The sequence below is a fragment of the Cnephaeus nilssonii genome, assembly GCF_951640355.1.
Source record: "Cnephaeus nilssonii genome assembly, chromosome: 4".
Classification (NCBI taxonomy): Eukaryota; Metazoa; Chordata; class Mammalia; order Chiroptera; family Vespertilionidae; genus Cnephaeus; species Cnephaeus nilssonii.
The window spans coordinates 104,542,311-104,686,489 of record NC_137075.1 but is presented as its reverse complement, the minus strand read 5'-3'; positions in this window follow the sequence as shown (position 1 = coordinate 104,686,489).

The following is a 144,179-nucleotide window of genomic DNA, read 5'->3' as shown; positions in this document are numbered from 1 at the left end:
AACTATTAAGTAACTAGAAGAAAACCTATGAGAAAATCTTTGTGACAATGGGCTAAGCAATGATTTCTTAAACAGGAGCACAAAAGCACAAGGCCAGAAAGAAAAAATTAAAGATGCCCTAATGAAAATAAAAATCTTGCCCTAACCAGTTGGGCTCAATGGATAGAGCATCGGCCTGCGGACTCAAGCGTCCCAGGTTCGATTCCAGTCAAGGGCATGTACCTTGGTTGCGGGCACATCCCCAGTAAGGGGTGTGCAGGAGGCAGCTGATCAATGTTTCTCTCTCATCAATGTTTCTAACTCTCTATCCCTCTCCTTTCCTCTCTGTAAAAAATCAACAAAATATATATTTAAATAAATAAATAAATAAATAAATAAATAAATAAATAAATAAATAAAAATAAAAATCTTTTGATATTTGAGACACACAGTTGAGAAAATGAAAAGCTATATCCCAGACTGGGAGGAAATATTTGCAAATCATAGATCTGACAGGGAGTTTCATGCAGATTACAAAATGAGCCTTATCACTCAATAGCAAGAAAACAAACAAAGCAACAACAACAACAACAACAAAAATTGGCAAAGCATTTGAACAAATATTTTACCAAAGAAGATAGATGAATGGCTAGAAATCACATAAGAAAAAGCTTTTGACATCCGTAGTCATCATAAAAAGTAAAACTAATTGCAGAATGATTCTATTCATAACACTTAAGAACATGTAAAGAATCCTATCTAATAAAAAGGTAATATGCAAATCAACCGTCACTCTATCACAAAGATGGAGGTGTCTATAGCCACAAGATGGTGGCACCCAGTCCTCTCAGCCCCACAGGAGTCCCCCAGTCCCGGGGGGCAGCCGGTGAGAGCGGGCAACATAAGGGGCCTGGTGGAATGCTTGCTTTGTTGCCGCTGCAACGAGGCAAGCATTCTGTGCCCGGCCGCGGATGGGTCTCTGGCCAGGCCAGGGCGCGAATGCTTGTGTCATCGCCCTATTAACGAGGCAAGTGTTCCGCACCCGGCCACGGATGGGCCTCTGGGCCACGGAGAGCCTCTGGGCAAAGGGCGCAGAGCAGCCAGACCCTGCAGAGGGCTACTGGCACACGGATTCGTGCACAGGGCTACTCGTGTTATATGTAAAATTATATATGGAGTTATAGCATTTTTATAAATACACTTACATATACAAATACATGCATATATATGAATATATTAATACTAGAATATTCATGGGTTTTTTTCATTAACATATATTATTATCATAAAAACTTATATGGAATTAATATATATCAAACTTTAAAATGGGAATTTTGAGGAGGAAAATATTGTGATAGCAGACTGATAAATAAGAGAGTTAAACTATTTCCCAAATATTTAATTTCTTAAAATCTGTTAGAATTTGATAGGGCATTAATATACAAATTCAAAATCTCTTGGCTGAAATCTTTTGGGTAGATGACTTCATAATTCAAACATTTGTCTTTAGATTTTTGAAAAGCAATACAATCCATGCATTTACTGTGTAGGACTTAACAGCCCCAGCAGGATCTGAGGCAGCAACCTATAACTAAACACATGAATATTTCTGATGCAAAAGACATGAATATTCACACCCTGAGGGCTGTGCTCATGATTATCAACAGCCTCCCTCCAGTTCGGGTCAGGCTCTGGGGCCACATGACTTGGCCATAAATGTTTTCAACAATTTGGTTTTCAGAACTTTTCCGACTTTGTTGTTGCCGATAAGAGATTGGGGACCTCCAGGCATTTGTCATAGGCCTAATATATTAACAATAATGATGAAGAGTGGACGACTTGACCCTCAGAATTGAACCCTCTTCAGTTTCCTCCACACTCAGCTTAGGCATCATAGTGAACAATGATTATACACTGAGCGGAGCTTTGCCACCATCTTCCCTGTTCCCCTCCCTAAACAGACACAAGGAACCCTCATGGACACGTCTCTGATTGTGCTTTCTTTGCTGGTGCAGGTTCAAGTTCAAGGTCAAGTGTGCCCTCGGTGTCCCCCATGCCATGCTCACCCCGCAGTGGTAAGGCTCCGGCACTGCTTTCCCATTTCATTACCTCACTTCTGAGTTCTTAGTCTTTACACCTGCAAGTGCTCAAAGCGACATTTAAATTTAGCTTGCGCTGCTTCCTTCCAATAGGCTGGGCAAAAATACCGGCTGCCTGCTTAACTCTCTAACTTAGAAGTGGCTTTTATCTGATGCCTGATCTGGCAGATTTCCCTGTAACCTGCATGTGCTGCTCTGCCTATGGTCTCTGTTGTCATCAACATGCTCTGGTTGCTGTGGTGATGAAGGGGGCACTGGGAGTCCCTTTCAGAGTAAGAGTCCCTCTCTGTGTGGAGCCCATGCTGAGAACATATTCACCACTAGACCATGTGATGGCACTTCTTGTGTAACCTCATCAAATACCCCCCAGGCAGCAGCAGGAGCACAGGATGCAACAACTCAATCCCCCTCCTCCCTGTTCTACATGGCTCAGGCGTGCCCAGATCTGGGCATTTCATGGGTCTGTGAGGTTTCATGAAAAGTTTTTGAGGCTACCGTAGGGTTGACAGTGTCCATATTTGGCAAAATGTGGCATTCACAAACACAGCCTCCAACCACTTATCATCATCATTTGGCTTTTTGGAGTATATATTACATTTGACATGGACCAATGACACATTTTCCTCTAAAGATCTTGGTGCATGGGCTGTGTTCACGGACCACTCGACAAATGTCCAGTTAAAGGATATGTGTGTGTCAATCTATAGATTCATAGTTTTACTCTGAAACAGCCACGAGATTTCCCCCTGAGAGTGGGCAATGTGTTGACAAGTTAGAACATACATAACCAAATGCAAACATTTATAGAACATCCAACACCTTTTCCCTATGAGCTGAAGAGAAGAAACATCATTCACACCAATGGCCCATGGTTTTAAATAGCCCTGATTTCATTCCTCTAAGCCTCCTTGTAGTCACTTGAAATCACCTTTCAGTAACAGGAAATCACCAGAGATGCAAGAAAAGATTTCTATATAAGGTTGTTCCTTTTCAGGTTCTTCACACACACAAAGCAGCTTCCGACATTACCAACATTGGGGAAATGGATGAATGAATATTTGGACATTGCATTATGGGAAATTATGCAGCCATCAAAAAGAACACATTCAAGGAATATACTCAGGAAAATGGTTATGATTGACCAAAGTAAGACAAGCAGAACACAACGCTGCGTATATTCATGCCAACGTGATAAGGCTGATATGTTTATACACACAGTTACCAATGTTCCCCCTCTAAATAAATTATCACTTATGTACTTTATTGCTTTTTCCAACTTTTCAAAATTTAACATGTATTACTTTTATAAACAGAAAATATTCATTTATATTCGTTGTTGTCAAAGAATATAACGATCAAAAGCTACCTTAGCTGCCTCTTGGATTGAGGCCCACCATCCTCAAATTATGTCTCTACCTGCTACCCCATGTCCAATCATCACCATAGTCTCACCATTTTATTAAAAAGGATTTGTGTTGAGTCTTACAGTCACTGATGAAATAAAAAACTCAGCTAAAACCTCATTGATTTAAAGCCACCCATCAAAAATCTGAAAGAATTCAGATAGTTTTCCACACTACTGTTTCTCTCTATAAGGGTTTACTAAGCAAATTAATCATGTGAGTAAAAACTAATGAGGAGACACACATAAAATATTTCTTCAAGTCCTGGCAGGCAATTCTGAAGTATAAAGTAATATTTTAGCTATATATGGATCTTCTCCATCCATTCCAATGGGTCCCCCGTGTACGTCTCCACAGAGGGCACTTTCTTAGCCAGATCAAAAAGAAATATAACAGAGGAGTTAAATCTATGAAATTACAGTCAACCTGCTTCTGTCTGAGTCTTGGTTCTATGTCTTAGTGCCCACGTGAATTTCACAAAATCGCTGAACAGATGTCTCAGTTTTTCATTTGTATAATGCAGGTAATGAGAAAAGCTCTCTGGTCAAGCTTTAATGAAACCTTTCATTCATTCATTCATTCATTCATTCATAATCCGGAACAAAACATCCCTGGGCACAGTACCAGTCACTACAGGTAGCATGGTGAACATGACAGATGAATTCCTGCCTTTGTGTAATTTCCATCCCATTTGGAGAGAAATACAGTTTACCAAGTGACCATAAACACTGTGGTTTGAAGTGATGTTAAATAAATCATAAAGAGAAATAAATCAAGATAAAGAACTAGAGCATGGGGGGTTGTGGGTGTGTTTTAGATAAGGGGGTTCATGAAATTGTGTCCAAGCATGAGCTGGGAGGAGAATGCTCCTGTGCGCCAAAGCAAAAGATCAGAAGGGAGAGTTTGGTGAGTTTATGAAATACCAAGGAAGCCCTTGCTCGTGTGCAGAGAAAGTCGGGAGAGCTTAGCAGCCAGTGAGAGAGAGGAAGGCAGGGAGTTGATATCCTGAGAGTTTGGGATTTATTTTACCTCCAACTTAAGCTCCTAGAAATATCTGAAGAATGGTATGCTGAGTTCTCATTGTGTTTTTTAAACATCCCCTGGCCCCTGTGCAGAGAATCGGTCATAAAAATACAAGATTACATGTAGGGGACAGCAAGGAGACTGTTGAAATAATTCAGGTGAGCAGTGCTGACAGTTCTCGCTACGTATGCGCAGAAGGGGTCCAAGAAGTTGTTGACTTAGACGCAGTTAGAGAGAACAGTGACAGGATTTATGGATGGATGGACACATGGTTGTCAGGAAAAGATATGTCAGAGGATAGTATCCATGTTTGGGGCTGAGCAATATGAATGGGGACACCATGACTGAGCGCGGAAGGTGGTTGGAGCAGATTTGAGAGGGAAATCAAGAGTCCAGTTGACCTTGCCAACATTGAGGGACTCCTTCTGCAGCTGGGTGAGGGTTGAGTAGGCAGTTAGACCTATGCGTCCTGATATGTACATTTGGCTACCACCTGGGTACGGGTGGTATTTAAAGTCATGACATTAGAGGAGATGACCTAGTATGTCGGTGCAGATAAAAGGGTGAGGGCTTAAGGACATGTCAACATGTAGAGATCAAGATTAAATGAAGTGGACAAAATATGAGACTGAGAAGAAACAGCCACCAAAAAAGCTTGGATGACAAGGAGTGTGGTGTCCCAGAATCCAAGAAAATAAAGGGAAGTAATATATATTATAGAAACTACTCCGCATATTTGAGAGTTCCCTTGAGCGAGTCACAACTGCTCTTTTATGTTCAGGCAGTGTTTCTCATGCTTTATACAGTACTCTTCCTCCCTCCCTTCCTCCCTCCTTCCTCCTTTCCTCCTTCCTCCTTTCCTTTTTCCCTACTTTCTTCTTCCTTCCTTTCTTCCTTCCTGCCTTTGCTCTTTCTTTCTTTCCTTTATTTTAATATCATGCAACCATAAACTCAAACTCACCTTTCAAAATAAAAGCAAGGACTTTGACAATAACTATTTCTAACCATATGTCCCATATGCCATCCAATTCCCTGCCTCCTCTCCCCCACGGTGATCAGCATCCTCAGTGTTCTGTTCATCATTAACTTGTTCTTTGTTTCATAGATTTAGAGCATCTATGTGTATTCCTAAATAAATTACTTTTAATTTGCTGATTTTAAATATTATTTTACAAGTGTCATACTGCTAAATATATTTTGGACTTTTTCCATGAAACATCATATAACTAATATTCAGCCTTTTAGCTATGGAGCGCTGTAATGAATTGTGACTGCTGTCTAGTATTTCACCATAGCTTGTTCTTTGACTCTCCCATGGACAGGCCGTCCTGTTATTCCTAAATTTCTGCAATTGTGAGCAGTGCAGCTATGGTGTGCTTGCATCTGTCTGCCATTGTATATGTGTGAGAATGTCTTTCAAAACTATTCCTAGAAACAGAATTACTACAGCTATTGGTTTTGTGAAGACTCGCCTTTAGGAGGTAATGTCAAATTGATTTTCGAAGTCCTTACATTAGTTTTCCCTCACCAGTAATACATAGAAGATCCTGTGAATTGTATAATATATCACCTTGGAATTTTCAGAATTTTTAAATGTTGCCAACTGAAACGATATAAAATAGATCTTTGTGGTCATGGTTTACATTTTCCTATTACCAAGTGTTTTGAACATTTCTTTATATGTTGATTGACCTTATTATTTGTATGTCGTTTGTCCACTTTTTGAAATGATTACTTGATTTTTATGTTAATGCTTTGTTAGGTGTGTATATTGCAAATATCTTCCTTCTCCTAGTTCATGGATTTTCCTTTTATTTTTTTAAAGGGTATTTTGGTTAATTTCAGTAAGTTAAAGTTTTTTATCCTTTGTCAATACTTTTGTGTCTTGTTTAAAGGCCTATTTAATTCTCAAGAAGTAAAGCATATTCCCATTTATTTTTGACAAATATTTTTAGTATTTTTGTTTTACATTTGAAACCTTAATCCATCTAGAATTAATCTTTGTACATGGTGTGAGATAGGGATCCAATTTTCCATTTTTACATATAGATAACCACTTTCTGATTGATTTATGAAGTCTATTCTCCACTCTGTCATCTCACATGCTACTCTGATGTGTACCAAAATCCCCTGCACATGTAGACGGATTTCCCCCTGATACCCCATAGGTCAATGTGTCTTTCTCTGTTCTATTTCCACACTCCTGTGATGTCTGTAGTTTCATCTAGTCAAGCTTTAGTGAAACGGGCCTGCAGGGAAAGGCAGTTGGGGGGGACCCAAGCCTGCAGGGGAGAGCAGTTGGGGGAGACCAGCAGTTGGGGGGGATCAATGCTAATCTCTGGTATCGCCACTTCCTACTTTTCCCCTTCAGAAGAGTCCTAGCTAGCTTGGAGGTTTAATCTTTACTCTCTGGTATATATTTTAGATATCACTTGTCAAGTTCCATAATTGGAACTACACGAAATGGAGAGATCAGTTTAGGTGACATGAATACCTTTATGATAGTAATGTTTTCTATCTATGAATATGGTATATTTCTCCCTTTATTTAGATACTCTTTACTACTTCTTATTAAAATTTTTCTAGTGTGTTCCTTACAGTTTCCTCTCTTTTTCCCCTGTGGTTCTTCCAGAGTGTTTTTGGGGAAAGGGTGCAACAGTATGTTTCTTCAAAGCCTTGGCGACAACCAAACCCAAAAATTATCTATCTCCCACTCTGCCTTTTTGCCTCTACTAATGATGCCTGTCAATGTCAGCTCACATCATGCAGTTTCACACCTCAGCTTATAGTGCCTCCACCGCTTTTAATGCCCTGTGCTCTCTTCTCATCTTGGTTTACACCTATTCATTCACTAACATGTAGCTGTACCATACCTTTACCAGGAGAGCTTTTTTGACCTTCCAGCCTGGGTGAGTTTCCCATGATTACTTGTGTTTGCATCTTGCACAAGTCTTTCACATTTCAATTGACCTGATCCGAGGAGCTTGTCTTACCCATTACACTATGAGCATAAGGACCGTATTTCATTTGCCTTGAGTTTTCCAGTGTCTTACACAGACACGGTCCTTTAAATGTTTGTTCAGTTAAGCTGCCAAGTCGTCTTAGTAATCCAGAGGTCATAGGGCAGGATCCGGGCCAAGTCAACATCATTAAGTGGAATTATTCTGGAAAAACAGCTAAAGAACCTGAATCTTATCTTTCCTTATCCCTAAAACAATGTGAAAGCATTGATGGGTGGTTCTCTCTGAGCATCAGACCTTTCACTAACCACGGGGGCATTATTCCTGGCCTCCGTATTTAGTTGGAGGCTCTGAATTTTAAAAGAGGGGGACACATGTAGAAAGTGATGAGTGTTCTGAAAATACAAGGATGAACATTACACAGGGTGCACAGGGCTTCGGTTTTACTAATCCCACCACAGGCATCAGCCTTTCAGAAAAGAATAAGGATGCATTTTTAGCACTAACACTCTTAGAGGGGCATCAGATTTTCATAAGCATAGCAGTGAATCTCTCTCTCTCTCTCTCTCTCTCTCTCTCTCTCTCTCTCTCTCTCTCTCATATGGAAAAATAAAACAATAGTTAATATATATATATATATATATATATATATATATATATATATATATTAGAGGCCCAGTGCACGAGCACGAAATTCGTGCACGGGGGGGGGGGGGGGGGGTTGTCCCTCAGCCCAGCCTGCACCCTCTCCAATCTGGGACCCCTCGAGGGGTGTCCGACTGCCCATTTAGGCCCAGTCCCACTCAGATGGGGCCTAAACGGGCAGTTGGACATCCCTCTCACAATCCAGGACTGCTGGCTCCCAACCTCTCACCTGCCTGCCTGCCTGATTGCCCCTAACTGCTTCTGCCTGACAGCCTGATCACCCCCTAACCACTCCCCTGCCAGCCTGATTGGTGTTTAACTGCTCCCTTGCCGGCCTGATTGCCCATAACTGCCCTCCCCTGCCAGCCTGGTCCCCCCCAACTGCCCTCCCCTGCAGGCCTGGTCACCCCCAACAGCCTTCCCCTGCAGGCCTGGTCCCTCCCAACTGCCCTCCCCAACAGGCCTGATTGCCCCCAAGTTCCCTCCCTTGCAGGCCTGGTCCCTCCCAGCTGTCCTCCCTGCTGGCCATCTTGTGTCCACATGGGGGCAGCCATCTTTGACCACATGGGGGCAGCCATCTTTGACCACATGGGGGCAGCCACCTGTTGTGTTGGAGTGATGGTCAATTTGCATATTACCCTTTTATTAGATAGGATATATGCATATAACAAAAGGGTAATATGCAAATTGACCATCACTCCAACACACAAGATGGCTGCCCCCATGTGGTCAAAGATGGCTCCCCCCATGTGGACACAATATGGCCACCACAAAATGGGCAGCAGGGGAGGACAGTTGGGAGGGACCAGGCCTGCAAGGGAGGGCAGTTGGGGGCGATCAGGCCAGCAGGGGAGGGCAGTTAAGGGTGACCAGGCTGGCAGCGGAAGGAAGTTGGGGGCGAATGGGCCTGCAGGGATGGGCAGTTGGAAGAGACCCAGGCCTGCAGGGGAGAGCCGTTGGGGGGGGACCAGGCCTGCAGGGGAGGGCAGCTAGGGGTGACCAGGCTTGCAGGGGAAGGCAGTTAGGGGTGACCAGGCCTACAAGGGAAGGCAGTTAGGGGCAAACAGGCTGGCAGGTGAGCAGTTAGGCATCAATCAGGCTGGAAGGGTAGTGGTTAGGGAGTGATCAGGCTGGCAGGCAGAAGCAGTTAGGGGCAATCAGGAAGGCAGGCAGGCAAGCAGTTGGGATCCAGTAGTCCTGGATTGTGAGAGGGATGTCCGACTGCCCGTTTAGGCCCAATCCTACCGGGATAGGGCCTAAACCGACAGTCAGACATCCCTCGAGGGGTCCCAGATTGGAGAGGGTGCAGGCTGGGCTGAGGGACACCCCCCATGCACAAATTTTGTGCACCAGGCCTCTAGTGTGTATATATATATGCCTAAGTGACTGTTCCACCGTTTGACCAGTAGCTATGACACACACTGACCACCAGGAGGCAGACACTCAACATTACAGGCATGGAAACATGGAACAGACTGATGAATCTCAGAAGGAAGGCGGGGAGGGGAAAGGGGATTCATGCACTGGTGGGGTCCCTCAGCTTGGCCTGCAGGGATGGGGCCAAATCTGTGCATGGGGCCTCTGACATCCCCCAAGGGGTCCCGGATTGATAGAGGGTGCAGGCCAGGCTGAGGGACCCCACCAGTGCACGAATCCATGCACCGGGCCTCTAGTAAGAATATGAGAATATACTCCGTGTTTTGCCTACTCACAACTGTAAATTGACCTTTTCCCAACTCTGTATATTATATATTAAGTATACATTATATATCTATATTTGAAAATGTAAAATATATTATATTAATTATATGTCTATATATACTGATATATTAGTTATATTATCCTTAATTGTCCGGTAGTCTTTGCTAAGAAGCTATTAAAAAATGATGAGACACTAAGACTGGCCTTTTTTATTTTAAGAATGTAACCACTATTTAAACAGTGAATTAAAGATTCATTGTATTCTATTATTTAATAGCATTTATAAAGACCTCTTTATATTGCTTCAATGAAACAACGTTTAAACTATACATTAAAGGTCCAATTCTATTTTATAGTGTCCTTAATAGAATTTGGGGGCAAATTTCCTATCACTGAGCACCGTTAACATTTGTATGAAAGACGTGGTTATTCTGACAAAGGAAGCAGCAGTGGCTGTAGCGACAATGGTCACATTTTCCCAAGAGGGAAAGAGTCTTTAACCTAGGCCAGGAGATTTGAAACGCAACTCTGGGGACTCCCTGGGTCCTGACATGGGGACTTGGGTCACCGTGGGGCGTGAGGGAGACTGGGCAGGCGGGAACAAGAAGTGTGTGTACTTTTTAATAATTATGCATAGAAGTAAAGATAGGTTCCCAAAGATCCATGCTCCCACACCCCAATAAAACAAATGAGCACCCCAATAAAGCAATACATCACCGTATCTGCTCAGACTTCTTTAAACTAATACCTCTGAGATCAAGTTGAATTCCCCTTTGTAACCATCCTTCCCTCTTTTTTTCCCAGGGAGGTCATTTGCATTTTGAAGTTGTTGCATATCTTTCCCGTCCATATTTTTTAACACTGATATTACATATCTTTTGTATCTATGAATAATAAACAGTATCGCTTGGTGTGTGTTTACAATTAAGGGAATGGGATCACACTGTATATTCCTCCTGCCACATCCTGTTACTCACTCAAACTTGTGCTTCAGATTTAGCCACGTTGATTCGCACAGATCCGGTTCATTCGTTTTAACAGCTGTGCATCTACAATCATCAGGGGTCTCGGTTGCAAACAACAGAAACCGACTCTAATTAAATTAAAAAGAAACGGATTTAATGAGAAGGACGTTGGGGCATTGACAGAAGAAACAGACAGAAAGTCTGAAGAAACTTCCGCGAAAAGGACAGCCTCATGGGGAGAGGCCAGGCAAATCACAGTCACGGTTTCACCACAGAAAGTGTGGCTGGTGCCTCTGGGCCGTGCACGCCACCAGCACGACCTTCACCACTAACACCACCACCAGCGCCGGGCTGTGCATGTCACCAGTCCTGGCAGCACTGCTGGCGCTGCAACAGTGTGCAAGCAACCCCGGTCCCGCGTTTGCTGCCGGTACCACTGGCCCGTGTGCGTCACCCCTGGCACAGCCACCTCTGCTGCTCGGGACACTGGGCAGCGGGTGCTGATCTGGCCTGGCCCGTGGCGGCCTGTCACCGCCTCTGCGCCCTCCATCTTCATTTCATATTCTACTCTCTCTATCATTTTCAGGCGCTGTTCCACGTCCTGAGAGCACAGCACTAGGGAAGGCTAAGTATTGGTCCTCACGGGGCTTGCCCCCTGGAGGACAATAAATTGTATTCAAATCTGCATCTGCCTTTATATCTGATGACGTGCACTCGGACTCAACGTCCCCAGCAGGACTCTGGTGGCCCCTGTTCAAACTCACGTCTTAACGTTGCTCCACCTGCCAGGAAGCCAGAAGGAATATCTTCTCCCTTTTTGCATTTGCCCATTTTTTCCTACCCAAATAGAGCGGGTGGTCTTGGCATTGCCATCTTTTCAATTCCAGACACTCACGCGGGAGTAAAATTATGTCCCAAGTTGTTTTCATTTGCATACTCCTGATCTGCAGAGAGAAAGATAAGCCCGTAGCGATTATATGCTCCCAGACTTTGACTCTTCTTTTAACAGTATTTATACCAGTGTTTCCACCAGCTTTATTGAGTCATCCTATATAATAAAGAGCTAATATGCTAATTAGACTGGACGGCAGAACGACCTTCCGGAATGACCTTCCGGAATGACCAGTGCAGGGGGGCGGGACCACAAGGCAGCCAGGGCTGCAAGGGCCAGGACCCTTGCACAAATTTCATGCATCGGGCCTCTAGTAATTTACATAAAATAAAACTCGCCAGTTTTAGCATATAGTTGATGTTTTAACATCTGTAAAAGTCACCATCATGGAATACACTGTCTTCATCACCCCAACAAGTTCCCTCATGCCCAGTGTACTCCATCCCTGTCCCATCCCCAACTCCAGGCGACCACTGATCTTCCTGTGCAAATAGGTGTTTTAAATTTCATGTAAATGGGATCATAGTTTGTAGCTTTTGGTGTCTGGGTTTCTCCATTTAGCATAATGGTTTTGAGATTCGTCAATGTTGCTACAAATATCAGCAGTATGCTCCTTTTCATGACTGAGTAATATTCCATTGAAAAACCGCAATTTGTTATCCATTTACCAGTTAATGTATATTTGGGTTGCTTTAAATTGTTGGCGTTTTTTTGTGTGATTATAAATAGAGCTACTATAAATATTCAAGTACAGTTCTTTGTATGGGGGCAGGTTTTTATTTCTTTGGATAAAAAGAGAAGGTAAGAAAGCTATAAGGTAAATATATTATATTATAAGAAACTAGCAAATTATTTTCAAATAGCTGCAACATTTTGCATCCCCAGCAACCAGGTGTGAAAGTGGCCTTTGCTTGACATTTTCACCAGTACTTCCTATTATCAGTCATCTTAAACTTAGCTATTCCTGGAGGTGTGCACCTTTGCTTTGTAGTTTTAATTTGTTTTCCCTGAAAGACAAATCGTTTTGAGTTTTTTCAGTGTATTTATTTCCCATCCTGTATCTTCTTAGGTGAAATGTCTGTTCAACAATTATGCCCACAGTATTTTAAATCAGGTTATTTTTCTTTTTATTGTTGAGTATGAGAGTTCTGTAGATAGTCTGAAGACAAGTCTTTTGTCAGACAAGCGCTTTGTAAATATTTTCTCCTGGTCCATGGCTTGCCTTTTCATGTTCTTAACTGTTCTATGAAAAGGAAAAGTTTTTAATTTTTATGGTTTCATTTATGATTATTTTTTCCTTTTTATGGTTCATGTGTTTTTGTGTTCTATCTCAGAGATCTTTGCCTAGTTCAAGGTCCCAACTTTTCTCTTTATTTTTTTTTTTCATTTTTATCTGGAAGTTTAATAGTTTTAGCTGCTGTTACATTTAGGTGCGTGATTCATTGCGAAGTCATTGTTTATATAGTGTGAGGTAAGGCTTCAGCTCTGTTCTCTTCCATCTGGATGTCCGATTATTCAAGCACCATTTGTTGAAAAGACTATTCTTTCCCTTTTGAATTGCTTCGGAGGCTTTGTTGAAATTCAATTGACCATATATTGAGGATGTATTTTCCACTTTCCATTATTTTCCACTGACCTATTATGTCTGTCTTTACACTAACAACACAATGGCCTGATTACTGCCGCTTCATAGAAAGCTTCAAATCAGGGACTGACATTCCCCAAAACTCTATCTTAAGTGCTTTGCATTTCCATATAAATTTTGGAACCAGCTTGCTGATTAAAAAAACAAAAAACACCATCCTACTGGGATTTTGATTGGGATTTTGGAGGGGATCTAGAGATGAATTTAAGGACATCTAATTGAATAATACTGAGTCTTCCAGTCCCTAGCATGTTTTATCTCTTAGTTTATTTACTATAGTTTTTTGTAGGTTTTTAGTGTACAGATATTACAAATATTTTGTTAAGTTTTTCCCAATGTGTGTCATATGTTTGATGTTTGATTAAATGGTATTGTTTATTTAAATTTCATTTTTTTAAAAATCCTCACCCAAGGATATGTTTTTATTGATTGGAGAGAGAGAGAGAGAGAGAAAGAGAGGAGAGAGAGAGAGAGAGAGAGAGAGAGAGAGAGAGAGAGAGAGGACCAATGTGAGAGAGAAACATTGATTGGTTGCCTCCCCTACACACTCCGACCTGGGATCAAACCAGCAACCCAGGTATATTCCCTGATGGGGAATCAAACCCTCAACCTTTTGGTATATGGGATGATGCTCCAACCAACTGAGCTACCAGGCCAGGGCAAATTTTAACTTTTAATTGTTCATTGCTTGTATGGGAAATATATTTCATTTTTGTACACTGACTTTGTATCTTAGGGCTTTGTTAAACTCACTTACAAGTTATAAAATTTCTTTTATATTTTTCTTGGAATTTTCTACACAGACAATCATGGTTTACTCCTTTCTTTCCAGCTCGATGCCTTTGATGTCTCCTTCTTGCCTAATTGCAAAGCTAGGACCATCAGTACAATGTGAAATAGCAGTGGGAGGCGTGGTTCTGATCTTTAGGGAAAAACATCCTGTCTCCTGCCATCCAGTGTGGTGTTAACTCTAGTTTGTCGCTGGGTTCCCTTTATCAGGTTGAGGAAGTTCCTTCCATTCCTAGTTTACAAGGAGTTTTTTGGTGGTTTGTTTTTATAGTTTCTTTGTCTTATCATGAATAGGTGTTAAATTTAAAAAATATATTTCTGGCCCAGCCAGCATGGCTCAGTGGTTGAGTGTCGACCTATGGCCCAGGAGGTCACAGTTCGATTCCCAGTCAGAACACATGCCTGGGTTTCGGGCTTGATCCCCAGTGTCTCTCTCTCTCTCTCTTTCTCTCTCTCTCTCTCACTCTCTCTCTCTCTCTTTCTTTCTCTCACCTCTTAAGTCAATAAAAATTTATTTTAAATAAATAAATAAAATATTTTTTTATATCTACTGATTGTCCCTTTTAGCCTGCTATTATATTGAATTGCATTGATTTTTTACAATTGATTTATTTTTTTATTTTACATCAATTAATTTTACAATGTTAAGCCAAACTTGCATTGCTAGGGTCAGCTCCTTTGAGTTGGTGCATTATGACTTTTTGTATGTGTGTTGTTGGATTTTATTTGCAAGAAGAAATTTCTTATGGAATCTTACCTCTGTGTTGTGGAGGGATATTGCTCTGTATTTTTCTTGAAGTGTAATAAAGATGAAGATGTCAGGTTCAATTATGATCGTGCAAGACTCATAAAAAGAGTTGAGAAATATTTCCTCACCTCATACGCTCTGTATACATGGCCGTAGAATTGTTTAGAGGTCTTTAAATACTTGGCAGAATTCAGCAGTGAAGTTTATGGGCTAGAAATTGTTATTATTTTATTTGTGGGTTTTGTTTGGCTTTTTAAACTACAAATTAGGTTTATATAATAGATACGGGAATTTTCAGATCATGTTCCTGAGTGAGTTTGATACTTTGTATTTTTCAATGACTTTATTCTTTTTACCTGTTTTTTGGCCCTGAAATTGATCATAATATCTTATTATTGTCCTTTTCATATTTTTGCCATTGTTGTAAATGCTACCTCTTTCATTCCTGCTAAGAGTAATTTAAGCCTTCTCTCTGTATTGACTTATCCACTTGTCTAGAGATTAATCAATATAATTATTTTTTTCAAATAAGTAGATTTTGGCTTCATTGGTGTGTTTTTTTCTATTGTTTTTCTGGCATTGCTTTCCAGTTTTATTGCAATTTCTTCTTTAAATGGTTATTTAAAAGATTGTTTAATTTCCCCGTATTTTAGGATTTCCTAGATATTGTATATTATTGATTTCTGGTTTAATTTTGGTATGGCTAGATATTCATATTATTGTATTGTGTTATTTAAATCTTGACTTTATTGAGACCTTTTTACAGTATAAGTTGATACTAGACCCTCTTTTTTCTTCATTTCCCTTATTAGTGTATCAAAAGTATTTATGAAAAACGTGTACTGAATTTTATCAAATTACCTTTCTGCATCAAGTGAGATGCTTATACATTTTTTTCAATTTTAATGTGCAGTTTATTTTAATAGACTTTATGATATTAAACATATCTTGCATTTCAGAGGTAAATCCAGTATACAGAGTTTTAAAACACAACTGAATTTGATCTATTTTATTTGTGATTTTTGTCTCTGTCTCAATACCAGTGACCTATAATAATTCTCTCCTTGCACTGGCCTCCAGTTTTGGAATCAAGCTAATGCTAGTAAGTGGGGTAGTTTTCTTTTTTTCTTTACTCGGGAACTATTTGTAAAAGACATAGTTTATTGGTCCCCTGAAAGCTTGGTAAAACTCATGACCCAGTGGCTTTCTAGAAGAGATACATTAATGTTCTATATGCCACCAAGTATTTGTGTGTGTGTGTTTGTGTGTGAGATAGTAATTGGTTTATTTAGATATTTGATTCTTTCATTTCAATTCTATTCATTCATATTATTTCAATAACTAGAGGCCCAGTGCATGAAAATTCGTGCACTTGGGGTAGGGGTGTGTCCCTCAGCCCGGCCTGAGCCCTCTCACAGTCCAGGTCCCCTCAGGGGATCAGGCGTAAGCTGGCAGTCAGACATCCCTCTGGCAGCCTGGGAGCCCTTGGGGGATGTCTGATTGCCAGCTTAGGCCTGTTCCCCCAGGGGGAGCAGGCCTAAGCTGATAATCAGAGTTCCTTAGCACTACCAAGGATGTGGGAGAGGCTCCCGCCACCACCACTGTGCTTGCAGCCATCGGCCCACTTGTAGCTGAGCAGAGATCCCCCTGTGGGAGTGCACTGACCACCAGGGGGAAGCTCCTGCATTGAGCGTCCGGCCCCTGGTGCTCAGTGCGCATCATAGCCACTGGTTGTTCCTGGTCGTTCCACTGTTAGGGTCAATTTGCATATTACCCTTTTATTATATAGGAGGATTATCCCTTTCATATAAATTGTCACATTTACTTTATCAGTTATTCACAAAATCTCTATTGTGCCTCTTACTAACCTTTTTGTTCCTAATATTTTTGTGAATTTTGTCATTTCCCTCTCAATCTGACCAGAGATTTTTCTGTTTCAATAGTCTCTTAAAGAACCAGCTTTGGTTTCATTGTCTTTCTAGTTTTCCTAATATCTGCTCGTCTTTATTATATCTTGGCTTCTGTTTTCTGTGGGTTTACTCTATTGCTCTTTAATTTATTAAACTAAGTGCTTGCTTCATTAATTTTTAAACTTTAATATTTCTTTATATACACCTTAAAAGTTATAAACTCCCATCTCACACTTCAATTTTACCCAACAGATTTGTATAAATAATGATTTTGTCATTTAGTTTTAAATAATTTGTTATATACATTATGTTTTCTAATTTGTTTCATGAATTATTAAGTTGCCTTTTTTCTCTTTTAGTGTCTAAACATATGGTGAGCTTGGAAGATACCATCATTTCATTAATCTCTGATTTTCTTGCAATGTGGTTAGAAGGAATAATCTATTTGATGTAATTTTTGGTACTGGTTGCAATTTTCATTCTAGAGTCTTACTTGATCAATGTTTGTAAACAACACATGGATGCTCTTAAATGTATTCTCTGCCTTTTTATGTGCACCTTAAGCTTTTCAGTATGTTGTTCAAATTTATTATATCCTTACTAAGTTTTCTTTCCTTTATTAAAATATCTCATTCTGACTCTAGATTTACTAATTTCACTTTATAACTCTGTAAACTTTTGCTTTACACAGATAATAGTTATCTTATTAGTTGCATTAAAGTTCATGATTATCATATAATCTGATAAAGTGTTCCTTTTATTATAAGTCACAACCTTATAAATTCCCATTGATAATTTTGACTTGACATTTATTTTTCTTATATTACTTTGGAGTATCTATATTTTATTAGCATGTGTCTGATATATTTTTTTCCATTCCTACACTTTCAAATATTCTGCGTTATTGTATTTGTAAGTGTCTCACAAATAGCATGGAGCGAGGCATTGCTTGGGGGACACCGCCTTTATGTTTACTGTCTTCCAGCTCATGAGCTAACTAACATTCTTGCATAGGACAGGCGCTAAACCAGGCATGTTTAATGAAAGACTTACCAACACCTGCAGCCACACAACTAAGAACAGGCAGATTTGACTCCACAGCCCAGATCCCCCACAGTTAATTCAGGAGACTTCTCTTTGCTTCCTCCATGTGTATGCAGAGAAGGAAAATACTTCAATGTGGAAAACATACATGAAGATGGAAAGGCCACCTGAGAAAAAAGAAAGAGCCAGTCAAGCCCAGGAATCCAGGCCCACCGGATGCTGACCGTGTTCTCTGTGTGAGCGCAGTCACGGCATCACCCTCTCTGGCCCTCCATTTGCCATGCTTCTGGACCAACCAAAACATGCATGTTCCCTTCATATAATTAGCATTAAATCCATCTTAAGCATTAAGAAATGCATGTTCTCTGAGGAAACATATTTGCTCAAGATAAAAATATCCTAGACCAGTGGTCGGCAAACCGCGGCTTGCGAGCCACATGCAGCTCTTTGGCCCCTTGAGTGTTCTAACGCCACTTCTTCAAAATAGACTCGCCCAGGCCGAAAACCGACTTCTGCGCATGGGCCACGAAGTTTTAATCGCACTGTACATGCGCGCCCACACGTGGTATTTTGTGGAAGAGCCACACTCAAGGGGCCAAAGAGCCGCATGTGGCTCGCGAGCCGCGGTTTGCTGACCACTGACCTAGACAATGCTCTTTTTGTTATGCAATATAATCTCCTGTTAAAGGCACCTGTATTGGGCTCAATTGTGTCCCCCAAAACTCATGGGTTGAAATTCTAACCCCCAGTGCCTCAGAAGGAGGTCCTCTTTAGAAATAGGTCTTTACAAATGTAATTAGTTAATGAAGTGATGATTGGGGTCCCAGTGAGAAGGGGGACCTTGGACCCAGACATGCACAGGCGCTAAATGGCATGTGAAGATAAAGGCAGAGGTTGAGATCATGCTTCCGTAAGCCAAGGACCAGCTATGATGGCCCACAAACCATGAAAAGCCGGGAGAGAGGCAAAAGCGAGATTCTCGCTCACAGCCTCCAAAGGAGCCAGCCCTGCCGACCGACACCTTGGTCTTGGACTTCCAGCCTCCAGAACTCTGAGGCTGTACCTTCCTGCTGAGGAAGCCAATCAGATTGTGGGGCACTGTTGCCGCAGCCCAGGAAACAAATGCAGCAGCCTCACATTATAACTAGAAAACTTCTTGCTGAAGATCCATGTCTGCCTTCTGTCAGTACACACACACATGCATGCATACACACACACATACATGCATACACACATACATGCATACACACATACATACATACATGCCTTCTTACAGACATACCATGGAGCAGCGCTGCCTTAGAAAAGACATGTATAAAATCTGCCCATCTCCTTGGAAGAGCTACCAGATGGTCAAATGGAAAAGGGAGGACCCTGGGTGGGTCAGAAACCTCCAGTTTGGACATTAATTTAGATAAAAACCTTCCATGCAGGCTTTTGGAGTCATTCACATGGTGAGGGGGTTACCAACCTCATCAAGCCTGGCTTGACTGAACATCACATTTTCAAACTATTTTGCCAAGAAATCTGCATTTATATTTATAATAACATAATTAATTTGATTGCCCAATGTTTATTAATGAAAAGCATATATATAACAGGATATGCAATAAAATCACTTCTTCCAAATTCCTATGATGTCACCAGCAGCCAATCAGGGCTGAAAGGAACAAGCTTGTGGATTAAGTGCTAAAGTCCCTGCACAGCTGGGCCAGATGAGCGGGGGCCCGGCAGGGTGGCCCTTGGTGGCCGGGGGCCAACATCTGCCCAAAACACCCCACGTGGCCTGAGCCGCGCCTGGCTGGCCCATCTGGCCCGATGTCATGTTCCCTGGCAAGCGGCGGGTGACAGCGGAATCCTTTCCTCTCACTGCTCCAGCCTGGGGTTCCCTCCCAGGGGGGCCTGGGAGAGGGGACAGCTGGACAAGGACAGGGAAGGGCCAGAGAGCCCAGCGACGGTCCTGGCCGTGAAATTCAAGGCCTCGTCGTGGCTGCTGCAAGAAGGGAGGCCACGTCCCGAGACTGCAGTGACCTTCCGCATGGAGCCCACAGCCTCCCCATCGCCTTCACACGAGCTGCGGGCCTGGGGATTGGGCCTGGGGATCGGGCCTGGGGATCGGGCCTGGGGATCAGGCCTGGGGATCGGGCCTGGGGATCAGGCCTGGGGATCAGGCCTGGGGATCGGGCCTGGGGATCAGGCCTGGGGATCGGGCCTGGGGATCAGGCCTGGGGATCGGGCCTGGGGATGAGGCCTGGGGATCGGGCCTAGGGATCGGGCCTGGGGATCGGGCTGGCTCCACCCGTCATAGCATCGTGTCCTCACACAAGTTGCTGAACTTCTCTGGACCTTCCCCCCCACCCCCTTTGTTATCTAGAGATGGTAAGCCCCATGCTCTGTCCTCATCAGGGTCTTGGTGAAAAGTTCATTTAGCATTCTCTAATTCAGCAACTATGCCCTGAGAATTCAATCAGAAAGATGCTCACTTGTTCAATCAGCAAGAATGTACTGAGGGCCTACTATGTGCCAGGAAGCAAATCAGGTGCTTGACCTGAGACCAATGAGCTGACAGCCTGATGGGGAGCAGAAACCCCCCTTCCTGGTCGCACGTGTTGCGATAGGAACTGGTTGGAGGGCCCAGGGGACTTGCTGGATGTAGGATGCACCGTTCCACCTGCAGGCAGTGGGCGGGTTGTTCAGGGAAAGCATCTCCACGGGGCCCTGCACTGGTCCTGGGGCTTGGAGGAGCGGAACGCAGTCTCGGGTGGCGTCCAGGCCGGGACACGCATGCAGAGCATGGAGCCTGAGGAGACAGCAGGTCACCAGGAGGACGGGGCTCTGTGACTGCCCACGGTGGCCAGGCCCCTGGGAAGGACATCCTAGGCCTCAGGGACTTTAGAACCTGAACAGGAAGTGGGAGAAGAGGGAAACCAAGCAATAAACATGACCTATCTCACGTCTACAGTTTAAAATAAAAGCATCAAGATTCACTTCCCTGGACCACATGAGAAATGGGCGACTGAGTCTGAGGGCGGAGAAATTGCTCGGAGCTAGGGTACAGAGGGGGTCTAGGTCTGGACTTTGGAAAGGCAGATGATTCTGGAAGGCAGAGGGATCGGGGTGTGCAACGTAGGGGGAAGAGAGAAGCGGGGGTGGGTCCTCAAGGTCTGGAGGGAATGGCATGCTCAGGTAGGATGGTGCTGAGCCGGGGGTAAGCGATGGGCCGGTGGGGCCTGGCAAAGAGATGCAGGGATCGGCACAGGGAGGAGAGGCCCCCTCAGTCAGCCCAGGACCTCAAAGAGCAGACGGGCCGTGGGCTCAGTCCCCCCGTCCCAGGGAGCAGTGACCACCGTGGAGGCCAGCAGGCTGGCACCGCATCTGGGTGCATCGCTCACCAGCTCAGGGCAGAGAGAGTAGCCACCCTGTGCCCAGGCTCCTCAGCTGTGACATGGTCAACTGTGGACGCGGGCTCCTGGGTGGAGGCAGGGCCTCAGAGCTTTCAGCACCTCCCTTCCCCCCCCCCCCCCCACCCTCGCCCCAGCACGGAAGAAGCTTCCAGAGCAGCGCTTCCAGCCTCGCTCTGAGCAGGAGGGATGCCCCCTCCAGGGCAGGCCCGCCGTCTGTCCCCAAGCCCCTGCCCCGACCCTAACATCTCAGACTGGGACAGAAAGACAGGGCTACGACACACCAGGCTGTCCCTGTCACGGAGAGAAAGCTGTGACCATTCACCCATGCGCTGAAGAAACAAAAGAAATGTCAAAACAAAACGAACAAACAAAAACTGAACTGCCATCACCATTTTTGTCCGTTTCCCTTGTAGCTGCAAACATTCAACCTTTGGGATGTTTCTAGAAAGTTTGCTCAAAAAAAGGAAGTCAGCCTGTTTTGCTCAACCAAAGTATTTGTTCTCCTTGTCCCCTCAATTCTGAAGTCCCAAGCTTCCCAGGGCCCCCAAATCCTCTCAGACGCTCCTCGACTTCTCGCTCTGTGTCTAGATTTCTGGACCAGTTTCCTTTGCTCTGCACCCCTGTGTAAAAAGCACGCAGCCGGGGTCACTCCAGGATCTGGATGGGCAACTGGAAGTTTTCAATCCGACTTGTATTGGCTGTTGAGCCTCAAAATCCCAATTTCCCAAGCAGGTTGTCCTACGAGAGAAGCCCGTCAAGTGAGAAGGTGGAGTTTTCCCCATGACCTTCCCAGGGCCCAGGTCAGCAAAGGTCACCATGATCCCAAGGAAGAAAGAATAAGGGGATGACTTTCTGACATCACCCATTTGCCTAGGAGTCCATGGCTGGCCCTTCTCTTTCCTTCCATGGCCTCATTCACACGGAGCTGGGTCTGGTATTGGCCCCCTTTGACCCATGAGGAGGAGGAAGGCGAGGCTGTGGGTGGGTGAGAAGAGTTGGAAAGCAGATCCTCGGCCCCAGTGGACCGGCTCCTTCCAGGCTGGCCCGGGCTCGTTTGGAGAGCTTTGTCTTAGAGCGTCAGGTGCTGGTCACAATCCAGGGAAACTGCTCTCCCTCCCAGGGGCGGGGCAGCTTGGCAGGGAGGCGGCCAACTGCTCCCTTGGTCGAGGAGATAATGATGCTCAGAGCTGTGTATCGAGCATCTTTGAATGGCAGGCCTGAAATTCCTAATTAATGAACCCCGTGGTCTGGTGGCTCTCCTAAGAGTCCAGCCATATCAGATGGCCGGCATTCTTCGCCGGTCTATCTCTCCCCAAAACCTGTGCTCCGGGCCTGCTGAATGGAAGATTCGGAAGACAGTAATTAATGAATGGGAGGGGAGGAAAGACCGGCCCAAATCCCCAGAGCGCCCAAGAATGAAAGTGGGGTATTCTGCCAACGGGGGGCCTGCGTGGACAATGCGCCGGGAGGAAAGGGCTGGGGATGCTCAGCTGTTCCGCATTACCCAGGAACGCGGGGCTGCGGTTCGGGGCCACCTGGCACCCAGCTGCTCCCAGCCTATGGTCCCAGAATCCTGCCCCAGGGGGCCCCGCAGACACCAGCTAACACAGCGCTGCATTGTCCATACCTGGCTGCGGTCACCCAGCTCCATGAGTGACAGATGCGGGACGCAGACCCAGGTCATCCAGGATGGCCTGTCTCTCAAGTTGTGTTCCCTGTGCCCAGTGCTCCAGCCGTAACTGACACTATTGATCCTGTCCTTTTGTGCAGGGCACTGACCTTGCTCACACTGTCCCTCTCCTTCCTTCTCCTCCAGTAGGATCTCAGGCCATCTACCAAGGGTAAGCCCACGCTCACCTGCTTGGAGAAGCCTTCCTTGACTTGCTTTCCCTCGGTGCTGAATTAGTTGCCTTCTTCCATGCAGCCTGCCTGGATTCAACACCTCCATGGTGACACCCTTCATGCGGCATTGAAGTTGTCCATGCCCCCCCGCCCCCACCCCCCCCCCCGCCCGTGTCTGAGCTGCACACTGAACAACGAGCTTCTGGAAGGCACTGCCTGGTTGCCAAGCCCTTTTCATGCCCTGCCCCTGAACAAAACTCATAAAATGTAAAATCAATGATGTCATTCCTTGTGTCTAACTCTCCCACCTTGGAGTGAAGCACTTGCTGTGTGCCTCCTCTTTGACAGTCACTGTACCCCCTGCAGGGTGTCGAGGTCAAGCAGACATGCCAGGATCCCCTGGAATCTCACATGGTTCAGGGTCCTGCAGAGACTGAGCTAAGGACTGGCCCATGAGGAGTTTATTTGGGACAAGAGACAGGAAAGGGAAGACAACAAAAACGGGGTCTCCTACCCAAGCAAGGTAACCTAGTAGGCCAGGGGCTTAGCCCCCCGGGGGAACACAGGACACAGGACATGACATGCCTGGGAACTACCTGCCCCCAAAGCGGGGACGAGGAGCCGGGGACTCATCCACCGCTCGCTGGTCCTCGCTGGAGGAGGGTGGCTTCCAACAGCATTAACTGTCCAGCATTTTCCACGTGGCACCCCCGTGGGCTGAGGGTACTCCTCCTGTCGGGAAGGAGAGACCTCGACAGACATGGGCCAGTGCCCAAAGAAGACGAGGCGTTGGCGCTTTCTGGGCATCTCCTGCATCCTGGCCACGGCATCTATCTCCCAGCCTCACGCCAAGGCAGGGGCCACGCACAGCGGTGATATCTGGAGTCTGTGTTGACCCGCTCCGTGATCTTGAACAAACCACTAACCCCTTCTCGGGTCTGTGCCCGGATGGGAATGGTGATCAGGCCCACCAGGCAGGATGAAATGGACTGGGAGAGACGGTGTGTCAAGCAGCCAGGGGCGCATCTAGAACCCAGTGGGCTCCCCGAGCTGGTTAACGTAGGTGTACACTGTCATATCCTTAGCTCATTAGACCCTCCTACTGATCTGTGATGAAACTGGACCTCATGGGGCTTAAACAAGGTGCCCCGTGTCCTCCAGGCATCTGAGCACAGACCTGGACTGGACCGGAGGCAGGAGGCAGAGGCTCACAGAGGGGCGGGCGTGGGGCGCCCCTAAGGACAGTGTCATGACGAAAGCCGGAGCCTGCGCTCTGTGTTTCTCCAGGTACCCTGCCACCCATCCACAGAGCACGTGGCTGAGAGGGAGAACGAGCTCCCCACCCCGGGCCTTGGAACATGGCCGCTGTTGCGGGGGATTTTGTGGCCCAGTCCCCCCCAGATTGAGACTATCCAACCCCAAGTGTCTGGGTTTCGAGGTACCCTCTAAGCTAAGGTGACCAGATTGTCGCGCTTTTGGCGGGACAGTCCCAATTTTTAACAATTTGTCCTGCGTCCCACTGCGTTTTAAAACAGTCCCTATTTTTTTGAAAGATCTAATAGGGACTGTTTTAAAACGCCGTGGGACGCGGGACAAATTGTTAAAAATCGGGACTGTCCCGCCAAAAGCAGGACGATCTGGTCACCTTACTCTAAGCTCAATGTGTCTCTGACGAATGTTTTATGGACGGTGGGAAACGCAAATGCTCTCCAGGCTCCAAGGAACTCATTCAAATAGGGAACCTTGTCTGTCACATGAAACGTCCATTTAAAGGGTTTAAAAATTTTTTAAGTGACTTTGGAAGGAAGCTTCAACCTGAGGAGAAGGCTCAAAAGTAAAACTGATGGCTTCAGGGTGAAATTCGCTCCTTCGGCAGCTTAACTGTCCGGCTGGAGAGAATGATGTCCGCCTGTCAGCAGGAGGGCTGGGGAGCTGCAGAGAAAGACAGCAGGAGGCCTAGCAGAGCCTGTGCCCTGGAGAGCGGGGGCAGGGTCGGGCGGGGGAGGGGCCAGTACCCTCCCTAGGTCCCCTGCCTGCCGCCTGCCTGTGTCCTCCAAGTCCGGGAAAGGATTAGAAGGACCCTGGGGTCCCCGGGAAACTGATGGGGATGCAAGACTGGGGTTCTGCATGACGCGTCGATCACCCCAGCCAGCAGCTCTCACGTGTGCCTGTCCCTGTACTCGGCGCCTTACCTATCAACTTACTATTAACGTACGGAGCTTCCCATGGCCCCATGAGGGTGGGTAACAACATCCCTGTTCTACAGATGAGGAAACTGAGGCCTGGAGAATTCAGTGCGACTAACCCACAGTCACGTGACTGAGATATGGCAGACTCTTGGGCAGTCTGAGCCCTAACTGCCATGTCACACACCCCACAGCCCCAATCGCCTGTGACCCTCAGCACAGGGCAGCTAACGGGTGAGTTTGGGGTTCATTTCAAAGTGAGGTGACCAAGAACCTGAGAGGGACAATGACTTGTTCAAGGACACACGGCCAGTGCATCGCACAGCTGGTCCTGGGACCAGAGGCTGCTCACACCTGGCGGGAATGTGGAGGACCCCCAAGCTGGTTCATTTTCTTTCATGGTTCATTTTCGCTCCTGAATCAGGCATTTTAGTTGTTTTTGTTATAATTAGCTTCTTAGGCTTTATGCTACTGTACTAACCTAGAGTAGTTAAAATACACTGAAAGTTGTGTTCGCTTTGTCATTTGCTCTGGATAAAAAAAATAGGGCGGCCAAACTAAGTCACCTGAGAGAAGTTGGTATTATACAGCATGTCCCCAAAAAATGTATACACACTTTAACAACTGATGTGATGGCTCAATTTTGAAAATGAAATGTGTTTTAATACACACTGCCTTTTAATTATTCAGAGTGTGTGTATACATTTTTTTAGGAGACACCCTAAAGTTGTGGCCCAATAGCACCTATAAACAAATCTGTATGTGTCTCTAAACTCATACATAAGTATTACTACAGACATGCTTTATGTATGCAAACATGTTACCTATGCATGAAGAAATACACACACCTCTCTTTGAATTGCTTATAATCATTAACCATTAAGTTGGTCTCTGATGATATTCCTCTTGAGCATAGAGTTGCCCACAAAAAGCATCTTGTTGCAACTTTATTCCTCATGTAGAGCTCCATTGCAGAATGAAGTTCAAAGCTTTGCCCTTGAGACTTTCAATGTAGAGCTCAACCTTACAAACATTGTTCATCTTCTTGGCCCACAGCATTTCAGACTATATTCTGTCTTTCCTGGTAAGCCAAGACAGGTACCTCTCATCCGGCCTCAAGGTCAGCTGCAGCTGCCTGCCCCTCTTTAGAAAAGCTATCGGGGTCCTCAAAGTGAATGTTTTATACACCATAGAGCACAAGTTTTACATCCAGCCATCAAACCCAGAGTGCAGAAATCCACCCGGCCATTTTTGTTTAATGTGGCTGCAGAGAGAAAAAAAAAATGTTTCATTTATTATATGGTTTTCTGTATACATCAATTTATTCTGCCAAGTATCGAAGGTAGTGTAAGATATAGACCTACACAGCTAATCTATCATTTTCGTTCCAGAGGCCTTCATATTTTATCCCATTTGAAATGAAACACAAGCAGGTCATTATGTAAATAACAAAATGCAATGTGTAATTTCTTTAAGGAATATCTGATAAATTATCTGTAATCATTTTAGTATTGATCGAGGTTAATCAAATGAGTACTTACCTGACTATGAATGCCACATGTTAATAGTCTGCCCTAAAATAGAAGCCAAGGTCTGATGCAAATTTAGATGTGCACAGTGTCATGACCTCAGCTTTGCTTCTGAACATAGAAGAGACCGAGGACCATCTAGCTAGTCTCAAGGTCACTATTCTTTCCTGAACAAGAAGTTCATCTGTTGTCATGAACTCAATGAAGTTTCCTTTGAAACTCAAACTGATATCAAAAAGACATTGCTCCAAGTAATAATTTCAATTACATTCTCTAGTCACATTTCAGATCCTCCCTTAAAGAGGCTATATTAAAGAGGAACGTATTAAAGAGAAGCGTATTAAAGAGAAACTCATATTTCTAAGTCAGTTTGAAACACTTAAGAAGAGTCATGATGATGTTTTCTTCTCATTTTCCGTATGTGTGGGGAGAACGACCAATTTAAATGGGTGGCCTCCATCTCTTTCTCAAAGCCATCCCCTGAATCAATGTTTGGTTTGTCTTAAAGCCACCAGCCTCATCCATTCCCTCTGAATCTGTCCACTCAGAGAAGCTTCACAATGAAAGAAACACGGAGATCATTCAGAAAACTCTCATTTTTCAGATGGTCTAGCTGGAGACCAGTGAAGGAAAGGTAATTAGCCAGGAACACAGAGCAAGTCCGTGGCTGAGCTGGGAATAGATCCAAGTGATCTGAGACTAGGATGACCATCCGCTCCACCACACTACTCCACCCTAACTCAGGAGTGTTAACATATATGAAGAGGGTTGCATTCTTGTATTGCCTGCTTATCTGTCCCAGTCCTGGGCTCTGGGTCCATATTGTCCACTGTGACTTTCACATACCCCCAAACTTTACCCATCCTGAGCTTCTCCAGGGTAGCATTGCAAACCCTGCGTGGATGTCTCATTGTTAGCCAGTTTTCACGGTGTCCATGCCTGGAAAGGCTGCCCAATCAGACTGAGTTAGAGGAGAGCTTACAGTTTGTGTCAGCACATTTTGCCAGGAATAAGATGAATCTCAGTGTGACTCAGATAAGGGGGGTTAAAATAATTACAAAATGAAAACTAGGTCCTACTGAGCATTGTCTTCAAATAAAAAGAGAAGATGGGGATCTCATGAGGAATTAAAATTATATGCAACAGAGTGAAATGGGACCAAATGGTTGGTCCTGGTATGCACTAACTGAAGACCTTTATATTCAAAAGATGATGTCTTATCTGGTGAAGGAAAGAGTTGCTCAACCTAAGAAGTACAAGGCAGCTCATCACAGTGGTCAAGATAGATCTAGGTTTATATCTTAGCTTTAACTTACAAACTATGAAACGTTGTAGCTACACAAAATAGTGAACATGCCAAAGATGAAGATGATAGTGAAGGTGAAGATAATGGTGAAGATGGTGGGGGTGGTGATGATGATGACGATGGTAACGATGATGATGGTGGTGGTAGTGTTAATGGTGCTGGTGGTAATAGATGGCGATAATGACCATGATGAGATCTATAACAATGAGGAGGACAAGAAGATGTTAATAACATAAATAAAGCCAACTTCTGTTAAAAAATGTTGAGTAAGAGAGCCTTTCATTGGGTGGAAGGTGGAAGCTAGATAACTTCTAAGATTTCCTGCTCCTCCTATGATTATCACTCTTAAGAAGTGGAATAAAAACAACATAACTTTAGGGTCATATCAACAATAGTTCAGATCCACTAAGTATTAACTACATGATCTTGGTCAAATTATTTATGTTCTTTGAGCCTTTTTAAACCCTGGAATATGGTGATAAAATATACATCACGCAGAGTGGTGAACAGAACAATTTTTTTTAATTTTGTAAAGTACCTTGTTACAACTCCAGAAATATGAGAGTCACCCAATGAATATTAATCAATCTCTGATGAAACATTAAAGCAAATTGGGGGGGGGGGTAACCTAGAGTGCTGATGACTAAAGAGCCAAAATGACCAAACTAATGCTAATCAAGGACTTTTTGAGAACCATGTGCATTAGCAATCCTGTGCCTTTAGAAATGAAATAATAAGGAATGCCTCTATGTTGTCTAGTAAGATTCAAGGTGGACTTAGGTCTGGAAATTGCTCTCACCACCCCACAATAAGCATGGACTTCAACTTGCTATCAAGCCTTTTCAGACTTTGTCCAATTTTGTTCAAAGTTGAATTACAAACAGGATGCTCATTCATTTGTTCAATAAACCCTATTAATCACTTATCATGGCTAAGCCATGGTAAGCATGGGAGATGCATAAATGGGCATGACCCAGTCCTCACCTTGCTCTGGGGATGGGATAGAGGAGACAGCCATGTGTGCAAGCTGGCAGGAAGTGGTGTGCAAGAGCAGAAATGGAGAATGCACACAGAATGCAAGGATGGTGTGGGGAATTAACAGCTTGCCAAATTCTACCTGGGGCAGCAAGCAGGGGTAGGAATGCTTCCTGGAGGAGATGGCATATAGATTTAGCAGAATTCAGTGAAAGGTGTAACTACCATAGCATAAGAGTAACTGTTGTAAGAACTGTGGGTTCTTTGTATATTCAATAAGTACTTATTGAAGGCCTTCTATGGGGCAGCTCACCTGTGGTAAGCATTGTGGATACCATGAGAGCAAGATACACAGAGTCTTCCCATCACTATTTCTAGTGGAAGAAGCATAAAATTAAAATGTAGATAGGAAGGTAAGTAGATGGCTGTTATACAAGAAGAAGTAAGAAAAGCAAGTTTTCTTTAGTCATATAAAATATAAAGGAATGAGGACAATAACAGAGGCTGGTGTGATGGAGAGAGGCAGGAGTGGAAGTGGCATCACTGCGGATCACCAGGGAGGCCTCAGCACCCAGGATTGTCCTGGAGAAACTGTGGGGCATGAAACATACAGGGCCCATACAGCTTTTTGTGGCTCATATCAAGCACATTGAAGGTAGTTCCTATCCTGAACACAGAGATTAGGGATATAGAATTGATCATTCTAATCATTGCCTCAGATAGCCGATGAGGTGACACATGGGGTGAGTGAGGGAAGGGAACCGAAAGGCCTGTGCACACTTATGCAACGGGTGCTGTGCCCAGTGCTGCGGCTACATCCCTTCCCCTTCCTCTTGCTCTCCTAGCCCTGGCGGGGGGAGGGGAGTACTGGTGGTGTCCCCATGACATGGAGCACTCCACAAGGTCCCACTTGTTATTTTGTTGGTCCCATAATTGAGTTTCTTGCATCCAGCACACCACAAAGAAATGTGTAATGAATAATCGAATGGATGGATGGATGGATGGATGGATGGATGGATGGATAGATGGATGAATGGATGCATACATGCATGAATGGATGAAGGGGTGGATGAAATTGTGTAATTGTAAGAGTGGCAGTATTCCTGCTTTTCAGATAAGGAGACTGAAGCTTGGCGAGGTTCTATGACTTGTATGAGATCACATAGCAAAAAATTGGCAGGAACAGAGTCAACCAACAATCCATCATTCACCCAATGCTCCCTTGTAGAGTTTTGTTAATAGTGTTGAGCACGCATGTGTTGAGGCCGCTCTTCTGCCTTCAAGTAGTGTTGAGGCCGCTCTCCTGCCTTCAAGTAGCTCATCATATGAAACAAATGAATGGGCTATCGAATTCCAGAGTCCAAACCTCAGGTTTGGCTCCTCAGCGTTGGATGGATTTGTGGAAGTTCCAGGAATACAGATGTGGATGCAACGTAAGGAAGACCTCTAAACGTTTCTGTCTCAGGGATGCTTGTGAGAGCCTGTTCTCTGCTAGTCAAGGTGAGGCTGGACAATGCTCGTCGGGCATAAGAGCGCACCTCCCGAGAGCTTTGCCGTCAGGATTTCTGGAGGCCAAGACACTCATCAGAGTCTGAACTCTGACCTGAGTTCCAGCTTGTTCTTACCTAAATCCCAGTCTCTTCCATGTGTAGACCAGACTCCTCTGCTGGACCAGAGGCTCCACCTAGAGTGTTCAAAGCCAGGCAAAGAGTAGGTGCCCAGGAAAGAGCGGTTGGAAGACTTTAGTTCCCCTGACTCTCAGAACAGTGCACCCCATCGCCCCCGGCAGACAGAACTGGAGCCTGCAGGAAGCACTAAGGACCACGCAGAGCCTGTGCGCTGGGCCCTTGGCAAGGCTGGAATGTCGCTGCCTCATTTCATCCTCAGGAAGCAGTGGCTATTATTGCTCCCATTTTAGAGATGAGAAAACTGAGGCTGTATAACCTGCCTGAGATCATCGCCCAGCGACGGATGGAAACTGAGGTCCACTTGATCCAAAGCCTGGAAATGACGCCTCACGTGGCCCAGGATGTGGCATTTTCCGGGTGTGGGTGGAGGAAGAAGGTCACGTTATTTATCTCAATTTGGGATAAAAACCTGGAAGGCAGGAGGGAGGCATACCTGAAGACCATGTCAGAACCACCCAGGTGGTGAGAAGTCGGAAGCCAATGGGGATGGCCCAAGACCCATTTGGATTACACTTAATTAAGACAAGCTTTTTGCTTTTATTCTTGTTTTTTTGTTTTTTTTCCTTTTGTCATGACTGCACTATTGGCTTGTGCTGTCTGAAGAGAAAATAGTTAATTGGTTTATTTGGCCAACTATAGATGTATTCAGTATTATTCTTCACCGTGTGAATTAAATTAAATAGTTTATTTACCCCCATGCAATTCATCCAGTTCGTTTAATTTAATTTCATAGTTATAATACAGGGAACACACTAACCAGCTTCCTCCCTTTGGGAGGGAAATGGGCAAATATTTTGGTTCTGAATTAACAAGCAGCAAAGCTGATATTTACAATAAATCATCCATTGTTCGCCGTCCTGATAATTATTCCGGGAATGGTCTGAAACAGACACGGGCATGTAATAGACATATTGTTGCCTTTTACTGAAGTTCAGTTCTTCGCGTTAATGAGCAATGTAAACGGAAAACTCAGAGATGCCTCCAGAGCAAGCGGCCTGGTTTCACAGGCATAAATTGAGTACCTACTATGTGCTTGGCCTGTGCAACAGCTGCCTGTGTGTTAGCCTTCACACTAACCCCTGCTTCTCCTCCAGGAAGATGCCCACGGCCCCTAGGAAAGCTTGCAGGGACCCCTGTGACCCTCAACACCTGGCCCTTGCTTCCTGCACCCCACTTGCCCCCAAAATTTGCTACAGATGCCAGCAGTGCTGAAGTATTTGCAGTTATACTCATGTGTGAGCCCACTGTGATGTGGGTCTTCGCTCCCTCTGTCCTTTCCCTGGTGAACTCGGACTCCGCATTCAAAATTCAGTTTAGTTTCTACCTGCTCTGAGCAACCTTCCCTGAAACAGTTAACTCTGCCTTGTCCTTCACCCTATAAGCACTGCAGTCCTCATACCCTAATGCAAGTGGCCCTATCACCTGAGTGTGACCTTTGACTTCCTGGATCAGGGAAGGGGCCGGTCCTTAGTTGCCCCCCTCTTATCCGAACCCCCTTCCCCAAAACGGGCTGCTGATAATACCGTTCATGTATAGTTGCTTGTTTTGAGGGTGAAATGAGGTTGGCGTGAGTAAAGAATGAAATGACAATGTATGCAATAGTAAGCCTCTATTAACTATTAGGCCGTGTTTATATATCTATTTATGTCACTGCCTGTTTATATATCACATTTTGTATACGACCATGAATTGGTGGCGAACCAAGACTGTGGCTTATTTTTATCTCGTGACTCCCAGTGAAGAATACAGAGCTTTGAATTTTTTCTCCAATAAATGCATATTTCATGATTTCGGAAGATTGTTAGAGAATTTCAGGTGACGAGACATCTGGGCAATGGAAAAGGAGAGAAGGGAAGAGATGAGGGCGTTGTTATTGGAAGGACAGCAAGTTGCAAACCAAAGCCTTGCTCTCGTCCTGGGAGCTCCGGTGCTCAGGCCGGGTCAGGAGGGGGGCAGGGGGACTTCAGCACATGGGGGGCCTGCAGCCTGCTGCTCCCTTCCGTAGGAAGCTTTGGAGCAGGTAGAAGATCCCATTGGGAAAAGATGCAGCCTTTTAACCCTTCACTGAGTAAGGATCAACATCTTTGGGGGAAAGAGCAGAATCATATGAAGGGTACAGGCCACGTGGTCTTTGAACGAGAGATTCATGTTAACAACTCAGCTCCGTCTGTTATGAGATGTGCCGTCCAGCCCGTTCATCACCCCCTGAAGATCCCTCACCTGGGAAGCGGGCAGACAGCAGGGGTATGGGTGTGGGTGAGCTGATGTCAGGAAAGTGGCGGGGGGGGGGGTGTTGGACATGGTCAGGGAGGTCCTTCCCGCACTGGGCCCCATGCAGGCAGCCCCATGCCCCTGACTCCAGGCCTCGCCCTTGGAGCAGCGTATCCATGAGCTGCAGGCCTTCAAGCTGAATGCAATTAACTCTACAATGTGCCGCTGCTCCCGCTGCATTCCGGTGACATCACATCACGAAGTTGGGGCAGGATGAAGGCTTTCTGACAACGGGAAGGCAGATCTGAGTCAACCCACCATATGTCCTCCTTGTCAGGGTCTGGTCCCGAACTCCAGGCACCCCCGCTCACTCCCTCTTTTTCCTTTCTTGCTGGAGAGTGAAGCCTGGATGTCTGAAGCAGCCACCACCTGGCAACCCCAAGGCAACTTTGACGGGAGGAAGAATCCAGACACCAGAGTGTTTCTGTAAGGTGTGCAAAGCCGGAATGGTCTCTCTACTTTTTTAAGAATCACGTGTTCAGAACCTACAGATCAGTTCTTGTGTCGTCACTGGGGAGCATCTTCTTGGTCCTGGCTTCTGTTCAGGGGGATTCCGTCTACATTTCTACTTTCATCCATGCTCAGCCCTGACAGTCACTTACTGACCTGCATCTCTTGTAAACACCACATTGTCATATCGAGTGGGTCTGCTTTAGTTGAGTGTAACTTGTTCTATATTGAAACTAGAGACCTGGTGCATGAATTCATGCATGGGTGGGGTCCAGCCAGCCCACCCTGATCGGGGTGGATTGGACTGGGCCAGCTGGGGAGTAGGGGATATGGGAGGTTGGCCAGCTGGCTCTGCCCCGGATTGGGGTAGGGGATGACCAGGGGTGGGGCCAGCCAGGGGGAGGTGCCACGGGTGGTTGGTGGGCCCACTCTGCCCCTGGTCGAACTCCCAATCAAACTCCTGGTCGAGGGGACAATTTGCATATTAGCCTTTTATTATATAGGATTATTCAAATTTTGAACTTTTTTCTGCCTTCTCTATACTTCCCTCTATTCTTTCCTCTGGTTTCTTATTTTTCTCCTTTCCCCTGGTGATGGAGTTGTCTTTGAGGCTTTTTTTTTTTCTTCATCAATTTAGGAATTACACATTCCCTTTCATTTATCAATGTCTCTCAAAAACTTGTAATACCCATGGAAACTTTTTTTTTTCTAAAAGACAGAAATGTTATCTCTACTTCCATTGTTCTGAGCTCGACCCTCTGCACAGAGCATGTGCTGCCTCCCAAACCTCTCTCTCGCATTGCATGGCTGCCTGACACTCAGTTCCAGCTTGTTTTTACAGATTTTCATTAAAAACAATATAAACCATTATATCATGAGTACTAGTTAATACTTAGGGCTTATTTAGATTCCTCGACATATTTATTGATGGTGTTGCCGACTCTAATTTTCTTGCATCTAACTCCTTTTCCCAGGGTCCATATTTCTTCTTGCTAAAGGACATCCTTTCGGGTTGGCAAACTTTTTCCATAAAGGACCAGATAGCAACTCGCGCAGGCTTTGCAGGCCAGATGGTCTCTGTCATCGCTACTCAGCGCTGCCCTTGTAGCTTGAAAGCAGCCACAGCCACGATGTAAACAAATGGGCACGGTTGTGGGCCAATAAAACTTGATTTATGGACACTGAAATTTTAATTTCATATCATTTTCAAGTGTTACAGATTTTCTTCTTCTTCTGATTTTTTCTCAGTCATTTAAAAAAAGCATGAGCCCTGTTCTTAGCCCACAGACTACACAAAACCTGGTGGCGGGCTGGAATTGGCCACGGGGCATAGTGTGCTGACCATCGCTCCAGGACGCCTTCTTCCGTCAGAAAGGGTCTGTGGTCAGCTTCCTGGCTGGGGTATGGCCTTAAATGTCTTTATCTTCTATCAGTCTCACTCTTGACAACGGAAGGGTAAAGAGTTCATGACAGAAAGCTATTTTGCTCTTTAAATACGTTACTTAATTTTTCTGTTGGCATCCAACGCTGCTGAGAAATCTGTTGTCAATGTGATTTTCACTTCTTGGTAGGAAATTCTTTTTTTTTTTTCCTTTTAATTTCCTCTCCTAGCTTGTAAAATCTTCTTTTTTATCGGATATGCTTGGAGGCTTTGCGAGATGACATCAGCGAGCCACTGGAATATCCATGCATAATCTTCAATATTCCGCGGACACCCCCTGAACACGGCTCTGCCACCCTAGTCCCGAGAACTCCCACTGGGCCTGTGGGCGGCTCCTGGCCAGGCTGTCTTCTGTGTCTTAACTTTTCTAGCTCGTTCTGTCTTTGTACTGCGGAGTCTCGGAGGTTTCTTCTGCTCAGCACATCTGTCACAGGACTTCTTCATTTTCAGAAAATACACTTTTTGCTCAGTGGTTAGAGTGTCAGCCCATGCAACGGAGGGTCACAGGTTTGATTTCCAGAAAAGGGCATGTACCTGGCTTGCAGGTCTGATCCCCAGCCCAGTTCGGGTGCATGCAGGAGGCAACTAATTGATGTGTCTCTCTCATATCTATGGTTCTTTCTCTCTCTCTCTTTCTTTCCCTCCCTCCCATCCTTCCACTCTCTCTAAAAATCAATGGGAAAATACCCTCAGGTGAGAATGTCATAAACTGTTACATATGGAGATGACCATTGCTTTTCCCAACTCCTTGCTCCATTTCAATGTCTCTTTTCCTCCATAGTCTCCCTTCCTCCTCTCATGGCTGCATTCCATTCTTTTTTTCTTCCAGGACATGAAGAACATTTTAGATTTCTTTTTGGATTCCTGTATTATTGTTTTCCCATCAGGTGAATGTTCTCTGAGGGTTTGTGGGTATCCCCTGGGCTTCCTCATCCTTCAGTGTTTTGTGCCTCTTGGTTGTAGATCATCTCCATTCTAGACCATTTCTCCTCTTACATCCGGGAGCTCCTAGAAACATGGGTTCTGCTCATATCTCAGTTTGGACCTCACCCCACATGTGGGACTTATCTCGGGAGCGCCCCTACCTTTCAGTGGCTCCAGACCCCGTCGCGGGCAGAAGGCACGGTTCACATCCCTGAACAGGAGCTTAAGCCCCGCCCCTGGGTAGACAGACACAGAGCAGAACAGGCTCTGGAACTGGGGGTCGAGTAACAAGTTCAGAGCCTGAGGGTGGTCCCCAGCCACATCAGACTTCAGGATGTGGCCCCAGCCCTTCTTCCTAGGACCCCACATCCTTGCTTCAGCCTCATGCTTGGGTGGGGCTCTTCCCAGCACCTCCTTGGGGCTCGAGGACCCACACCCTGCTGAGCATCCCCCGGCATCCTCTTCTCAGGAAATATTTCCATTTCAGGTCTCAGCACACCCTCCATTTCTGTTCTGCACACTGCTGCACATGTGTGCACCTGGCTAACACTCGTGTAGCCTTCCCAGAGTGTTCAGAGAGGTGGGGGAGGTCCCTTCTTGTGAAAATCCCCATGGCGAGGTGAATACAATGGAGTCGTCATAGCCATCTCTCAGGATCGCTTATATAACCAAGTAAGATAAATGCTTTTGGAAACCATACTGTGTCTGAACATCGCTCATAGTCATCCTTCTCCCCCACCCCTGTTGGAGCAAAACCCCTCAGATCCCGTGACTATGAGAGCAATGGAGATGCTTGAGGGAAGCGCTGGCTTCTGGAACATCAGTGCGACCACAGAGGGGCTCCGGGCAGTCACTTTGGGAAGAGCAGCGATGCAGCCTTCTCGTGGAGAGGCACATCCACATCCCCGTGCTGCAGGCTGCAAGAATCCCTGCCGCCACGGCTCTGACCTCGCCCAGCCGGTGTGGCTCAGTGGGTAGCATCAACCTATGAACCAGGAGGTGACGGTTCGATTCCCTGTCAGGGCACGTGCCTGGGTTTCAGGCTCGATCTCTAGGGTGAGGCATGCAGAAGGCAGCCGATCCATGATTCTCTGTTATCATTGACATTTCTATCTCTCTCTCCCTCTCCCTTCCTCTCTGAAATTTTAAAAAAAAAGTATTAAAAAAACAACAACAAAGACTTCAACTTAACTTCCTGCCGTCCCATATTCCCAGAATGCACTGCTCACCAAAGCCTTCCCAATGTCGCTGTGACCAAGGTGTGCAGGAGTGAGCGGGCGGGCATCACTGAGGAGCCTGCACGCTGTGAAAAGCCTAACCCTGGAAGCGTCCTACATGCGGTTTTACTAATACTGAGCAGAGAACAAGCAGGAACCCTCACGTAGGACAGTCCCGGACCATGTAAGACATGAGGAATGAGATCACTACATTCTGAACCGGGCTCACGTGGCCAATCACGTCTTGTCAAGGAGCGCTTGCTTCACACCTCGGAGTTACCTGAAGGACCAGCCTGCTGCGGGGATGCTCAGGGAGACGGGACCTTGTAAAGCAGTGGTTCTCACAGGTTGACAACCGCAGCTGTAGAGCCTAAAACCATCGGAAAACACAGATATTTACATTGTGATTCATAACAGTAGCAAAATTACAGTTATGAAGTAGCAACGAAAATAATTTTATGGTTGGGGGTCACCACTACATGAGGAACTGTATTAAAGGGTCGCGGCATTAGGAAGGTTGAGAACCACTGGGACTCCTGTCACATGCACGAGTTTGAACACTAATGTCAACCTCCCTCAGCCTCAGTGTTATCTTCTGTGAAATGGGGATGACATCAACCCCAGTGGCACGTCATAAACCCCCAACACTCAGGGAAACCACGCCCCCCCCCGAATACATACACGTTTTCTTCTGCTCTGGCCACAGCTGCCGCCCCAGTGGTGAGGGAGACGTTGAATGAGAACCATATGCAAAGTTGTAACTATCAGAGGTGAGAGAAATTCTTTTCTTCCTGGTCCCTTATTATGTTATAAATACCAGACAGCAGAGAGCAGGGAATTTTCAAGCTGGAAGGGGTCTGACGGGTCATTTAATTAGAGCCTCTCCATTTTTAGATAAAGAGATTGAGGTTCAGAGACAACCCCTGACTTGTCCAAGGTTAGTGGCAGGTGGCAATTAGAGGCTCACCTCGCTGGCTCCCCGCCCGGCGAGGCTGCAGGACTCCGTGCCGCCTCTCCGCGGGGGAAACAAGTGGATCCAAGTTCAGACAAGAAACCTCGGGCTTGAAAGAGGCAAAGGTTTCAAAACTTCTGATTTCCTTCAGCGGATCTTAACACACAAAAGGAGGCGATGAATCACCTTCGACGTGCAGTTAGGTCACATTCCTCCTTGAGATTTGGACAAAGAAATGCGAGTTCTGCAGCATTTCCGATGTCCAGGCCGGCAGAGAGGGTGAACTTTTGCTCCGTGTCCCCCAATGTTGCTCTCGCTTCTCGGGGAGGCAGAGCCGGATCGCCCCTGCTGGCCCCCGGAGGGCTGTGCACTTGGGTCCTGTTTCCGTCACCTGATCACCTGGAGGGTGGCAGTCAAAGCCAGCTGTGTGTGCTTGGAGATGCCGCTGGTATTTTTAGAAGCAACAGGCACTGTTTCAAGTGGGAGCGCTGGGAAGGAGAAGCGGAAAGGGAAAGAAAGGGGGAAGAGTTAGGGCCGGCTCACAGATTGAAACGGTTAATGCCTCCCTGGCCTAGCGAGTAGTTCTTGAGCTGGGGAAGCGCTTTCCCAGCCTCCGCTCCCCCTAACGTCCCCCATCCCAGGAGCCACGCCACGGAGGCACCGTCTGCGTGTGCCCGTGAGTAATGCCGCCTGCATGTGCGCCTGGCCGAGCAGGCAGGACCCAAATGCAAGAGGACACAGGGGAGACGGGACTCCGGAACAGTGAGGCTGTGCAGGAGGCAGGTCACCTGGGGCCTCAGAGGAATGTGTAGGAAGGAAACAGGGCCCATCTGGCCGGCTTTTGAAGCAGGCTGTGGGGGGCGGACGCTGCCCCGGGGACAGAGGAGTTAGGAGATAATCTCACGGTGGCCACAGCTCTTTGCAACTCAGAAAGCATTGACACACCCAGCCGCTGGGCCCCAGCCAACCCGGGGATGTCACAGCGGTGACGTCCATTGCACAGATGAACGATCCAAGGCTCACAGGGACCCCCAGCTCCTCCACAGTGAGGTGAGGGCTGGAATCCAGACTCTCTCAGACCACCTCCAGGTTCCTTACACACAGGGGGCTTGAACGGTTGTTGAGCAAAGGGGTGTCGCAATGAGAGACCTTGAGCTGGGCAGAGGAGGGGTCCTTGGAGGTAGGCAGGCAGATGGATGTGTCACAAAGTAGATGGCCGTTAGCTCTGCTCACCCCTGAACCCGGCAACATCCATAACCAGAGCCTAGAAAACTCAACTGTGGTGGTCGTGAGTCACAGCCCCACACCCGACTCTGCTGTCCCACACCGTGGGCTCCGCGCGGCCTCCGTTTCCCCGCCTGTAAGGTGATGACAGTGGAGAGGCAGGAAGGGACACCCGACTCATAGACTCGGGCCTGGCAGCCGATGGGCAGTGTGTTGGTGACGCTGTAGGGGCTGGTCCCACGTCGCAGCCAGGAAGTGGAAGGGACGAGATTGGGACCCAGTAGCCCTCTGTGGTCCCAGGAACAAGCCTGCCAGTCTGCGGTCTCTAAGTTTTCTCCAGTGGAAAATGATGCTCTGCGTCCTGTCCATCTTGGAAAAGTATGAAATGAGATCCAAGTTTGTTGGCTCACGTCACCCAAGCAAGGAGCATTTCCGCCGGGCACCACGGGGACCACAATGCGTATCTAACAGATGAGGTTGGGGTGACATTGCTGTGAGCGGAGCTGGCCCAGTCGGGTGCCCAGAATGATATGCACAGAGAGGGCCAGGGGAGGCCTCCCTGTGTCGAGGTGAGTATCCTACCTGTTCTCACAGAAGAGAAACCTAAACTCCAGAGGATTGGAGACAAGTACCCAGGGCTGTGTAATCACCAAATAATGTCTTGTTTGGCAATCCCGGCTCTTTGTGCGACACAAAAATTTATTTTTTAATTTTTTTAAATATATTTTATTGATTTTTTTACAGAGAGGAAGGGAGAGAGATAGAGAGTTAGAAACATCGACGAGAGAGAAACATCGACCAGCTGCCTCCTGCACACCACCCACTGGGGATGTGCCCACAACCAAGGTACATACCCTTGACCGGAATCAAACCTGGGACCCCTCAGTCTGCAGGCCAACGCTCTATCCACTGAGCCAAACTGGTTAGGGAGCGACACCCAGCTTTAAATGACTTCGAGAGAACAGGAGAAGAGCTGTCCCGCATGAAAAGACCCTTGAATGGAAGTCAGGTTTCATAGATGAATACTGGCCACCTCCATTGGCCTCTCCCACCCCTGCACCTTTGGATAACGGGGTTTTTGTTGTCATTGAGGCTTATGCGTGTGTCAGAAGCGTGCCCGAGCAGAGGAATGTAGGTGGCAGACCTCCAGAATAGGAAATAAGAAGTCTGCCCATGCTGACAGTTCTAGAAAATTCTCCACTTTTGTGAACTATGTGTTTGTCAAGTGGCCCTAACCCAGCTGGAGATCTGAGCCAGGCAGCAGAAACAGAGAACCCGAGGCAGGAGGAGGTTCAAGGGCATTCTAAGAGGGTGCCCCTTGCCCATACCCTCCATCCTGCAGCGGCCCCGCCTCTACCCAGCTGGGTCAAGAGCAGAGAGTCCTCTCCTGTTCCATGGGCCAGGCACTTGTGGCAATAGCACCCCTACATTTCTGTGTTTGCAATCATTGGTGGAGCTTGTTAAAAATATAAATATCCAGACGCCACTTCCCAGAAATTCTGATTAAGTCTGAGGACACCTAGGGATTTTCATTTCTCACAAGCTTGCTCCTCAGGTGATTGGTGGCATGCATGAAGAATGTGAAACACTAACACAGAAAGATATCTGCACCCCTACATGTGAAGCAACATTATTTATGATTCCCGGTATGGAAGCAACCCAAGAGCCCATCAATAGATGAGTGGATTAAAAAGTTGTGGTACATATATACAATGGAATATGACTTGGCCATAAATAGAATGAAATCTTAGTATTTGCAACAACATGGATGGACCTAGAGGGTATTGTGCTAAGTGAAATAAGTCAGTCAGAGAAAGACAAATATCATATAACTTTGCTTATAAGTGGGATCTAAAGAACAAAATAAATGAATAAACACAATTGAAATAGACTCATAGATATAGAGAACTGACTGAGGGCTGCCAGAAGAGAGGGGGTTGGGAGAGGGGTTGGGTGGAAAAGGTGAAGGAATTGAGAAGTACAGATTGGTAGTTACAGAATAGTCGTAGGAATATAAAGTACAGCACAGGGAGTATAGTCAATAATCTATACTAATAAAAGCCTATGTGGTTGTCACACCCTCACACTGTGATGCCCTCACGCCATAACAATCCATCACCAGGAGGCTGTATTCGCTGAGGGCGTAAGAGGTGGGTCCTGGTGGCTCCGCCTCCATGCGGCAAGGCCAGGGGTCCTGGTGGCTCTGCAGAGCCACAGAGGCAGGACCCCTAGCATGGGATCCCCTGGCTCCAGCCTACCTCTTTGGGGCAATCCATCGAGGGGCCCCAGATGGGGGGATGGTGCCTACCTCTTTGGGGAGATTGATAGTGGGGCTCTCACACTGTGAGTGGGCACAGGCCAGGTTGGAGAACGCCCCCTCCCCTGAGTGCACAAATTTCATGTACCAGGACTCTAGTACTATAATAATTATGTATGGTGCCAGGTGGGTACTGGAAATATCAGGGGGAATACTTTATAAAGTGTATAATTATCTAACCACTATGCTGTACACCTGAAACTAATATTAAATAATATACAATAACAACTATAATACAAAAATAAAAATAATAAAGAAAAGAAGAAAGAAAAATCTCAACTCAGGGCTCCATTAGATCCTGGAACCCATTAGGCAACTGTAAGTGTCTAAAAGCTGGAATAGAAAGGTAGACCAAGAGCAGATGCCCAGGATGCACCCCTGAGAAGGTCATGTGTCAGCTGAGACCTGAGCTGACACACGATCTGTGAACAGGTGGGAAGAAACAGCTGGAACAAAGGCGTGAAGGCCAGGAGATCACAGCAAGGTAGAGGACCTGAAAGAAATTCAACACGTCTAGTACAGACAGGGAAAAAGAGAAGCTGGAAATGTTGGGGATGCAGGCAGGAGTCTGAGCAGGCAGGACCTTAGGAGCCATTTAAGGACCCTGGATTTTACACTGAGAATTATGAGGAGACACAGAAGCTTGTAAGCTGGAGAGTCACCTGACACAACCTGCCCATTTCAAGTTCCTCTCCCTGCTCCATGGGAGATGGTTCCTGTGAAGGGTTGCCTGCCTCCCATCGGGTGACAGACAAGAGTGGTTTTAGATAGGATGGGGGCTTTGTGGGGCCTGACATCTGGGGAAAGGTATTTATTCTGGAGCATCACCTGTGTTATTCCCTAAGTTAGCACCTCTGTAAGGACTAAGGGCACTTTCTGGAATTTTCCATGCACTGTGCCATGCATCTTGTAGGAGAGCAAGGGTTTGCCACCCAAAATCATGTCTCCTTGGCATAAGGATTATTTTAGGTGGATTATTTTTAAGAAACAAAGGGCTCAGGAAGGGCTTTTTACCTCAGCTTTAACAGCCCACAAAATTTTAGGTAAAGGATCAGGTTCAGGAAGGATGACTACAAAGAATACAGGCCAGATGTGGCCAGGGGAACTCACAGGGCTTGGAGACTGCGGCCCTCTCCATGTCCCTTTGTCTCTGGTGACATGGCAAACACTTGTTTACCAAGGATTTGTTTTTCCATTCCCATGTGAATTGCCTTTCTCCCCTTTGAGGTCCCAGGCTCTTACCCATTCTCCTTAATTCAGGATGACATATAAGCCCCGATTGCCCATATTCTTATGGAAGCCCCTGTATTTATGTGATTAAATTGGTTTTCTCCTGTTAATCTGTCTCATGTCGATTTAATTCTCAGACCCGCCAGAAGAACCTATAAGGGTGGAGGAGAAATTTTTCCTCCCCAACAACCTTGTACACATCGGCCATAAAAATGAAACTGTATCAAGTATTTTCATTTGCAAGGCACTGTGCTAAGCATTTCACGAAAATGGTTGCACTTAATCCTAATAACAGCCCTATCCAGTAGGTATTACTATCCTCAAGTTTCAGATAAGAGCCTTGACGAGATGTCCTCACACAGCCAAGTGGTCAGGCTGGGACTCAGACCCAGCCCCCGGGTTCTTTCCCACATGCCTCTCATTGAGGTTTGTCAGCGATGGAAACGGGTAGATTCCCAGTGAATGTAGATTCGAGATAGAAAAGCTCAGCTATGCAAAGTCAAAAGTATCTATGCCTTTGTGGCTGAAAAAATGGGGCCCTTGAAAGCCAGCCCCTCCCACCCCCGCACATTGAGGAGAGCGCGGCCCTGCCAGGACCCCACACGCTCCGCTCACTCTCGGCCTCTGCTGAGAGCTGCAGAGAGAGCGCTCTCGGCCTGATTTATGGGTGTGTTTGTTGTGCTTCGATCATAAATCTCCACCCCCAGGACATTTCAGTTCTGGTATTTATTGACCAAAGACAACTTGTGTTAAAAAATGCCTTGAGATTTTGCCAGATAATCACTATGGAATATTTGAGAAAACACTCTGTCGTCGGGTAAATGAAATTCTGCAAGTACCTGGTTTTGCTACTGGGGCAGATACCTTCCCTGTCTACTATTTTATTGCCTTCTTTGTTGTTTTTTTGTTTTAATGCAAGAGGCAGGTTCTTCCGGTGTCTCTTTACCATCTCACAAGTTCATCAAGGGAAGACAGAAGAGGAGGAACTGTCAAAGCCATCTCCCTCGGGGCCTAGGAGAGTTTTGATTCTTTTGAGCCAAGTGTGTCTCAGAAGCATTCAGGTGGCAAAACACCTGGAGAAGAACTATGAAGTAGAGATGCTTTCCATGTAAAAGAAAAAAACAAAGATGGAAGTGTGACCTGCATCTGACACTGAGGCCAGATTCCAGTATAGACAAGCTTAAGACGTTGAAGAACAATTCTGGAGGAAAAGTCAAAAGATTCCCAAGAATTAGCTTTGCTTAGTGTAAGCAGGTGAGTGCCCTTGTGCATGGCTGTGTGAATTTGGAAAATCATGTCAATGATCAATATTAATGGTGGACCACCTTATCCAGCTTAAAGAAAAGAGACTTCCTAGTTGAGACACAGTAAAACGCTGTTTTAGATAAGGAGTCCAAAGATTCTAAAGTCCGGGGCTTGACCAGTCAGGGAGATGAGAATGGTGTGAGAAAACACAGAAGCCGTCAAGCATCACCCAGCATTCTGGACAGCAGGTGTGTCCTTAAAGGAGATGCCCACTCCTTGGGTCTCGGTGGATGTGGCCACGCTAGATGTGAACCCGAGGTTTGTCAGTTCTTCTGGTCTCTGGGCAGATCCTGGAAATTCTGATTTTTAGCATGGTAAACCCAAGTTTTAAGTGTTGATTGATTGCTTTTTTTTTTTTTTTTCATGAAACAGTGTGTGGGCCAAACAAAACACATCTGCAAGCCAGACCTGACAAGGGCTGCCAGCTGAGGCTGCAGGCGAGGCTGGGCTATAACTGCAAATTCAGAACCACGGGACACTTTAACAATTGCTGCTCCATGGAGTAAGACACTGGCCCTTGACTTTCTGTCATTATGCAGATTGAGTGTTTGTTGTTGACGCAGAAATCAAAGAGTTTAAGAAAGTGACAGTGGCTGGATGAGCTAAGCCCCAGCCCCAGGTAGAGCGAGGCCTTTGTCCTTTCTTCTGAGATCATTTGACCTTGGGCTGTTCCTCCAGGGCTGCCCCTGCCTTTTGCCCCACTTGGGTATGGAGTTTAATTTGTACTCTACTGGTGGAAATAAGGGCAGTGGCAGTTTACTGACCACCTATCATGTGTAAGTTGTCCTATTGATTAATCACCCCATCCTTTCATCCAGTCTTTGTGTTGGGGTAGATGCTATTGGTACCTCAGTTCCATACATGAGAGGCTCAGGAGGCTGCAATGCACGCCCAGGGCCAGTTACCTGGTGAGGCAGGATTCAAGGCCAGCTCTGTCTCTCTTCAGAACCCGTGCAGATAGCTGGCCATGAGGCCTGTCTCCACACACAGCTGTCTATGCTGCTTGTAACCAGCTGCCTCTGTACCTACCTGCATTCCACGGCTCTCCTGCAGCCCACCGGGGCTCCGTGTGCTTCTGTCTCCAATCTCGAAGGCCATCATTGTTCTTAGTCCTGTGATTTCTGTCCCAGTATGGATGGTGTGCATCAGCCCCACTTTTGATGGACATGAGGGCCCCCTGTCCTTATGTGAAATGTCCCGACTTGACACAGGGCACACTTCTTGAATTGCCCCCTAGAGCTGAGCAGACTGAGGCTGCCTCTCTAAGTAGCTATGTGACATTTTGCACGGACCACCTTGATAAATGCACCACCATTCTTCCAGGCATAGAAGCTAGAGAATAGGAATCAGATGTAGTCAGTGTCCCTCTCTCCCACCTGAGTCTAATCAGTCACCAAACCCTGTAGATTTATGTCTGAACACTGTTGTATGCCTGTCTCTCTCCATTGCCACTTCCACCTCAGCAGCCCAAGCTCACATCGTCTCTCCCCTGGAACCTCAGAACTTTCAAACTAGTCTCCGCCCCTCAGATCTTGACCACTTCCAACACACTGTCCACGCTGCAGCCAGCATGACCCCTGAAGTCTGATTACGAACTGCCCTGCTTTAAGTATCTCAACAGCTCCCTGCTGGTCTTCAGATAAGAATCCCAGCCTCCTGCTCTCACTCAAACTGATGCCTGCTCACCTCTCCTGATCCATTTAGATGTCAGTTCAAGGTCCACCTCCTCCTCCCCCCACCAGCCAAGTCTCTGTTGTCATATGCTACTCCAGTTCCTAGACTTGTCCTTTGTAGCATCTATCACCATTCAGATTAAATAACGAATTTCACATCTGGGATCATGTCTGCCTCCCTGGCAAGAATGTGAGTTCCACGAGAAAAAAGATGGAGCTGTTACTCTTTCATTCTCAGTGCGTGCACAGTGTTGGCAGAGCGGCGATGCCTCCAAGGCTCCTGATGAAAGAAAGAGAGGAGAGGGGAGGCTGAGGGGGAGCGTTTCCTTCTTCAGGTTTAGGAGTGAGAAGTAAGGTCCTTGGACGGCCAAGTGCATTGCTTTGGCTAGAAGTTCATTGACTCTCCCAAGACCCATCTCACTCTTCTCATTGAGAGTACAATGATCTCATCCTACCTGTAAGCCCCATGCCCAGGTCATCTTCCCTCCAGCCACGCTCAAGTGCCTTTGGAGATTCGAAATTGTAATCTTGGAAGGATGAGATCCACTCTTCCACTTGTAGAATTTTTAATTTTTATTTTATTGGCTAATGTCACCCAATCCATTGCCCCCTGAAGATGGGGGTCAATGTCCGCTGGGTGTCACACGTCGATTCTACCCAGAGGACATACATCAGGGATGTCAGAGAGAACCACCAGGCATTCTGGGGTGGCATCCCCCACAGGGATGGACACATGCTACTCACGCCACAACTTTTGAAATTACTCTAGAAAGCTGGCATAGATTTTGGTCTTACAGCAATACGGAACTCCAGGCTTCTCAACTTCCAGCCCAGCTGGCATCCCTGGGAGCTCAGGGTTGCGGTGATGTAAAAGCAATCTGCTTAATGATCACCAAGGAGGGGGCCCTGCACGTCCCTGGGCGTGGGGCTCATTGGAGAAGCTGCACCAACCTCTTGCACTCTGTGGATGGTACAGCTCGGGCCATTTTTTCAGGAGGAGAATTGGGAAAGACACGTGCATAATGCAAAGGGTGGGAGCCCAGGGAGAGAGACAGAGCTGCTCATCTCCCAGGAAGTCTGACCTGTGGGCTCTGCCATTCCTGGAAGATGGGTGTCAGGATCAAGCAGGTTTGGAGAGGTCTCTGGCTGAAACCCTCAAATAAAACTCGCCAGTTCCTGGGGAAGCCAGCTCGATCCCCTTCCAGAGCAAACGAGGTGTCTCAGTCATCTTTTTTTTAATTTTTTTTTATTGATTAAGGTATTAGAAATGTGTCCTTATCCCCCCCATTGTCCCTTCACACCCCCAGTCCTGCCCTCCTCCTCACCCCTTGTTGTCTGCGTCCATGTCCATCGCTTATGCTTAAGGCATCTGTCTTTCTCTCACTGATGCTCTGGGTAATTGCTTATCTTGTTGTCTAATTAGTTAATTAGGCTGGCATTGTGTTTTAAGTCGAAAATCCTGTTGTTTAGGTCCTAGAAAATGGTTTTTCGTCTGGGTGTTTTGCAAGGTGATGGGGACGTATTGAGTGGCTAGCTCTGGGTGAGGCTGCTCAGGGACTCGGTGTGAATTTTCGGGGAGTAAATGGATATATTAGCTGCGGAAGGTTGTGTTGAAAATAAGAGCACGTGGTGCAGCAAGGTCTCTGCAGCAACCATCCCGGTCATTCCATCCCTCATTTTTCTAGGGCAGCTCACCGTTCACAAAGCGACCCACTCCAAACAGGTCATTCAGTCCTAACGGAGAGCCTCACAGATGCATCTCATCACTCCGGACTCACAAGTGGGCTCTGGGGTCTGGACCCTCGTCGGTGCCCGGCCCACGTCCCTCGCTGCCCTGGACGGGACATCTGCTACGCAGGGTGGTAAGGAGGAATAAAAGGTGATGGGCTCCAGAGGGGAAGAGCCTCCACTTTTTTATTTCATCCAACATTCAACCAACATTAGCCACACCCCCTGGCCAGTCCCAGGTGCTGAACGACAGGGGCCTCCCGCTGCCCTGGACTGACATGCATGGCGGACGACTCACCGACCTCCAGCAAGCCTCTCTGTCAAACCGGCAGAATGCTATTGACCTAGAAGGACTGTGGTCCGGTTGAGAGAGCCCAGGTGAGTGGCGCTGAAGGATGGCAGCCGTTCCTAACTGGAGTCCAGGTGCGGGCTCACCTCGCCGACACGCAGGTCTCACCCCACTCAGGTAGCCTCCCGGTCACCAGGGCCCCTGGGCAGCCTGCTGGGCAGCTTCTCGCTGCGGGTCCGTGTCACCTGCTCTCTGCAGCCCCTTCCCCAGGGATGTAGGAATGCTCACGCTCTCCCTCCAGAACATCTTCCGTCCTCGCTTGGTGCCAGGGCCTCCAGTGGCTGGCCTCTGCTGAGGGACTCACCCCCCGGCCCTCCCTCATGCCCTTCCGTCTGATTTGAACAAGTCCCACTAGCGGGTGTGTCAGTGCCCTCGGGCTGCTGCAGCGAAATTCCACGAACCGAGTGGCTGGACCAACAGAGATGTGTCTCCGGGTTCTGGGAAGTCCAAGATCCAGGTGCCCGCAGGTGGTTCCTCCCAAGGAGGGGAGGGAGACCCGGTCGCTCGCCTCCTTCCCAGTTCCTGGTGGTGTGCTGGCATCTGCGCTGTTCCCTGGCTGGGGGATGAACCACCTGTCTTTTTATAAGAGTGGGTCAGCCCTAACCAGTTTGGCTCAGTTGGTAGAGCATTGGCCTGCGGACTGAAGGGTCCCAGGTTTGATTCCGGTCAAGGGCATGTACCTTGGTTGCGAGCACATTCCCAGTAGGGGGTTTGTAGGAGGCAGCTGATCGATGTTTCTCTCATCAATGTTTCTAACTCTCTCTCCCTCTCCCTTCCTCTCTGTAAAAAATCAATAAAATATATTTAAAAAAAAAAAAGAACGGGTCATATTGGATTGCCCCCTCCAGACGAGCAGCAATGTCTAGGTCATGTGGGTCGCCACCCTGGGAGGACGCTGTCACTGGCATCCGTGGGGACGGCAGGGGCACACAGGCCAGCCCCACAAGAAGAGTGTGGGTCCCAGCAGTCAGCGGGGCCGGGACTGAGAGCCTCCAGCAGGGGGCCCCTTTCGGTCCTTGTGGAAGGACGGAAGGACGGAAGGACGGAAGGACGGAAGGACGGGGTGGACAGGCCGGCAGAGCAGCCCGAGAGGAGCCAGGGAAGCGCTTAGAGCCCCTGCTCCTGGGCCCGGCTCCGAGAGGCAGGGTTCAGGGTGGGCTTGGAAATGGGTTCAGGTTGACAGCACCACTGGGGACCCCAAGTGGGAATGTGGGGCCCAACTCTGAGGAACATCACACCAGACGACCTTTGGGGTCCCTGCACCCCGTGACCTCCTAACGCCAAGCCAGGGCTGGCGGAAAGGGGCGAAGCTTTGGAAACACGCGCGTTTTTAAAGCGCCGGGAGCGCTACTTCTCTAAATGAGAAAATGAACGTAAGTGCAAAGCATGGCCACGGTCATTACTTAATGCCGTGATGTGTGAGGATGCTGTTGCCATGGTGACGGAGCACTATTTATAAGAATTAAGAACATAAATTATAAATAGTATTGTTACAAGCACAAGGGACTCGAACCTCTCAATCAGAAAGGAATCATTTCCAGGTGGAAGAAAGGAAACATGGTGTGCGTCCCACACGAAGGGGGAAGGGGTGCTGGTGACCTTGCATTTGCACAGGCTCCTGAGGAAGAAATGGGGTCAAGGTGGCGATGTTGTGTCATGTACCTGGTGACAGGGTGTATGGGCTGGCCGTGGGGCGGGGCCGGGGGAGTCAGCTCTGAGATATTACAGTCACCCCACCCCCACCCACCTGGAGCTGCAGGCCGGCCTCCCAGCGGCTCCTCTGCCCAGGGCGGGTGAGGCCAGAGGGCCCCGGTCAGGGACCGGCAGGCAGGTTGGCACTGAGCCCCATGCACTCATGTTGATTTCAGGGACACACCTGAGCAGAGGAGGCCCGGCAGTCAAGGAGGCTGAGCCCGAGGTCGGTGGAGCTGCATCGCCGGGGGTCCCACTGTGAAATGTGGGGCCCCGGTTCTACCCAGGAGATCCATTCCACCAAGGAGGTGGCGGTAAGAAAGCAGTCAGGGCATTTGCTGTTTGGTTGGTTCTAGGGTTAAACTGAATGGCAGGCAGGGGCATCCCACTCTGGCACCCACACGCCCTGACACGTGGAGTGTGAGGACAGGAGCTTGGACCTCACCGATTCTCCTCGGATTTGGCCTGAGTACATTCCTCCACAGGGTTTCATCCACTGATGCCGGAGCTGCCACGCCTGAGCCCTTGTTTCTGAGGCTCCGACGTTGCTGGATAGTGGGACACATGTTTTATTTTTCCTCAGGGTGGAAGGGATGGGAGGGGAGGGGAGGGGAGGGGAAGGAGAGGAAGGTAGGTTAAACAGCTTGTTGAGTCCCAGAGACAAGAATTCATCAAAGGTTAGAACATGTTTCTGGTCACTAAACACAAATACCTCAGATATCTGAGGACAGAGGGAACTGCTCTTCCAATTGGATTTACTTCTCAGCCAAACTTTCCAGGGTCTTTGTTCTAATCCCTGCTCTGTCCACTGGCAACTGCTGGCTTGCAGAAAGTATGGCAACATTTCCTCTTTCTGTAAAAAAAATGAAAAACAATTATTTCTGATATCTTTGTCAGGTGATTGAATGGAAATAGTTGTATCTTAAGTGATAGTGTTTTCTCTCATTATGGGAATTACATTTCCAGCACCCAAAGCCAGGAAGGTCTTCTGAAATCCCAGGATTGGGGGTCTTTGGGAAGCCTTTAAGGGCAGTGACCCCAGGTTGCAAATGTGGGATCTCGTGTTAATCTAAGAAATACTTTCTATTGACAAGAGTTTAGCTGTTACCAGGACCCCAAATCCAGATCGTTTTAAGCCCCTTTGGCAAAATAGGTGCCTCTGTTACAGGCAATTTGTGCTTCAAGATTTCATCGCGGTCATTACCGCCACTGCAGCTCATTTAAATATTTTAATGAATGATGTTATTGTCTCTGTGCCTGCGGGTCTTTTCAGCAGAGGTTGCAATTTGAAGGAAGGGAAAAAAAATACAGGAAAAATAGCTCTAAATAAGTCCGTGATCGTGGGTGATCCATTCCGGATGTGTGGGAGCCCAGGCTGGGCCTCGTGTGGGAATGAAGGACATACTGTCTCCCAGAGGATGGCTTTCAGCGGCCTGGCAGTGTGTCCAAGGGGGGACTAGGACCATCTCCCAAAAAGCATCATCACCGATTGTACCATCCACCAAAACCAAGGGACCAGTGAGGTGGCGGTGACCTGGGGAGAGCCCATCCCCGAAGTAGCATCACACACCAGTCACTTAAGCACCCAGCGTCGGTGGCCATGGGGCAGGAGAAAGTGTTCTATTTTATTGCTGTTGTTCCATCTTTGCTCTTTGGTCTGATAAGAAAATGGACCATGGTAGGAGTGTGGTTAGGGTGGGGGAAAAGTCAATTTCAAATCCAGAAACCCAGGTTAACGCTGAGTCGGGCTGCTGTCCTCTTTCCTCTGGGTGCTGAGCCCAGCCTTGATCTTGCCACCAATCCCAGTCGATCGGCCACTGATCAGTTCCGTCCTCGGCGCTCAGCTGAAGTCCAGCTGATAACCCGATGGAGACGCACCTGCTCTGCTCCCATTAGCCTCCCTCCCCACACTCAACACGACACAGAAACCCCAGAGCCTCTCTGTTCTTCTCAATCCACCATGAACGCACACACAGGAATGGGGAGAGCAGACACCGCTTTTGAGTAAACATTCTCTTTCTTTTCCTCCCTTTCCCAATGCCAAACGCACAGTGAGGACTTTAGACGCCTTCATGTGCGGATGCTGTTTTATTGAGTTATACACTTGAAACCTGTATGGTTTTGCAAACCAATGTCATCCCAATAAAATCAGTTTAAAAAAACAACAACTATAGAAACATTAAAACAGAAGAGCCTCCCACTAAAAAAATAACTCTCATTCTAGACCATTCTATCAGGTGGAATCATTTAAATAGTGAGGGACTTCTATCTACTACTCCACTCAGAGAGAACGTGGTCCAATGCGAGCACCACGTGGGAACCGTGGCTTTTGGATTCTTTTACTAAGTTGGTCCCGGTTCCAACATGTGTGAACAGCTCGCGGTGGAGAGTCGATTCCAGGGTTTAAAAGTGAGTGTTTCTCAGACAACTTGGATCTGAAACGTGGGCCTGGAACTTAGGGCTAGACCTGCCCCTGATGTTCCGCTGCAGAAATAGCAGCATGTCCCACCGTGAAGGCACCGCAGGGGAGGGGGAGGGGAGCTGGGGACACGGCCCATCAGCCTCCAACACGGCCGCCTCCGAGGGGCTCTCAGGAGGAGCTGGCCTCAGGCGATCGTCACTTTCCACACTGACTCTGGGGTCTTATGGTCCCAATGCGCACTCGCCCTTTGGACCACGCATTCGCCATGTGTTTATCGAGCACTTTCTCTGATCTGGGCAGCAATCCTGGGCCCGGGGATGCGGGGATGAGCAAACAGTGAGGGAAACAGACGATGAAGGAACGCAGATCAGTAAACAGCGTGGCTGCAGGCAGCGACCACAGTTCCAGAAAACAATGAAGCACCCTAGGGAGCACCCTAGGGCAGGGGTTGTCATTTGGGACATTGGGGACCTGAAGTCAGCAGGCGCTTCTCTGAGGAGGTGACAATTGAGCAGGTACTGGGTGAGGTGAAGAGGGAGTTGCACACAGATCTGAGCATAGAGGCTTCACGGAGAGGGCCTGGGCATGTAGGGAAACACCTCGAACCACTGTCACTCGCGTGTGTGATCCCCCAGAAAGCCAGCGGGGTGGCAGGTGAGACGTAATGAACTCCGTTTCAGAAATCAAGACCCTGGGAGCCACGACGTTTCCGCAGGGTGTGGCCAACCGAGCCCAGCAGAGGACACAGGTGTGGCTGTGACTGGGGAAGGTGTTTCCAGGCATAGCCCAGGGACAGAGCTGACAGAAGTGGAATCCAACAGAACCGAGGCCGGAGAACATGAATCCGTGGTCAGCCAAGGGCCAGGCCACGACCATGGAGACCAAGACAGGCTCACGTGGGAAGGCCACTGGCCAGGAAGGCTCAGTGCCAGGGAGTCCCTGTGTGGAGGACACAGATTCTGGGTCCAGGGTAGGTAAAAGCATCAGGACAGTGTGTAGACTTATTCTCCATCCGGGATCCAGGCTTCCTGAGACTTGATCTGGGCACTTCTAAATCTACATGCCACAGCCGGGGACATTCAGATACACATGGAATTAATTTGTGAAAATAACGCTTGAAAAAAACATGATCAGAGGTCACTGGGGAGGGGACAGACGAGCCCAGGGAGGCTCTCGGGTGAAATGCTTGCCGCAGTCGTCTGGGTCACGCTGACTCACGGCAGCCACGCCAGGTCGTATCACGGAAGTTTCTGGGGAGGTACGCGTCCAGCTCCAAATGCATTTTTGGGTCCTCGCATCAGAGATGCCTTTCTGGACAGAATTTTTATGGGTGGCACCTAGATCCCCTTTTAGCAGAAAGGTATGATATGTCACTTATGTGTCTTTGTCGACTACCATTCTGGAAAATTCCAGGGCTTGAGGAGGGTGCTGGCCAGTGTGTGAGCCCCACCTGTGTCAGACTCCTGCCTCATTGTCTGCCTTCCATTCTCCTCTAAACAATCGGCAGAGCGCAGCCAGACAGGGCGGCTGCTGCCACCGGGAGCCCGGGCGTGGCGTGGCCAGTGGAGACATGGCGAGCCCAGGTGCCAACAAAAGGCGTCTCGCCCACCGCTTACCCCCGCGCAGCCGCCACAGAGCTCCCTGCCTTGGGGAGCTGGTCTGGAACAAAGCGCGCAGCGCGAGTCCATCATCATTAAAGTTTCCAAGATTTCTGCTTCAGTTATTTTGCTCAAAAAAACATAATCTCTCCGAGGTTACAATGACGACACCACTATTTACAGAGACTAAATGGCCCCAAACCCTGGGCCTTAGGGGGCAGCTTGGAGGGGAGGAGGCGGGGTGGAAGGCCAGGGGGAGGCCAGAAAAGGCTCTCTGCTCTGGGAACGTTGGGGCGGGCAGCCTTCCACAGCCAACAGGAGCTTCGCAAGGTTTACTCTGCCCCCTCCACCCCAGCCATGGCGCCGCCATGTTCCCTTCCGGCTAATCCCAGACGTGAGCCCATGAAAAGGGTTAGAAATCTCACCCCGTCTCCAGACATTCTAGCTGCTACAGAACTCTCCTCCTTGGGACCTCCCACCGGGAAGATGCGTGTTCACTGCAAGCACTCACCTCACAGAAAGGGGAGCCCTACATCCTCCAGGTGAGCCTGTTCTCACCCCGACTCATGGGACTGGGCTCCAGAAAACCCCACGCCTGAAACTCCATAGCGGTGAGGTGAAGGGGGGGCTCTGACAAGTCCAATTCTGTTTCACAGGCATCGTCTGAGGACTTCGATGTAGGAAACTCCACACTTGAAAAACACATGATCAGAGGTCCCTGGGGAGAGGAAGCACAAGGATAGGGCGGCTCTCAGATGGAACCTTTGCATACAGCACGTTCAACGACAACCACCAATAACTTCTGAGAAGCTACAAAGTAGTGAGCCTTTCACAGCCGCTGTCTCGTTGGTGTAGACCACACGCCTGTGAGATTCTAATGATTGGTGTCATTTGACAGAGGACAGCTGGGCTCAGAGGCATCAAGTAACTTGCTCAGGGTCACACTATCATGGAAACAGAAATTGGGCTACAAGCCAAGTTTTCAGACTTTCAATCATTCATTCCTTCCTCCACACTAGACTTGCAGGATGGATACATAGATGTCAGAGAACTGGGAGGTTAATACTGCCTTTAAATATTACGTAGGTGCTTTTGATTGATTCAGACCAGTCCCTGTTGGTTTCATCCAGCTCATTTTCTTTTTTTCTTTTGTTTTAATTTCTTTTCTTTTCTTATGGATTTCAGGGAGAGGAAGAGAGAGATAGAAACATCAAATGATAAGAGAAAGTCATCAATCAGATGCCTCCTACACATCCCCTACTGGGGATCGAACCCAAAACCAGGCATGTGCCAAGACCAGGAATCGAACCTTGACCTCCTGGTTTATGGGTCATCACTGAGCCAACCAGCGGGGCTCACCTGGCTCATTTTCCATCAGGGTTGTAGCCCTTAAAATCGGCAAACAAAATTATCAGTTTGTGGTGACGTCATCACACACACACAAGAGTTGCTTACCTGTACTAAACACTTGACACAGGCCATTTATTTCCCCGTCCACAATCCTATGATAAAAACCCGCATCATCCTCACTCCACAGAGGCTTAAGGAAATTAAGTGCCGTGTCTGGCCACACACTCATGAGGGTCCAAGAACTTGAGCCCTGGCTGTTCTGTCCCCAGAGTTCCTGCACCAGCGATTCATATCTGTGCTCATGTCCTGTGGCTTCTTAACAAAGTCCCTCCCCAGGGCCACTCTACACACCAGAAATGCCTTCTCATGAAGGTGGGAGTCCCACACCAAGGCGTCAGCAGGGCCCGGCTCCCTCGGAAGTCTCTGGGGGCAGCTCCTTGCTGGCCTCTTCCAGCTTCTGTGGCCCCAGGAGCTTCAGTGTGGGCCACCATCATCACATGGCCATCCTCTCTCTGTGCTTGTCTGTGTCCTAATCTCCTATTCTTGTAAAGACACCCATGATATTGGCTGAGAACCCAACCCAAGTCAGCCTGACTTCCTCTTAACTAGATTCCATCTGCCAAGACCCTAATTCCACATGAGGTCACATTCTCAGAAACCAGGGTTTGGAACTCCCATAAGTCTCTTGGGAGACCCAGTTCAACCCATGCACCACTCATGGTCTTCTCCTCTCCCGCCCACCAGGTTCCCTCTTCTCGGGTGAAGTGAAAGTCATCTTTCTGAGGAGAATCATAAAGTGTTCAAAGACACCAGAAGGGCAAACTGATCCTTAGGGAGGGGGTCCCAGTGCACCGGGGCTCCAAGCTCCCTTCCAGCCAATCCACCAAGCTTCACCATTTTCCTTTATCAGAACTTAAGGAGTTTCATCTTCCAGATGGGGATGTTTTGATGAGAAACGGAATTGAGCATGACTAAGTCTTTGCTAAACCTGGTTTCTGAAGAGCTTCTATTCTTAAAAAATAAATCAAGGAGGTGTTTATTTTGTAAACGAATGAAAAAAGAAAAATCTTACTTTCATGCGACATGCATAACCTCCATGGCCCTGAAGGTGGTTGTCATGCATCCAGTGTCTTGTGTGATGAATAGAGTTGTTTTCTCTTCTAATTGTTGCTGTTTTTCTGATCTGAGATTCTATTAAAGTCATCATATAAAAAGCCAATATCCTGAGAGAGATGTTGGGAAGAGCATTCGCTGTACCCCTTCCTGGCTATTCAAGTATCTGGCCTGGACTCATTGGTATGGAATCTCACCATGTGCCAATCTCACATAGCCCCAATGACATCAATATTCAGACATGAGTCTCCAAATCTACGCGGCCCAGGCAGAAGCCTGCAGTCCCCAAATAAATTACTTGTGAAAGGCAGTGTCTCGATGAAATAGTCAAGTTCAAAATCGCAAATATTCAAGTCCTAGGATTCAAATACAAAACCTATTTTGTGTTCTCAGTTTTACATACAGACACGAACTTGTGCTGCGGCTTGCCCGGCCGTATCTGAAAGTGAGCAGGCACATTGAATCAATCAGCCGCAGTCAGCGGAGAAAACGAATCCCCCGTCCAAAGTCAACTGCAGAAATCCATAAATAAGAACCAGAGCGACGGGAAACCTCAGCTGCACGGCCAAGTCTGTGCTTGTGCCTTTGCAGACCTCACTCCCCTGCCCCTCCAGCTGGGAGATTTCAGGGTCTTGTTTTAATAGGCAAATATGCACAAACTTGACTTTCACCTGTCTTCAGTTGCAACCAAACATCAGTAGCTTTTCACCAGAGTCACCCTTTGTAGCAGAACATTATTTGCAGATAGTGAAAATAGAGTTTAAATATCTCGTGGGATCAAGCTTGGCTGTGGGTATGAGCAGGAGGAAGAGAAAGCCTTTTCCCATGGCTATTTGCCTCCTCTTCCGGGAAGCCCTCCAGCTCCCTGCACCCCGGGACATGTGCAAACCCAGAGAAGAAGAGGAAAACCCACACAGCAAGCGACCTCCAGCGTGGGAGTTCCACTGATCTCGGGAGTCACCTGGTGACATTTCGCAACTGAGGAGACAGGCGATCAGCGCGTCTTGCCCCAGGTCCTTGGGTGGCAGAGTCCCAACAGCCATTTTCAGGTCCTTTTCCTTTTGGAAGATTCCCATACTCCAAATCTGAGTGACTCAGCTCCTCAGGAATCCCATTCTTGTCAGCACATAGAACTCCTCATTCTTGAGTCATACGCTGCTGTGCCTTCTGACTGTCCCGCACCACCTCCGCCACTTCCAGCACAAGGCACCTGCCTCAGCACTCAGCACCTGAGCCCCCGTGTCTTCACATTAAGATGGGCTTTGCCCCCTGGCCGGCAGAGAAAAAGCATCCCCTGTCAGGGGTTGAGCAATGACCTATGAACCAGGAGGTCACAGTTCGATTCCCTTGATTCCTGGTCAGGGCACCTGCCCGAGTTGCGGGCTTGATCCCTGGTGTGGGGCGTGCAGGAGGCAGTCCATCCATGACTCTCTTTCATCATTGGTGTTTCTATCTCTCTCTCCCTCTCTGTTCCTCTCTGAAATCAATAAGATATATTTAAAAAATAACAATAATAAATTAAAAAATAAAATAAAATGGGCTTTTGCAAGCCCACCTCTGACTACGACAAAGTCTCATGCGAACATAAATGCACTTTATAAGGTGCCATAAATAGAATCACTTCCAAGCCGCCCAGAGCAGTCACCGGACCTGTTGCTCCCTGTCCTCCCCGGATCTGCTAACCACCACTCACAGTAATGCCCGTGGCGCCTGACAGGCACTATCTGCCCCACTATTTTTTTTTCTAATTTGTGGGGGGTTTGCTTTAATTTTTCTCTTCCTCGTTCCCTGTTTACTCCCCACTTGTCCCCTTGCTTATATGGTGGACACTGATTTCCAGCGCAAGTCTGAGCCATGAGGCAGGTGAGGCAGAGGGAGCAGCACAGAGCAGGCTACTGGAGCCGAGGAAGCCCCAGGTCTTAGGCTGGGGGGGTGAGAGGAAGGCAAGGACCTAGTCAAGCACCCCCGATGCCCCCACCCCATGCCCTGCCCCTCAGTCCCAATGCCCTCCAGATGTGCTAAGGCGAGTCACCAGGCCCTCTTTCTGGATGGTGTGGGAGTGGATGTTGGCCAGGTTGCCTATCTATCACCAACCACCAGCTCCATCCTGTTCTCTTCTGCCCCCCAGGGGAGCCCTGCTCCTTGTTAGCTGTTTGCAGTTATCAAAAAGGAGATGTCAGAAGGCAAACTCGAGCCTGGGTGAGTGAGGGTGGGGTGAGGATGTTTAGCTCACACAATGCAAAGCACTTGCTGATTCCAACTCCGGGATTGGGGATCTGATCTAACCCGCCCCTGCCCTCAGAGCCCCCATCCAGTGGCTCTCCCATCACAAGCCCGCCTCCCAGACCTCAGCCCACTCGCTCCTGAGCGGGCCACGCTGGCCTCTCCCCCTCCACTGCCCTGTTCACTGTTTTCATCCACTGAGTCTCAGACTCTCCACACTGCACTGAGTCCTCCATCCTCCAAAGCTGGGCACAGCCTGGGTAGAGACTTATTTTTTTTTTCTTTTTAACTAATTTCAGAGAGAGGAAGGGAAAGGGAGAGAGAGATAGGAGCATCAATGATGAGAAAGAATCATTGATCTGCTGCCTCCTGCACACCCCACATGAGGGATCAAGCCTGAAACCTGGGCATGTGCCCTGACCAGGAATCAAACCGTGACCCTTCTGGTTCAGAGGTCAACGCTCAACAGCTGAGCCACGCTGGCTGGGCGAGACTTCTTCGTCTCCATCTCTTATTAGTTAAACAGCCCTTGGTCGGCCATCAGCTGAGACCTCTCTGCTCCACAAACGCTTTTGGTTTCAGCCACACACACACACACACACACACACACACACACACAGACACACACACGCCACATCTATTTTTAACACTATAGATTCCCTAGCACCTGGGTACATTTTAGGTGGTAGATCAATACTGAATGAATGAATGAGTTGCCCCTGTCTCTGGGTCAGACACCTCTTCTGAGGTCACACGGCCCCTCTCCCACTTCTGCCCGAGGGGCCGCCCAGTTCACCCGGCTGCCTTTTCACCTCGTCTCTCCCCTCTGGGCGAGGAGAGTCTTGAGGACACGAGCCACACCTTGTTTGTTTCTCTGTCCTCCGCACCCTGCCCAGCGAATGGCCAAGACAGAAGATCGGAATGTTTATCAAATGATGAGCGTGGATGTGTACAAGGCCCCAACAATACTCTTTGTCCCCGTAAGGTCACAAAGCCTTGCGTCTGTGCATGTCTTCAAATGTGTTCTTGGTTGCGAGGAGCCCAGCCCCAGCCTGTCACGTGTCCCAGAGCAGGGGGTCCTCCTGGCGTCCTCATTCCAGAGATGTCCCCGTCCGCCCTCACCCCGCGAGATAGGACCAGCGGAGCTGCAGATAACACCGCGGCTCCGAGGGCACCTGTGAGCGATGAGCGGAGGCCCTGCCGCTGGCCTCGGCAGGCGATGCTTTATCTCCAAATATAATGTAATGAGAAGCGATAATAAACACACCACACAGAGAAACAAATCACTCCGTCTCCGAACTGCTGTCTCGCTCGCACTGGCTGCTATCAAATCATGAAACACACGTAGCCCTTTTCAACCAAACCGCATTTTTAAAGCTCAGTGAACATTTGTTAAAATGCTAAATGGTGCTCCGAGGTGGAGAATGTTAGCATATTCCTCAAAACAGTCAACAGCAGCTGCTTCGGCGTCTCCAGGTACATTTTTTAAAGGCAACGAAGAAGGGAAGAAAGAAAAGAATAATAAAAGCTGGAAAGAACGGGGAAAACTAGTTGTTGTCACCAGAAGCCCTAACAAGAGACCAATTTCAAGTCCCTTTCTAGGATGGGGCTGGGTCCCTTTGCTTCCTGTTTTATGAACATTTTTTTAAAAATCAGACCAGCTCACAGCTCCTTTTTCTCTGAAGTCCCTCAAGTGTCTCTTAGACCAAGTATACAGAGTAATAAGTCACCACGATTTCAAACACAGCCCAGTTAGCACCCAATGAGGGGAAATCAAGCCAAAACATGGAATGATGGGAAAATAAACAGCGTTCCTGCGACGCTAAGACGTCAGCATTATTTATTTAACCAAACGCTTCCACTGAGAACAGCCCCACCTTGCAAACCTTTCTAAGGAGCAAAAAGCCAATTTCTGTTGGCAAATGTCCTGTTGTCTTTAGCCTTCTACCAACAAAAACCAGAACTCAATGAGCCGCATGCATTGCCCCTGATCTTAAAGGGAACAAAAAAAGCACCCAGACTTTATTTCCACAAGGAATCAGACTCAGGTGACCTTTTCAAGATCACACAAAGTCAAGGTCATCTGTTTCCAGGCTTTGCCCCTACAGTTGCATCCACTGTTATCAAAGGTTTGGTTTCCTTTGCAATCCTTCTATGTATTTATTATAGATAATATAATACGATATGATATGATATCACATAACATGATATAATGTGATATAATATGATATAAAGTAATAGCCTCCTATATAATAAAAGCATAATATGCAAATTGACCAAATGGCCGAACAGCTAAATGACCATCCAGACAACCATCTGGATGACCATCCGGGATCACGCTATGACACCCACTGGCTCCAGGCCAGTCAAGGTGGGTGTGATGAGATTGGTCGGGGGCCCAGCCATTGCCCCATGATCACCCCTGCTGGAGGGGCGATCAATCGGGGGGCTCCATGATCATCCCAAAGAGGGAGGCCCAGGTCACTGACCAGTGGGCTGCAGCAGGTGGGCGGGGCCTCCCTCTGCGAAGGAAGCCCTGGTCCCAGGTGCCAACAGCTGGGGGAAGAAAGGCCTACTCTTGCACGAATTTTGTGCATCAGGCCTCTAGTAATGTATATAGTGTAATATAAAGTGTATAATGTGATGTGTATATTATGATATAATGTGATATAATGTGTATAATCCTATATAATAAAAGGGTAATAAGCAAATTGACCCTATCTGCAGAACTACCAGAATGACATCTCAACCAGTCACTATGAGGCGCACTGACCACCTCTTGGTCCCTTTCCCCAGCTGGCAGGCTCTGATCACCCGATGGCGAATGGGGAACCGGGGGTGGGTGGTAGCAGGGGTTGGGGCCATCTGCAGGCAGCTGGAGAAGATAGCCCTGATTGCAGGCCAGGCCTAGAGACCGTACCCACACAATAATTTCATGTGCCGGGCCTCTAGTATGATATAATGTGTTATAATGTGATGTCATATAATATGATATTATGTGGCAGAATGTGACATAATACAATACAATACAATACAATACAATACAATACAATACAATACAATACAATACAATACAATATAAATCATTAGACTGCCAACAAATTCCATGACAAAAACAATTGAATAAGTCCCTATTGTTGTTGCTTTTTATAATGAAACTTCTGCCTCTCAAACCTTGGGTGTCAATTTGATACCATTGAGATGGTATCAGAATCCTCAGAGTTATTTCCTACCTAAAATGCATTTCATCTTGGAGAACAAAATAATGCCCAGGGCCAAAGAGAGTCATCGTGAGCTTCCGCACCTCTTCTTTCATCAAAAGTAACCCATGATTCATCCAACACACCCACCCCCTCTTCTGTTAAATCCAGGCATGAAATGCATGGCACCGTGTTTAGGTTGGGCCAAATATATCCGTCAAAACACCCTGCAGGGGACGTTGGCCTAGGACTTTAGGAACACAATAACAGGACTGTCTACACGTAAGTGAACTCACGGTCCAGAGGGTCTCCTCGGTGCTGGTCACCCAACATCCACCCAACCAAGAGGTAGACCATGGACTGCAAAGGACTTCCTCCCGCTCTTGGTGCTACGGGTCCCTCATCAGTGTGCACGGTGCAAGCCCTGTGGCACCTCTCCTGGGAGTCATCGACATGCTCTTACCCTTGGGTCGGGTCCTCTCTGTTCTGCGAAACATCTGGAACCACCAACGTTGAAAGTGGCCTGTTTTCAACAGGTGTTGTCCCTGGAGGGTCCTCTCTCCGTTATAGTCTATGAAGGTCCCACTGCAGGTTGACTGTCATCCCAGGGGTGGCTCCTGCCTATCTTGTCAACACCCTTTGCCCTGTCCCGCACCTCAGCTTGCTGCTACAGGAGAGGGATGCCTCAGATGCTCTCTGCGCAGAAAGGGGTTCAAGCCTGAGGTGATGGGAGATCGTATCTCCTCATGACAAACCACACCGAAGATGACAGATAGCCTGACACCTGCTGGCTAAGAACCCTAATATCCCCCCCACCTGCCCACTTATAGAATGGCTCCGTGCCCAGTTTCATACCGACTCAGATTCCCAGACAGAAACGGGGGTCTCGCAGAACCATTCCTCCTGCATTCCCCCAGAGTGTCATGGGGATCCCATCTGGGAAAGGTAAACAAGTGCAATATACACTTGAAAACAACATAATGTGATTAACCAATGTCCCCCAATTAATTTAATTTTTTTAAAAAAAGAAGACCAAAGATATTCTAGAGCCACAGTGAAAATGAGGTTGTTGCTCCTTAAAGGCCTACAGCTCCCGGTGAAAGCTCCTGAGCCCGTGACCTCAGATTGCGGTCAACCCCAGCACCTCACCTCTTAGCACACCCCCTCGCTTGTTGTACAAAAGCTTTTAATAAACATTAGTATTCATAATGGGAATGGACCTCCCATCCTGCCCAGTTGGAAGTTCTTCCCTCCTCCAGCCCACATCAAGATAACTGGCCCACATCCATGACCCCTCGCCACACTACCCCCACAACATGCACATGCCCTGGAGCCCCTCCTTATTGGCTGTCCTGCCAATTTCCCACACTGGCAGGTGAGTTAATTCCTCATGGCCTCTCTCTCTCTCTCCTTCTTCCACTCCCAACTCTCTTTTTTTCCTTCAATTATTCATTAAGTAAACATAGACTGCTGTCATACAGCATGTTAGTTAGACACACATGAGGCATTGGAATAGAGAGAAAATGGCTCTGCCCTCATGAAGCTCATGTTGAGCAGAGGGGGCTCAGGGGCTGATAAAAAGACACCGTGCTATGAACTCGGAAAAAAATAACTGTAAATGCAATACTTCATTCCATAATTGACTAAAAGAAACATCAAACCCATTCCATAAAATCTTCTATTCTCAAGTTCCTCATAAACTAAAAATAATTGTTCCTACTTTGCAGGGTTTTCATGAGGATTAAATTATTAAAGTTTGTAAAGCAACTGGCACATAGTAGGTGATCATTAAGTGCAATTATTTTTATCATTGTGGCCATTTTCTTAAAAAGTGTTATTAAGCCATTTTTTTGAAATAATAAGCATGTCTTCCCAATATGAGCCTATGTATTCATTAGTCATGTTATAAATTACACATGTATAAAGTCTTGGCAAAAATGTATATAGTTTTAATAAAGTTTAATATTCTGTTATATTCTGAGATAAAAATAGAAATTTTAATATGTTTTCTCACACCTCAACAAATAATTTTGGATATCCCTATGAGCAGACACCGTACTTTGAAGATCATTGGTCAAAATTATGGGTTTCAAGGTAATTTATGAAATGTCATTTCTCAGGAAATTATTTTCCAAAATTTCATGCTTTCCATGATTCTCTTAGAAGAATCTTATAAGTGAAAGGATTGTCCAATTCACAGAGGGGAAGTTGAAATGACCAATAAGCATTTGAAAAGAAAGCTCAATCATGTTAGAAATGAGGGAACTGCTAAATAAAACAATGAGATAGTCTTTCTTAATCTTCAGATTGGCAAACATGAAAAAAAAATACTCAAAAACCACGTGCAGGCATGGGAATTTCCAGATATTGCTAGTGGGTGTGTCCAATGCTTGGCAACATCTTTTATGAGAACACCTGTCAATCTGTACGAATGCTGAAATCAGAAACACCATGTGCCCTCAAGATTACATTGTTAGAGCGCACACCCTAGATCAGGTCTTATTCAATTGTTTTTGTCATGGACTTTGTTGACAGTCTAATGATTTATATTATACTAGAGGCCCAGTGCATGATTGAATCATGCACGTGTAGGGTCCCCTACACGCTTTCGCTTTTCGCGGTGGAGCTGGGTGCCTGTCCGCTGGTGCACCAGGCCTTTCAGAAGCCTCCAAGGTGCAGCGGTGGCGAGAAGGGTCTTTAACCCCGGGCCGCCAGGGTGCTGCGGAAATCTGGGTCTTGCACTTTTGGGGGTGTGGCCAGCCTTCAAACTAGACCGTGAAAAGAGGGAGGAGGGAGCCCCATTCCTCGCAGAACCTACTGTTGGGATGAGGGAGCCTGCCTGCCTGATCAACCCTAACCACTCTGCCTGCCTGCCTGCCTGCCCGAGGGTTCCTGGATTGTGAGAGGGTGCAGGCCAGGTTGAGGGAACCCCCTCCTCATGCACGAATTCCATGTACCAAGCCTCTAGTATTATATAATATTCTATCGTATCATATTATATTATATATAATAAATACATACAAGGATTGCAAAGGAAACCACTTATATTGAAAACATCTATGAATCTTTAGAAAACAAAATGTTGAGAACGTAACCTATGTTTTTGCTTAACTCGTTAAAATTAAAACCCAGTAATAATCACCATAATTTAGAAGTGCTGTTGCTCATCAGTGATATTCCGAGGTCCCTTCAGGTAATGTGACCTGAAACCGACCCCCAGGGTGTCAGAGCCATGGCCCTGCTGATGCTCCCGGAGCAAAGGTCAGGAAAAGGAACAACGGATACTTCCCTTTCAAGTCCCAAACGCCTGCATCCCAGAACCTGCCCCGCGAAACTCTCCCCACGTGTTCACAAAAAGACACACTCAAGGATGTGCATTCCAGCACAGTTTGTAAGAGCTGAAACTTAAAAATCACAGAATAACATGCAGTGAATTCATAGACTGGGATATTACAAAGCACGTGAGAGATGAAGTGTACATCGAGCTTTCAGCCATCCTGCTGAGAATAAAAAGCAAGGTCAGAAACAAACACAATCACAGTGTTTTCCCACTAATGTAAACTAAAAATACGTGGCACAAAACAGTGCAGTTTAGCACTTATTGTATAAAATAATGTTGCTATAGGTTTACATGGAGTGACACCTCATTGCAGGGACCAAAATAACTCACAGAATAGCCTGGAAATTGTTAACTTTGGCAAAGGAGGGAGGAAAATGGAGCTGTGCAGGATAAAAGCGTGACTTCAATTTTTGTACACTTTAACAGCTGATAACTTAATTTTGAAAATGAAATGTATTTTGATAAACACTGCCTTTATAATTATTCAAAGTGTGTGTATACATTTTTTGGGATACCCTATATTTATATACCTGTATGTTTTTCAGTTAGATAGATAAACTACTACTATGTGTGTAGTTTATTTTACCATTTTCAAAATGTGAAATACATATATAAGTGTGTTTATATGTATGCGTGTATGTATATATATGTAGATGCATGCATGTATTTTTAGTCATCAAGTATTTCAAGAAGATCATTTCTGTGGCAATAATTTTAAGACTAAGCCTAAACAATAACCCAGAGCTTTTTTACTTCCAGAATCATACAAAGAAAATGGGAAATAAATGGGCAAAGTTCACCGGTTTGCCATCCGGTTTCTTAATAATCATGGTATAGTTTGGGAAGAATATTAGAAACCAGAATTATTTGCAACAATATTTAGTAAGGTTCAGTTGGATAGCTCTCTAATAAGCTAGTTGCACCTTTAACAAAACGTGTTGCTCAATGGTAGGATGCGAAGATTTTAAGTTAGAAGAAAATAAAAGACCTTTGTGTATCTCATGCATCTGAATTTACTATTAAGAATTTATTTGTAATTTGTAAGTGGCATCCACCTTTGGAGGCAGTGTGGGGAGCCCCGGTCCATCCCGGCCCCTGTGCCCGGCACAGCCTCTGTGTGAATTGTTCTGATTACTGGGCTTCAGAGCAGGACTGGGTGCCTGCTGTTGCAAAGGTGGATCACAAATGTGTCCGGAACTACAAAGATAATGCAGGGCAGGGGTGAGTCTTTGGAAGGAAACACCGTGGGGAGATTATGGAAAAGCTATTTCCAGTCTTGAAAAAAAAAAAAATCAGTCTGAATAGAGAGCGCCGTCTCTGGGTGGAGCACCGCACACAGAGCCTGTGGCTGCTTTGAAGACATCCCCACGGGCTCGAAAACCATGACCATAAGCAGCTGGGTCCGCTGTGGCCATGCACAGACAGAACTCCAGTGTCCCAATGTTGAGCACCTCCTCGCTCCTGGATGCTGAGTCAGATGCTGCACAGACAGTTTCCAAGGCAAATGGGCTCAACACGCTCTCCATTCCGCGCCCTGTGGGTGCACTCCCTTCTCCTCCTCTGCCCACACCTCTGATGGGTAAACCCTTCTCACCCTTCTCACCCTTACTTGAAGTAAGATGATGGTGGTGATGGTGATGATGGTGATGGTGATAATGGTGGTGATATTCGATGATGACAACCACACACTTCAATGTACCAGCCATTGTTTAAGTACTTTCCATTCCTTCAGTGTCCTAGCCAAGAGGCCATTTAGTCTCTACTTGCATATCTCCAATGGCAGGGAGCTCATCACCCCTAGACGAAGTCCATTTTATCACTGGAGAATCCCGGCTACACAGCTGTGCATCAAGCTGACAACGGTGCCCCTCGGTTCCCACCCATTGATCCTAATAATGGAAGTCTGTATTTATAATCTTTCTCCACGTATGTGAGGGCAGCTCTCGGGTCTTCTCCAAGACTTCCTTCCCTGTCAACTGTCCCCGGTGACAGCACCAACTTTCCTACAGGTGCTATTGCTGTCTCCACGACCCTCCAGGGAACTGCAATTGGTCCTGTCTCTTTGAACAAACCCACCTGAAGGCAGAGATCTCGATGTTTACTGGCCAGAAGGACAGCCATCTCCCTGCTTTAGAGAGTCTGCTTGCATCCATGCAACTCAACCTCAGTTTATCTTCCTGGAAATGCAGGAATGTTATCGCGAGAAAGAGAGGGTGTGTGAAAGAAAGTGATGTGAGAGCTCCCAGGATGCCACACGGACTCGTCTGGGTGTTATCCACAAGCCGGTGTCCCACTGACGTTTATAACAGCAGAGTAACACGTGGTCAGATCTTGGAAAGAGAGCAAAGATGGCCTGGAGAAGTCCGGGTGGGGACCAAGGAGACCAGGTGGATTGTTAGGAAAATAGAACTAACACTGGGAGTGCTTAGACCACGTTCCTGAGAGAGAGAGACGAGAGAGACCTCACACTCTGGGGCATCAAGAAACCTTGGACACGTGATGGAAACACCCATGACCAGGTCCCACCCTACATCCCTGAATAGGACAGGACATCTGCATGTTGAAAACCATGGCCTCCCAGACAGAGGAGATAAAAACGACAGGGCATGGTGGAACAGGCGTTGGAGAGTCAAAGCTCCATGGTAAACAAGGAGAGAGCTTGCGCATGAATCAGGACTTCTGGCCCTGGACACAGGAGAGGAGAGGCTGTTAATACAAATCCAGGACCAAGGCCCCACGGGAGGGGAAACAGCATTGGAGGGGAAGAAAATGATTTCCTTTGTCCATGCTGAGTTTGCCTGCTCCATGGAACTTCCAGGTAGACGCCCAGCAGATGCTCAGGAAACAAAGCTGGGCTTCCCCTGGGTGGGGTCTCTATGGGGCATATTTCCTTCAAATCTGTAGAATCCAACCTCTATTTTTTTTTTTTTTTGTATTTAAATTCAAAATGACATCTTTGAACTATAAACCCAAACTCTGGATTGGAATGAAGGTTAAAAAAAGAAAATCTTTAAGTCAGATGTTAAAAGGACTAATATAAACTCATGTTGGATGTAAAACTTATAAGTAACTTTCTATTTTATTTTAAAAATTGCCATCAAGGCCTGCAAGTGTTTACACACAACAGGCAGTCGACGATGGCGGGTATTGAAATAGCAATGTGTTTTTTCGCAGGTGCTGGGAATAAAGGCAAGTCCTGGGGAAAGTAATGAATGAACTTGAAGACGCTGCAGGCAGTTAACCTCCTGGAGGAATAATCGCACGCTCTCTGTCAGGGCAGGCCGCACACCGGAGCAGTATTTGCACCCAACTTTGTTCCCGTGAAAAGCCTAGAAGGACTCTGTAATGAGAACGGCTGGCAGGATCCTGACAGTCTTTAAAAATATCTGCCCTCTGAAAGCTTTCACACCAGAGTTCTCTCGCAAGCTCACGGCCCTTGAAAGCGCCGATGGACACAGGGCAGAGAGGAGCAGCCGGGTCACTCAGGGGAGAGGGTTGTGGGGAGAGGCAGACCTTCCGGCGGAGAAGCCAATGAGGCTGACCCTGGGATGTCTATGATGTAGACTGGAGTGCTCTGGGCTTTTCATTTTTATCTGCTTTGAAGAAATGTGTAGGGGACACTTCTATGTGGAACAGGCAGCGTCATCGTTTTGGAAGTCACCTGAAATCTGTCGCTCCCTTTTATAGGGCAGCCCCTCCATGCACTTTGACTCCCCAAGGCCTGTTCCATCCTGCTGGCCACTTTGAGTCTGTGGGGTCACGGGGACGGAGGTGGCGGGACCTGTACCATCTTAATTTCCACATCCACAGCACTAGCGCAGGCCGGGTACATAGCACTTCCTCAATCAATGTCCCTTGAATGGATGAATTAATAAAGGAACGAATGAGTGAATGAATGAATGAATTATCTTGGAAAACATGCCCGGAATGAGCAAAGTGCTTATGTCTAAGCAAGGGTTGAGCTTGGCTAAAGCACAGCTGAGATGAATGAGGTGAGCAAAGACAATCAATGGCTCCAGAAAACACGAGGAAATAGGGCCTGGGAGCCATGACTTTCAAAGGCTCTGCCATTGCCTGAGCCTGCTATTTTGCACCCTCCGACAGCAAAGCACCAATCTACAGCCAACACGAATATACACTAACGACATTTTTAAATCAACCTGAGTTGGTTTGGCCTGAAAAACGACATCAAAGTAGCACTCTTTGATGTAATTTCTTGCAACTTCTTATTACAATAATTCTGAACACTGAAAAATAATGGTAACCTCAAGATATGTTGGAGAGGCCCGATACTTTGGAGCCAGATGGTGTGATAAGGGCTTGGCCTAATTTTTATGTAGAGTTCACAACAACCCTATAAGGGCAGCACCGTCAACATGAGTAGTTTACAGAAGAGAAATCAAGAGGCTCAGAAAGGCAATTCATCCACTGAACCATTTCTCACCACGGCCTTGACATTGAGCCCTGTGCAAGCACCTGGCCAGATCAAGTCTGGGTGCCTAACTCAGGAGACAGGACTGGCCTGCCCCGCCTCTAGCACTGCTGAGTTGAGGGACCCCACACAGAAATATAAGAACCGGCCAAAGCAGGAAGCTAGGAGCCCTCTTATTTCAAAATACATATATTTTTATTGATTTCAGAGAGAAATGGAGAGGGAGAGAGAGATAGAAGCATCAATGATGAGAGAGAATCATTCATCAGCTGCCTCCTGCACGCCCCACACTGGGGATCAAGCCTGCAACCCAGGCATGTGCCCTGACCAGGAATCAAACCATGACCTCCTGGTTCATAGGTTGACACTCAACCACTGAGCCACACTGGCCAGGATCTCTCTCACTTTAATATCTTCAGCTTTTTAAAAAATACATATTTTATTGATATTTTTTACAGAGAGGAAGGGAGAGGTATAGAGTTAGAAACATCGATGAGAGAGAAACATTGACCAGCTGCCTCCTGCACATCCCCTACTGGGGATATGCCCACAACCAAGGTACATGCCCTTGACCGGAATCGAACCTGCGATCCTTCAGTCTTCAGGCTGGTGCTCTATCCACTGAGCCAAACCGGTTAGGGCAATATCTTAAGCTTTAAGTGGCAACCTCACTGCTGCCTCCTCCCTCCACCCCCATCAGTAGGCTCCAACTCAGTGTATTTGGCTGTAAAATGGAGACACTAACTAATAACACCAAGGCTCAGTATATTGGCTGTCCTGTGCTAATGCTTCATCAACATCAGGCAGTGTTACCATTTCTATTGTGTTCATGCGTATCATTAGCATAAAGGACGTTTGGCATTGAGGAGCTCAAATTACGATGTCATCTATAAATTGGCAAATGAGGGAGAAAGCCCAAATAGGGACACTGCATGCATATGTCCTCTTTGGTCAATGCAGGGTCTGGGACTTCTCCCCTCACCTGAGGGTGAGCTAACAGGACAAAGGACTTATGGGAAAGGACAACAACGATACAGAACAAGAGTAGGGGACATACAACATCAGTGTGAATGGCCCACGGAAAATGAGAAACAGAGGATTACTTAGTGCTGAATGTTACCAGAAAGGGAAATTGTCTGGCATTACTGGACATCTCCAGTGGGAGCCCAGCCAGAAGTCACAAAGACTCGGATGACAACTGACTGAGAAGGAAAAGGAGATGAGTGTTGTGATAAAGACTGTAGGGCCCTGAAGGTGCCTCGGATCTACAGAGGAGGCACTAAACGGTAGAATTGAGGCTGAAAAACAATGACATCAGCAACGGGGAGCAAACTTGATTAGGTCTTTTAGGATTCAGACCCGAATATCCTCCTTCCACTTCTCCTCTGAAATCCAACTCAAATGTCTCTTCCGCTGTGCAATCTTCCCAACTTCCCCACCAGTGCTGGTCAGTATCCCTCTGAGCTCTCTGAAGACCAACTTCCGGTGGTGTGCTCTTGACATTGATCTATAGCAGTGGTCGGCAAACTGCGGCTCGCGAGCCACATGCGGCTCTAGAGCCACGGTTTGTCGCTCTGTTGACTAATGAGTTTGCCGACCACTGATCTATAGTATCTTTCCATCACCAAATATCTTGGGAGGAAACGCCTCTGGCTGTCTCCCAGCTGCATGGGAGGGCCCTCGTCAGGCTCTGGATTTCCCCATTTGTTTGTATTTTGTTGATTCCCATTGCCATGTGTCCAGATACTAGTGAGAACCTTGACTTCAGTTAGATCCACTGGAGTTAGTGGTGAGAATAACACCGGTATGACTAGGCAATTTACATATGAATTATTCATGATCACGCACAGGGACACACAGAATCTATTCGAGGAAACGTAATCCTGAAACCAACAGAAAGGCTCACATATAAATCACCCCTCCCAAGGCAGATGACCAGAGAGATAGCTGATCTCCAGCAGCCCAGCAGGCAGACACAGGCCCTACCCTCCCAAGCCAATGGCATAGCCGCCCTTTGCCACAGGACCGGTTTCAGGCCCCGCCCCCACCATCAGTCATAAATCTGTCCTTCAGCGCAGCACTCCTCTGTCAGCAGCTTCCATTCCTTCTGTACAACTGGGCCACTCCACCTGGGGCCATGGGACAAGACCCAACTCAGCACACTCTGGGGTGGCAGGGGGTGATCCATCAGGGCTTCCTCCCTTCTGTTGGAAGAAAAGAGGCCGCCCGCTCACCCTCCTGCCCGCCCCCCATCACACACAGAGCCCTGAAAGGCTGGCCCAAGGGCTCCTCTGTCCACACGCATACCTCGCATTCCTGCACATGGCTGCCCCCCTCACTTCAGAGGCCTCCTCACAGGTAAGCTGGGCTCAAAGGTGTAGCCATTCCCCTTAACTGCTCCCTTCCTAAAAGTTCTGTCCCCTAATCCTCCTTCTAGAAAAGTGCTTCCAGCGATGGGTGAGGGCAAGACGGAATACTCATCAAATGCCTACTAAATGCTAGGCATTGCAGCTTACAGCATGCTGGGATCCACAAAGAAATGGTTGGGTTTTTGTGTTTTTAATTGAAGAACAAAAGAAGGAGCTAAGAGATTTTGAAATAGTTCACTCTGCGCTGCGCGTTAGTAAGAGAAACCAAAACTGGGATTAAAACCAGGGCTGGCCCTAGCTGGTTTGGCTCAGTGGATAGAGCGTCGGCCTGCAGACTGAAGGGTCCCGGGTTCAATTCTGGTCAAGGGCACATGCCTGGGTTGCGGGCTTGATCCCCATTAGGGGATGTGCAGGAGGCAGCCAATGAATGATTCTCTCTCATCATTGATGTTTCTCTCTTTCCCTCTCCCTTCCTCTCTGAAATCAATAAAGATATATTTTTTAAAAATTAAAAAAACGAAAACCAGGGCTGCCCATTTCCAAAGCTTACATTTTTCTGTCGGAAGATTTCCCAAGGAAAAGCCCCCCCTAGCTCCCCCTGCAGCCCTCACTCTGCCTGTTAATACAAAAAGAAAATGAAGAGGAACCGAAAAGAGAGGAGAGAAAGAATCTGGATATAGCACATTCCTCCTCCCACCAAGGCCCCCACCCCTAACCAGCAGCCAGCGGGAAGCGCGCTCTGACGCTCTCTGCCCTGCGAGGAGCCCAGCTCTGTTCCCTTTCATATCCTCCTTCCTGGTGTACTTCTCCCGCCAGGCCCTCCCTGAGTGGGGTGGGGTGGGTGCTGAGGAAGGCAGGGTGTGGAGCTGCAGCGCCCGAGGGAGGCCTTCCCACCACACACCTGTGCACCCTTCAGCCTTCTCTTGTGACAGCTGCTGTAGACCTTGACTTTCACAGAAGCCTGTTTTCGCTGAACTTGCATTAAACAAAAACCTGGAAACATGGGTCAACAAAATCCAAGCATGTGCCTCCTTCGTGAAGATGTCTGAGGAGTTCCAGCCCTCCTGTGGAAACAGCTTAGCAAACACTGCAAAGGGAACCAAGCTCCTTCTGGATCCAACCCGCCAAGCAGGCCCCTTGACCGCAGGTAAAGTCCCAATGCCTGACCTTGACTTCCCAGGCTCTGCACTAACTTGCCCTCACAGTTCTCCATACGAAGGCCACTCATCCTGATCGGCCTGTAGTTCATCTTCCTCCCTCCCTCCTTCCTCCTTTCTTCCTCCCTCCCTCCCTCCTCCCTTCTACCTTCCTCCCTCCTTTCCTCCTTCCTCCCTTCCTCCCTCTTTCCTCCCTTTCTCCCTCCCTCCCTCTTTCCTTCCTTCTTCCTTCCTTCCTCCCTCCCTCTACCCTTTCTCCCTCCTTCCCTCCATCCTCCTCCTTCCCTCCCTCCATCCTCCCTCCCTCCCCCCTTCCTCTCTTCCTCCTCCCTTCCTCCCTTCCTCCTTCACTTTTCCTTCCTCCTTCCCTCCTTCCTCTCTTCCCCCTTTCTCTTCCTTCCCGAGAGATGTTGAGTCAGGTGCTGCACACAGTTTCCGAGGCAAATAGGCTCAGCACTCTCCATTCCTCACCCTGTGCATGCACTCCCTTCTCCTCCTCTGTCCACACCTCCTCTGCTGGGTAAACCCTTCTCACCCTGCATATCTCAAATGAAATATCAAGGGTTTTCTTTAAGAATTCCCCCCCCCCCCATTTTCTGCAGTCTGTCCCGCGTTGGGGTTGGACACCCTCCATGTGCTCCTCCCCTCCCCTTCCCATGGCATCCCTCCTCTTGGGCATCCTTGTCTGCTTAGCGACCTGTATCCTCAACTAACCTCCAGGCTCCAGGAAGGAAGGATGCTCAGAGGCTTTCTAGACACACCTTAATGCTCCTTCCCCCACACACCTCAGTGCCTTCCAGGACCCAGGCTCACCTCAGCGGATCCTTTATTCCTCAGAGAGAAAATAGAAACCCTACAATCACAACGCCCTCAACAGCCACCTCACAACCCACACTCACCTGTGGAAGCCCCCGCTTTTAGTTCTGAGGCCCTACATTCAACTGCCTCCTCGGAACCTCTGCTGGGACGGCGGCCGTCAACTCAAACCCAGATCCTCTACGACAAACTCATCGTGTTCCCTTTCAAACCAACTTGTGTGATTTTTTTGTAGGTTCCCCCAGAACACAGCCACCTGAGCTACAGCTCAGAGGTCACCCCCGAGGCTTCCTTCTTCCTCACTCCGCACATACAAACAGCAGCTCCATCATGTGGGTTCTAGTTCCCCAAAATAGCCATCCATATCGTCACCTCTTCATGGCCAGCACTCTTCTCCACGCTTCCATCATTTGTCTCCAGGATTCGAAACAGCCTCCTAATATGGCCTCTTGTCTCAGCCTTGGCCCTGCCAACCCGTGTTCAACAATGCAGCCAGGATCATCTGAAGACGCAAAACTGGCTTAAAACCCACGAACACCTTTCCACTGGCCCCGGGAGGGATGATGTCTGCATTCCAGGGCAGAGCCTGCAAGGCCACTCAGATGCCAGCCTCCGCCTCCCTTTCTTGCTCACCTCCAGTCACTCCTCCATCACACAGTCTCCAGCTAGACCAACTGACTGTCAGTTCATGAAACCCTCTTGTTCTGGCTTTCTCTGCCTCCTTGCTTGCCTGGGCGGGAATGTCACCTCATTATCACACACCAGTCAAGCCCGGCAAGCAATATGGTGACAGGGACGCCCCCTCATGTCCCTATGGCCCCATGAAAGCCTTGGCTGCCATGAAGTGGACCCTTGAGCCCACCACAGCCCAGCTGTTCCCTGAAATCCCCAGCGGGAGCTCCTGCTGCACCTCATTATCACTGTCCCCTTAAATAACAGCAGCACTGACACCTCTGCAAAACCAACACATGCATATTTGATCTGTATAAACAGCGCATATCATAGGACACTTCCTTTCAGAACTCCCTGACGCTGGAAATTCAAATGAGAGCTCACAGTCCCTGGGACTGGAGACTAATGAGGGCATCATAAATATTTGATTAAAGACAGGCCAAATTCTCAGGGTTTTGCCTCACAAAATTTTCAGAAGCAACCACTCAAAGATTTCTTGAATATCATAGCACTTTGCGGGGACAGTAAGGAGGCGGCTTCTGCTATTTCTCCAGAGCGATGATGGGCATTTGGCGCTCTCTTAGCTTTAAAATCGTCTTCCACCTCGAACTCTTGGTCAATGCGCTTGTGTTCCTGAAGAGACAGAGAGATGAGAAAGGAACATTGGGCTGCATACCAGAATAGCTGCTTCTCAGCCCGGCCGGACCAATTTCTGGCTCCGTCAACTTGGGAGGAAGTGCTGGACATCCCTCAGCTTCAGTGTTTTCTTCCAGAGGTGGTGAGAAAATATGATTGCCAAATGAGCCTGGCCCATTTACAGTCTAGAAATTGTCAAGGAAATGTAATGGGTTGGGATTACTCGTTAACAAGCTGGGCAAGATACCTGGTCACCTCAGAGAATTTCCCTTGTTGGGATTCTCCAAACAACACCACTCATCAAATTAAAACTCAGAGGACCCATTTAGAAAGCCACCTCTATCTGGAGATTTAACAATATTTTTAACTTTGGCCATATTGATCATACTTTTATGGGAATTAAATAATGCGAACTATGAAGAAAATACTTGGAAGAGTTTTGTTTTTTTTCATTGCAGTGTACTCTAAAATAGTAAAATCCTGGGGACGAGCTATACAGCCAATAGTGAAGTCAAGTAAATTATGATATATCCCACTAATGAATTGTGTAGGAAAATAAAGCCATAACAAAGATATCTTTAATAATAAGGTTACATTCTTAACATTAAGTACATAGATAGAGTATAAAATCCATGAGGTATAAAAAAGTAAAATATACTTTTGCCCTGGTAAAATTATTTCATCTCTGAATAAGAAAGGGAGTCCTAATATAAAAATCAAAGGATAGATCATCAAAAATTTTAAAATCCTGAAGTAAAATATACCATAAATAAAGTTTAAGGAAAATGGCACTATAACAAATATAGCAAAGATATCACTCTTCCTATTTAAAAAACACATACAAACTGATAAGAATATAATTACTCCAATAGATACTTGAGTGAAGAATATTGACAGATCATTCAAGCACACAAAAGAAAAAAAAGTTTCATTCTAAAATAAGTAAGTAAATAAATAAATAATATAACAAATGAATTATGATCAGAGTTCTTGTTAAATCAGTGCAACTGGGGCTGGCTGATGTGGCTCAGTGGTTGAGCATTGAACCAAGAGGTCACTGGTTCCACTCCCAGTCAGGGCACATGCCTAGGTTTCAGGCTTGATCCTCAGCAGGGGGTGGGCAGGAGGCAGCCAATCAATGTTTCTCTCTCATTGATGTTTCTCTCTCTTAATTCCTCTCTCTTCCTCTATCTCTAAAACTCAATAAAAACATATTTTAAAAAGATATAACTGATCAATTAGAGGAGGGAAGTTATAGAGAAAGGGCATTCTGATGCATCATTGGAAGAAATGTAAAGAAAATTTATAAATGGAAAAATTTAAATATAAATCGGGAGTCTTAAAAATGTTTATATCCCTTACCCAGTAATTTCATTACAGACGCCTGTCCTCAAAGAAACAACCACATAATCTACTAAAATTTTATACCCCAAGACTCATCACAAATTACTTGAAGTACAAAAGTTCAAATACTATGAATTGTTATAGGGATAATTAAAAACTGGAAGGAGAATATCAATTTTTAAAGTATTTGGTAGATGTGCTTCTGACCCCAAACTATTCCTGAAGCAAACACAAAAGAAGAAGTATGAAAAAGAAAAAACTTCTATCATCTGTGAAACCAGGAGAGATATTTTGAAGTGAAAATCAAACTAGTATAAGCGACTATGTTGAAACAGGATAGGCAGTATGGCCATGCCAGGAGACCACAGATTCTTCAAAATATCCGGAGATGATGGTGTGGCAAAGAGTCTCCGTGGACGGCACATCAACCCTCAAACCTTCCCCCCGCCCTGCCCTCCAAGTGCCTACCTCCTGGCCCTCCTCGCTCACTCAGTCCCGCAGCAAAGAGCTCACCCAGAAGAAACTCTCCCATTCTAACAAGGATGTTTCAACCCGCCAGAGAGGATGAAACAAAACCGCAGACCAATCTCGTATATGAATATTGATGGAAACCCCTAAATAAAATATTAGCAAATAGATTCCGGCAGCACATAAAAGCGGTTTGAGGATGGCGATCTGGGCACACACAGAGCCCCCTCTTGCTGCACCCAATTCATAGACATGACAATAAAGCTATTTTTAAAACAAACAAGTAAACGCACGCACTCACATATACAATGGGGACGCTGTCCCAGTAAGAAGCCCCCGAGAGGAAGCGCATGGGGGGAAATGCGCTGCAACACCACACGGTGGCTCCCACAGGTTCCTCCTAAACCGCCACTCCACACACGACAGTGAAGTCACACCATTAAAGGCCTCAGCCCGCAACACCGAGGGAGATGCGTTTGAGTGGCCTTGCTGTGCAGCTAAGACTGCATGTCTGAAACCAGGAGGACTTTATTTCTCAATCACAAAGAGTGCTGTCCATGACTGTGGGAGACTCCCCACTCCCAGACCAGGACTCAGGGGCCAAGGCTGTGGGATGCTCGGCCATCAGCAGGTAACTCCCGCGGTGGCCCCAGCCATCCACATCCATGGGCAGATGAGGGGAGAAGACGGGGGATCCCAGTGCGAAGTTTCACAAGCCGCCATGGAGATGGGGTATGTCTCCTTGGCTCACATCCAAAACGAAATGTCTAAAATTAATTTTAAATCTTATATAACTGAGAAAAATGAGTAAAAATATAGGAAACTGATGTGGGAAGAAGAGGATTCTAGTGCGAGTCTGGCATAGTAACAGCCATCAGTGTGGCCATGTGTGTGGGCATCATAGGGGGCAACCAGGATATACTTCCAAGAGCCCCAGCAGCCCCACTTTATGGGGGAACCCGACCTTGGAGGAGGCGTCCGAGGTTACTTGGCTGGTCGGCACTGGTGCCCGCCTGCTCCAGACTCCACGCCGCCTCGAGGTCGGCGGGCCTTAGGGAAGCCTTTCAGCATCTCTGACCCTCAGTTTCTTCATCTGTAAAATGGGAGGGTAGGGCCAGAACGATTTCAAAGTCTTTGCCAGCTCAGAACTATGGCGTGCTGCTTGGGACAGCAGTGTCCCCAGCGGGAATGGCCACATCGCCATCACCCTGCAGCCTAGGGCACTTTGTGAGCAGGTCTCGGAGGCTCCCCAGGCCACGCTGGGCAAATGAGCCGCCGTCAATGGATCACAGAAATGACCTCAACTACCCCCCTCCCTCCATCCACGGCCTTTGCACTGTGACCTTGTCCCTCCCATCAAGAGCTGATGTGTCCATTCCCCTTCCCGACTCTGGGCTGGCCACGGGCCACAGCGGAAGGAAGGGCAGGTATGCCGGCTCCTAGGGGAGGCCTGGGGAGGCCCCGCAGGCCTCTGTTCTTGCCACCCTGGGCCGAGGTGGACCAGGGTCCCGCTTACCCTGGCTGACGTTCTTAGTTTCCTGTATTGACACAAAAGGGCACTTATTTGGCAATTGCACTTCCACTTATATTAAGTTGTTCCTACTTCAGTTTATTGTCCCTGATCATAAAATCATTCTCTAATCTTTGAAGAAAATTTAGAATGCAAAGTGCAAAGAGAACCAAATTGTCAACCATCATCTGTCAATAGCATGATGTCATTATGATGGTCTAGGATGCAATTTTGTGTCTGAAATATATTTTTGAAAAAGCATTGCATGCACATGTTTTCCAAGTGCAGACAGTACCTGGAGTATACAGTGAAAAAGAAGTCGCTCTCCCTCTAGACTTCAACCTGGACTCCTGGCCTGAGGTGACCTTGTTATAGGACGCTCTGTAACCTCCCAGGAGTCCCTGAGTACTCAACCATGTGTCCTGGATCAACCACGTATCCTCTATCATCCGTATATATTGTGCTCATTTTTGTTTGTTTATACACAGTTGGGTGTTTTTTATACATATTTTCTATTATGCTTTCTCCCTGTCGGTATCAGAGATCATCCCAAATGGGACATTCAGATTCGTTTAACCCTTTTAAATAGCTGTGCAGCCATGGTGCATAGAAATGCCACAATGTAAACAGTCCCTATGGGGTCACACCGGTGACTAACAATTACCTCAACTTTCTGACACCCACTGCCCCCACAGAGAAGTCCACTCTCCATCTAAAAGCCATCCCTCTAAGGTGACCCATCTTTTCTGTCTGGTTGCCTTTAAGTTTTCTTTCTATCCACGAGGTTCCGCCATTTCTCCACGCTGTATTCTAACGTGGCCTTTTCTTTATATCGCTTTGTGTTCAGTTACACTTCCTATCTCGGGACCTCACCTATAACAGGCTGGCCTGCCATCTGACCATCCCAGGGCATGCGAGCGGGTCTGTTGGTCACACCTCGGCGAGGTGTTGAAGAACGGACAGGTCCTGCTCACCTGAATCAGGAGAAAAGAATCCCCAGGTACGGGGACTCAGACCCATCCTTCTCTGAATTTCTGGGGGAATTCCAGAGAGCAGGGCCCCAACATCTGGGCAACAGCAGCACCCAGCCCACTTCCAAGTCTCCAGATGTCAGAGGTCGGATCAAGGACCAAAGTTCTCGGGGGCCAGCCTTTAGCTTAGTGTCAGGAAGGCGTTCTCTTCAAGCCTGCAGTACGTGAGGTTCATGGTCACTGTCCATGAAAGAGAGGCCAAGATGCCCCTCACCTTTTCCTCCCCGTCTAAACGTCTGCCTGGGATAACTTGAGCTTGAATGGGCGGGACTTGGAGACCCATTAGTGACCATAACCATCCACGCACAAGCCTTCAGGAAGGGTCTACCACGTCTCAAAGGCTGCATCCAAGGTCTTGGTCAAGTGCACACCCAGGCCTGCCCCGCCTCAGAGCCCCAACATGGCACCCACAAAGGGGTATTGATCTGGGCAAATGTCTTGAACAAACATGCAAAAGTAGAAATGTGTGTTGTGAACCTGGGACAATGAAGACATCGGCAGGATTTGAAAAGAAGACAGCAAGTCATTGAGTGCCGAGTCCCGACAGGTCCGCTGTGGTGGGAAGTTCGGGGACCTCTGAGACAGAGAGAAATCGATGGAACAGCAGGCAGGGAGGCTAGAGACGCGGCCTGCTTTCCGGAGCCTGCTCACCGAAGCAGCCAAGGGTGAGAATGAGAAAACAACGGCCTTCATGAGATTTTTATTAAGGAGCCGAGGAAGACGTTAAGTAATGGCTTATTCGAGTGCACACGCTCGGCAGGGAAACAACCAATGATTTCAGAGAACCGTATTATTACTTTGTGCTTGCTTATCTCTCTCTCCCCCCCACCTGATAATCATCTGTCGCTCCATCGCTCTTTTTAAGGACATGCGAGAAAATAGAAAAGCTTGCAGACGGCAGGCAAAGAATTGCATATGATTACCTGGCTTTCCCGCGCTGACTCTGCAATTGTTTGTTTTTGATGAGATAACAATGGAGATAGAATTGTTCAGAGCAAATGCTGCTCAAATTTCATCCAGCCACAGCTCCCTGTCCCCTCCGGTGCACGCTGCCCCTCCCTCCACCAAAGACCCTCGGGAACACCAGCGCCACTGCCCATGGAATGAGTTGTGAGAGATAAAATCCTTTCTCTTTGACCTCCGTGCCCATCGGGACCCAGGGAATTCCTGTGTTATTGGGATGGCTTCATACCGAGTGATGGCACCAGTTCTCACGTAGGGCTTCCCAAGTGAGCCCAGCTGCTTCTCCTGCATAGCTTACGTGCGCTGGCCCTTCTCCATGAAACACCCCCGTCCCTGTCCCCAGTCCACCCCCACTCCTTAAAGATCCCTTGCCCTCCGTGATGCTTTCCCCGGCACCCCCAACTATATGCCATCATCACTACCCTGGTTCTGTTGAGGCAACACATTCCACACTTGGAGGAAGTTTCCAGGTCTACTCGCCATGGCCCATGAACTCCTCAGGGCAGAGGGCAGAGTCTGCAATTCTGCAGCCCTGTGTCTGGCACAGACTTACTATCCCGTGGATGTTTGTCCAACAAATGAATGAATGACATAAAGGCTCACTCTCCCAAGGGTAGAGGAGGTAGAGTATCAGTCTTAGAGTCCTCGCCATGCTGTGCGACAGGCCCTCCCTCTTATTCCTGTAACGCTGCTGGGTGCCTCTGCATTTCACAAGTAAAGGATGATTCTGTGTGAGCCAGGTGGCAGCGGAGATGCCCACACACTGACGCTGTGAAGGCAGCACTCCTGCTTGAGGTCAGGGCTCTGCGCTGTCTCCCATCTCCCCTGGAGGAAGTGCAGCCGCGTGGGAGAGACGCTGCACAGTGGACCAAGCACACAGAGTCCACACGCAAGCTCTTCCCCCACAATGCTGCGCAGCCCTGGGGAAGTAACCTCCCACTCCTGCGGGCCTAAGCCTCTACGTCTGTAAAAGGAGAGAAACAAAGGCTCAACCTCCTAAGGCTGTTGCCAGAGGAAGATGAGCTAAGACAGGAGAGGCTTACCACGGCACCTGCCAGAGCAGGTTAAAATGCTGCGTATCACCAGTAGTGCCATCTTTTCTTTCCATTCCTGCTTCTCTACATATTCGTTCATCTCTTCAGCAAGCAACTGGGTCTAGCGTCATCCTGCACAGGCGTCACCACAAGGAGAATGCTTTTCGTAAACCCCTGGGAAGTTCCTGGGCTTGGTCCAGAGCCTCGTGCCCTCATCCCTCCTGTGCTCCACTGTCCAGAGCAACCTTCCCACTTCTTTGGTCCAAATCTCATGACTCCTCTTCCTGGGTGGCCCCACCCCTCCCAGATCTGAGCACTTACCCAGTGAGTGGTTTGGACTTGCTTTTTTTTTAAATTTATTTCTTTATTGATTAAGGTGTTACATATGTGTCCTTATTCCCCCATTACCCCCTAACCCCCACACACACTCATGCCATCACCTCCCTGTTGTCTGTGTCCATTGGTTAGGCCTATATGCATGCATACAAGTCCTTTGGTTGATCTCTCTCCCTTACCCCCAAGAAACTGGAAACACCAATCAGAAAGGATATATGCACCCCTATGTTCATAGCAGCACAATTCACCATAGCTAAGATTTGGAATCAGCCTAAGTGCCCATCAGCAGATAAGTGGATTAAAAAACTGTGGTACATCTACACAATGAACTACTATGCTGCTGTAAAAAAGAAGAAATTCTTACCGTTTGCAACAGCATGGTTTGGACTGTCTGTTTCCCATCTTGGTCGCAAGATCGGTTCAGCTGCTTCCCCTGCCTGTTTGAATGCCACCAAGTACTCCTATATCTACACTAGCCCAGTCCCCACAATCCCCCAGCAGGGGAGAGATTCGGAATAGATTGCTTACACTATTCCTTTCAGATAAGTGAGGAGGTACTGACATGGAGAAGTCCATAACTACGGAGTTCTCAAAAAGTAAGACCAAATAAATGCTAATGGGCTTTGGGAAGTGGTCTATGGCGGTCTACTTAGAGCGGGGTTCACGGGTGGGTTAATGGTGGGAGGCAGGTGGAGTGTGGTGAGCACGGACGCCGGTTGGACACTTGCTGTTTCAGTTGCTCACTGTGGTGTGACAAACTACTTCAAAGTTTAGCAGCTTAAAACAATAATTATTGTTATCACAACTCATGGTTCTACGGGTCAAGATTTTCCAGTATATACAATAACATACATAGATATGAAATAGTATTGTAATATATCTTACAGCCACAAAAGTCCTAAGGTTATAATTAGACTAGAGGCCTGATGCACGAAGATCCGTGCAAGAATGGGCCTTCCTTCCCCTGGCTGCCAGCACCGCCTTTGCTCCGGCCCGGAGCCGCCTTTCCGCCTTCCCTTGCTGCCCAGAGGCCCAGAGCAGCTGGGGCAGTGTGAAATGCCTGGCCTTTGCCATGGCGATGATGCAAGCATCCCGCCCCGCCCCCAGCTGCTCAGCGCCTGCGTATGCAAATTAACCCACCATCTTTGTTGGGTTAATTTGCATACTCACTCCTGATTGGCTGGTGGACATTGCGAAGGTATGGTCAATTTGCATCTTTCTCTTTTATTAGTGTAGATTGTAGGGGGGGAGGGGTAGAGACATCTTTATTGAGATTATCTTCATTGGCCTGTGGAGGTGGATCCTGCCACCTAGCAGCCAAGCGCATCACCGTCAGCAAGGGTGCCGATAACTAATTTGTCCGTCAGATTATGTAGACTCGTTCCAGAAACTGGCCTGCATTTTTTCAAGAGACCCAGAAAGAATAGGCAATGGAATTATGCTGATTTTTAAATATAATTTTCCAGTAGTTTAAGGAGAATACGTTTTTCATTTTAAAAACCAGCAGGATCAGCAGGCAGCTAAGTCCTGTTTTAGTTGGAAATCAGTGGGTGGGAAGAGAAAGCCACATTTTTTTTCCCTCTAAATGGAACCAGAGAAGCAGAAGATCTAACAAGTCGTAATCAGCCAAATTCTTTTTTTTTATACATATATGAGTAAGGAGTTGGGGTTTTCTTCTTACATTGTATTTTGTAATCCAACATAGTAGCAGCAAATCACCTTTTGCTAATCTCCATTCCTTTTTGTTGCATAAACACCTTCATTTAGGGGAAGTCAAAAGAAACGCCTTTGAAACCCTACTAATCTCTGGGAAAGCAGGGACTTAAGACCCCAAATCACCCGTGGCCGTTTGCATAGGCGAGGGAAGGGGGTGATGTTCTACTAGCATCTCACCTGTAGCCACTCCCGGAGACTGAGGCTGGGAAGGCTGCGAGGCCAGGGATGGGTAAGATGTGCTCAATTGTCTTAAGTGGCTGAGGGTGGACTGAGCCTGGGGAAAGTACAACCAAAGATCCAAGGAAGCCAGCGGAGGCTCGAGGCCAACATTCAGTGTCACCTGGTGGCTGTGGAACGAGAAGAATGGATCCTTTTCGACGAGGCCCTTCACCAACCACTGACCTTGCACCAGCGACTGGACCGCTTCTTCGTCTACTCAGTAGGGCTTACAATGTTTGCATGTGAGTTGTTTGATAATCAAGTGACATGAACGCATAGGAAGGGTTTGGTTGAATACCTGGCATGTAGGGCCCAATAAATGGTCCAAGAGGCAATGGCAGGTCTAAAAACAATTAGCCAGTAAGCCAAGATCCAGCTAAATGCCCAGCCAGGGCAGGAAGTGAACGCAAACTGGAAACACCTCTGGGGCGTCCCACACTCACTGCTGCTGCGACCCCACACACAACAACAGCATCACACACTAATGTTCCCTCTTCAGTGTCTCAGATCTCCTCCTCCATAGCTGTGTGCAAGTGCATGTGTGTGTGTGCGTGAGTGTGTGTATGTGTGTGTGTGTGTGTGTGTGTGTGTGTGTGCAAGGCAGGAGGACTATTTAACCGATCTTATTGGAAGTTTGCTAATATGGCTTGTGATCGAGACACCGAAGTGAATTCTTTTGTGAACAGAGAAATCCCCGGGTGGAGCCGGCATCAGAGCAGGCATTTTCTGTTGTGCACCTTCGATTGTGTGACCATTTCACCACCAAGCAGCACTAGAGGTGGGGACACCCATGTCAGAATATCGGGGTGAAAATCCTGGCTCCGCAACTTCCTCCGGCAAGTGACCGAAACACCCCAGCCTCTGTCTCCTCCTTTTCAAATGGGGACGATGTCAGCTCCTCCCTCACCAGGCGTTGATCAGGATTAAGTGAGATGATGCAGGTGGAGCGCCCGAGATGAGACTTGGCACGGAGCTCAGTCGCACAGTCATGTTAGCTGCTGTCCAGTCCATTCAGTGTCACTGCTCGGATGCTGCCGGCATCGGCTCTGTGGTCCAGACATCTGGCAGGCGGCCTCCACAGCCCTTTTCCTATCGCCCTTCGTGAAATTGCTCACGGAGCCCTATAGGTGCTGCCGCCACAGTGCTCCCCCTCATCTCCTGTCCTGGCAGAGGCTGCCCCCCCCCCGTGCCTGCTGCCCTCTCAGTGGTAGCCATGTGACTTCTGCACCCTGGCCCACACTTCTGTAGGGACCCCGAAAGCCGGCAGAGCTGTGAGACCCTCTGTTGCTCACACAGGCCGTCCCTGACCTGCCCCCTTTGGCTTATTGCCTCACCTCCTAGGGTCCCCAAAGCCATCCACACAGGTACTCTCCCCACCATCTGAGGAGGCCATGACCTTTCTGGTCACGCACATGACCTGCTTTGCATTTTCAATGACACACGGTTTCCATCTCTTCCACCAACCCCGGGCTGAGCCGGGGGGACTGGCATGGTTCCTGCTGCTGTGTTTCAACGCGCCCAGCCACGCTCTACACTCAGTGGGTGCACAGTAAATGCACATTAAGGCCTAAAGGAGAAAACCCAGGTCACTCTAGAGGACAAACATGTTGGTGCGAATTCTGGAACATTCTGAGTTGCAAGTTACTCACCCAAGAATAGAGAGCAGCGGACCCTGGCGGGGTTGGGGCTCAGGGGAGGGAAGACTTTGTGGGGGCAGGAGAGCTCAGGTGAGTCTTGGAGGGGACAGGAGACAGACCAGGAGGGGGGCCACTGTAGGCAGGGAGCAGGGTGTGCACTGCCTGGCAGCAGGAAGCACTGACCCTCAGGCTGTGGGGGCAGCCCGCTGGGTTCATTTGCACATGTGGGTGCCCCGTAAATATCTGTGCAATGGAGCGAGCCAAGGACGATGAGAATGAACCAGTGGGAAAAATAAAACCAAAGGACCCGTTAGCTCAGAAATTCAACCAGGCCCCACCCGGCAGCAGCAGCTTCGCTGAGGCTGTGTCATTTAACGATGCGCCGGGCACACGCTTCAGGCTGAGGCCGTCTTTGTCTCTCCCTCGCTGCAATCTCTGTCTAAACAGTGCCAAGCAATATGGCTCTTTCTGGAATATTCTAGCACTTACTGCCTCCCCAGCAGGCATTGCTATCAGTAAACTCTCAGAGGGGAGGTGACATGAGACTCCCTCCCAGGTGACAAACCCAGGCTGACGTCTTGAATGCAGAAACTGAGAACTCCCAAAGCACCTTGTTGATTAGCTGACACTGGGTCTTATTAACTGCGTTCGGCCGCCGCATTTCCTGCCACTTGACGATGGATGAGACTTATCCTGGGGTAGGAGAGCTAAATGAGGAAGAATAGCGAACAGCGAAGAAGCCTGTGGCTGTTTACTTAACAAGCTGGGGGACCTGGCTCCCACAGTCTGCCAGGTCGCCTGGGCGCCGGGGATCCTGATGGCTAACCACTGCCCTCCCTCTTCCGCGGCTCTCAGCTGCTCTCTGCCCACAGCTCTCACCTCATTGCACGTGCCTCCTTGCTCCCTCCCTCTCCTTCCCCACCCCTTTCTTCTCCTCTCTCCTTCTCCCTTTTCCTCTCCCACTCTCTCTCCAAACATCTAGGTCGTGTGCTTTGTCTCAGTGTTTCAAATGTCACGCTGGCAGCCTAGAAATGGGTCATTTTTTACGCATTCTGTTCCCTGCTAGATAAGCTCATTCAACCCAATTACTCACGTATCCATTCAGCTCTGGGGGGTGGCGGGGAGTCTCTTATTCTGTCTTTGATAGTTATGTTCCCATCTATCTTTCCTTTGCTCTCAATAAGTTGTAGATTGGATGTGGTCGACAGAAGGATGGTTCCCCAAAGATGTTCATGCCCCAATTCCCAGGGCCTGTGACCCACAGCTGTCAGAGGAAGAAGGGAGTTCAGACATCCCCCTTCACCACTGCAGATGAGTTCTTGGGGGAAGAAAACCGCCAAGAAAGAAGTATTTCGTGAGCAACTACTGGCGGCTCCCCTGCAAACCATTCAGGCTGCGTCCTGCACGTTCGCAGCACCTGGCCGTGGGCGCTGGGATCTCCGGGCGCCCGAACTCTGACTTTCATTTAGCGTTTAATTAACTGGAATGGACCGAGGATCCCTGGCAGCCCCTGATTGCAATCTGTGGATGGATGGGCCTCCTTATCTGGAAATGATGACCGGCTTATCTTCCGTCGAGCAGCCAGCGCACATGATGTGTATCTCTCGTTATCCCGGCTGATCAAACCCAGAAAGTTTATTAAGATTCTATCGTTCAGAGTTATCACCAGTGATAGGATTTTTCATCTGAATGAGCCTGTGCGCAATACCGTATTTTGCCTAAGAGACCCTCAGGGAGACCGAGAGAAGGGAGGTCATCAGTGAGAAGCGTGCGTTGGATCCCCAGGCGATGACCAAGTCATTTAAGGAGTGTGGCCACCACCCTAGACAACTATAATAACTGGATCACTTAAAAAGAAGTTTATAGCCCGCCCAGCGTGGCTCGGTGGTTGAGCATCAGGGTTTGATTCCTGGTCAGGGCACATGCCCGGGTTATGGGCTCGATCCCCAGTGGGGGGTGCAGGAAGCAGCCAATCAATGATTCTCTCTCATCATTGATATTTCTAGCTCTCTCTCCCTCTCCCTTCCTCTTTGAAATCAATAAAAAATATATATTTAAAAAGTTTATATCTCCCCTTAAAAAAAAAAAAAGCAAATTGACATGGATTTAGAATAACATAGACAGAGGATGGAATCGGAATGATGCTGAAATAAGAACAGAAAAGCTGTTGCCCAGGTGAGAAACTGGAAAGGCAAGCCACGTGGTTCTGTATTTTGTTGGAAGTGGCCTCTGAGCTTCCCGGAAGCCAGAGAAGAGGAGAGAGGTGGTCCACGCTGTGGTGTCGGGGCCACAGGAAATGACTGTGACCCAGCATTGGCGAGAAGCCAGCTTCCCATTGGGTGGCTCAGACACTCTGGGATCAATCATCCAATCAACCAACAGCTCACGAGGCCTCACTTACCCTGGCCACTGTGTCGGTGCTGGGTGTTCAGTGCTAACTCAAACGCACCTGCTCTCTGGCTGTGGACAAGCCACTCTAGGTGGCGAGCAGCATGCGACCATGAGTCAAAGGCGAGGTGCTCCTGTGGGGGTGTGCAGGGCACCCATGAGGATCCGGGGCTAAGTGATCTCCTGAGCTCTGTGCAACTGGGAAAGTATTCACAGACAAGACCGACACTTATTATTTTTATTTTTTTAATATATTTTTATTGATTTCAGAGAGGAAGGGAGAGGGAGAGAGAGATAGAAACATCAATGATGAGAGAGAATCATTGATTAGCTGCCTCTTGCACGTCCCCTACTGGGGATGGAGCCTGCAACCCAGGCGTGTGCCCTTGACTGGAATCAAACCTGGGACCCTTCAGTCCATAGGCCGATGCTCTATCCACCGAGCCAAACCAGCTAGGGCAAGACCGACATTTAAACGAGAGACCTACGGGATCTTTCCGATGACCTCTATGGAGGCAGGCACCGGGAAGAAAGGCAATCTCACATGATAATGGAGGTCCACGTGACAGGTCGTGATCTGAGTCGGCCTCCCTTCCCAGGCTGAGTGCTTCATGGACCACTTGCGGCTTTGCTCTCCATCCTCACGGCCCCAGCACAGGCTCTGGCATGGGGAGCGGTGGGTGCTGAATGGACAGGTTCCTCATAAGAATGGAGGAGAAAAGAGACATCCTGGTGAAGGCCACAGTAATATGGAGCAGTGGTGGGTGGTCCTGGAACTCGGACAATCGGCAGTACCTGCTTACTTTAAGATTTCACCTCAATAACGTGGGTGGCATTCTCCTTCCAAGGATGCTCAGAGGACCACACAGTGGATTTTACCCCTTTTCCAGAGACCTCTAGACTCACAAGACCAGTTCACAACCTTGAACTTGGTTGATGTCCACAAACATCTGGTAGGGACCTAATGGCCTGGTGGGGTAGGAGGCTGGAGATAAACCTGGGGGAATCATTCGGCTCTAATTCCTCCCACATGGTGTGGTTGTTGGGGTGCATATGTCTGCCCCTCCCTCTTGCCCTGTGAGCTCCCTGAGCCCCGAATGCCATCTGCATTTTCATAGAAAATTCAAAAATCTTGGGTAGAATCAGAGTTGTACCACCAGGGAGCTGTGGGAGCCTGGGGCAAGTAAATAATTAAACCTCTGAATGTGAAATTCCTCCTCGGTCCCATGTAGAGAGAGTGAAATGCGTTCTGTGCAATTCAAAACAGTTGCACACCTGGTGTCCCCAACGCCAACATAACCCACCTGCCTTGTCACCAGCCTCCATCAGTAGGTTGTCCCTGCTTGTTCTTCGCACTTCCAGTCACTTCTCCCCACACCTGGGCAGATAAGGAGCAGGGAGCCTCCCCCTGGGCCCTAGTGCTCAGCCTTTCACACCTGTCCAGGGCCCGGGACCCTCATCTTTCTCCATTACCCTCTTTGTTTTCCTGAGTTTTTACCTAGTTTGGGGACTTAACCCTCCCCTCTAATTTTTCTACTCTCCCTTTCTAGAACCAGCGGAGCCACTTGGAATGTTTGGGCTCTGCCTCCCGGCTCCATAACTCTCCACTATTGCCTGGAAACCTGCTCGACTCAGCCCCTCCTTGGCACTCACTCCTTGCTGCCCCATTCATTCATTAGTGCCCAGGAGCCCCGCCCCACCCTTCCCTTCTTCCCTCCATCCCTGCCCATACAAATTCCATCTCTGAGGTCTGCTCACATGCCTTTTATAGTGACATTTATGAAGTTCCCTCTCGACAGGAGAGAAGTCAAAAATAACTATATATCATTTTAAATTGCTCTGGTTGGTAACGCTACGTTTTAAGAATATCAAGGGGAACAGTGTCTAATGGCAGGGCGACGAGTGGGCAAAGAGCTGACAGCGTAATTGCGTGACCAGGTGCAGCTGCGGGCCTGTGCGAAGCAGCGGGTGTCAGGGCAGTAATTAGGCTCCTGCAGACAAACTGGAAGTGCCATCCGCTCGCCCTGAGCACCCATCACCCCCCGTTATGCCAAGTTCAGTATGAAACATGCCGACATCCTCCTTTTCCCGCAAGGCTGCCGCAAGTTCCCGGGGATGTCTCCCCCCTCGCTCCCACGCAAGTTAATGAAGTCACTGCTTCCCCCGCATGTCAGAGAACTTGTTCCCAGGATGGCAGTACCCTGGTGCCCGTCGCTCCCCAAAACACCCATCAGCAGCTTAGGCCCTGCTCTTTGAGTCTTCTCTTCCGACGTCAGGCGGACTGACGCACTCACACGCAGGGCTTCTCTGTGTTCGTGTTTCTCTTTGCTGTGCTCAGCTCCTCGGAAGAGCGCAAAGGCCACAAGAACCCAGAGAAGGGCCTTTGAGTCCCAGATGAGCCATGAGGCATTGGTTGTCCCGTGATGCCAGCTGGACACGTCCCCATTCAATGACCCCACATGGAGACTACAGGGAAGAAATGGGACTAGACGAAGCCATGGGCAGTGGTGCCCTGGGAAGGCATCCTGTCCATCATTCAGGGTGAAGACTCATAAAGGTGCAGCAACAGTAGGTGATGGTCCAGGTCAGTGGTCGGCAAACTCATTAGTCAACAGAGCCAAATATCAACAGTACGACGAGTGAAATTCCTTTTGAGAGCCAAATTTTTTAAACTTAAACTTCTTCTAACGCCACTTCTTCAACATAGACTCGCCCAGGCCGTGGTGTTTTGTGGAAGAGCCACCCTCAAGGGGCCAAAGAGCTGCATGTGGCTCACGAGCCGCAGTTTGCAGACCACGGGGCCAGGTGAATCGGGTCTGTCAGAGGGAGGCTGGTGGACTGCGATCTGAAGGTAGCAAGAGTAAAGAACTGGGTCTTGAAAGTGCTTGAGGACGGTCATCTTCGGAGAGGTCCATCAGGAAGCTTCAGGGATGGCCACCAGGCCAAGGGGAGTCAGAGACAGGACATCAAACCAGGATGACAGAGAGGCAAGGGACACTTCTTGGACGTCGCTGGATTTCCCCCCCGCCAAACTAGGTCACCCTTTTTACTGGTCACAAACATGCTGGTCTTCATGTCGGAAAATCCTCTCTCCTGCTCTCAGTCCACATGGTCAGGTGAGGTTGGCCTGCCCGCTCCCACGCACCCAGGAATGAGCGGGATTTCCACTCTGGTCCAGCCGAGAAGGCACTGGGATTATCAGGGAAAGGATGCTTTCTCGATGATGAGGTTGTTGAGCTAGTCTCTGAGGGGATCACTGTAAGGAGAGAGACCACTTACAAATAAAGCCAGGCCTGAGCTGGTTGGGCTCAGTGGATAGAGTATCAGCCTGTGGATTGAACGGTTCCGGGTTTGATTCCAGTCAAGGGCATGTGCCCAGGCTGTGGTCTCAATCCCCAGTAGGGGGCACGCAGGAGGCAGCCAATCAATGATTCTCTCTCATCATTGATGTTTCTGATTCTCTCTCCCTCTCCCTTCCTCTCTGAAATCAATACAAATATATTTTACAAACAAACAAACAAACAAACAAAAACAAATAAGCCAGCACCATGGAGAGCTGGAGCGCTGGAAAGGGGCCAAGCCTGAGTGACCATGCAGTTTCCTGAATGCAGCCAGGCCTTGCATTGGGCTTGTGCCATGTCCATTAGGTTTCATTCTCTGATGATGGACTAACTCTAAATAAGAGCATCGGATAGAGATGAGTCCTAGAGGATTTGGATACCAGTCAGCCTTGGAGGGAAGGTTCCCTTGAGCAGAGGACTTTTCAGCCACCAACGCTATAGAGGGGTGTGCCAGAGGGAAGCCGAAACACGGTTACCCCACCCGGGGCAGAAAGCAGGGAGTGAGGGGATTGAGTCTGAGTGTCAGGGTCTTTCAATGTCTCCCACCCTGGCCAGGCAGGATGGGACCCCTGGTGGGAGCCAGGAGCCCAGCTGTGAGGGACACATGCTGGTTTCCATAGTCTCTCTGGCACAGGAACTTGGCACCATCCGAGTTCGCTTGGCCCGTGGTTTCCCCATTTGTAAAGTGAAGAGGTTCGATAATTTGCTCTTTAGATTGTCTCTCTGGCCCCTGACAACTACAATCGCCTTTTGCCACTTTGTCCCATAAAACCAGATAATATAAAGCCCAGAGGCTCAGAATGGTGGTTCCTGGGCCTGGAATCAAAGATTTTTGAGAGCAAGGAATCTGGCTGCTGTTTCCCTGTGAGGGAATCTTCCATGTTTCTCTCCCCTTCTATTAACCTTCCACTCAGCTGCCCGGGAAAGGCTCCCCAAACACCACTGAGATCTCACCATTTCTCTGACTAAAATGGTTAGTATATACAAAATGCATTGAGTCCCTAGGACAGTGGTTCTCAACCTTTCTAATGCTGTGACCCTTTAATACAGTTCCTCATGTTGTGGTGAGCCCCAACCATAAAATTATTTTCGTTGCTACTTCATAACTGTAATTTTTCTACTGTTATGAAAAATAGAACCGCTAGCAGGGTTGCCTAAGACCATCAGAAAACACAGATATTTACATTGTGATTCATAACAGTAGCAAAATTACAGTTATGAAGTAGCAACGAAAATAATTTTATGGTTGGGGCTCACCACAACATGAGGAACTGTATTAAAGGGTCGCGGCATTAGAAAGGTTGAGAACCACTGCTAGGTCCTAAGGCCTAGGAAGACCATGCTTGGCCAAAAATAACATTCGGAGGACATCAAGTTGGAACATCCTGCCTGCTGGAAATTTAAAAATTCATGAAACTCTTGTTATGATGCCTTTTTACATCCTTTAAAACAAAGACATAAGTGACATTTATAATGTTACATGATCTGGTTTTACATGGTGTGAATTTTATTGTTCTCTTTTTATTTAATGTCTTCATGAACTCATTAGAGAAGGGCAGACATGGAAAACAGCCTGTGTGCTAGGAGCATGTGTCAGGACATGGGTCTAAATGCATAACGTGCTCCGACTTATTACCATCGAGTGTCAGTGCCCCAGCTCAGCCCTGGACTAAAATATGCTGTGTTGGCTCAAGTTTTTGTTTTGTTTTGTTTTTGTTTATGTGTTTTTTTGTTTTGTTTTGTTTTTTAATATTTATTTTTATTGATTTTAGATAGGAAGGGAGAGGGAGAGAGAGATAGAATCATCAATGATGACACAGAATCATTGATTAGCTGCCTCCTGCATGCCCCCAACTGGGGATTGAGCCCACAACCCGGGGAATGTGCCCTCATCGGGAATCAAACCACGACATTCTGGTTCATAGGTCGATGCTCAACCCCTGAACCACAGCAATCGGGCTTGGCTCAAGTTTTAATGGTCATGAGAAGTTACTTGACTTCCTCCTTTTTAATTAAATGTATTGGGTTGACATTGGTTAATAGATTATAGAGGTTCCAAGGGTACAATTCTATGAGGCCTCATCTGTATATTGCATTGTGAGTTTACCACCCAAAGTCAAATCTCCTTCCATCACCATATAATTGACCCCCTTTGCCCTTTACTACTCCTCTAACCTCCTTTCCACCATATTGTTGCCTGTGTCTATGAGTTTTTGTTTGTTTCTTTGCCCTGTTTGTTCAGTTGTTACTTTCAGTTTTATACCCCACTATGAATGAAATCATATGGTTCTTGACTTTTTCTGTCTGACTTATTCTCATCCATGTTGTCGCAAAGGGTAGTATTTCATATTTTCTTATGGCTGAGTAGTATTGCCTAGTATATATGCACCACATCTTCTTTATTCAATCACCTATCAAAGGACATGTTGATTGTTTCCATGTCTTGGCCAACATGAATAATGCTGCAAAGAATATAAGGGTGCATATGACTTTTTGGTCATTGGAAAGTTAAATCATGGTTTAGATGTGGCAAAGCAGCATCTTAATGTCAGGTACCCTCTGGTCATAAACATGGGCTCCCACAGAACTGTCTTTAGGGTGAACCCTGAGAACTATGTACAAGCCCTACATGGACCAACCCCTACCCAGGCTTAGGGGTTCCAAGGAAGACGGGTTCTCTTTCCCACCATTCTTTAATGATGAGGCCATTTTTCTAAGAGTGGTCCACAAACATGAACTTTTCATGATGTCCGGTGGGACACATGTTCTACTAAGTTTTTGCCAGACTCTGAGCTGGACCCTGAGGAGGCAAGAAGAGGCTCTTTAGGCAAGATGGAAACTCATGGATAGCTTAGGAAGACAGAACCACTCATAGATCATTTCAATATGATGTGGCTAAGACAGTGATGGAGATTAAATTTTGGGATGAGGAAGTAGGTAGTTTTAGTTCAAGAATGAGGAAATCAAGTCTTTAAGAATGGCCCAATGCAACTGGTTGCATTGAACTTAAGCAAATTTTCTCAATCGTCTTACTAGTTTCCATGACTGATGAGCATGGGTAAATAGTTACTTCTAGCCTCATTTTTTTAAAACGTTAAAAAATCGAAAATACTTGTATTTTTCAACAACTACAAAAGATTAAAGGATTGTACGACGACAACAACACCCTCCACCATGCCTGGGAGTGAGGCATAGACCACTGCGGGCAGAGACCTGTGACCCACTGCAGGATGGAGACTAACACACAGCAGGGGAAGAGGGCAGTTTGCTTGCTTCTCCTCACCAGGTGATGGATTCTCCCCTCAGCCAAAGCTGCCCATAGCAAGAGGAGGAAAGGAATTATGGGTTGTACTGTAGTGAAGTAAGAGAACTGGAAGATTAAGACAATGTACAGAGTTTCAGTACAGTCCCTTTCATTGTTTTCGTTGCAATGCTGGAGTGAGTTAAAGGATGCTTTGGTGATAGATCAAGTTTATAGTTGGGTCTACTCAGCCTGGGGCAGAATATATTGATTGGGGATAGACCAAATCCTTGAGCCAGTGAACAGCTGTAAATGCACAAAAAGAGCCCCTTTCTTATGCAAGCATCTCTTAATAATCCCAATAGAAACTGGTTAATGAACAGATGCTGGTAAAAAGTGAGCCAGAGAAAGAGTGCCCAGAGGGGGACCTGAGGTCAAAGGAGCCACAGGGGTTATTAACACAGCCACTGAAAATTAGACATATGAACAATGCAGAAGGGAAAAATCATGAGTTCACTGTAATTTCTACCTTCTTAAAATTTGACTTTTAGACCCAACATATAGCATATAGAAAAAAAAAAAGGGGGGGGGGGTGATCATTGAGTTAACTCACTTGACCTTGAATACAAGCTCAGTTGTTTATCATCTAGTTCCCTGATCTGTCATATTCTTGATTTTCTCTTTCCTTTTAGGTAAAATAGGGTTAATAAGCCTCACCTCACAGGCTTTGTTTGACTTTGAATTGAAATAAGCAAAGCACCTGGCCATGAGCCTAGACCCGAGTCGGCATTCAATCATCTGTAGTCAATATTTTCATTGTTATGCTCAAGTTCCTTTTGGCAAAAGTTGGACCACAAGGTAAATATTGACCCTCTAATCCCTTGGATTGTAGACTGAATTCTTAAAAGCTAAATTGTCTTCTGTTCTACCAATTAAAATACAGTGACATAAAGGCCCTGGACTTTCATATTTTTTCATCAGAGAGTTACAGGAATTGTTCACTTGAAGATGGTAGAGAAAATGAATTTTTGCTCCACTCTCACCTATCAAACCCTACCAAAAATAATAATCATTTTTTACATGCGAGAAAATATACCATCTTCAAATGATACAAGGGAATTACCACCACTTCAAACCATAAACCATGGAACAGACCTGCCAAATACCATCTGGTCTACACCTAGGTGGTGGAGGATGCTGAGCAAAGGTACTCTCTGCCTTTGGTCTCAAGCAGAGCATATCGTCCCTAAAATGTCAACTTTTTGAGCAGTGTGCCCAACAATCATTTGATTAAGGACCTAGGGCTGTGTAGAAAATATAGAAGAGTGAGCAATGCCCTTCTAGAGATCCCATCCAGGAACATGGACTGCCTCAGCAAAGGTGCGCATCTGTGTCATTGCCTCCTAGCAATGAACACAGGAGGAGGTCAACTGCAGTGTCCAGGGAGAAAGGAGGCAGAACATTCATGATGATAGCACAGAGAACCTGGGGCCTCGGGGCCTTGCTGTTTTCCATCCCAACATCCTGAATGTTGAAAACTGAGGCAAGACACCCCCAGTAAGCACCCACGGAAAGCCTGTGGAACCAAGACTGGCCTCATGGGATTCTGACCTATGCAAGTTACACATGGCCCCAAGGTCAAAAGGGCCCCACACTTGAATTAATGCTCAACTTAGCTGTCATGAGATTCTTAACCATTCTTGGAGAAAGCATCCCACTTTTTCATTGTGCATCGGCTCCCACAAATTATGTAGTCAGTCCTGTGTGGAATGAACAAATGAATGGATGAATGCCACCACTGGCCAGTGACCTCAGCCTCAACCTCAGTTTCCCACAAGGTGGGGGGCAGAACCCCTCCCCTGCTTGGCTCACAATGCATCCTGGGATCACCACAGAGAGTGTGCAGAGGAGTGGCCAAGGAGGATTCTTCCAGACATACCCCCACCCAACTCATGAGCTCAACTCACCACCTCCAACCTGTTCTTTCACAGCACCAGGTGATTACATTTGAATTTCAAAGACCCTTTGCTTACACTATTTCCTCTGTTGAAATGGCCATCCCATAGTCTGCCTGGCCCCCTGCTCATGACCTTCAGGACAAGAGAGAGTGTTTTCTACCCTAGGAAGCCTTCCCTCCTTGAGGGAATCCAGTGGCCCTCCTTTCTCCTCCCTCAAAACCCTCTGCTTGCTTTTATCATAGTGCTGCTCTCCCTGTGAGGTAGGGACTGTCACTTCTCTATTTCACGAACCTCTCCCCCTTTTTCGCTGCGTGACAGGCCCTATGATTGACACCTGGGGTCCAGAGGTGTCTGAGGCTTCACCGGGCAGGACAGACAGACAAGTCCTCCATCTCTGCTGAGCCCACAGAAGGTGCTCACTGATTGTGAAATGAATGAATAACTCAGGGTTAGGACTAGAACTTGGGGGACCTGGATTTTTAGCAAGTCTCTGGCAGGAACATGCAGCCTGACCTTGGATAAGTCCTCAGCCCTCCCCTGTGAGCCGTGTCCCCTTCTGCCAATGGGAGAAGAAGAACCAGACGAGACAGCCTCTTTCTTGACTTCCCTCTTGTCTGGATCCAAAAATTTACAAATCGTCAATCAACATCCCACCGGGGCCAGTGTTTATCAGCATGTCTAAGTCCCTGGGCACTTTGACTAGCGTCGCCTCTAGTCCCTACAGCAGCCTTGCAAAGCAGATGCATATTTCAGTTTTCGAAGGATGACTGCATAACTCGGGGAATTAAATAGATTTTGCCATTATCACACAACTTTTCTTTTTTTTTTTTTAATATATATTTTTATTGATTTTTTTACAGAGAGGAAGGGAGAGGGAGAGATAGTTAGAAACATCAATGAGAGAGAAACATCGATCAGCTGCCTCCTGCACATCCCCTACTGGCCTGTGCCCAAAACTAAGGTACATGCCCCTGACCGGAATCAAACCTGGGACCCTTCAGTCCACAGGCCGACGCTCTATCCACTGAGCCAAACCGGTTAGGGCTGTCACAACTTCTCAACGACTGCTCTGGGATTCCAATTTACCTATTCGACCCAAAGCCTGTGCACCACACCGGACACAGCTCTGCCCGCGCCTCCATCTCCTCTTGTCTTCAGTCCCAGCCCCACAGCTGGTCTAAGGACAGAAAGCCAACTCACATTAAGAACAGGGATCTGAGAGTCTGCATATTTCCAGTGGTTTTTCCACTGGCCACCCTCCAGTTAGCCGGGCTTGGAAAGCTGGGCATTCCCTCCTCGGGCTGGCAAAAAGCACCCCTCAAATCCATGGAAGTCAGTCTGTGAGGGGCTTCCTCAAATCACACCCACAGCGCACAAGCCCTGCTGCTCACCCCCATCTGGGTCAAACAGAGTGGTCTTGACCCAGGAAGCTGGACCTCTGTTCCCGCTTCATTGGGCCAAGGTCGCATCTCCAGGGCCTGAGCTGGTGGCGGGAGCTCCGTGTCGCTGCCAGGAGGCCGGTCACAGGCAGATCTTCCTCGTGGCTCAGCCCTTTCACCCTCTGACAGTTCCTACCCCTGCAGTAAATTCTCCCATAACACAAACAGGCGCACAGTGAATTTATTAGTCTGGCACTCTGTGTTACTCAACAGAATGGCGAGTCTTAAACAGGTAACTGCGGCAGTAAATAAGCCAGTTTGTTTGGGCGCTGTCAGCCCTAAGTGGTCACGGGGCCTGGAGCAGTGGCGCTGGCCTTTAAAAGTACCACACATGCCTGTCTACTTTCCATTTGCCCCCTGGGTACCTGATGGCAACACGCCACCAGGCCACAACATGGCACCTTAGAGCATGTCCCTGAACTTCACAACGTCCATGTGCAGGAGACACGAAGCTAAATATGTAAGTGTACATGCAGGGAAAATGCCTATGTGTGGTCTCAGGGTGAAACAAACGGGGCCCTGACCTTGCATATCATGGGGATTCACATCAAGATCGAGACTTTTCTGCCAGCTGCTTTGTGAAGAACCGAGTGGAGAAGAGAAGATCGGAGGAGACAGAAGACAACTACCATTTATTGACGGGGCCCTTTGAGGCCAGGCAGCCTGTCTGCACCATCTGTGTACTCTCCAAGGCCAAGTGTATCTCCAGGCACCAAGTATAGGCAAATAATAACCGCTGGCCTCTATGCCAGACTGAAGTGGGCTCTTTCTACAACTATTTATTGGGAAACGTATTCGTCTCTCAAAGCTGCTGTAACAAAGTCACCACCAACACAGAAATTTCTTCTCTCATGGTTCTGGAGGCTGGAAGTCTGGAATCAAGGAATCAGCAGGGCCCTACTCCCCGGGGCCCTTGGGAGAATAGCCCTTGTGTTTTCTTGGCTTCTCATGATGGCCGTCGATCCTCATCATTCCTTGGCTTTCAGCTGTATCACTCCAGTCTCCGCCTCTGTGTCACCTGGCCGTCATCATCACAGTCTCCGCCTCTGTGTCACCTAGCCGTCATCTCCGAGCCTGGGCCTTCTCTTCTTATAAGGACACCAGTCATATGGGTCTACCCAACTCAAGTACGACCTCATTTTAATTAATTATATTTGCAATGACCTATCTCCAAATAAAGTCACCTGTTGAGGTTCTGGGAAGTACATGAATTTGGAGGAACATTACCCAGCCCAGTTCAGATGTTTATTATGCATCAAGGTACTTTCTCTCCTTGAACCCTCCTAGGGCAGTGGTCGGCAAACCGCGGCTCGCGAGCCACATGCGGCTCTTTGGCCCCTTGAGGGTGGCTCTTCCACAAAATACCATGGCCTGGGCGAGTCTATGTTGAAGAAGTGGCGTTAGAAAAAGTTTAAGTTTAAAAAATTTGGCTCTCAAAAGAAATTTCAATCGTTGTACTGTTGATGTTTGGCTCTGTTGACTAATGAGTTTGCCGACCACTGTCCTAGGGCTTTGCTGGGTAGGAATCCACATACCCCTTTCACAATGAAGACACGAAGATTAGGGGACGTCAACGTACTTCTTGAACAATGTCTCATGGCGAGCGATTGAGGAAGCCAACTCAGTTCTGTTCCAAAGCCCTCATTTTTCCCAGGACACCACGAGGCCATCTCCTCTGTCCAGCACTCACATCCCGCGGAGTTGCCTCTGGAGCCCTCTCTAAAAACAGCTCGCGCACGCAGGCGCACACGTGGGCCTATGTGTGAATGACGTTCATCCCGTTAGAAAGCATAGCTTGGATTGTTTAAAGGCCAATTGCAAAAGCTCCAAGAGCCAGGGCCGGGGGAAGACAGTATATAATGGAGCCGCAGCTTTCTTCAGACCATATTTGGATTCAGTCGCCTGTTACCCAGAGAGCCCTGAAAATAAATGCACCGATAAATAATTATTTCCTGCCCCGCACATTACCAAATATGACTGTGCACGGTCTGGTGGCCAAGGCGACGACCCATTGTTCCAATGCCTGGCCCCACCCCCACTTGGCTGCAAAAGCTGTGGCTTTGCCTTCCTGTGAATCCCGACTCAAAAAATAGAATGGCACCCCGTCAGCGAATGCCTGGGGCTGGCTCGCCACTGCCCGGCCCTGGGATCAATTAGATAAATGCAGAGCCATGGAGCTTCCTCCGAATATGGTCAGGAAAACAGTCTCTCCAGGATCTGGTGATTCCGGAACCTTCTGCCTGAGCGAGCCCTGCACTCCCCAGCGGCCCTACTCAGACCCACCCTTCTCCAAAGTGTGACCGCTGGACAGTGCGTGGTGGAAACATCCTTGCACTTTGCCTTGGGGGAAATTCGAGGTAAGAAAGAGGACATACAGTGAATATCGTTTAGTCCCACGCAGGGAGGGAAAGTTCCAGGACATCAACAACAGCTAGGAAATACATAGATTGTTTTTTTGTGTTTTTTTTAGACACAAGTAGGCCCAGATTTGAAACCTACTCCACGATCCAACCACTGGCTTTGTGACCCTGGGCGAGTCACTTCCTCTCTTTGGTCTCCGTATGCAAATGAATCCTGCCCACCTCTGTATAGGGCCAATGAGCTCACACAGATAGCATGCCTAGCCCAGAGGTAGACTTGAACATCAGCTCCCCTCACCCCATTCTTCACAAATGGGGAAACTGAGGTGGATGTTGACCATTACAATCTTGACTAGTAGAGTCAAAATTCAAACCCAGGTCCCCCTCAGAGTCAAGGTGAGGATGCCCAGTGAGCCTCTGCCCACGGACCACAAGCTCCCTGAGAGCATAGGCCATGCCTCATCCCCCAGCACTGCCGTGCCTGGCAGATGGCCTGGCACATGGAAGGCTTTAATTCATGCTTCTGAACAAATGAAGGGATAGAAGCCCTCCTCCGTGGCCCCCTAGCACCAGCACTTCCTCGCCGTGGCCCTGGCCACTCCGAGGGCCATCGCTTGTCTGCATGGGGTCCTTCCTCAGAGGGTTTCAAGATCCATCGTGGCCATGTGTAAGGTACCAGCAGTGTCATTCTTATGACTTAGTGCAATGCCTGGCATCTAGTAGGCGCTCAATAAACCACTGCTGGAAGAGTTCGTGAGGCTTTTCATGGTGCGCAGAAGAAAATGACAGGGAGAGTGGACTTAACTATAGGGAGCTCCTACGCTGTGCCGGATACTGTACTCGGTGCTCCTCTCTGAATCATCACACATGCATGCACATACATTCACATGCACACACACGCCCATGCAGCAGGTTTATCCCCATCTTACAAATGAGCAAAACTGAGGTTGGAGCAGTGAGCCAGCTTGTTCAAGACTACACAGCTCAAGAATGTCATAGTTCGCATGTCACAGAGCTCAAGTCTGACTGCGAAACCCTTGCTACCCCACACGGTTTCTCTGACATCTGAGCAGAGTGTCGCCTATTTTCTCATTTTACCTACCACCGGCTGGAAGCCCCTCACTGGCTGCCGCCCTGCCATCCTGTGGGGAGGGGCCCACCAAGGGAGCCAGCCTGGCCGAAGAGGAGCCATGCCCGCTGCAGGCAGGAGAGGGCTGGACCTCCGGCCAGCAGGTCTTTTACCTCCAGGACTTATTCTGCACAGGCCTGGCACTCTCAGACTTCACAGTTGGGGAGGGGGTGCAGGGAGAAGGAAGGACCCCCTTCCAGCTCTGCAGGGCAATGGCAGGTGCCCCAGCGTGAGCTGAGCCCAGCACATGTCCCTGTGGCCAGCCACCACGACCAGGGCGTGGAATGCCACTGTGGCGGCCGTAGCTTCCCAGGCACGAGGGTGGCCCCTTCGCAGCATGCAATCCAGCCTGCCAGGTCCGCCCGCGCTCCCCGATGTGCCGCTGGCAGAAGCGGGGGCTGGGGGCACAGCAGCACTGGGGATTCCTGGAGGGACACAGTGACCCCCAAAGGCACCGAGAACTTCCGTGGGGAGGCCGAGGGCCAGCAGCCAGAGAACTGGACAGCGACGGAGGGTGTGCCGGGCTCCTGACTCGAGCAGTCCCATCCGTCTTCCGGCTGTACCCTGAAGGCCAGTTTGCAGATGAGAAAACTGAGGCTCATCAGCCAGGAAGAGAAAGAAGACAGTGAGGGAGCAAAGTGCTTCTAGGCCACCCACAATATCAAGTTCGGGAGCAAGAAGCTGAAATTCTGATCTGGAGTTTTCTTGAGCAGATGAAGAAGAATCTGAGAGCGGCCCTGACCGCCAGGAATGGGCCCCGCTCTCTTCCTTTACAAGAAACCTACCAGGGGGAGCATGCACCCGTGAGCTCTGCCTGCCTGGCCCCCCCTCACCCGCTCCAGGGGGACTCTGCTCCGATGTGTTCCTTCTGGGGCGATGTGGGGGAGTTGTATTCTAAAGGTGGGGTGGTCCGTTCCCCTGCAGGTCTCAGCGTGGCATCTGCATCGTGCTTTGGTGTCCACAGAGCACGTGGCCCTGTGGGGGGTCCCATCTTCCTACAGCAGAACCACAGCCACCGAATGGTGAGGGTGGGAGGCAGGGAGCCAGGCACTGCCCAGCGCAGGGAGACGCAGCAGGTAGACCGCGCGCCCTCCACGCGCTGTGCGCTCCGTGGCCTGATTCTGTGGCCGCGAGGCCTCTCCCAGACCCCCTGCTCGCTCAGCACCCTGTGCGCTTCCTCCCAGATGCCTCCGAACCCCTTGCTCACTCAGCGCCCCCCATGGGCCTCCTCCCAGATTCCTCCGCGGACAGGACTTGGCAAGCCGGCCCGCATGCCTCATCTTCGCACGCTGGACACATCAGCCCGACATGTCTTTCCAATTAGGCCCGTCCTGAGCCGCAGAGAAACAGGAAACCGCTTGTAACCTCAGAGCCATCCAGACGCAGGAAACCGGGCAGAGACAGCGGGCCGGGCAGTGGCGTCAGCCTGGAGCCCAGGCAGGCAGGACGCAGCCAGCCGGCCCTTCGGACCCGCGCACCCTCCCACCGCAGGCCCGGCAGCGCAGTGAGGGCCAGAGGGGAACACCCCCCCCCCCCACACCCCCCACAGCTAGGACATCTCCAGTAGATGGGTCCTTCTCTCCACAACTCCGAGATGCCTGCACGCGAGGTGCACCCCAGCTCAGAGGACCAGGGTGGAGACACTACCCGGGATAATGTCTGGACAGCCCAGCCCAGCCTGCGCACCCAGTAAGTGCTCGTTCGCCGCAAGGTTGGGCAGGCTCTTGACCCCAGCCATCCGCTTCCTGCCTTGCAGCTGCTCTGGGTCCCATTTCACAGATGACAAAACTGGGTCAGGGTCCGTGTAGATGGCAATAGATGAAGCCTGTGGGTCAGAATTCGCTCTCGCTGCCCTCCTGCCACGTGCTAGTTCAGGACTGACTAAGGGGACTGTTCAGTTCCTCCCCTCCGCACGCCGTCCCAGTTCCCACGCCTCACGGCCAAGGGTGGGGTAATGGAGGCCTCCCAGGTCTGGAGCTTACCCACCTTCCCCCGGCCCCACCCCAGAGTGATAGAGCTGACCGTGAACTCCGTGGCCGATCTCGGTAGCATCCCAAGCCTCGTCCCTCCACGGAGCATGTCTACTAACCTCTTCTTGCCACCTCCAGGAGGGGTCTCCAAGTCTCCACACTCCAGACACTTAGGTAGAACGAAAACCAATCACTGAAGGAGCTGGGATCTGGGTGAGCAATTTGCAAGATGATGGCTTAACCACCCCGACCCCCAAGCCTCCGAAGCTTGCCCTCCCTGCCCCCGAAGGGCCTGCTGACTTCTCTTCCAAAAGATCCACACTCAGTCCTTTGAACGTGGCCCCGCACAAGACTCAAGGTGGACAGACCCTCCAGAAACTCCACATAGAAGGACCCCTATGATCCAGCAAACGTGATAGGCAAACAGCCCAAAGGACTGGAAGCTGGGCTGTAAGCAGGTATCGCCACACCTGTGCTCAGAGCGGCATTGTTCCCGTAGCCAAGAGATGGCTACAGCCAACTGTCCCCCCAAAGCATGAATGGATCGTGTTCATCCATGCGATGGAGTATTATCCAGGCTGGAAAATGGACGGAGACGCTGACACGCGCTACCCCATAGAGGAATCTTCAGGACATTAGAGACGTGAGCGAAGCCAGCCATAGGGGGGCAGGTACCGTAGGACTCCACTTGAATGAAATACCTGAAAGACGCAATTCCTAGGGACGGAAGTAGAATAGGGGAGAGCAGGCGATGGCGGGAGGGAGAAAGGGGAAGTGGGTGTTTACGGAGTTTCCGTTTGGGAAGGTAAAAACGTTCGGAGATGGATGATGGTGACGGCTGTACAACATTGGGAATGTACTTGCTGCCACTGAAATGTACTCTGAACAGTGATTAACATGGTACGTTTTATGTTGTGTGTATTTCCCTACGATCAAAAAATAAAGTAAAAGGAAACCGTCAGCTAAATGTGTTCACGGGGACCCGACTCCCCAGCGTGTGGCTCGGTGATTCCGGGATTGGCCCCTCCGTGGCGAAACGCACAGCGCAGTGTGAGCACGTGTGGCCCCCACCAAGGAACCCCCACACGGGGAGCTGATGGTAGCAGGCGATTTTCCTCCCGGGGACCCTTCAGGAAAGCCCGACGCTGCCCTTGTCCTCAGCAGGTCTCAGGGCCTCGCGGTCTCCCCTTCACAAGGCTGTTCACGTGGATGGGGGTGGGGAGGCCCCTGGACAGCCAAGAAATAGACCCGTTTGGGGTGAGAGACATGAACCTTCCCACAGACAGGCAGGGTGTTGCAGATGGTCAGGAGGGTGGGAGGGAGGGTTACCGAGGAAGAAAGATCAAGGCCTCTTCCTGGAAGTTCAGTCACAGGGTTTAATGCAAAGAAGCTGTGGCGTGTGCGCTGGGACTCTTTGATGAAAACGATCGCAGCCGTCAAATGCCTTCCACATTCTCTGCTCCGCGGAGCACCCGCCTCCGCCCAGGGCTCCTGCGCGTCAGCCCCGGAGTCGGCGGGCCAGGCCTCCAGGCTCCTCTAGGTCCTTCGTTTCAACCAGCGTCGTTCTTTTCTGTAGAAAAACATTCTGCTAAAATAAATAGGAAGCCTTCCGCATACGGAAGGTGCCAACCCTGATGTGCTTGAGCCCGGTGAATCGCAACCCTGGCAGGCGAGGAATAACGCCAAGGACATATGACATGGACCTCCCCTGCCCCACCTTGGAGTGGACGAGGTCATTTGCAAATGCCATGTGGGTGCATGTATGTGTGCATGTAAGTCTATGCCAATGCACGCGCATGTATGTGTGTTAGCATGTGTGTGTCCATGTGTTCGTGCCCGTGTGTGTGTGTGTGTGTGTGTGTGCACACACTTGTCATTACTTCTTTCATCAGTTGAACTCTGGCTTCATTTCAAATTGCTATAAGATGTACTGAGTGACTTTTGGGCCTTTGACAATTGGTGTGTGTGTGGGTGTGGGTGGGTGTGTGCGCACGAACGCACCAGCCCGACTTCCACATTCATAAATCCCAGCCTTTCTCACAGCTGGAAGGAAGCAGGGTTCCCTAGGTCCGTGTATGTTTCTGGAGGGAAACTGAGCCCTGCGAGCTTATTACGGTGTCCCCGGTCACGTGCCTCCTCGTCCAGTGGCCGATGCAGCGTTTGAAAGCACACCAGCCTCTGCTCCAAGAGGACTTGAACCTGGGACTCCGGCTCCGCGAGCGACCCACAGAGCAGATGGTCTCTGGAATATTTATCTGACATCACACTATTTTAGTAAAGGCTGCGATTGTCCCCCGCCGACCGTCTCTTCTAGAGACAAGTCGGCCCCTCGACGCAGCATTTGTTACAAAGCGAGGACCTGCTTTCCCTCAGCAGTCCCCTCGTAGCTGCTTCGCGGACACCCGTTCATTGCTGAATGGTGATATCCCTTCATTGCTTCCAGCCACGGCCCTTCCCGGGTCCCCCACAGCCTATCATCACGGTGTAATTTGTCTGCCATTATTTTCTTTCTTAAAAAATCAATAAATTGTTTGTGATTCCTCTAATGGAGACCACATGCCTGTAGTGTAGAAATTCAATATTTACCTTAAACAGTAAATCCATCCTGTCAGGTTCGATGATGTGAGAATTGTTAGGAAAAGATAACGATTTTAACCCAGGCACACGTTCACGCGCGCGCGCGCTCACACACACACACACACACACACACACACACACACACACAGCAGGGAAGTTTCCAGAGAGCCACGCCCAGTGTGTCGTGTGTCTGGCGGCCGCGTGCAGCCACGTCGCCTGGGCTGGTACCTCTCCGCGCTGTTGAACCTGAGTTTGTCTGGATGTGGAAGACAAACATCCAGGCATGGCAGGAGGAGGAGGCAGGAAGAGGGTTCGAGTGCGAGCCTGGCATAGTAACAGTCACCAGTGTGGCCATGTGTGTGGGCATCAGAGGGGGCAACCAGGATATACTTCCAAGGCTGTCCTTCAAGGCTGTCATTTTATTTTCCTCTCCTTCTTTATCAGGGTTAGCCCCACTTTATGGGGGAACCCGACCTTGGAGGAGGCGTCCGAGGTTACCCGGCTGGCCGGCGCTGGTGCCCGCCTGCTCCAGACTCCATGCCGCCTCGAGGTTGGCGGGCCTTGGGGAAGCCTTTCAGCATCTCTGACCCTCAGTTTCTTCATCTGTAAAATGGGAGGGTAGGACCAGAAGGATTTCAAAGTCTTTGCCAGCTCAGAACTATGGCGTGCTGCTTGGGACAGCAATGTCCCCAGCGGGAATGGCCACATCGCCATCACCCTGCAGCCAAGGGCACTTCGTGAGCAGGTCTCAGAGGCTCCCCAGGCCACGCTGGGCAAATGAGCTGCCGTCAATGGATCACAGAAATGACCTCAACTACCCCCCTCCCTCCATCCACGGCCTTTGCACTGAGACCTTGTACCACCTCCCAGCAAGAGCTGATGCATCCATTCCCCTCCCTGACTCTGGGCTGGCCACGGGCCACAGCGGAAAGAAGGGTGGGTGTGCCGCTCCTGGGGGAGGCCTGGCAAGGCCCCGCAGGCCTCTGCTCTCGGCACCCTGAACACGCCCACCTGCTTGTTGGAGGACACAGAGCCCACATGGAGGGGAGGCTCCCGGCCACTGCCCTCTCCTCTAGTCATCGATCACTGCATCACAACCATCCCGAACCTGGTGGCTTAAAGCAGTGATTTGCTCTCACCTCTCCTGTCACTGCAAAACTCTGACGGGCTTGTAGACAAGTGACGGCTGGACGGAAACCTCCTGAAGGCTGAGCCAGTCTGGGCATCCGAGATAGCCGCTCTCCCCGGGGTGGCTAGTGCAGCTTCGGGCTAACCAGGAGTCTTTCTCTGTTTCTCTCTCTTTTCTTTCCTTCTTCCCCCTTTTCCTCCCTAGCTCCCTCTCCCGATCTCCCTCCAAACTCTCTCTCTCTCTCTCTCTCTCTCTCTCTCTCTCTCTCTCTCTCTCTCCCTCCTCCACCCCTTCATGCTCTCCATGCGGCCAGCTTGGGGTTCATCAGAGCATGCATGTCTCCTCTTCCCAGAGAACAAGGACTGGGCTCCTCCCCTGAGCCCAGCGCCTGGCCACGTGCTGTGTGCATCGCCTTGCGCCCACGTTGGGCTTGCTCCCTGATGCCAAGCCCGGCCTCAGTGTGGCCACCAGGAGCTGCAACCTCTGGCCTTCGGGATGAGTCCAAAAAATTCCACGCAGGACCCTTCCAAGGAGGGAGAACAGGACCCTGGCTTCCTCTAGAGAGCTTCTGAAAAATAGAAAATAAAAAAGGTATAAAAGACTTCTTTAAAAGTAAATAAAGTGCTGTCCTCACGTAGCAGGACTTGGAGTCATATCGCTGTTTCATCCTAGCTCCCCACTGCCCCCCTAGAGTTGAGGGCCTTCTCCTAGAGCTGAGTGCCACTCTCCGGGGACATCTGACGAAAGCCAGGCACACCCACCCTGTCCCCTCCCTCCGTCCAAGACTCATACTTCTGTTCATGCAGCCCAACTAATCATCCTCTGGCGGGCCATGCTGCTACCATGGGATTTTGTAAAACCGAAGCCTTTCCCATCCAACCCCTTCAGGTTCCCAAGGAAAAATGCTGGCTATGCAATGAAGGTTGTGTGTGTTTTCCTACACTCTCGTCAGAAACCTGCACCCACTTCTACGAAAGAGAAAGTATCCCCGTTTCACAAAAGGAGCATAAGGTTTGGAGCCACAGACCCAGACTCCTGTCAAGGTCCCCCCCTTCCTCACAGTGTAAGGGGCGGGGACCGTCTTGCCCACACTGAGCCTCTGTTTCCCGATGGAGCAAGTCCGGGCCGCATGCCCACTTCCTCTTCCGGAGGTGCACCCGGCCCCGTGACTGACCCAGAGGGCGCCACGTATGTGGATGATGTGATTATTGGTTATAGTGTCAGCAATGACGAGAATAAAAAAGTAAGTAACCGTGCGTCCCATGGCGCCTCAGCATTCTGATGAAGGGGCGTCTTTCAGGCCCGCGTCGCTCCGCCTGGCGCATTTATAATCCAGCTGTTCGTCCTCCACAAATCTGGTGACTCGGCTGATGTTTCAACAGCCTTACTGAGAGGACCTGGGAGTGAGACGGGGAGGCGGGCGAAGCCGTGGGGGCGCCATGGCGTCGGCGAACCAACATCTGTCAGGGAGAGCTTTTGAAATCGTTGTTTTCAGTCTCCCTAAGGCTACCATCGCGGTGCCCACATTCCCCCCCCCCCCCCCCCGGGCTGCATAATTAAAAATCAAAGTAGAATATTTAGCTCCCACTGTCCTTCGAGGCTGTCATTTTATTTTCCTCTCCTTCTATATCTGGGTTATCCTTCACCTTCGTACCCAGCCCCCCACCGGCCACTTCCAAGGAGCTCCGTCTTCCCATTGCCCCCCCCCTCCCCCCAATCACAACGTGCTGTCCTCTGCGGCCGCCCTCTGCTGGAACGTGTTCAATCCCTGTGGTCCCGAAGGTGGGGACTCTACGGAAGTTGCTTTGTTAATAAAGCGCCCCAGTTTTAAAAGTTTGCTCAGCAGCGTGTGTCCCTTAATATGTGTCAACTTCTGTTTGGATCCGTCCACGTGAAATGCTCTATTAATTATTCATTTCTGCGGAATGGAAATTAATTATTGCGCATGAGATTCTAAACACATATGGCAGCATCGCCGGCCGATGGCCCCCCTGCCAGCGTTTCAGCGACTCCCATTCAGAAGTAATATGTTGTTTTGCACAGCCAAGGCCTCCTAAGGGTTCCAAGATGGGAGAATTGAAAAACTGACATGTTTCTGTACGCGGTCCAGCTCCTGGCCCTCTTTGAATGCACCCCCGACTTGCCTGCTCTCTCTCCCAGAATCCGCGCTGGTGGTGGGGGGAGGCGCGGAGGGAGGGGAGCGTCTGAGTCTGTCGTTTTCGCTGCAGCCACCTGAACCTCGTGTCTCTGTCCCTGCTTCCCATCTGTCTTCCCGCAGCAGGTGAGCCCCCCCACCTCTCCTCCCCGATCCTCCCAGGTGAGTGCCTCTGGAGGGGGACTGGTCCCGAGTGCTCCCTTTGCTGTCCATCCTGACTCCGCCCATCCTGACTCCTCCCATCCTGGTGTTCTCTGGGTTGCAATGGGGTTGTGTGCCTGGGCACCCGTCACAGCCACGATTGGATGAGTCCTTGTGGGTAGGAACTAGGACTCATCCCTCCTAGGACCCCTCACACCTACCGAAGACAGGAGGCTGTTAAACTGTGCGGGACCCATTGTTTCATGAGAAGAAAAAACTCAAAAAAGGACCTACCCCTTCGAGGGAAACAGAGAAGGAGTCAAGATGGATGCGTCTTCCTTCAGAAAGAAGTTGCTGGAAGCTCTGGATCGACAGGAGACCGCGGTCCAGACCCGTGGCACTGAAGAAGCAGCAGCAGCAGAGCGGCCAGCGTTTCATGTCCCTGCTCCTTTAGCTTCGCTTCTCGCTTCATTCCCATTGCACCACCTCGCACACTGCTCAGCCGGAAACAGCAGCGCCGTGAGTCTTTGCTGAATGAACCGAGACATGGAAGAATGGATAAATGAGGTTAAGATTATTTTGGTTGCAAGTGACCAAAAAAATTAAAATAAAAAGCAACCCGCACTGACTGGCCAATGCTGAGAAGAACCGTCTTAATCCCTGTAACTGGAGCGCACAGGGCACAGGCCAGCTTCAGGGGGATTTTGATGCAGGTGTTCGTGGCATCGCCAGGGCCCGGAGTCTCTCTGCCTCTCCTTTCCACCTGCAATAGGTTGCATCTATCCTCAGGCACAATCTCATCTCTTGGTGGACAAATGGCTCTGGTGGCTTCACACTTTACTTCCTCTCAAGTTCAAGTCTACGCAGGAAAGAGAGAGAACCCACCACTGTTGCCATGATTAAAACTACGTTGACTGGACTAGAACCAAGTGAGGTGGGCAGCGCTGGAGCCAGTAGTGGGTGCAGCATCGGCACAGTGTGCGTGTGCAAAGCAGAACGGCCCTAGGGCCCGCATGGTCCGTCCCTGAGCGCGTGGATACGTGGAAACACGCTGCCTGTGTGGATACGTGGAAACACGCTGCCTGTGTGGATATGTGGAAACACGCTGCCCGTGTGGATACGTGGAAACACGCTGCCTGACGCTGCCCACGTGGATATGTGGAAACACGCTGCCTGCGTGGATACGTGGAAACACGCTGCCTGTGTGGATATGTGGAAACACGCTGCCCGCGTGGATATGTGGAAACACGCTGCCTGATGCTGCCTGCGTGGATATGTGGAAACACGCTGCCCGCGTGGATATGTGGAAACACGCTGCCTGACGCTGCCTGCGTGGATATGTGGAAACACGCTGCCTGTGTGGACATGTGGAAACATGCTGCCCGCGTAGATATGTGGAAACACGCTGCCTGACGCTGCCTGCGTGGATATGTGGAAACACGCTGCCTGATGCTGCCTGCGTGGATATGTGGAAACATGCTGCCCGCGTGGATATGTGGAAACACGCTGCCTGACGCTGCCTGCGTGGATATGTGGAAACACGCTGCCTGTGTGGACATGTGGAAACATGCTGCCCGCGTAGATATGTGGAAACACGCTGCCTGACGCTGCCCGCGTGGATATGTGGAAACACGCTGCCTGACGCTGCCTGCGTGGATATGTGGAAACACGCTGCCCGCGTGGATACGTGGAAACACGCTGCCTGATGCTGCCCACGTGGATATGTGGAAACATGCTGCCCGCGTAGATATGTGGAAACACGCTGCCTGTGTGGACATGTGGAAACACGCTGCCCGCGTAGATATGTGGAAACACGCTGCCTGACGCTGCCTGCATGGATATGTGGAAACATGCTGCCCGCGTGGATATGTGGAAACACGCTGCCTGTGTGGACATGTGGAAACACGCTGCCCGCGTGGATATGTGAAAACATGCTGCCCGCGTAGATATGTGGAAACACGCTGCCTGTGTGGACATGTGGAAACACGCTGCCTGACGTTGCCTGCGTGGATATGTGGAAACACGCTGCCCGCGTGGATATGTGGAAACACGCTGCCTGACGCTGCCCGCCGCACCATGTCGCTCTGCGCAGGAGCTTGAGACCTCCCATGTGTCCGGTCAGGGCTGGCCCCCTCGTGACGTGTGCAGTTGAACTGCGCCCTGTGCTCAGAGGCCCCATGCGTGGCTCCATGCTCTACTGTCACCATCCAGGAATGATTAATGTCTTAACAGCTCATCTTGTCATTTTGTGCCGGACCCCACAGCTTCCGTGGCAGTCACCTGTCTGCACTAGTGTGGGCATTCCGTCCCCACAGGTAGATCACGCACGGTGGCTTCCCTCAAAGGCACCCCAGCCTAGTTCTCACCTCAAACAAGTGAGCAAACGGTGCAGGTATTACCAGAAGCCCCTTTGCTCCCCCATCCTCCTCCATTGGGCCTACAGGTGCCACTCCTGGGATGTCCCTACTCACCCCCTCCTATGGCCCTGACTCAGGTAAGCCTTGCCCAGCTTTCTAAGCTCATCATCTCCTTTCCCAGCCAATCAAGCTCGTTCTCTTGCCTATCCTGGCCTCGCACATGCTGTTCCCTCTACATGGGTTAAACCTTCCACCCCACACAGTCACACTCACATTCTCTCTCTTTCTCCCTCACCAGTTAGTTACCCTTTTGGATCTTCAGGGGTTAGTTCAGGGGCCACTTCTTCTAGGACACCTTCCCTGACTCCCAAGGTCCAGAGAAATGACCCTTTTCTGCTTTCCCATCATGCCCTCTGCTCTCCCTTGGGTTTCTCAGAACCACTGTTTCCTGCACCAAAGCTCTGTCCAGGCGTGTTTCCCCCGCCAGCTTCTGAGCTCGTTGCAGAGAAAAACTGTGTCTTCTCCTGTCTGAACCCGGGGGCTGGCCAGGGGCCTGGCCTATGGGGAGCTCAGCCGTTGTTTGTGGCGTGACGAGTGGGCAGAAGTCTTCGGCAGGCCCTGGAGTATATGCCCCAACAGGAAAAACCAACAGAACAGTCAGGGATGCACTTTGCTTTGATGTCCAAGATGAGTTCTGGTGGTGAGTTGACCTCTACTTGCCCCTGAAGGGCAGACACCTTTGCAGACCTCCCTGCATCCCCCAGCCTTGGCGATGGGCCCACCAGCGCCCCCTGTCCTGGTCCATTTCTCCTGACCCTTCCTCTGCTGCATGAGCGCTCCCCACTGCCCAGTGGGCCACACACAGCCCCTGCCATGTTGCTCCCCAGCAGAAAGCTGCTCCCCTGCCCACCCCCCCCACCCCCCGCAGCAGGGATCGCCTCCGTCTTCTGCATAGCCCAGCGTACACTTTGAAAGCTCTCAGAAATGCCATTAATTATAATAATAGTGACACTTTGTACTTTTATAGCCTCTTTCATCAGAAGATCTCCGAGTACTTAAAAAATATTATCTCATTAATCCTCACAACACCCTCGCGAGACAGCTGGCAGGTAAGCCTACCCCAGTTCATCGGGAAAGGGAATGAAGACGGAGATGCGGAGAGAGGGAGCCGGGGTCAAGCCAAGGGGTGGGCGCTCTCTGGTTCCCCCCCCCCCTCCAGGCCGGCAGCATCCGGAACCCCTGACCCCCCGGGGAGTCACGTGCGCACTCTACGAAAGGGTGCGTGGACCTCGTGGGTGAGGAATGAAGAGGCCTGACATTCATTGCTGTTTAGGAGATGACCCAAAGTCACTGACGTCTTGGAAAAGTCGCCCTTTTAGTTTCTCAGCGGCACTTTCTGCGCATCAGCTCGTGGCGAGCTCCCAGTGGCCCTACCGAGGAGGACAGCTTATCAATAATGTTTGTGCCCGGCCGGCGTGGCTCAGTGGTTGAACGTTGACCTATGAACCAGGAGGTCATGGTTCGATTCCTGGTGAGGGCACATGCCCGGGTTGCAGGCTCAATCTCCAGTGTCGGGGGCATGCAGGAGGCAGCCGATCAGTGATTCTCTCTCATCATTGACGTTTCTCTCTCTTTCTCCCTCTCCCTTCCTCTCCGAAATCAATAAAAGTATATTTTTAAAATAATAATAACGTTGGTGATCATCTTCCCAAACCCATCTGAGGGCTCATGACGCTCCCAACAATGAGGAAAGAGTGTAATCATAGATGAATCCCAAGGCCCTTTCAACATCAAGAACACAAAACAGCACCTGAGAAAAAATATTCATTATGTCTTTTCCCGAAGAGCCGGGCCTCATCCCGCTGAGCCGCCGTTGACATTCCTCACCTGAAGCCTAGCAGGATTTCGAAGGAATCTGGCTCAACCCTCTCATTATGCAGATGGCAGGGGCCCACGGAGGGGCCCACCATGGGGGTGGGGGGCGCGCAATGCAGACAGCCTCTGCTCCACTTCGTCAGGGCGCTCGTCTTTCTCAACACAAACACCTGAGTGGGATGGTTGAGAGCATTAGAGAAAGTTCTGGTAAACACCAGTGCTTTCGTTTTTTCCTTCCAACAACAGCTGTGGGTGTTGGAGGGAGAGGCTGGGTGGGAGCAGAGACTGGAGGGCAGGTGGGGACAAGCCCAAGTGTAGGGGCTGCGGCCTTGGATCCAGACGGGCGAGGGGGAATGAGGGGCTCTGATGGAGTGAAAATAAACCCATGAGCCTCCTCGGCGTGCATGATTTTTAATAGATACCTGCCTGATATAATTAATTATGTTTTTCCTAAATTTAACATTGCCCGAAGGGGAAATCATCTTGGCCGGTAAAACCCCTCCTGCCACACAGCGTCTGCGCGCCGGCCAGATCTAATTGCTGTGATAAAAACCACAAGAAAGACCAGGTCCCCACTCAACCTATAACCACATCTGCTGAAGAATAGCTTTAATCACCTTTGAAAGGGTGACCACAAGATAATTAAAGAGGAAGGGTGCTCATTGGGAATTATCCCGGAATATCAAATCTCCGTGTATCACGGAGTCCGACTTAAAACGTCTTGGCATAGCTCTGCCTGCACCACCCCCCCACTCCAGTTTTAAGCTGAGCCCTTGGATTTCCGGGACTTAGGGGTGGAGAAAGTAGGCCCCCTCCCCACGGCTGGGTGGAGGGGTCGAAGGGGACAGTTGTCAGCTGAGAAGAACAGTGGGTTTGGGGGGAGAGGGGGTAGACAGAGACTGGAACCTCTTCACTACCTGCCTGTTGACCTTGGCAGTGACCTGGCATCTCTGAGCTAGAGCCATGCCAGTGATTCCGCAGGATGATCCAGCCGGACACCCAGTTTGATCAGGACCCGTTCCCGCCACAGAACGCCCAGCCCTTTCTCAAAACTAAACAAAAATAAATCAAGGCCTGAAATTAAAGGAGCTGGCCATTGGAGCAGCCGCGAGGGAGTGGGAGGCGGGAAAGGGCGTTGGAGGCGATGAGGAGCAGTGGAGGTGGCTTCGTGGATTGATTTATTGCTCCCGTTGATGCTCGTCCACTTGGCCAAGGGCAGGGCTCTGAGGAGCAGCTCGGGACGGTGGAGTGACATCCCCACGGCCTTAACCTCCAGAGCGAGCAGGCTGGTTCCAGGCTGTTCCAGGCCCAGTCCCCAGGCCTCCCGCTGTCTGGCCTCCTCTCTCAGGAGGTCGGGAGGTCACCCTGGAAATGGAAGTCTCCCTGCCCTGCCTTCCCTCTCACCTCTCCTAGCCCCAGGCACAGCAGCCTTGTCTAAACTCCGAGGAGCAGAGAGAGAAGCACCCCAGCCCCTGTACCCCTCGCCCTTCACAGGTGGGGGCAAGCAGGGACCAACTTGGTTTCCCTGTCACCAGGAAGGAGCAAAGAGTCTGGTGGAAACTATGACTCTCTATGTTCATTCACTTCTCCACCCACTGTCACCCAGGTGTGGGCTGTGCCCCTCCCCCACCGCAGTCACTTACAGACCCGGTGGTGCAACTTGACCCAACTTGACCCAACTTGACCCAACTTGACGAGAGCCACAGTTCCAGGCTCTCATCCCAGCCCTGGACCTATGTAGCTCGCTTCTTGCCTCCCTCTCCCTTTGGGCTCCTACATCCAGATGCAATGAATTTGAACAACGTGTAATTAAGTAATACATATTATGAAAATAATATAACTAAAGAATACCTATATAAATAATATAATTTACTCAAACTCATATATCCAAAATGCTACCATTTCAACATACCACCAATATAAAAAGTCAATCATCATTAATGACATGTTGACATCCCTTTCTTTGTCCTAAGCCCTCACAATTCAGGTGTGGCTTCTACACACAGCACATCGCGGTTGGAACCAGCTGTGTTCACGTTCTCGACAGCAACACGTGGTAGCCAGTGGCTGTCATGCTGGCCAGCACGACTCTGCACTCACATGCAGAAAGGCACGCTGCTTCGAGCCCCGGCTTGGAGTTGTAGATCAGGCTCGGATTTTTCTCTCTAGGCACGTGGCCGGCCTTCCCCAGTCCTCAGCAGCAGAGAACACGAGGTCATTGTGCAAGGCCAGGCTGTTGACTCATAGGTTGAATGGCCAGCAAAAGGCCAATGTTCTGGTTCAAGGGTCAGCAGACTACAACCCGGTGCCACAACCACCCTCCATGCAGTTTTAATACAGCTCATGAGCCAGGAATGGTCTTTATATTTTCGAAGGGTATTAGGTAAGTAAATGAGCAAACAATGAAATAAGAATGTGCAAAACCACCTGCATGTGGACAGCAAACCCTAAAAAATACATTATCTCCCTCTACAGAAAAAGCGGGCTGACCCTTGGTCTAGTTTTACATAAATGTACATTATTGTATCACTAGAGGCTCAGTGCACAAAATTCATGCATGGGTAGGGTCCCTAGGCCTGGCCAGCGATCAGGGCTGATCTGTGGGGTGACTGGTGGAGCAATTGGGGGACCCCCGCTGGCAACCGCCTTGGCCAGCCTGGTGCTGCCCACTGACAGGCCCCGCCCCCTGCTGCCACCACCAGTCACCTCCCTCTGTAGGGCAACCGGCGGGGCAATCGGGGCCCCTGCTGGCACCTGCCTTGGCTGGCCTGGGGCCTGCAGGCTGGGGGCAGCTCCTGCGTTGAGAGTCTGCCCCCTGGTGGTCAGTGCACATCATAGCGACTGGTCGTTCTGCCATTCGGTCAATTTGCATATTAGGCTTTTATTATATAGGATATTTACTGTAATTATATGTAACATCATACATATGATCTCTATATGTTATTTTTACACTGACAGAGTCACAGCATTGAGAGTCCAGGCTGAGCCAGCTTCCCTGCAGCTCTATGGTTCACTCGGTGCCTCTGTAGAAGCGACAGTGCTCACCTTGGTCCTCTCTCGTGGCTTCTCCATGCTTGAGCTCATTTGACCCATCGCTTCATTAGCTGAAGCTGCTCTCAGTTTTTCTTTCAAGAGACACACGTACATGCTCTGTTACAGGTGATAACAATAATGTGGGTTGACAACCACATTTACCTATCATTCCACAGCCATCTGAGTACCTTCACAATGATCATCCATCCCATCCTCAGAAATAACCTGGGAAAGTCCGCCTTACAGTCCAATTTTACAGACGAAGAAAGGGAGGCGTAGAGAGGTCAGGTGTCGCATCCCAAGTCACAGAGTTAGTGGCAGCAAAGCCGACACCAGGCCGAGTCTGTGAGCTTGTCCCACAGCATCTGAGCTACTCCTCTAATCCATACCCATCACTGCCCACTGACGGCGGGCGGGGCCACCCAGAGGTTGTGCAGGTCATTGACAACACGAGGGCCTCTGAGGGACCAGGGAAGGAAGGCGATCACCCCACGCCCCTCTCATCCAGCTGAGTGTCCTGGCACCGGCCATCCCTGCCTGGAGGAGGCCCTGTCTCTGACTCACATGAAGGCTGGTGGGGAGCTGATGACAGGGATTGGCGTTGGGAAGGTCTGCTTCTCCAGGCACCTTCGCATCCAGCACGGGGTCAGCATCCATGAACTGGTTATGGAATGAGCATGTCCTCATTCATAAAGCTCGTGTTCATAAACCACTTCACCACCTCCCGTAACAAGTCCCAAGGCGGACAACATTGGGAGAAACATGGAGGATTTCCGATGCCCCTTGGCCCTTCCAGTGGTGGAATTGGACCAGAATGTTCTAGGGGGAGTCCAGGATCACTGTGGAGTCCAGGAGAGAGAGTGTGTACTCTTCCTCAGCTCCAGAGGGAGGCAAAAAAAAAAGGAATATTTTTCCTTTCTGCGGGTCCCATATCTGATCCAGCCCCAGATGCAGGCAATGTGTTCAATGGTCTTTTAGGGTTAAATTTCCCAAACTTTTTCTATCATCTGTGCAAGTGACAACCAGGCAGTGAATGGGCCAGTGTCTCCATCTAATTAGATGTGCATGCCTTCTCCTAAACCGCCACGAACCTGCCGATCCAGTCTTTGGGACACCCAAGTCAGCAGGAGATCCCGTGTGAACTGCAGGGCATGGACGGGGGACAGAGGAAGGATTAAGAAACCACGCTGGGGAGGAGATGTGGGGCTCCCGGGGACACTAGGGGACAGAATTATTGAGAGGGTTGGGAGAGCTTAGGAATGAGGGTGGGAGCCTTGGAGAGAGAAAGAGCAAGAAAGCGGAAATGGATGGTGTCCACAAGGCTGGGGTTAATCTCGGTTTTTCATGGAGAAAGAATCTGCTGACTGAGCAATGCAGAGCAATCGTCTCTGTTCTGCCAAGTCATTAGGAACCTCGCTCCTGGAAGTATGGAGACTGCCTCTTCATTCATTCATTCATTCATTCATTCATGCGTGCATGCATGCATCATCCAAGCACTGAACAAACACTTTCTCCATCTCCTTGGTTCCAGGTCCTGTGCTGGGTACCACAATTCTGAAGGTAAAGACAAGAGAGAATAAAAACGCATTGTTCACGATCCTGCCCAGGGTGCCTCTCAGGCCTGACAAATAGTGAATTAGAGAGAGATCAGAACATCCAAGACCAAAACAGTCATTAACTGCCACTCCCCGAGGCCCCCTCCCGGAGCAAGCCGGCTGCCAGAAGCCGGCCCAGACAGTCCAGTTAGGAAACAAAAAAGATGGAACAGAGAGGCCCCTTTGAGCAGCCCGGTTATTAAGAGCTCTAGACGGGGGTCGGGGGGAGGGAGTGTGTGCAGCTTAACTCAAACATTCGTGCCGAAATGTAAGAAACAATTATGACGTTCAATTACTCCATTAAGGGAAATTAACCATTCTTCTTATTCTTTGAAAAGACCCAAAAGAAAGCACAGATCTGAATAACTAGGTCAGGGAAGAATTGTGAAGAAAAGATGTCTAGACTTTTATTTTCATTTGCAAAGAGGAGGAGGAGGAGGAGGAGGGTTTTGCATTTGGGCTGTGTGTGTGTGTGTGTGTGTGTGTGTGTGTCCACACGCGCACGCGCACACGCGCGCCCGCTTACTCTAAGAGCGCCTTTGAATTCCCGGGGTGGTCATACCCACGGCTCTGCCCCGGCAGGTACGGCCAAGTCCGGATCAAGGAGTGGCATTCCCACTTTGATGTTGACTGTCACGCTCAGCTGCCTGACGATCTCTTTGGCTGCCTGCAAGTCTGTTGTCCTGGGCGACCAGGTAAACCTGGCCCAGAGCACAGATCCCGCCCCCCATCCTCCCTGGGACCCTGGCAGAGGCGAGAGGGAACGATGTGGAGGGGGAAATGGCCCCCATAGCTCTTTCCACGTCCAAGAGGGACTTGGGCCCACAGTAATCGTCTGTGGAGGCTGGCTTTCCTGATGGGAGGTCCACAGGCTTTACACATGCATGCTCACATGTGTGTAGACACACTCGTTCCTGTGGCTCAAGTGTGAAGAGAGGGAGGGCCAGCCACGTGGGAGGTCAAGGGCACCTCTGAGCCCCTGGCATGCTGTTTGCCCGCTCGAGCCCCCAGGATTGTCGCTACCAATGAGGACCATGACCATTTCCACCTGACCAGGTGGCTCTGGACAGTACAGAAGCTGCCGTATCTCAGCCTCCCACCCGGCATCTGACTTCCCTGTTGCAACGTGACACAGTTTCTCCAACAGACTATTACATCATTTCCTTACTTGGCATGTGAACCAGAAGCCTGCAAATATTAAATATCCATGTCACCCGGGTGTTTTGTTTGTTTGTTTGTTTTGTCTTATTTTAATCATGTCAAGTGGTCCATTTCTCCAAGGATGCTTGGAACATCAAGCCTGCTTCTTTGTGACAAACGCTTCTGCCGTTTACTCAGAGTTTACCCCATGACAGGGCAACATTCAACTGGGCCCTGGACATCCTTTTAAAAGGGTGGTTTCCATCTTTAACTATTGTTAATGTGGTAAAATACACATAACGTAAAACTTACCATCTTCACCATTTTAAGTGTACAGCTCACTAAATGCATCCGAATTATTGTGCAACCATCACCACCATCCATCCACACGACTGTCTTCATCTTACAAAACGGAAACTTGCCCGGGCCAGGTGGCTCAGTTGGCTGGAGCATCATCCAGTGCACCAAAAGGTTCTGGGTTCAATTCCCGGTCAGGGCACATACCTAGGTTGTGGTTCAATCCCCAGTCAGAGTGAATAGGGGAGGCAACTGATCCATGTTTCCCTCTCACATCGATATTTCTCTCAATCTCTCTCTCTCTTCCTCTCTCTCTAAAAAAATCAATAAAAGCATAAGCTCAGGGGAGGATTAAAAAACAACAACACTAAAACTCCGTCCCATTAAATACTCCCAATCCCCCCTCCTGGCGACCCCCAGTCTCCATAACTGTGACTACTCTAGTTACCTCATCTAAGCAGAATCCTACAAAACCTGTCCTTTGTTGTCTGGTTTACTTCATTTACCAGACTGTCCCAGGTTCATCAATGATGCTGCATGTGTCTGAATGGCCTTCCTTTTCACAGTTGAATAATATTCCATTTGTTTTTCCATTCACCCATCCGTGGACACCTGGCTTGCATCCACCTGGTGGCGACTGTGAAGATGGGTGTACAAATCCCCAAGTTCTTCGAGGGTCTTCCAGTGTGCGTTTGCGATTACTTTAAGCATTAAAATAACTTTTAAAGGAGAAAACAATAAAAGAATCATTCCCTTCTGGAAAATGAGTTTCTGTTGGGAGTACTGAGCTATTGTGGCAATCACAGGAAGTGCGCATTCTTTGCATTCAAACACAACCTGGATTAAAATTTTGATTATTAACACTTAAAAGCATTGTCAATTTAGACAAACTGACTTCTCCAAGATTCACTTTCTTGAAAAGCAAAATGAAAAGATACAGTCCTTTCTAACCCTAGCCCTAATCCTAACTCACACACATTCCCTCACACACACATACACACACTCATTCATCAACCCTCCACACACATTCCCTCCCTCCCTCACATACTCACTCACACACCCTATGAGTTCCTACCACTGCTGCAACTAGAACCACAAACTTAGTGACTTTCCACAGCACAAACCTATGGTCTCACGGGTGAAGTCCAGGTGTCCGCAGGGCTGCATCCTTCTGGAAGCTTCCACAGACAGTCTGTTCCCGTCCTGTCCTGTCTCGGCCTCCCGGGCACCCCCATCTCCATGGCAGCAGTGCAGCAGGGCGCCTGCGCCATCGCTCTGACCTCGCGGCCTCCCTCTCCACTGCAAGGACCTGCAGTTGCCCTGCACCCACCAGCATAATCTCCTGGGTTAGGTCAGCGGGTACAGCCCCAGCTCCAGCCACTGTCCTCATTCCTCTTTACATGCAGCGCATAACAGAAGCCCAGGTTCCGGGGGGTTGGGGCGTGGACATCTTCGCGGGCCATTGTCTGCCCACCACGGACATGCACCCACACCCATTGCCGTCCACACTGGCGCGCACTTGCACACTCACTCACACTGACTCCCTCACAAACACTCGGGGACCGAGATCTGGCGGGAAAATGAGTCCCAGATGGGTTCCAGCCTGGGTTGCCGGAGACATGAATCCAGTGCCAGGGCGGGGGGTGGAATGGGGCCGGGGGAGCCAGGAGCGAAAGTCAGAGCAAGAGGGTGTGAGCGAAGAGGACGGCAGACTCCAGAGGCGGGCGGCCGTGCCCAGGGCTGGCTTTCTCCTGGCTTCCTCTTTCTGGGTCTGTTTCTGTCTGATCCACACCACACCCGTGCGTGGGTGGGCCTGTGACAGGAGGGACCGCTTTCCCCGCAGCTGGAGACTCGGCATGCTGGAACCCAATCCCCCGTCCGATGGGTGGTCTGCTCCCCACCCCTCCCGGCCCCCCACCACCCGGTGGAATATTATGTCTTTGCAACTATGGACTCGGCCAACACAGAGCGTTTTCCTTGCTGCTTACATTAGCACATGAGAAACAACGAGAGATAGAAATCACAGTTCACTTAACGCTAATTATTCCCCTGGAAATGAAGATTAATATTGAACTTGTTACTTGCAGTGAGAATAGCCAGCACACACGGACACACACCCTCAAGGAACGGCGCGGATCTAACCCTTCCGTCCTCAGACCCAGGTACCCAGCAGCTCTGGTGGCCAAATGGCTCCCGGTGGGGTGCTGGGATCAAATCCAGCAGTTTGGGCAAGTTCAAGGCTGGCCCCGCGGGCGGAGACACCCCGCAGAGGAGGCCGGAGTTCCAGGGTAGCTGGGTGAGTTCTGGGGTTCCGGTGTCCCCTAGGCCTGTCGGTCCTCCCCACAGGGACCGCGGCGCCTGGGCTTGGCTGCCCCTGTGTCCCCAGCCTCTCTGTGAGGAGCTCCGGTGACAGACATTCCGATCGGGGGTCGTGAGGGAACGGGCTGGTGGGTGAATGAGTGGGCGAGAGAGGGAATGAGAGGGTGGGCCAGTGCCATCCCAAGTGATGGGAGAAAGTGAGTGAGGCCGCTCACCCAGCACCAAAGAGCGAGCAGAAGCAGGACCAAGAGCCAGAGGTCCTGGTGTCTGATCCAAGCCTCTGTCTATAGCTCCACGTGCAGCCAGCAACCCAGGCGGGCTTCACAGAGGAAGCAGCATGGGAAAACAGGCAGCGTCTTAAGGAGAGAAGGGGATTCAGCAGAAGAGTTGGGAGGCGGTGAGATCTGAAAGCAGGAATGTGGAGGCATGAAGGTGAGAGGTGTGTGTGTGTGTGTGTGTGTGTGTGTGTGTGTGTGTGTGTGTGTGTGTGTTTCCCTCTGGCACAAGCTGAAAGGATCAGGAGGGATCATACTCACCACATTTGTGTGGTAAGCTCTGGGGTTTACAGTGTGCTTCCTACCGTCACTGTGGGGAATTCTCCGGCCGTTCTCTGGGGCGGGTACTTGCCCCGTTACAGAACAAGGAGCCGGACTTGCGGGAGGTGATATACATCGCCCAGGGCCACAGAGATGGAGATGCATCGAGCGGAGTGTTACTCCAGCCCCTGATCCAGAGCCTGAGCCCCCTCTCCCCTCTCCACCCAGGAGCCCCTGCCCACGAAGACCCTGGCCCCAGCCAGCAGCCTCTCCGTCAGGATCCGGCGATAATGAGAGGCTCACCTAGCTGCCCCGAAGGCTCACCTCCTGGAAACGTTCCCGGCTGGTCAGCGGCCAGGGCAGGAGCACGACCCTGGCTCTTCTGGCATCAGCTGCAGGTTGGTTATCTACACTTCAAGCAGCCACGCCACGCGCTCCAGACCTTAAGCGTTTGTGGGCCCCAAAGTTCTTATGCCAAAAGCCAAGCCATGGTGTCGCTGGGACAGGAGGTGTGACTCCATCCAGGTGTAGCCTGAAAAAGGTACAGCTGTCTCCCCATCTGTCCCTGCCCAGCAAAGCCACTTCCAGCCCAGTTGTGCACCTGCTGACCGCTTCCCCCCGCCCACCTGCTTTACTCCCCCCACCACCACCACCAGCCCGTGACTCAGAGGCTGGTTCTGGGCACTCCTGATCTGAGCACTAACCCAGGAGCAATGTTGAAGGAAAAACAAGGACATTGCCCATCAGTGGATGTGAGCCCAGCGAGGGCACCTCCAGGGACTTTGGAACAAGGGACTCACTCCTGACAGTCGGTCCTCCAGCTCAGAGACTACAAGACAGAGTTTGGAACTCCCCAGATACAGGGTTCACTGGGGTGACCCTGGGCTACGTCCTTAACCTGTCAGCCTCGGCCATTTTGTCAATCATAGGGTGGCCGTGGCACCCTGCAGAGGTGTCTGAGGATGGAAGAGGCCATGTGGATGCCCTGTGACACTGATACTCATTCATGTCCGTAGAGCCTTACACGTGGCAAGGAGACTGTCGGGACATCTGGCATTATAAGACTTCAATCTGTGGATGATGCGGGGAGGGAGTGATGGTGCGCCTTCTAATCTTCGCCATGATTTCCAAATGTTCCATAGTGAATATCTGTTTACTTTGATAATCAAGAAAACACTAGGCATTAACCGAGAGAAGCTATTTCTCAGATCAAGCAGACATTGATATACACTGAGTGGCCAGATTATTATGATCTCTGAACGCATAATAATCTGGCCACTCAGTGTATTTTGTATCTCAAATGGGTACCAAAAGTATTCTAGACTTTTGCTGGAGATCAATCACCTATTTGCCCTGAGCTTTCTATCAGCCAGTGCAAAGGGAAAAACTGATCAGGTGCACAATTTATAGTATCTTTGATATCAAATAAATGAGGTACTCAAGAGAAGTACACTGAGTGGCCAGATTATTATGCATTCAGAGATCATAATAATCTGGCCCCTCAGTGTATATATATATTAGAGGCCCGGTGCATGAATTTGTGCATGGGTGGGGTCCGGCCAGCCTGGCCAGGAGGAGGGGACATGGGCGGTTGGCCGGCCTGCCTGCTGGTCCAACTCCTGGTCGAGGGGACAATTTGCATATTAGCCTTTTATTATATAGGATATACACTGAGTGGCCAGATTATTATGCGTTCAGAGATCATCATAATCTGGCCACTCCGTGTACGTCTTCCTAAAACCCAGCTTCCGAACTCCCAGCCCCATACTCTTACCAAAAAAGAAATAATCCACAGAGAGGGACGCATTTCCGAGCTGCCTGTGTAAGCTCTACAGGTGTGAGCACACAGGACAGTCGGCACAGAAACCGCACACATGATGAAGGGGCGACCCTTCGCAACATAAGGAGGTGCCGCATTTACATAAAAGAGGTGCATTAAGCTGGACCTCACACGCAGCGATCACAGATCCATGAACAGAGAGACCGGAACCACGGGGCCAGAACAGCATTAAAGCGTGTGACTCCCCGTGGCCCGTCACGTCACCGCTCAGTGCCTCAGTTTACCCATGTGAAGAAGTGAAGTTAAACTAAACCAGAGCTCTTTAGGGGGTGATCGGAAGGGAGACATTTTAAAGGTGGGCACGCAAACATTGAGACAGTGAGAGCTGCTGATGACGGGACACGCCATCCCCCAAAATCTCGATCTACAGAGACACCCACCCCACTTCAGGAAGAAACCTAATCTCGGTGGAGATTGCAACAGGTAAGAGTAATACCGATGTGTAAGAAGCATCGCCCTTCGAAGATCAGATAAGAACAAAGGCAGAACCGCTCTGAAATGTTAATAAGAGCTGGCAGAAAAATAGACTTCCAGTGTAAAAACCACACACACACACACACACACACACACACACACACATACACCCCTCCATCGTGGCCCATGAAGCTTCACCTCCTGATCCGAAGCATCTCATTATGAAATCACCGCAGAAAATCACGGCACCAGAGGGGTCTTCAGAGATCATCCAGCCACTGCTTTTCAATATTTCCTTTAATCCACGCAGCCTTTTCTTCAAATGAAATCTCACACCGAACTGTGGGAAGCAGACGGCGCTGGCTGAAGACGGGCGCATGGAGACGGATGCCTGTTGTGTGGCCTGGGGGACACGTGTCCCTCCACAGAAGCTCTGGGGCCCCAGAGCCCCTGGGGAAAGCCACGGGTCTCACTCGGTTTAGAACCCGGTACCCAGAGAGGAGCTGTGACTGGCCACGGCAAGTGGTGGCAGGTGGGGACCGTGTAGGCTCCTTCGGCTGCCCCCGTGCCTGGCATCGTCAGACATGCCCTCCCTCCGGTGGAGGTGGCTGGGGACCGGGGACCCTGGAAGTCATTCTGGCCCATCCCTGCCCTCTCCCCGCACGCCCGCACCTCGTTGGTTGCCCTGTTCTCTTGGTGCTGCCTCCTTAGTCAATATGAGCTTTAGGGTGAAGCCAAGAGTTCGGCTTGCACTTCAAACCAGCTCCGAGACCCTGCTCTGCCCGCCTCCAAAGCCGAGCCAGCACCTCTTCGTGGAAAGGGACCACGACCCTCGGTGGCCTCCGAGAGACCCCGCCACGGGACCATGCGCGAGTCTCCATAGACACAGCACTTCCTGAAGCTGATGCCGAAGCCCGTCCCTCGGTGCCCATAACTACCTTGAAAATGATGTCATTTCTCTTTTAATCCTTTCTCTTTTTAATTTAATTTGCCCCGATGTTTTGTTTTTTTGTTGAAGAATGAACGATAGCTCCTGGTAAAAGGGGTGACCCCTGGATTTGTCTCCATATCTTAGCAATCTGTCCCGTCACCCCTCCAAGAGCCGTAATGATGCTTTTATTAGCAACCTTTACACTTTGTCGAAATTAAAATGAAGACGTGACATTCATATGTAAATCCAGTTACCTTCTGAGTTCCTCTTCTCCTTTATCCCTTTCACAAAATTACAGATTATTAAGAAAGGTCTGAAGAGTGGGAGACAGGCTTCCGAGAATGGGAGGGAGGCGGGGCAAGACAGAGGGGGTAGAGAAGGCCCGGTGCTCCGACCTTGACCTTCTCCTTCATGCTCAGAAGCAGCTCAGGCTGTGGTCTCATTGCTCATCCACTGTGTGAGCCCCACTCAAGGATACATTACTCTTCAATGAGGATCCAGCTGGTTCAGCGCCGTTTTTTAAGTTGTATTAACTGCATTGGGGTGACATTGGTTAGTGAAGGTGTGTGGGTTTCCAGGGTACAGGGCTACCCTCCATCGCCTGCACATGGCACTGTGTGTTTTGAAAGGACTTCTGTGTGTTTTGAAAGGACTTCTCTCTGTTGCATTGCTTTGGTGCCTCTGCGGCAAATCACTTGCTCAGGGAATCGTGCCTCTATGTTAAGCTCCCATTCTGTTCCTTCAATATAGGTGTCCATGTTTATAACCACACCCCACCGTTCTGATGACGGTAGCTTCCATTATCCAGCAAAGAGGTGGGAATTAAGTCCGTAATGAGATCCAACCACACAACCATCAGCATAACTCAAAAAGACCGACAACGCCAAATGCCGGCGAGGATGTTAAGTAACCGGAACTCAGATATATTGCTGGCGGGAATGGAAAACAGCACGATCACATTGGAAAGCTGTTAATGCTCTTGCCCTGGCCAGTGTTGCTAAGTGGTTAGAGGGTCAGCCCACGCACGGAAGGGTCTAGGGTTCGATTCCCCATCCAGGGCGCGTACCTGGGTTGCAGGTTCTATCCCCGACCCTCACACAAAGGAAGAAAATTGTAAAAAAAATGATAAAGGCCCTAACCTGTTTGGCTCAGTGGATAAAGCGTCGGCCTGCAGACTGAAGGGCCCCAGGTTCGATTCCGGTCAAAAAACCTTGGTTGTGGGCACATCCCCAGTAGGGAGTGTGCAGGAGGCAGCTGATCGATGTTGCTCTCTCATCGATGTTTCTAACTCTCTATCCCTCTCCCTTCCTCTCTGTAAAAAAATCAATAAAATATATTTTTTTTTAAATGAGAATGGTCCTGGGCTGTCTCCAGCGTGAGCGAACAATGCTCCCATGAACTCTTTGATGTTGTCTCCAACGTCTAGAAGGCCAAGTCGTTGCCCTCATTGTGCAGATGAGGCAAACAAAGTCCCAGCGGCCAACAGTTCCCCCAGCAAGTGCAGCCCTCGCTCCACATCCGGATGTCACATCGTCCCCCTTCTAGGGAACCCATGGCCACTTCCGGCTGCTCAGAGGGGCTTCGTCCGGGGGGGAGGAAGAAGAACGGAGGCCGGCCTCAGGGGCATTGGGCTGATCTCCCGACAGGATCCTGGAGCCAGGCACGCATCGCTCACCGTCACTGCAGCCCCACCCGGGCCGCCTCACTGAGCCCTCACTTCTCTCCCTGCAGTTAGTTCATCGCAAGTTGCAGGACCCAGTGAGGCCAGTGGACACCCACTCCCCTCGAGGCCTGGCGCGGACCAGGGAGCTGCCTCTTTGGTGCGGTCTCCTGACTTCTCGCCTCTCCTGGCGCCCAGCGTCCCTTCCCTGCCTCCCCTGGCTGGCACCCACAGCCTCTGTGACCCCGGGGTGGCCCGGAGCCGGGTCTGGAAAATAAAAGGCCCTTTCCCGCCTCCTCCAAAGTGGGTTAAACCACATGACCCGTCGGCAGAAACGGGAAGCGCGGGATAACGTGCCATAACCAGTTTGGGCCGATTCTGCCTTGCCATCGATGTCCCGTTTCCGTGAGATATTGACACAGACGCGTGCGCTCGCGGGTTTGGTAAAGAAGGCGCCGATCGGCGCCGCGGCCAGGCCACTCTAGAAGCGCAGCTGCTGTGAAAGCCGCTGCCAGAAAGTCACTTTATCTTCCCTCCGACGCGCCTCAGATTTTATCTTCCCTTTTATTCTTCCTGTCCTTCCCTTTAAGTCCTTTTTATTGGGACTCTTCCCACGAAGCACCCAGGGGCTTGTTTGGGCCTCATTCTTCTGGAAGCAGCTCTCCAGGAGGGAGGCGTTCACGTCGTCCGGCTGCATTTTACATCCCAACCACGATGAACACGCAGGGCATCGCCTGTGCCCGAGCCGCTCAGACACCAGCGCGCGTCCCTGTGAATCCCGATTCCGCTGCCTGGGGACCTGGCCCGCCTAAGAGCCGGTGAGTGGGGATCACTTACACTACGCTCGCTCTTGCAGCCCGACGGCTTGCTCCTCGCTGCCTAATAGGGCAAGTAAAGAATGTTCGTGTAATTGCCCATTAATCCAGACCTTTTACACCTCAAGCTATCTGCAAATTTGAAAGAGATATTCTGACTTGATCTAAAAAAAAGGACGTGTCTTACCTAGAGGGTTGCAAAATACTCTTCCCTCGGGGCCCTCTCTTTAATACATTTTTATTGATTTCAGAGAGGAAGGGAGAGGGAGAGAGAGAAACATCAATGATGAGAGAGAATCATGGATCGGCTGCCTCCGGCACGCCCCACACTGGGGATCGAGCCTGCAACCCCGGGCATGTGCCCTGACCTGGAATTAAACCGTGACCTCCTGGTTCATGGGTCGATGCCCAACCACTGAGCCATGCCGGCCGGGCCCTCAAAGCCTTTATGCTTTCTCACAGGTGGGAGGACGGGGGTGGGAAAGGGGTGATTTGATGGCCCAGCCCTACAAAATCCAGGACAATCACCAAGTCCCTGCATGAGTCTCTGATTTCTTAAAATGCTACGTGAATATCGCATTCTACCGTCTATCACATCTGTGTCTCATTTTAATACACTAGTGATGTCTTAGATTAATTACCATCAGCAACAAACAAAACGAGACTTTCCTACCTGTCTCGTCGTTATTAAGCAAGAGCAACTGACTTGATTGTTATCAATGTTACGAAACGTGGCTGAACGAGAGAGAATTTACATCCAATCGTGCATCCATGCTGCATCCGGGCAGCTTGTTTTCTCCGCGTCCCTCTCTCTCACAAGACGTAAAACCCGACCACGTGCCTCTGTGGACGGAGGCACCACAGGCTCTGTCTCCGCTCACCAGCTCTGTCCAGGCTCTGGCCGAGAGGAGGGACCCGAACACCCCGAAGGGTGGCGGGGCGCATCCGGCAGGTGAGTCGGTGCCTGTGATTCCAGCTTCTTGCCGAGTGGCTACGGCGCCGGTGTGTGAGGCCCTGAGCCACGAGCCAGGATGTTTACAGAATGTCAGGAACACAGCTGTCAGTGAGCATTTCATCCATTTGTGCCGTGACCTCTTCCCACGGAAATCAGCTCCCTCTGAGGACTCTCGCCACACAGCCCTGAGGGTCACGGCAGGAGGACACGGTCGTCCTGGCACCCTCCCCTGAAGGGACGAGGAGCTCTACCCTGTCGGTGGCGGAGAGCGGTCAGACGCGGGAGGAAATCGCTTCCGAGTAGAGGTGCCGTGTCCAGGGCTCATGGGGACCGCTCCTTGCTCAGTTCATGAATGCGCTCTGACCTCCTGGAAGGAACATAACCATCAGCCCAGGTTAGCAGCCCTGCCCGCACGCACGTCTGCCGCGGAGGGAGGGGGTGTGTATGCATGGGTATGTATATGTATATATGTGTGTGGTGTGTGTAGGGTGTTTGTGTACATGTGTGTGTGTGTGTGTGTGTGTGTGTGTATGGTGTGTGTGTAGGGGGGAGTGTGTGGTACATGTAGGGTATGTGTGTATGTGTGGGTGTATATGTGTGTGTATGTATATGTGTGTATAGGAGGGGTGTGTAGGTATGTACATGTGTATGTGTGGTGGTGAGTGTATATGTGTGTGTATGTATATGTGTGTAGGAGGGGTGTGTAGGTATGTACATGTGTATGTGCGGTGGTGAGTGTGTGTGCAGGCATGCTCTCACTTAGCCCGAGTCTGGCGTGCACACAGGAGCAGGGGATGGGTAGAGCACAAGGCTGGCACGGAGGACCTCGCTGCCGTCCTGGCCTGTCGCGGGCACTGCTTTCCCCCCTCCTCCATGCAGAGCCCTGCTGTCGTCTGCGCGTGGGCTGGCTGTCCAAGCCTCTGTAGGCGAGGTCCACTCCTGGCCTGACCAGCCCCCCAGGCACCCCGAGGGGCCGGCGGGTGGCTCGCTTCCACGCGTGTCAGTGCTGCTCGGTGGCTCCTGTTGTCCGTGCTGCTCTTTGACTCACTGACGCCGCTCCACCCAGAGACGCAGGGCCCGGAGGGGCATCTAACTGACCTGCCTCAGGTCCCCGGCCGCCCCTCGGCGAAGGCAAGAGGGGACACTTAGGGGTCGGGCCCTCTGACAATACACACAGATCTGTCCTTCTCCCCGAGAAAGTCGGGGTGCTGGCGCCGAAGATGGAGTCAATGACAATCCCCCGGCAAGAGGCGCGCAGACCCTCACAGCCGGGCGCCACGGGCGTTTGATGTGCAGACCCCAGCCTCCCCGCGGAGAGAGAGCTGCCTTCGCCCCCGTCCCCACAGCCTTCTCCCCGAGCACACGGAGCCCTCGCTGTGAAATATTGCAGGTGAGCAGATGCCGTTTCCTTAAATCAGGACGTTTGTCAGCGAGCTTTGACAGGTCCTTGTCAATAACGACAAAAGATTCGAAACATGTGGCCACCCCGTGCTGGGGGGAGAGAGGGACGGCACGTGTGTTCTTCTCCCCACTCAATGCTCCAGCCTTGAAGTGAAATATTTTTTCCTTATTGGGCAGAATTTATGAGGTTCCCCAATGTTTAACCTTCCGCTCAAACTTTGATCTTGAGTGACGCTTCCGTCAAGCAACACACCCAAATCAGAAAGAATCCAAATCAAAAGCATGAAGCACGGGGTTCCCCGTGGGCTGGGAGAGTTTTGCTGTCGAAACCCAGCGCCCCCGCGACTGGTTACGTGATGCCGGCAGTGAGGCCGAACCCCAGTGTCCATCCCTGGGAAGCGGGGGTAGAAAGAGAACCTCGTTACCTGGGCTACTGTGACCATTTATCATGCATCATCTCATGCATACTCGATAAACCGCCGTTTGCTGAGAGTGGGTGCCACGTAGGTATGAGGTGCTTTATGTGCAATATTTCTCTCCCTTACAGTGACTTCACAAGGCTGTTTAATTCCCATTTTACAGATGAGCAAACTGAGGCTCAGACAGGATGTCAGCGCCTGACGTTTCTAAAGCTAACAGGCTCTTTCAGAACCGCCGCTGCCTAAGCAACTGGGAATTCCTTCCGCTGCTGTGAGCTTTCCGGTCGTGCACCCCGAATGGGCCCTGAAGGGTCAGAGGTGAGGCTTCCTGCTCCCAGGTGGGACCCTGAGCAGGTGGCACCCGCAGCGTGTCACCGATGAGCCATGAACTGGGGTGATCACTTTCGATGTGTCAGGACATTGTAAAGGTTGGCAAGCGCCACGCACGTCGAGGAGCTGAGAAAATACCAAAAGGTAAAGCAAGGGCTGACTCATTTTGGGGTTCCCGTTCACCGAGCCATCCGAAAGGCGTCCCAGCTCCGCTCACCAGTGGCTCCACAGAGACCATCCCCGAATCCCGCCTGGGCAGCGCCAGTCTCCTCTGCTTTTCAAAGGAGCGAACAAGGACAGACCAGGCGGCCACGCCTGGTTCCCCGGAGACCGCCCTCTCCGACCACCCTCTCTGGGGGGAGAGGCCTTCTCTCTGGACTTGGGAAGTGAAAGCAAGCAGGGAGGGAAGCAGGTCACCCAGGGTGCGGAAGGTGAAGGAATTTCAATATCACCGTCTCCTTTCTTATCCAGGCCGAAATGAAAAGTCCTCATTATTAAATCACAAAGCAATTAAAAAATTAAAAATTTCATAAGCCCCTACATAAAAGAAATACAAGTGTTTAATGATGGATTAGAGAGTGGAAGTGGGGGCAGAGAGAAAGTAAAAGCCCGCTGTCTCCCGGGGTGCCCTCCCCCGGGGCGGCGAGAGTGGTTCCTGCCCGCACCCTCATGCCAGCGCGAGAACTAATAAACCCCGCTCCCCTGCCTGGAAGCCACGCCGATTCATATCTGCCTACCTTGTTACCTAATTCATTATGGAATAGCAGTTAATTTGATTTGATATTATTTTAATAAAATTCTGTAATATATTAGATTGTTTCAGGCTATCAAAATAATTTTCCAATTATTACGGTTACTCAAGCAAGTCTTTTTCTCCCCCTTCATGAGCGGCAGTTGGTCTGACTCGGAATATATTAACTGCTACAGCTTCATCCCGGCCGGGGAGCCGGGGACCCGTGCAGGGTTACCCAGAGGAGCTCCCGCCAAGAACCGGGGTGCACAGTTCACAGCGGAGGGCCGTGGGCCGACGTGGGCCTGTGGCCTCATGACTCCCAGGCCACCGAGCTGGCTCCTCTTCGACTACTGCGTTAAATGTTAAGGGAACATTGGAAGAAATGTTTATAAACATTACCTTGAGCCCAGTGAGTGCAGGACTGGCCACGGCTGGGAAGCTGGGTGATCAATAACACCTGGTGGAGAGTGTGGCTCAGTGGTTGTGTGTCGACCTATGAACCAGGAGGTCACGGTTGGATTCACGGTCAGGGCCCATGCCCGAGTTGTGGGCTCATTCCCCTGTGGAGGGCGTGCAGGAGGCAGCTGATCAGTGGTTCTCTCCCATCATGATGTTTCTCTTTCTCTCTCCCTCTCCCTTCCTCTCTGAAATCAATAAAAATATTTTTAAGCTCAAGGCCAACACTCCCTCTGTTGGCTTCTGACCGCCCTGAACCGCCAGCTCATTGTGCAGAAGGTGGAGAAGGCTTGCCTTATTGGCAGCGTAGCCTGAGCCGCCGTGGCCATCACCTTTGTACAAGCTGTGGACGCTGATGTACAATTGGCCCAACACATTGATCCCCTGACTTCCTCGCCAGGTTCCTTGGGAGGGGAGGATGGGGCGGGTCAAACCCTTGGGAGGGAATTTGGGTCCCTGTGTGGCAGTGGGTGAGCCTGACCCTCGGTGTCTGTGCCCGAACTGGGGACTCAGGTTTCTCCACGTTGTCCCTCGACCTCTGGTGGGGCCTCCCTCCGGGGCGAGCTGGAATGGTGGATGCATCGTCACTCATAGATTCATTCAGCAAACACTGATGGAGCTCTGAGGATGTGCCTGGTGCTGTGTGTGGGGCGTGAGGCTGGCAGAGTCCCCCCTGCACAGAGCTTGTGGGGCACCCATGGCCGGCACATACTAGGGTACCAGGCACCCGATTGACAACAGGTGCCAGATATTAACCAAATAATCCCGTAAGCACACTGTAAGTGGAACAGTCCAATCACTGTGTACTGAGAACCTGTGCAGGACGGGACGAGCACAGCCAGCAGTGACAGCCGCCCGCCCACGGGACAGGGGGCTTGTCCCAGGAAGTCCTGGGAGCTCTAGAGAGGGAGCAGGGAGGGGCCACGTGGGGAGGGAGGAGGAAGGAGGGAAGAGGGAGGAGGGAGGCGGGAGGAGGGAGGAGGGAGGAAGGAGGAGGGCGGAGCAGAAGCAAAGGCCCCTTTGGAAAGGCTGGCCGAGGGTTTCAGGGCAGAAAGAGGACCGCTGTCAGGGAAGAAGGGGTTGGTGGGTAGGTGGAGGCCAGGTCCCTGAGGCCCCAGCCCCAAGGGCACCTGAAGGTCAGTGGGCTTGACCCCGTGAGCCACCAGAGCATGAGGGCACAGGCTTGGGAGCACTGCGCTCAGACCTGAGTTGTGAGCAGCACCTGGACAGGGGTCCTCGCGCTCCGGAGGGAGCAGGCAGGGGCCACGTGGAGAGGGAACTCTCGGCTGGCTCCCCACGCAGAGGGAGGGCCCTTCAGGGCCGGAAGGTGCCAGGGCTGTTTCCGGAAGGGACCGTGCCTCAAGGCAGCGTGGTCAGCTGATGCTCAGACGATTTCCGTCGGTTCCACAGCGTTTCTCTGAAACCCCCAAAGCCCAAAGTAGAGTCTGTGGGAAGAGATGCGGAGCCCCCGCTGCCGGAGACAGCCAGCCCGGCAAGCATCCGCCGGGACCACCAGAGGGACTTTTGTTTCTCATTAAGCCTATCTGGCCTAGATCAGAGGTGGGGGAGGGGGGAGAATGTCTTCAAATGCAAAGGCAAACTCTTTGAACAGACTCTCCCAATCAGCAGTCATCGGGGCCGGGCCCAGGAGGTCCCAGACCGTGACATGTGCAGGCATCCATCCTGTCACAGCGGGAAGAAGGGAACATGGCCAAGCGGGGAATGAGGCTCCTTCGGGCCTGCCTCAGATCTCGGAGGATACCTCCAAGAAGACCTCTTCTCGCCCAGCCCCCGTACGGCTCAGTTGGTTGAGTGTTGTCCTGGGCACCCAAAGGTCGCCAGTTCTATTCCTGGGTCAGTTTCGGGAGGCAATAGCTCGAAGTTTCTCTCTCACATCGATGTTTCTCTTTCTTTCTCTCTCTCTCTCTCTCTCTCTCTCTCTCTCTCTCTCTCTTTCCTCCCCCCCTCTCCCTCTCCCTCTCCCTCTCCCTTTTCTCCCTGTCTCTCTCTCCCTCTCTCTCTAAAAACTTAACAAAAACATATATTTGTAACGAGGACTTTTAAGAATGCCTCTTCTCTCTCCGCGGCGATCTTAGAATGAGTGAGTCGTTCCTTCAGCTCCTGGCCTGGCTCAGGGGTGCAGATGACAAGGGTACCCTTCCGACAGGAACTCCTGGAAATTAGACAGAAAGGCACAGACATGAGGGGTGACGGACAACGCTTACGGCCGCTGTAATAACTATCCCCCAAAATACGTGCCCCCCAGTCACACCACATACCTCCCCTATCCTGGGTCTTCTCAGCACACAGCCCTCACCTTCCCTGTCCCTCTGCCTCCCCTGGGCTCTCCACCCTGCCTGGTGCCTCCTGACCTCCCAGAGCTTCGCCAGCTGCCTGCTCCTCCGAGAAGCCTGCCTTGCCCCTCCCACAGGAAGGGATTGTTGCCACTAGACTAGACGCCCCTCCAGGGCAGGAACGAGGTCCGATTCCACACCTCAGAGTGTTTGGGAAGGTCAATAGTCGCAGAATCTTGGACCTGCGGGGACTCACCTGCTCCGATACCCCGTGAAGCACTTGAATCCCCTCTGTGGTGCTGCAGGCCTCTGAACAGCATCCGCTTGGTTGCCTCCTGGCTCATGCTCCTCAAAGGCAGCCAATCCCATCCTTGAGCGACTTTGATTATTCAAAGGGCATTTCTTGCCCTGGCTGGTTTGGCTCAGTGGATAGAGCGTCAGCCTGCGGACAGAGGGGTCCCGGGTTCAATTCTGGTCAAGGGTACATGCCTGGGTTGTGGGCTTGATCCCCATTGGGAGAGGCGCAGGAGGCAGCTAATCAATGATTCTCTCTCATCATTGATGTTTCTATCTCTCTTTCCCTTTCTCTCTGAAATCAATAAAGATATTTTTTTTTTAATAAAAAAAGGGCATTTCTCATACGGAGCCAGAGCTGACCACCCTGCAGCATCCGCTTCCTGCTCCTCTTTCTGTTCTTTAGGACCCAGAGTAAGCTGCCCCCTCGTCCCCTCAATGGCACCCCCGGCATTTGAAGACAGTGGGTGGCCTGGTTCCCCTGGGTTTTCTCAAGGATGGCATCCCAGGTCCTCTCACTCCTCCTCATGTAACTTCTTTTGAAATTCTTGGACCGGCTTAGCCACCTTCCCCTGGACCTGCGCGTGGTTCCTTAAGATGCCCTGGTCAACATTTTAGCGGGGGCGGGGGGGGACCTTTCTCCGGGCAGAGTGGCCTGCCAGGGAGCCTGGGGGTGGCGTGTGAGCAGTGGCGCCAGTTGGCTGCGTGAGGGGTAGGCATGCTGTTCGCCTTCTTTCCGCCGCAATTCTTCCGACATGAAGTGAGGAGAATGGTACCTGCGCCCCCTTGATGGGGTCTCCCCAAGGACGAGATGAAAGACGCCACAGAGCCCCTGACACGCTCGGTGTGCACCTCGGGCAGCGATAACCGCGCCTCCTACGCCCACCGCGTCCCAGGCTCTGCCACTGATCTTAAATCCCTTTCTGGAGGCCCGTGTTTTTAAACGTCTCCCTAATAACTGGGTAAGAAATCAGATAAGAGAAAGGAAACGAGGATAAATTTGGAAAAGGAAAAAAAAAAAAAGAAAGATTGTTTAACTCGATTACAATCATCAAATTGTCCAACAAAGCCCATGCCAAGGAATCTGACGGATCCCACGTTCATTTTTAAGGTCAATGTTGAAAACAACCACTTTTTTAATGAGGTTAAAAACATGTAATAATTCTCCAGGCAATTAAATGAATATCATCTGCGTTACCTCTCCCCAAGTTTGTCATTTTCAACATTTCTCCTAAAGGGTAGAGTGGCTTTGTCGGACCCAATGATATCCCGCCCCGCAATTGGATGGAAACTCAAAAATCACAGGAGCAGGGGCTCTCCGCCCCAGGGAGGACAAAGGCACCGTCTCGCCTGAGTCTATCCGTTCCAGACAGAGCTTCTCGGGAGCAGCACCTCCGCCCGTTTGAAAGGCAGGGACCCGGGCAGGCGCAGGGCTGAGAGGCTCTCTGGGCGAAGCTCTGGGCCGTCAGGAGCCTGTGGCCTTCACCTGGGCATCTGAAGGGAGAGACTCAGAAACAGAGAACGGCAAAGCCACTGACGAGATGCCGACTGGGTGAAGCTGTGCTTTAAAACGCCACACCGAGCCCGGCCAGCGTGGCTCAGTGGTTGAGGGTCAGCCTAGGAACCAGTAGGTTACTGTTTGATTCCCAGTCAGGGCACATGATCCCGGGGGGGTGGGGGATGGGTGGGGGTGCGTGTGCAAGAGACAGCGATCAGTGATTCTCTCTCATCATTGATGTTTCTATCACACTCCCCCTCTCCCTTCCTATCTGAAATCAATAAAAAATTTTTAAAAATAAAACCCACGCCCACGTCAGCGCGCATCTGTCAGGCCGGTGGCCTGGGTCCGGGCCGTAACAGGAGTGCTGGGCTGGGGGGCCGCAAAGGCCAGGGAGGACCCGAGTGAGAAATGTAGCTCGGTCCCTCACGGACTGTGAGATGCAGGAATGGATGTGTTTAGATTATACATAATTACACACAATTGCATTATTTCATCATAATGAGGACTTATCACTTATTATCGGAGATAAGGTGCCCTCCCTCTTCGAGCCCCAGCTTCCCCAGATGTGAATAGTGATAGTGTCTGCGCCCCTCCCTCACCCCCCCCCATATGCACAGCTGGCCACCCAGGGAGGGGCCCGGCGGCTCCCCAGGTGGTGCTGTTGGCGGGACTGACCCCCGGGGGCAGGCGGCAGGGTTCGCTCGTGCAGGCCCCTCCTCTCGAAGCCACAAGCCTCCCAGCTCAGCTGACGAACGTCCCAAGTCGAGTCCTGGGCGTGCTCTGCTGCCTACACATGTCGGCACACACATGTCGCTATGTCACACCCGCTCGCCCCCCTCCCCCCGAGTTAAAATAGGGCACTCCCAGAATGCCAGTCGCAGTTGTTTGCAAGGTCAGTTTGGAGACAGCATCCAGAATGCTTTGGAAACACACCGGATCGCTGGCTTGGTGGTTTGGGTGGGCACTCCTTTCCACTCATCTGATAAGAATTCAGGAGCAAGACAAAGCCAGGCTCAGGTGCTGCCAGGCCCTGCACTGGCCTGAGGGGCCCAGGTGGCACTACCTGGTGGGAGGGCTCAGGTGGGCGGCTGGCACCCCAGGGGACCTCGCCCTGATGTGATTTTAATAGCCAGTAAGTTCGCAGCTGCCGGGATACGGCGGTCCACTGCCCGGGCGGGGTCAAATTCACAGAGACAGAAAGTAGAACGGGGTCCCCATGACTGGGGGAGGGGATATGAGGAGGTAGTGTTCAATGCGGACAGAGTTTCAGTTTCGCAAGATGAAAAGATCTGAATGTTGTACACTTAAAAAGTGTTCAGAAGGGCCCTGGCCGGTATCGCTCAGTGGGTTGAGCATTGTCCTGTGCACCAAAAGTTCACCAGTCCGATTCCATCAGGACACATGCCCAGGTTGCAGGATCAATCCCCAGTCCAGGCAAGTGCAGGAGAGAGCCAATCAATCTCTCTCTCTCTCTCTCTCTCTCTCTCTCTCTCTCTCTCCCCCCCCCCTTCTCTTTTTCCTCCCCCCTCCCTCTCTCTTCCTCTCTCTCCAAAATCAATAATAATAAAACTTTAATGGCTAAGATGGTAAATTTTATGTTATGTGTATTTCAGCACAATAAAAAAATAACCATTAAAAAAGCGGCAGATTTGACCCATAGTTTTGACTCTGGTTTGCCCATCCCTGTGACAGCTCAAGCTGCTTGTCTTAGCACAGAAAGGCACCCGGAGAGCGATAGCACAGAGGGGTCAGGGCGGTGCTTAGGGAGGGCGGAAGATCAGGAGGACGAGAAGAGGTCGCTCTCTCTCCACCACGTGAGGAGACCGTGAGGAGGCGGCCGTCTGCAAGCCAGGAAGAGAGCCCTCACCGGAGCCCGCCCGAGCTGGCGCCCTGCTCTCCGACTCCAGCCTCCAGAACCGTGAGAAGATGACGTCCTGCTGTTTCAGCCCCCAGGTCGCTGGTCTGTTGTTACGTCAGCCGGAGCGACTGAGACAGCTTCCCTGCCCACGTGCAAACCCCGGATCTCCATCGCCAGGCCCAGGGCCCCTGGAGTGTATTTTCGTTCCCCTTCAGCTACAGAGACTTAGAGGCAAGGGACAGGCGGACAGGGGACTGGGAGCCTTCAGCATCTCTTCCGGAGCAGGAGCACCTGGGGGGAGGGGGCGGGGCGCTGCTCCAGAAGCAGACCCAATGGGAAAGAAAAAAGGCAGCACGAGACGGTGTGCGGCTAAGTCAGTTACCCTAAGGGTGCTCAGTGCCACTGGGGATCCAAGGCAGAGTCCGGGCCTGCGAGCCCCCGGCAGGTGAGAGCCCAGGTGTCTGCAGGGCGGGGGACCTGCAGCATCCGCCACTGGGAAACCGTGGGCGGCTCTGTTTATTCTTACACTTATTCCTTCTGACTACAGCCCCACAGCGTCAGCTCCTGCCTCCAGAGACTCAAGGCTCCTAGGACAGTGGTCGGCAAACGCCTTAGTCAACAGAGCCAAATGTCAACAGGACAACGATTGGCATTTCTTTGGAGAGCCAAATCTTTTAAACTTAAACTTCTTCTAACGCCACTTCTTCAACATAGACTCGCCCAGGCCGTGGTATTGTGTGGAAGAGCCATACTCAAGGGGCCAAAGAGCCGCCTGTGGCTCGCGAGCCGCGGTTTGCCGACCCCGGTCCTAGGACAACAGAAGGAAGCAGTGAACGGGCACTCACCACCATGAAGCGCTGCAGAGCCCACTCCTCGTCCAAGCCTGCGAGTCCCTGCTCTGGCCCATCGTCTCCGACCCGACCCTCCGAGTGGAATCTGTCCCAGGACCTGGGGCTCTGCCTGCTTCTTTCCCCTTCACACCTCCAGCTCCCTCCTCGTGGCCCTAGTCCCGCCCTGGACACCCCCTGCCTCTCTTCTCCCCCAGCTCCGCCTGCGACCACAGAGAGACCTTTGGAACCATGCACATTTCAATGGGCCCCTTGCTTCACACTCTCCGGAGGGTTTGCAGGATGAGGCCCACAGCCCCGCGACCACCCACACCTCCAGCGTGGCTCCCCAACACCCCATCTCTGGTTCTAGCAGCACAACCCACACAAGGCGCCCATCGCTGACTCTGTTCCCCCTCCACCTGCTCACTCATGCCAAGCTGCCTGGATTGTCTTTTTCCCCCTCCTCTCTTCACCATCCAGGGGTCATCTCAGGCATTGCCTCCTCCAGGCAGTCCCTCTGGGCTCCCATAGTCTCCGTGCCAAGCCCTGCACCTGGGAAACCATGCTGTACCGGCTCTGGGTGATGGCAGGAACCACATCTTCTCGTGCCTGAATGACAGCCTCTGGCCTGAGGAGCGGTCCACGGCCGAGGCCCCATATCTGTGAAATCATATCCGCACCTTTTTTCTAGCTTTGTTTTTCTCCTGGCAGAGCGCGGGGCAGGGCCTCTTTCTGCCAGGACAAAAGAAGAGACACGTGTTTGCTGGTCACCTCTTCCAGTGCCGCGGTGGCACTTGGAAAGGAAGTGACTCTGCCGCTGGCTAAACGTGAGCTGGAGAAACTTCGCTGAGTCCCGGGCACCGCCGAGCTGGGCTGCCCAGACCCGGCTCCAAGCTGGGCCAGCGAGGGCCAGCCTTCCGGGCACGTGGGTGGCTGTGGGTGGCTGCAGCAGGCCTGCCACCACACCTGCACACCACAGGCCTCAGGGCCACCTGTAAGCACGCGGGTGTCAGGACACCAGCCACAGCGGAAGCCGTCCCTGCCCGCCGGGCTCTGCCTCCCAAACCAGTAAAGCTACAGCGCACATCCCCGTGTGGACGTGGCCAGACTCAGGCCCCACTCTGCCCACGCCGTGTGGGGGGTGGGCCATCAGGGAACAGAGTTCCATCCTTCTCCTTCTCTCCTCCCTTCTTTCCTTCCTTCCTTCCTTCAATAAACATAAATATTGAGTCGGCCCAGCCCTGGCAGGCCCTGGGACACAGCAAAATACTAGGATCCCCCAGACAGGTTCACGGTACCCCACAACAAAAGGCAGCCACGTCCTGTTTTAGGCTCAGGGGTGTGCTGCTGCGAATGGCAGACCCCTCTCTGCGCAGACAGCGTGGACCGGGAGTGAGGGCAGGTCGGACGATAGCCAGACAAGTCCCTGAAGCTCTTCCTCCTCCTCCCATAGGAACGACCCTGGTCCACGCCGCCACGCCTCTTACTTCCTACCTGGTCCCCTGCCCCCTCTGCTGCCTGCTCCCCCGCCCTGTAGTCTCTGTAGATCAGACAGAGTGACGTACCTTTTCAAACTTAAACTAGATCCTATGACCGCCCAGCCGAAAACCGTCTCAGGCTCCCCTTGGGTGGAAAGTGAGATCTGAGCATATTTCACAGGTTAGCGCCCTCCGTGGTCTCCAGGCTGCCTGTCCCTTTCCATTCCTATCGCTGGTCCCGGTTCCTCCCGCCCAAGAAGCCCACCCTGGGTGTGCCGCGTTGCTGCTCCTCCCCTGAGGCCGTGGAGATGGACCCTGACTGGGCCCTGTGACCTTTAAGCTAAAACCTGGGTGACAGGGAGACCTGGGGGGAGAGCAGGCCGGCCGCAGGGAGCTGGAGGGCTACATGACCTGCGGCAGGAACAAGGTGGCCAGTGCGGCTGCAGGACGGAGAGCAAGGGGGACGAGTGCTCTGAGAGGATGTTTGGGTCCGCTGTTGCTGCGTACACGTCAACCTCAAGTTCAGTGGCTCACACCACAACCATCTAACGCAGGCGTCCTCAAACTACGGCCCGCGGGCCACATGCGGGTGTTTTTGCAGTTTTGATTTTTACTTCAAAATAAGATATGTGCAGTGTGCATAGGAATTTGTTCCTAGTTTTTTTTAAACTATAGTCCGGCCCTCCAACGGTCTGAGGGACAGTGAACTGGCCCCCTGTTTAAAAAGTTTGAGGACCCCTGATCTAAAGCTTCTTCTGACCCCGTGAGCTGGATGGACAGTTCCTCTGCTGGTGTCACCTGCTTAAGCAGCTGCAGTCACGTTCCACTGGACGATGGGCTCGGCGGGGACATCCAAGAGGCACCGCTCACATGTCAGGCAATCCAAGCCGTGTTGGCTGGGGTGTGTGAACCCTGAGAAAGAAGACACCTACTAAGAAGGGCTTCTGGTGCCTAACTGGCTTCAGATTTTAAATAAAGGAAAAAAGCAGAGCCTCGCAGCCATTTCCACACAGGGGCCTCTCACGCAACCTGCACTTCAGGGAGAAGCCGCCGCACTGAACTGCCTGCCTGCCCTGTGCTCCCGCCAGCTGAGCCAGCCCTTATAAAGCAGTTCCTGGAATCCTAGTTCAACCAATAGGACTGAGGCTTTCCCCATCCAATCAGAGTCGCACAGCTACATGAGCTTCTTCACCAACCCATGGAGCAGCTCCATTCTGACCAATCAGGACAGTGCCTTTTGGACCAATCAACCTGTGAAGATTTGGAGTCCTCATTTGCATGAGGATGGGCCCATCGGGGACCAGGGCAGGATTTCTGTCCTTCCAAACCAGCTCCCCTCTGGCTCCGGGAGCGCATTTTCCCTCTCCATCCAAGACTGAGGACTGCATGGCCCTGGCTGAGCTGAAACACCAAAGAGGTCTCACCTGGCACAGAACAGAGGAGCAGTATTGCAGTTGAGCTGTTTTGCACTGAATAAAGTTTCCTTCTTCACCACTCACTGCACCCCAAATCGGGGATTCATGCTGGCATTGAATTGGCACCAACACTGTCCATGGATGAGCCTCAGTCCTCTCCATGTGGCACAGCCTTGCCAGGCAACAAACCTTGCTTCACCCGCCTGCCCTTCACTCCCTTTTGGACGTGTAGCTCTTTCCCACGAACGTGTGAAGGAAGCATGTCATCGTGGGGGGTTTTCAGGAACCCTGGGACAGCCCTCTAGAATGCCAGCCTTCTGACCATGTTGTCCCTCTAGTTTAAATCGATGCCCTGGAATGCAAGGTGGCACCACAGCCACGCCAGGACCAACGAGTAGCCCTGGAGGGCAGGTAAGCTGAAACCCTCTCCCGGGGCAGGACTGGGGGGAGGAGGTTCCTCGGCCACCACACCTGTCAGCCCTACTCCATGGCACTTGGGGCGTCCCTAAGACCATCCTGTGGGAGCTATTTGGAGCGGGACGAGAGAGGAGGGGGCGTGTGGGGTGGAAGTGACATTGTTTAAGAAGAAAAGCAGGATGGTGCGAAGGACCCGGATTTAGCATCCGCCGTGGCACCTCTATGACCCTCGGGCTTCTCTTCTATGGAAATGAGAGAAGGGAACAAAGGAGGTGGGCGTGTGTGGTGCACCTGAAATCCCACACGTGTGTGACGTGTCCTTTGTCCCGGGCCTGTGAAGGAGGATTATCCCCGGTACTTTGCTAATTGGGAAGTCTTTGGTCGGCCAACGCAGACACCAAAGGCAGACCGGTGAAGCTCTGCAAGGTGAAAGCTTAGGTCTGAGCCACAGGAGAAAGAAAAATCACAAAGACTCTGAGGAACAAGAGGCTGTGGCCTCTGATTCTGAGCCTCCCTCCGGATTGCTTGTGTTTTCCGGGAAAGGGGTGGAAACCTGTCCTGACACACGGACTCAGCAAAGCCCTCACAGCGTCTGACAGCCCAGACCCGTGGACTGGGCCGAAGTGCTCAACGGGACACTTCGCTGGCAAAGTAGCCATCACCATTGTTCTGAGCTGCCACGAGTCCTCCTTCACGGATGCCATAAAGTAGGTATTGACGAGACAAGGTGATTAAGATGGATAGGATCAATGGAACGCCTCATTCTATTTTAGAGCCGCACGCGGCGTTCTCCTGGCACCAGCCCAGCGATTAAAGGGACCAGGACCCTGTCGCTTGCGCCTAATCCGAAAGCGGGACCTTCTGCGGCAGCTCCCAGAACCCAGTCTGGTTCTGCCCCACGGGGTGCCCATGTCAGGTGGCACCGGGGAGAACAAACCACGGCGCCCAGCCACCACCCAGCGCGCACAGCCTCTGCGGAGGTCCCTCTGGGAGACCCGTCCTTGTCTTAGTAGCTCTTGCGGCCAAGAGACCATCTGCGGCCGGGCTGACCTTCCGCACCTTCTTCCCGGCCCTCACTCCCCAGGCTCCTTGCACGTGGTCCGCCAGCGCTTCCTTCTCATCCCTGCGACTCCCACCCTCGGCCTTGACTCAGGGGGCCCCCTCCTCCACATCCCCCTTTCCTCTCAAGCGTGTGTCCCCTCGTTCCTGACTCAGGAAGAGTGAAGCGGCTCGTGCAAGGTCACAAAGCTGAGAAGACAGAGGGTCAGGGCTGGACCCAGGCCTGCCCCAACCGCTCTCCTCTCCTGCCTCCTACGCCAGCAGCACGAGGCCCCGCCGTGTTGCAGGTGCACTAACCCGCCAACACCGGCTGGGGCCGGCAGCGCGGGCCTCAGAGAGCCCAGGCCGCTGGCACAACCTCACGCTTCACCCGCTCAAGCCTCACCCCTCAAGTTCCCCCGAGGGGCTGAGGTTCCGGAGCACTGCCCATCCATCCGCACACCCCTCTCTGCAGAGGGTCAGGGGGTAAGTTCTTGGGGCCTTACAGGCCAGACAGCCCCGTTCCGAATGCTCAACTCCGCCCTCGCCCTGGGAAAACGCCTGCGGCGACAGGCAAAGAAAGGCGTGAGCTGGGTCCCCGCCAATCAAACCATCTGGGGGGAAAGGGGGGGGGCCGGGCGTGGGCACAGGCAGCCCCCTCTGTCCTTCGTCACACAGTGGAAACGAGGAGCCGGCCGGCCTGGCCTTTTGCAGCCCTCCCTGTGCCCCTCGCTGCCTGGCACACGCCCCCTCCCGTGCTGATTTCGGGGTGCTCTTCCCTGTGGGTGCACGTCCCGGCTGCTCCACTGCTCTCCTGATGAGCGGGGGCCCTTAAGCCTCCACAGCACAGTTCGGCCACTAGCCGTTCCTCGGGTCCTGGGCTCACGCGGTGTGACAGGGCGTGAGCTCCGGCTCCAGTCCAGGCTCCTGCCTGGCTCTGGGCCCCCCGCGAGCCTCAGTGACCCCATCCGTCAAGTGGGACAGTAACAGCGCCTGCGTCGTGGGTTGGTTGGGGTCATCAAATAAAT